At 43.2% G+C, this 137,148-nt stretch overlaps 4 protein-coding genes across 5 annotated transcripts; 1 reads left to right on the forward strand and 3 right to left on the reverse strand.

Moving 5' to 3' along the window:
* Positions 1–8,377: 8,377 nt before the first annotated feature.
* ehd4 (EH-domain containing 4) lies at positions 8,378–39,853 on the reverse strand. Its single transcript, XM_080784145.1, has 8 exons — positions 39,231–39,853; positions 31,139–31,315; positions 28,488–28,585; positions 20,388–20,554; positions 19,677–19,810; positions 18,815–18,926; positions 13,584–13,748; positions 8,378–12,850 (listed from the first exon to the last, which is right to left on the reverse strand). Exons 1-8 carry the CDS (start codon positions 39,458–39,460, stop codon positions 12,293–12,295), a joined length of 1,641 nt encoding a protein of 546 aa, XP_080640271.1. The 5' UTR covers positions 39,461–39,853; the 3' UTR covers positions 8,378–12,292.
* A 3,716-nt stretch (positions 39,854–43,569) lies between these two features.
* Positions 43,570–69,045, reverse strand: traf3 (TNF receptor-associated factor 3). The gene is made up of 14 exons (XM_080783736.1): positions 68,738–69,045; positions 55,482–55,632; positions 55,122–55,299; positions 54,480–54,531; positions 53,431–53,535; positions 52,880–53,044; positions 51,823–51,903; positions 51,628–51,702; positions 50,641–50,733; positions 50,374–50,514; positions 49,290–49,464; positions 48,094–48,437; positions 47,034–47,225; positions 43,570–46,774 (listed from the first exon to the last, which is right to left on the reverse strand). The coding sequence occupies exons 2-14, from the start codon at positions 55,627–55,629 to the stop codon at positions 46,739–46,741; spliced, it is 1,785 nt and encodes a 594-aa protein (XP_080639862.1). The 5' UTR covers positions 55,630–55,632; positions 68,738–69,045; the 3' UTR covers positions 43,570–46,738.
* A 928-nt stretch (positions 69,046–69,973) lies between these two features.
* On the forward strand, positions 69,974–80,765 carry LOC308328989 (uncharacterized protein). Of its 2 annotated transcripts, none has more exons than XM_080783134.1 (19): positions 69,974–70,104; positions 71,264–71,390; positions 71,742–71,878; positions 72,120–72,295; positions 72,614–72,809; positions 73,038–73,276; positions 73,599–73,684; positions 73,843–73,904; positions 74,139–74,377; positions 74,895–75,084; positions 75,542–75,604; positions 75,740–75,860; positions 76,122–76,263; positions 76,618–76,767; positions 77,022–77,154; positions 77,302–78,245; positions 78,952–79,084; positions 79,282–79,351; positions 79,537–80,765. In XM_080783134.1, the coding sequence occupies exons 2-19, from the start codon at positions 71,264–71,266 to the stop codon at positions 79,869–79,871; spliced, it is 3,543 nt and encodes a 1,180-aa protein (XP_080639260.1). In that variant the 5' UTR covers positions 69,974–70,104; the 3' UTR covers positions 79,872–80,765. The 2 variants fall into 2 exon arrangements, with proteins under 2 accessions (XP_080639260.1, XP_080639259.1); XM_080783133.1 differs by having other exon boundaries at positions 76,618–76,766; positions 77,018–77,154.
* Positions 80,766–93,015: 12,250 nt separating this feature from the next.
* Positions 93,016–130,012, reverse strand: arhgap5 (Rho GTPase activating protein 5). Its single transcript, XM_080784864.1, has 7 exons — positions 129,781–130,012; positions 119,504–123,497; positions 117,600–117,753; positions 101,122–101,199; positions 99,482–99,613; positions 98,813–98,918; positions 93,016–98,127 (listed from the first exon to the last, which is right to left on the reverse strand). Exons 2-7 carry the CDS (start codon positions 123,263–123,265, stop codon positions 97,809–97,811), a joined length of 4,551 nt encoding a protein of 1,516 aa, XP_080640990.1. The 5' UTR covers positions 123,266–123,497; positions 129,781–130,012; the 3' UTR covers positions 93,016–97,808.
* Positions 130,013–137,148: the final 7,136 nt, after the last annotated feature.

The following is a 137,148-nucleotide window of genomic DNA, read 5'->3' on the forward strand; positions in this document are numbered from 1 at the left end:
GTGTGTGTGTGTGTGTATTGTCAGGTTTAATTTGAAGACTTTCTGCCGACTGGGCAGTTTGCTTCACAAAATCACAAGTTACTGAACACAGCTGTAAAACATTTTGTAATGTGCTTTATATTACCCATTGTCAGTGCATAATCACTGGTGTGTGTGTGTGTGTGTGTGTGTGTGTGTGTGTGTGTGTGTGTGTGTGTGTGTGTGTGTGTGTGTGTGTGTGTGTGTGTGTGTGTGTGCGCGCATGCGTGCGTAGTGCGAGATACAGTAGTAGGAGAATGTTTGATAGAGGGATAGAGAGATAAGAAGTTAGAAACATATAAATTATGTCTCCTTGTGTGTGATTATGACTATCAGCAGATTCGCTGATCTTCGTGTCCTTGGAGTCATGCCAACACACACGGACCCTCAGATCTCATATGTCACTGGCACAGTGTTAGCGTTACAATCAACAGATAACTATTGTACAACTGTTCTATCTGAAGATGTGAATCATGTGACACTACAACATGACTGGCCTTCAACCCATGAAGCCCAGTCATGGCCAAAACGTCGCCACTATATGTCTGTGTTTAAATAAATAAAACACTGCGGAGCAGAGCTGTTGTGCGGACTTCCTTTTCTTTTGAACTGTATCTATGTCCAGCCCCAGCGAGGGACTGGGTGTGTGCAACCCTCTTGTTTTGTAAACTGTACAACATGAGCCGAGGAGTGGACCATGCAGTACTGTAAGAAACCAAAATGATTGTTTGGTCTGTTTCTGCTGGATCGCCACATTTCCTGTTAAGCACACTGAGTTTCCCTAGTAAGTAAGTGTCGTATCTGGAATCAATAATTCTATGCAATAGCCCACTCAACCTGTTGTATTTGGTGGGAACTGGCTTAATATGCAAGGCAGCTGTCTCAGAGGCCTGGCTTTGTTATTTAGAGTCAAGGTGTTGTTGGCCTGTTTACATGTTTGAAGCCAGATCCTGGGTCACACCTAAAGAATTTAACATGCGAAAAGAACAATTGATCAAGGCCTACAGTGATTTACCTTCCTGGGAGGGGCCAATGCCAGTCTGGAACTATGTGTATTTGTGACTCTGTTTTAAGGCCATTGGTTTTCATGGTAAAGGGGGTCATTCTCTCCGACGGCATTCGCCGTCGGAGGTGAGCTTATGCTACGCTCCACTGCTGTGCTGTACTCTGAATAAACTACTCATGGAACATCGAATCCTGTCTGCCGTTGCACATTTACTCTCCTGGATGGTATAAAAGATACAACATAAGTGGCGCCCGATGTGGTTTTGATGGCGTGGATAATTCTACGGCACAATAAAAACGGACCTGCGAAGAGGGAGGGGAGTTTTTGGGAGCGACGGTGGAGAGGCGTGATCCGACGTTCAGTGCGTCTACGTGGAGGTGGAGGCCTTAACCAACTACGGACTGAGTCACGGCTCTGCCCTGCGAAAGGATGGACGGAAGCGATTGCATCGACAGCAGGGTGACGGGGAGCGGCTGCGGGTGGCGGAGACCTGCATCTTTACATCAGCGCACTGGCGGAGGAGGACGACGGGGAGCAGTGAGACGCAGCACGGAGCAGCAGTGGCTGATTGACCGACCTAAGCTGAGTGCCTTCGTGGACCTGATCAAGGGGTCTGTGATGAAGACGTTCCAGCCTTTTCTTTTCTCTTCACGAGTGTTCCCAGCTCTGATGGTTCAGAGTTGGGAGGGGGGAGAGAAGAGATGATGACGAGGACAGCGAAAAAACAGCAGTGCAGACTCTCGAACTTTGATCTGTGCAGCTGAACGGACATTTCGAGGTAAACTGGAAAGAGCAGCATACATGAAGAACTTTCCTTTGTCCAATTCGGAGGGGAGACGAACTTTCCTTCGCTCCGATTACAAATTGTGCCAAGTTTGTTTTCAGCATGAATTATAATAGGCCTCATGTTGGTATGTGTTTGTCGTATAATTAGATAAGTTGAGTCATTTAGCCTAATTATGAATCAATGAGGAATTTTCCTAGGGATATCAAGAGATATGTGTTATTATAGTTAGACTCTGGCGTGTCAATATTTGGGTATCACCACTGGGTGATCTTGGTCAGATGTAAGTCTGGGACTTAGCTGATATTGTGTATTGGAATAGCAGAGTTTAGTAGTAAAATCATGTAGGTTATTGCATATCAAAAAAGTGCTCTTGTAAAATGGAGCTGAAAACGGCATATGTATTGTTTAATGTCTGTTACCTGTACTAATCATTTTTCCCATTATTCATACACATATGGATGTCTGTTTGAAAACCATTTTTGGGAAGTTCTGTACTGTAATGCTGTTATTTTTTGGTTTCTTAGAATGTGTATTGTCAAGCTGAGGGTCAAGGGGGGTGTAAGGGAATTATTGTTCCACATTTGTATTCAGCAGACGGTGAGTCTGCTGAAAGGGGGGAAATGTCGTATCTGGAATCAATAATTCTATGCAATAGCCCACTCAACCTGTTGTATTTGGTGGGAACTGGCTTAATATGCAAGGCAGCTGTCTCAGAGGCCTGGCTTTGTTATTTAGAGTCAAGGTGTTGTTGGCCTGTTTACATGTTTGAAGCCAGATCCTGGGTCACACCTAAAGAATTTAACATGCGAAAAGAACAATTGATCAAGGCCTACAGTGATTTACCTTCCTGGGAGGGGCCAATGCCAGTCTGGAACTATGTGTATTTGTGACTCTGTTTTAAGGCCATTGGTTTTCATGGTAAAGGGGGTCATTCTCTCCGACGGCATTCGCCGTCGGAGGTGAGCTTATGCTACGCTCCACTGCTGTGCTGTACTCTGAATAAACTACTCATGGAACATCGAATCCTGTCTGCCGTTGCACATTTACTCTCCTGGATGGTATAAAAGATACAACATAAGCCTTGCCGAGCCATGAGGCCCATAGGGCAGGAGTCTAACTCCTGTTTGAGGCAGCTTTATGTACAAGTACACCCGCTGGTCATGACGCTAAGCTGCAGGGACTTACCCCAATTCAACCCTTGATGTTGAGTGCCAAGCAGGGAGGCACTGGGTCCCATATTTTGTTGGGTTGAGTCTTTGGTATGACCAGGGTATGACCCAACCGAGGATCGAACACCGACCTCCCAGTCTCAGGGCGGATACTCTAACCGCAAGGCCACTGGGTTTCCCTACTTGCCGTGAACTCTTGTGAAAACAGCAGTTTCTCATCTGAAGTCAAGGTGTAATGTTTTCATGACCCAACTGTGGGTCATGACCCATGACTCATGACCCTGGCACTGACAGTGAAAGCCAACACTGGATAGTCTTACAGGCTTTCCATACATGAGAAACAAGCTATAGATATTTGACACGCAACACTGTTTTATCAAGTTGACCGTTTCAGTTGGTGATCCTAATGTCCTTTAAGGTATACTTTTTATTTTCTCAACCTACTGTACCACCATGCATCAGCCCTCACTAATGCTCACTATAAGATGATACCACTTGTGTCAATTGGAGCTCAGGCTTGCTAGCTCCATAAACATTTTTGTTAATCTAATTTCAAATCCAATCTTTACAAAAAAGCTGTTTTAACCCCCGAATGGAAGCAGTTTGGTGCATCTAACCTTCCTGATGCTTGTTTAATTGTTTTGTTGCTTATTACAGCCTTTATCTTAGGTCACCATATAAAAAATATTAGTCACAGATGTACAGTAGCGATACAAACAAATAAATCATAATGTTTGAAATCTGTTCACAACCGTCAGAGATATAGTGAGAATTAGACAGAACTGGCACTTGAATTTATGCAAGGTTGAGAAAAGGTGAAGCTTTCCTTAGACGTCTAAAGTTTGTCATGCGAAGATACAGATTATCCTTTTTTTGTCTGAATACTTTCATGTAATCATTCTAAAATAATTTTGACAGGAGGAAATATAGCCTACTGTGCTGCTAGCGTAGGCCAACAGGAGGGACAAAGACAATCCCAGGAGACAAGAAATAAATTACAGATGAGGAAAACATTTATAAACAGAAGTAGTATTTCTAAGAACAGGAATATACACCTAGGGTTGTATATACATCCAAATCACTGTCAATTACTCACAGACACACACACACACACACACACACACACACACACACACACACACAGGAACAAACAATAAGCACTCAAGGAAACACTCACATAAAGACAACAGTCTCCTATACAAACACATGTAGAAGAGAGGGTCTTTAGGGAAGGAATGTTCTGCGTGTGTGCATACGTACGCGTGCACACACACACACACACACACACACACACACACACACACACACACACACACACACACACTCACACACATAGGAAACAGGGTTATTCAACGTACCTTCCTGTTAAAGCCCAGCTAGGGTCCCGTTCTTCTATTCTGATCCACAAACTCAGACAGACTGACAGCACTGATGAGGTTCTCTCTCACACACACACACACACACACACACACACACACACACACACACACACACACACACACACACACACACACACACACACACACACACACACACACACACACACACACACCAACACACACCACCTCTGTCAGCTGTAAAACAATTTGTGCGTGATTTTACAGTTCTGTTGAGTCCAAATGTCCTACCTCTGTGTGTGTGTGTGTGTGTGTGTGTGTGTGTGTGTGTGTGTGTGTGTGTGTGTGTGTGTGTGTGTTGCTGTGCGCAAGCGTGTGCCAGCCTCTGACTGTGTGTTGGTAATACTTGGTATGTGTGCACACGTGTATGCTTGTGAATCTGCATCACTGTGTGTGTGTGTGTGTGTGTGTGTGTGTGTGTGTGTGTGTGTGTGTGTGTGAACTTTGAAACCATTGGCTTAACTGCATGAGCAGGCCTTACCACCTGACTGACACACGACACAGGGTTTAAAGGTCAAAATATGTGCAGTTATTACCGCTATTATAATGGTGGTTGACACTCTATGCCAGCAATCAACCTGTGGGCCGGGCCCACTCCAGACTGATTATGCAAAAGATCGCTCTTTGCCAACGTATGAATGAATGAGCAGTGCAAGTGGTGTGTGTGTGTGTGTGTGTGTGTGTGTGTGTGTGTGTGTGTGTGTGTGTGTGTGTGTGTGTGTGTGTGTGTGTGTGTCGAATGCAACCCCAATCAGCAGTAGCACGACCATGGACTGCTAGTGTCTTGAGTCAACTAGTTGTGATTTGACACTTTAATAAAATTGAATTGAATTGAAATTGAATTCTAGGTTGCTAAGGAAGTCTCTGTCCGCCTCAATGTAAATAGATTTTCAAAAGCATTCACAATTCAAGTGGGCCTTGTGAACTCCTGATATAGAGCTATTTAACATAGTATGCTGTCCATGTACACACCTTATATACCGGTAATCATTCGCAACAATTAACAGCAGGCTTTGATAGACGTGAACATTTGTCAAACAACAGGTAATGCTTATCGCGACGCATTGTGAGCTTGATTTAGACGTTATGATTTAAAAGAAGAACACGTTGCATGCTTCTCACAGAAACGTCAAGGATAAAGACACAACAAAGTCAGCGACTCATTTGTGAGCTTGTAATTCACCGTTGCTATATATTTGCCAAGCTGATGAATTATACCACAAGCTTGCATGATTGAGCAATTACATTAGTATTATACAACATAGCCAGAATATAAAGTCAGCGACCCTAGCATGCAGGGAGTGGAGATGGAAAGATATTACAGTAAGTAAGGTGAAGGAAGTACCAGACAGGGTGATGAGACAGTAGGAAGAAGGATGGTAGAATGACCCTGGTCAGGGACAGAGGCCAGGAGCTAGGCTGGAGCCTGAAGAGGTGGGATTTGGGACTGCAGTGGATGGAAGATCCAGGGGAACAACTCGGCAGTGCTTACTGAAGGAGGAAGGTCAGAGGTCATTAACCAGCTTGAGAGCCAGCGCCTGGATGTAGGGAAAGCTGTGACATGCACGCATGCACGCACGCGCGCGCACACACACACACACACACACACACACACACACACACACACACACACACACACACACACACACAATACAAATATATATCATTATTAATTAGTTACGTGTTATACACTCTAATACACACACTTATATAAGATAGAAGGCATGGTCCGTCCTTCTGAAATGTACAACCTGAAGTGATATTGCCTTGTCTGTCCCTGTTTGAGTGTGGACTTGATGTCATATGTAGAAAAAGGACTATACAGAGACATTGGAGATGGTGCCACATGGAGGGGGGATGAGGGAGGGAAGAGGGGTGGGGAAAAAAATAAGAAATATTGGGAACTGCTCTTGTGTCATATGTAAAAATGCTATATGTATTGTATTGCATTTTCCAAATAAAACAAATATTATATTAAAAAAAAGAAAAAAGAAGGCATGGTCCAAAAGTGGAAGATACTGCAGCAGAAATTGAGTTAGTGCTGAGCTTGTACATTCGTTTGAAAATTCACAAACATCATCTCACACTCTTTGCAGGTATGTAGCTGAAATATCTTCCACTTGTTGTCTTGACCTGGTTCCTCACTCATAGAATTCATATTTAAAACACATTATAAACATTATAATGCCTTGACATGTGGGTTGTTCCGGAAGCCTTCTAAACTGCTGATGTGAAACCTTTACTGAAGAAGCCTAATTTAGATTGTGGAGTAGTTCTAACAATAATAGACCCATAATCTTTAACGAGGGTGAATTGCCTATGCCTATTTTTACCACACCTTTCCAACAATGGCAGTAGCATTCAATAAAGTCGAGCTGAGATCTACTACTATTGTAGTGGATGGAAGGATGGAAGAGGAACAATTCAGTAATGACGAGAAGTAAGAATTATAAAAATTTTAAAGGTAAAAGCCATACAGTGAATTAAAGGGAAACTAGAATGAAGACTGGTGGATCTCGAGTCAGCTAAGCGAACAATACTGGGTCTGGATGGTCTTAATCAGTCAACTGTTGGCAGGCAGGCAATATGTTGACATTAAACATTCCTTATTCTTCGGTGACAAATGCTTCTGTGCTTTTCTTTTCTCCCTCAGATGTCACTTTGAAGTAGAAAAGAGAACTGTGCAGAGAGGGCAAACAGGGCCACACATAGGCCCTTATTTATCAACGCGGTGTACACCCAATTTTGGGTGTACACCGCGTTGATAAATAAGGGCCATACACTGTGCCAGCCAGCGGCAGACACTCAAATCTCTTCAAATCACTCCAAGAAATACCTACAAACAACCTTCAAAAACACATCTGCAAAGACTTTGGATATCATTTCATTCTAATATATACATTTCCTGCTGATTCAGACACATGAAACTGTATAATATTCGGCTATTATTCAAAAAAGTGCAATGTCCCAGATGCTTAACCTCTGTTTACAATGGAACCAAGAAAATGGACAGAATGTGGAGAAAGGCAGAGAGAGAGAGACAGAGACAGACAGTCCGACAGAGAGAGAGGGAGACAGAGAGTAGAGGGACATAGTGGAGGAACTTTTGAACCCACACTTAAGACTGATGATGCATCATGACACTCCACCCTGGATGAAATGGGCACGCACATGCGCGCGCACACATATACACACACACACACACACACACACACACACACACCAGAGGAAGAAAGGAAATTACGCAACAATAACAGTTGTCTGCTGTTTGTCTTAAAGGGAAGGATGTGAATAAAAATAAATTAGAGTTATCTTCTCGAGGCCTTCTAACTGCTGTGTTTTAAAGAGGAGGTAGAGCCTGATATAAATTACAATGCCCAACTACAGGTCTAACGAGGCCTAATATGAGCTCATAAACAACCTTGCTACTGAGCCTCAAACAAATCTTAAAAGGTAGGATAGTAACATTTATCTAGGATGTGTCTTAAATGAAAGGATATGAGATTGAATAAATGAATGTGCAATATACACACAGAAAAATAAAGGTACTAACTGGAACTTAAATTAGTTCTTCTGTGATGCCATAGACATAACGATGTTTGGTTCAGGTGGAACCATAAAGTCTTGAACCATTTAAGAACAATTATTCTTCTGTGTGTGTGTATTTCTCTGCTTATCTGCAGGATCCAGGCTGGATAAACATTTGTTCAAAATTTGAACAAATGTTTATTTAAGTTGCATCAGTATAAAACGTTGAATTCTGGCCAACAACCTCAAGTTGATATTGTTCATCAAAACCGTCAAGTTATTAAACTCACAGCTGAATCACCCATAGACTGCACAGCATTACTGTGGACAAAGGACTCTTGGTTATAGTGATCAATATTGAATGTGATGAAGGATGGTGAAAGCATGAGGGAGTAATGTCGCATCATCAGCATAAAAGACATTGACAGAGTATCGCTAATCTGTTCAAATGACAATACAAAATAGATCAAAATCAAAATATATCCATATAAATTTATTTTTTTACATTAAAATAGTTGATTAAGTCTCATTCAAGCCGTTTGCCAAAACAAAACAAAAAGAACATCCTACTGTACAGCGTCAGTAAGCGACCTTTACATTGAGAACATTGGTGGAAACTGATCTGAATAAAGCTGACCGTTCTGCCCAGGTTTCCTTTACATTGAGAACATTGGTGGAAACTGATCTGAATAAAGCTGAGCGTTCTGCCCAGGTTTCGTACACAGGACAACAAGGTAAAACAGGCTTGGGAAATGTCCCATTCACTAATGCCAAGAACACAGGTTTTTAATCACTGATCATAACCCCAGTTTGCACCATGATGATTGATATTCAAGATCTGCCTTGGTGTGTACAAATTAGGGCAGGTCACCATGGACAGGTACATGTATGTAGCCTATGTGTGTGGGGTTTAGGTTTCAAGCATCGGACCAGTCAGAGCAGTCACGATTACGTCAAACAATTTATTTTTACAACCAGAATATGGCCATATCTGAATGTGATCCTGTGGTTTGTGATGCCTAATCCTTGCTGGGTGCACCTCTATGACGTAGTGTTCTTGTCAATGACTAATCTGTGAAAATCAGTCATTAAGTTCAATGTCAAGGCTTTTCACAGTATTACAATTATTCTACTGTTTTCAAGGATTAAGGGAGAAAATAAAGGGCATAGTCTATATAGACTGCGTCTATAGAAATTCCATTAACTACAAACACAGCAACTTCCATTTAAGGCCACTGGGCACTACAACTATACTCCCACAATCCTGCTATATGGCTTTTAACAAAGTAGAACTGTATAAAGTCGGGCATCTGTCTGTGTGCACCAGGAACCGAGCAGAAGAGTTTTCGCACTCCACCACAAGCACTATAAAATATTTCAAATTTTAGGCTTTTCATTTTCTCGTTACAGCAATGGAAAGCATGACCATTGACCATCCATTCCCAAAATGATACACTTGGTGCGGCTAGGAACCATACTTTAGTTAAGTTATGGAGACCACAGTTACATAATAAGGCCCACAAATATAACTTCTGTAAAAATAATAATACAGCCTGAGCTAACTCTATTGATAGCTCTGGATTGATCACATATATCACTCTTCCAGACAAAAGGCACTGAATTTAAACTGTGACCAACAGCAGGATCCTCAAGGAAAGTAACATTCCCATCACAAGACCACCAGGAAGCCCGTCATTTAAAATGATAACTCTGAATCAAACATACTGAAATGACCACAATTGTGATGTTTCTATTATGATTTGATGATTTTACAGCTCCTATGAATTTGTGCATACCGTATATAAGGAAAGATGTTTTGTAGATTTGCACGGTTTCTCCAGAAAGAAGGTTATAAAGGTTTGTAGTTAAAGTGCCGTTTCATTTTGGCTTGGGTTTGCAGGAATGACAGAGGAGTCGACTATGCTGCGTAACACTGTACGTATACTTGTTCCAACGACGGCCTCTACAGGTTGAAACTTTCAACTAGGTTGCACCGATTGCCTCACTTATCTTCACCCCGATTGTGATGTAATAGTAGCCTACTGTTTTACCTCAGGTGTCAGTGGTTAAACACGTACTGTTACTTCACGATTGGTGTGTGGCCAGGCCTCTGGCCTGCATTGCAAACGTATAACCCAGTTTACTGCCATGGAGTTCCTATTTGAAGGGTACATGTCATGAGTCATGACCAGGATTTGGATTTCATCTAAACAGAAATGAAACTTAGAAATGCTATGATGATACACTGTCTACGTCTATACCAACAATAATATACTGTTAGTGCAGCCAGAAAGCTGTATTGGTCAGGAGTCAGGACAGCAGAACATACATACACATTTCAATCTTTTTTTTCTTTTCTCAGTTTTACTACTCTGGTAGTTCGTTACATATTTTTGGCTTTATATAGCAGAACACACAGGGAAATCCTGAGTGTTCATTTTTAAATGTGTGTACACTAAGTTACGAGTTACAAATGGATAAATGAGCACATTAATTTACCGTGTATGCAGGGAGGATGCTATGGCATCATGTAAGGTCTGAGGCCAAGTTGAAACTGCAGCACACACACAAAAACAAAACAAAGCAAAGCTGTTGACTAGGACATCATTTCAGAAAGTTTCTCCCCAAGGGATCATTAGAACAGCCTGAGACAGGAGGAGCACTATCATTACCATTGTCATCTCCTCCTGTTCATCTGCTATGCTAACAGGACAGGGAATGACCTCTGACCTCACTGTACTAAGTCCATGAACCCTTTTTCCTGGTTCATGACTAAGAAGGTGATGAGGGTTTCTTTCAGATGACCAGAGAACATTATCATGGCATAAAAACTATTAATCTTTTGTTTATACACTGTATTATGGATAGATATTACAATGTGTAGAGACAGGGAAGGTAAAGTAGGGTGTGTGTGTGTGTGTGTGTGTGTGTGTGTGTGTGTGTGTGTGTGTGTGTGTGTGACACAGGTCACAAATCAACTATAATGTCAAACCTTGCTCCGTCCATGTGGTATGTGCACCAACCGCATGCCACATGGCATCAACAACATGCCGTCACACTAGACTTCCACAATTTCCTGTCCTTCACAGAAAGACAGAGGAAGGCAATGACAAGATTTGACTGAAGGACATGCGGCAACTTGCAGGCGCGCGTGTGTGTGTGCGCAGGCCATGGGCACACAGACAATGTAAAAAAACAGATTGTCCTCAGCAAAGATGGGCACAGGCAACTGGATTTAGAGATAATCCATGATGGGCTCACTGGTGCCGAATAGGGATGATTCAACGTACCCTGTGAGCACAGAGCTCTCCTGGACATGTGCTGTGATGTCAATAAATGGTTGATTATTGTTAAGAAAAGATGACCCTCCTACATCACTACCAATTTTTGCCCTGGCATCCTGACATTGAGACAAATACAAATCTTAAGGCAATATTCAGCTTCAGAAGTCAGAAAATATAGTTTTGGTCATATTTCAGAGATCTGTCAAAATAAACAAAATGCATCAAAATACCTCACTAAACAAAAAAAAAGAAATAATTAAAATATACACATTTATTCCACATTGATAAGGAATTGGTTAATAGATTAATTCCCGTATTCAATGTATTCATGATTTGAAACTAATATACGTAGAGTGAAATTTCTCCTTTACTAATCTAGGGTTGTGCATAACCAAGCCATTTCAGCAACCTCAGGTTGAGAAATTTGCAGTGACATACATAGTTCATATACACATAAAAACAAACAGACAACCTCATTACGATAAGTTTGTGTTGCTTTGTAATAAAGACTTCCGAGTTCTGACCGGTAAGTAGTCCAAAATATTGTGAAATTTTTATTTTTTTTAGCTATTCATGTCTTTAGCTAGCTGGTTAAATGTGACTTGGTGAATAGTTAATCGTGGTATTCTGGCAAATGTCCCCCTTTTGTTGATGAGTTATGTTTGCTGGCTAGGTATCTAGCTGGCTAGTTAAGTTTGTTTTAAAGGATGAGTTTGCTGGCAAATTAAAGTATGTAAGATAGAATTGCTTGCTGGGCAGTAGACTAGAATATTAGTGGTGGGGTTTTTGCTACATGATAGATAATAAAATAACTAACAAAAACATGTTGTAGCTGCTGTTGTGTTTGTTGGACCTTTGTTTCTTTGGTTTAATTAATTGATTTGCTGGCTAGCTAGGCATGCTAACAGGCAAATTAGTTAGCTGTCTGGTAGTCTTTGTCATGGTTGTTGAAAACAATAATCGTGAGATTCTTGTTGTGTAACATCAGAATTGTATACTTTCTTTATGGATGAGGCATTTTCTTTGCTGGCTGGCTAGCTATGTTAACAAGCACATTAGCATCAGTTAGCTGGGGCCTCCAACCGGCTAGGTAGGTGTCTTGCCTAGTCCTCGTCATGGTTGTAAAGGATGTCGGCAGTGGGGTTCTTGCGGTGCGAAGGGGGTATCAGGTGCATGGGCAGCTCGCTGGGAATCTCATAGCCCTCCAGTTTTACTTTGATGAGGTGCTGAGCGAGAGCAAACTCCTCGTCGTCGAGCATGCCGTCGTGGTCACAGTCCGCCAGCTTCCAGATCTTGCCCAGCACCGTGTTGGGCAGGCGCGAGTTCATCATCTCCTTCTTGGCGTTGACGCCGGTGATCTTTCCGTTGACGGGCATCAGCGTGTAGAAGATCTCGTCGTAGCGATGCTTGTCCCGGCTCACGATCCAGTCCTCCGCGTCTTTCCCGGCACTGATCCCCTCGCCGTAGCCCTGACCGAATGGACCGTCCTGAGAACCCTCAAACGCCCCGCCGGACACCAAGGATGGAGGAGCATTTGACTCTTCCTCTCTGATCATGGCCATGAGGCCAGCAATCTTATTGGCCAACATCTTGTCCACAGACTCTATCAACTTCATCTTCAGAGATGGAAACTTGCTGAAGTCGTAGTGCTGAAGCTGGTCCTAGAGAAGGGAGGGAGAGATTGTTGAATGTACACATCTATTTCACATGTCATAATCAGATCATCATTTTTAGTGCAGACGAACCCCACAGGAAGAACACACACACACACACACACACACACACACACACAAGAGCGCTGAACTTTGAAAACAGCAGCTGGATCCACCAGACCCATGCAGTTCAAGAACAGAATTGTGGTCCAAACGGACACTGTGTCCTGCAAGATAATCCCTCTGTGACTTTTGAAACCTCCACAGAGCAGGAGATACGTCTGTGTGTGTGTGTGTGTGTGTGTGTGTGTGTGTGTGTGTGTGTGTGAGAGAGAGTGTGATCAAGCAAGTGAATTAATGAGGCAGTTTCTTTAAAGGTCATAGGACTAAATGGCTCACCAGGGATCAAACATTCTGTATCATTCAGTCCAATAAGTACACACACACACACACACACACACACACACACACACACACACACACACACACACACACACACGCGCGCGCAAACACATGAAGTCATGGTCATCCTCCCCTTACAGGCCTGAATCTCTAGACACAGTTCAACTAGCACCTGCATGGTGTGTGTGTGTGTGTGTGTGTGTGTGTGTGTGTGTGTGTGTGTGTGTGTGTGTGTCTAGTATCTACTGATGTATCTTCTTATCACAACGCGTTGTGAGCTTGTAGATAAGATATTTTGGTGTGACACCCACGTGTAATTAGACTCTTGGCTACTCTGTACCTGCATCTTGGCGACATTGGGGAAGTCTCCAGGTGAGATGTGATGTTCTCTCTGGAGGATGGTGTAGATTTCTGGGAGGCGCATGATCAACTCCTCTTTCTTCTTCTCTCTCCCAAATAAAGATGGCATCTCCTTCTTCAGATAGCTGATGATGTATGCATGCACCTGGAAAAGATCATGACAAACTTGATTGGTTGTAGAGCTGAGCAACATACAGTATATTGATAGTATGTGATATGAGGCTAGATATCATCTCGGATTATCGTAATATCATAATAATGGCAAGTGTTCCTGGTTTCCAAGGCAGCATTACAGTAAAGTTATGTAATGTCATACCAGACTGTTCCTAGAACTCTATTCTATTATTTGCCAATGCTGTTCTATTATTTGCCAATAACTAGTTATGATATAGGTCAGGGGTCTTGAACATGTTTCAGGCCAAAGAAGGACCCTTTAGCTGATAAAGATACAGAAAGAAACCTCTTATCTGCATGTTATAACTTAAAAACACCCTACTTGAGTTGTTCATACTACAGCATCACACACAAGACCATCAGCAAAAGCTCAAACTGCGCTGTGAAGCGACACATTTACTACACATCAACACTGAAATAGGTGTGGTTTCTCCAACACGTGAATTTGTGAAAGCCAACCTCAGAATGGTCAAGTTGAGCAGTGTGTTCTTCTGCCACAGCAGCTCAGAGTAGAAATGAGAGAAAAGCTCTCTCTTGGCTAAATTGACAGCTTTCATGACAGAGTCCATAACATCTAACAATTCAGAATATCTTTGGCAACAAATGATTCCCTGAGTAGCAATGCATAGTCAGTGTGTCCACATCCCGTGTGGAGCCACATCCTTTATAAGCACTATTAGTCCACTTTTTAAACCAGCCGATATTCTTGCATCATCAGTACACACTGTGACTACACAACACATTTTTCCAGAGTTCAGATGCGGTAAGCAATTGTTGTGTCCAACAACACAATAGTTTTCCGTTTTTTGACGTACTCATAATTCCTAAACATTGTTTTACACATATGACTTGCCACAAGCAATATTAACCACATGAACTCCAGTTCCCTGTTCAGGGCATGTCGTATTAGGTGAACATTTAGAGACTTTAAGAGAGGTTTAACTCAAGCACTTTGAAGTTGTCTGTTTAAAGCCACGGTAGTTGGCTCCAGGTGCCACATTTTGAATGTAGTAATGTTCAGCAACTACAGATTAAAGACAATAAATATTTTCATGGAAAACATGAGAATCGCAATTCTTGTGGAGGAAAATCGAGATTCACATTTGACCAAGAATCGTGCAGCACCAGAGGGAAAAGGGAGGGGATAGTCCACAAAGTAAATGGGGTTTAAGTGGTTAAATCCTATGCAATTCTTTATGGCTTTTCTGAATCCGCTTTCCTCACCTAAATTCCCCCAAATCAAAGGTTAATAACTGTGTCACCATACGGGGGTATGGCCCCCACCCAAGTAAAAGGAGGGTTAGGATATAGAAAATAAGTGAGGGGGAGAGGAGGGAAACAGAGGGAAGGAAGAAAGAAGAGGAGAGAGACACAAGGTGTTACAATGTGGTCAAAGTACCGCAGTACACATTCCATAGTACATATCTACAATATATCACACCGACAAGGAAAGGGAGGTTAGACATGGGATGAAACATGGAAAGAACAGAAGAGAGATGGAGGTGGGGGTAGAACAGAGTAGAGTAATTCAGTGGATTGTGAGGAATGTCTCACATGTGGTCAGTAAAGTTTAGCTCCTACTAAGCTACACCGGCAGAGTGTGTGTGTGTGTGTGTGTGTGTGTGTGTGTGTGTGTGTGTGTGTGTGTGTGTGTGTGTGTGTGTGTGTGTGTGTGTGCGTGAGTGTGAGTGTGAGAGAGAGAGCGAGAGAGAGATAGATAGAGAGAAAGAGAGTGAGTGAGTGAGTGAGTGAATGTCTGTGTGATGGATATATTGCTGTGAATTGTGCATAGTGCATAGTTACAGTTTGTGTGTGTGTGTGTATGTGTGTGTGTGTGTGTATCATACATTCCATTATGAAGCAGGGAGGGTGAGGACTGAGGAGAGAGAAGCTGAGGAAAGTTCAGTCAGGTCAGTCTGGAGAACGCTGGATAAGCTCACATGGTCTCACCAGTGTGAGTGTGTGTGTGTGTGTGTGTGTGTGTGTGTGTATGTGTGTGTTGCTAGATTCCTGTTTGTCTGCCCAGCGAGGGAAACACTACGGAAGAGATAAGGTCCACTCTCCACAAAGTGTGTGTATGTGTGTGTGTGTGTGTGTGTGTGTATGTGTGTGTGTGTGTGTGTGTGTGTGTGTGTGTGTGTGTGTGTGTGTGCCTGCGCACGCAGTGCCCAGTACAGCCTTAGTACGTCTAAGAGTTCCCATTGAAACAGCCTATTTTCTATGTTTCTGAATGTAATATTTCTTTGACATGTAGTTGTCTGCAGAACATCTGCCATGCGATCACATACGTGTCCAATTTCTTATTGGTTTTAGTCCCAGGGATTTGTTCTCCCCTCTGTTCCGGGAGTTCAATTAAAAAAAACAAAAACAAAAACAAGCTCTAGCCTCTAAGACAGCTGCAGTCGTTCAAACTTCTCCAGGGAGCTTCACTTCTTTATCTGCCGAAAGACACAGAATCGAAAACAGGATCCAGGCCAGCCGGTCCAGCGATCCACATGCTGAACCTGACTCAGTACCGAACCCAAACAATAAGACCCCCTAGGCCTCATCATCTACAGTGGTTCCTAACCTTTTCTGGACCACTTTAAAATCTCGAAAGCGTTCGCGGTCCACCCACCTGACCTAGATTTATATGCCTGACTTACTACACTAAACACCTTAAATATTTGACATATATTAGAAATAGTTCATCTTTCACTCAATAGGGAAAACTCCTGTCGCAGGTTGATGATGTCATTTGCACATGTGTGGTCCAGCCCTATGGATTTTGCTAATAAAATGTGTAATAATTAGGTATTTAAAATATTGCAAACATATGAACCTTAGGAAGTATTAAGTTGTTTTTTATTAGCACATGCATACCATAACTTCCATAGGCTGGTCCACACATGGACATATGACATCCTCAACTTGCGACCGCAGCGGCTCCTATTCCGTGAAAAACATACTATTTCTAGGATAAATAAAATATTTACGGTGTATTTCATTTCGTGATTTTAGCTATAAATAGAGGGCAAGTATAATGTTTTAAGGCATACAAGTCTTATTAGCCAGGGATCCTTTTAACAATCAATCAAAACAGATTTTGATAAACACACACAGTGATGACACGTGACATTATCAAGAATACGTAAAACCAGCACGTCCCCTTAGAATTAGAAGTGCAATATCAAGGACACATGGGACGGAAGCAACATTACACAATGGAAGGTGGCCACTGCCGTCTGTTGTTGCATAGGGAACTAATGAGGGAATGGAAGTTTCCTGTAGGAAGTACTTCTCTGTAAGGAAAAACAGCTTCGGAAACAGCACTGGGTGACAGAAAAGAGGCGAGAGTAAATAAGAGCTACCTTCAAAGACTCATTTAGAATACTGAATACTGTAGATAGTAGATACTGAGATGCATCTACTGTAGTAACTGTACTACCAAAACATTTCCTGGGCTTTAACTTTTCAGTACTGAACTGATCACAGACAGACGAGCAGAAATACGTTGAAGCACATGTGGTGTAGCCATCCAGCCTCATGCTGCGTGATCATTCAGCCTTTATGGCACAAGCCTAGCAATGCAATGGCGATTTGTGCCGGCAGGTTGCCGTTTGTCCATGAGTGTCCCGAATTTGGCATTGTGTGGCCATGGTTTACTTTTTTTCTTTGATACTTTATTGAAGTAACACTTATACATTATATTGAAAAAAAGAAACTAGTCAAAATAAAATATTTGCTGCCGAAATGGTTGAAAGTAATTTCCAGAGGTACATGTATCTTGGTTCTGTATAGACCCCTGTATATTTCTGTACTGATCTGAGACCAGCATGTGGTCTTCCTGAACAGCCAGGCTCAAAACACAGAAATGAGTTTCTGCCACCCGAACTGTGAAATCTGCAGCAGGCCAAAACAAACACAGGAAGACAAACACATCACTCAACTGTTTAGCACCACAGGGAGAAGAAGCTAGCACCACGTCTCAACGCCTCTGCTCTGGTTCTGTCGCTTCCTCCACCCAGCATCTTTCTTTCTTTTTTTTATACTTTTGGAGGCATTTTTTGTCAATCAAAGAGATTCAGGAAACTGGGAGAGAAAAGAACAGTGACTTGCGGCAAATGATCCGCCGGCCAAGGATTCATTGGGCACTGGAGCCAATTTGGTTGTTGCCCTAACCATTGGCTATCAGGTTACCCTGTGTCATTATCTTTCTAGGCTCCCAGTTACTGCCCACGCAAAGTACAAAATACTGATGTTGTCTTACAAAGCAACCAAAGGTATGACAGATATTTGAAAGCCTGATCCAACCCTACAACCCCTCCGGCTCTCTCAGTTTTGCCAACACCTTCCCTAAAACATCACTCACTCCCAATCTTCTGCTGTAATCCGAAGACTCATCTCTTCAGACTGCACCTTAGCCGACAGCACGTGCCGTAGCACTTGCCCTAACCTTGACGACCTTGCAGGCTTATGTACTGTAAAGGTTAACATGTCATTTAGACTAATGGCAGGTTCAGTTGTTGACCTGGCATCCTATAGTTTCAATGTACAGATGATTTTTAATATTATATTGTTTACTTTAGACTGATTAGGTTCTTGGTTTACCTACAGTATGATGAGATCTCTAGGCATTTCATGTATTACCTTGTTTTTACCTTGCATACTGTAAGTCGCTCTGGACTAAATGCCTAAATTGTAATTGTCAATAGGAGGATCAGAGAAATACTGTCTGCTTTCACTGATCTGCTCCTTGGACTCGTTACTTTTGAATATGGCTGACAACGCATTCTTGCACCAGTTGCGTCAAACAGGTGATGTGTTGAGGCCAAGTCTGTCCATGCGACAGAGGGGTCTCTCCTGTGTCATACATTGACACGATGGCTCTCTCCTGTCGTATCGCATGTTGACACGGATTTTTAAATCTACTGGTGCCTCATTAAATATAGCAAAAACACCTGATGTGATCTGCTATTTTTACTTACACAATTTCACCCTATAATAACATGCACAAAATAGGGATGCCAGGTTGTTAAGTGGCCTTCTCTCTCTCACCTTGGCCAGGCGGGCTCTCTTGATGAGGTCGTTGAGTTTTCGGAGCGCTGCATTGCGAGGTAGGCCCTGGATGTCTTTAAACAGGTCCTGGGTTTCTGCTTCAAAAAGACGTCTGAGGAGGAAAAAGATAAGGAAGGGGAGGAGGCTTAGCAGAGTTAACAAACAGCAGGCAGTCTGTTTTCAGAGAAGCTGTCATGCTGCGTTCACGCTAGCAGGCTAACAGGCTAAAAGTCATTTTCAATGGAATTCTACAGTACATGACGGGCGTGATGTGCTACAAATAAAAAGTTGAGATGGCTTGATCTCTTTTAGCACTCCAATGATGCAGTGAAGTGTCAATCAATCATATGTTTTCGTTTTGTTCCATTTCCACGCCTCTCTTCTCTCCCCAAGATTCCTGCTCTGTCCCGTAAATGGAAGAAAAACACATTATTGCTAGTAATCAGATCCCTGTGCTATTTAGTTACTTCAACAGCGACTCGGCAGCGCAGCAATGTAGCTGGCCACGCTTGGTCTTTTTGTAGCTTTTATGTGAACTGTGAACGCACATAGCATCAGAGGTATCTCTGGGGGTGTAGCCTCAGAAAGAATGAATAGATGTTAGCTTTGTTTTCTACTACTTTCTACTACATTGGTCCTTTATCAATGAATGAGGATGGTTATTATACCGTAGGTTTATTATAAGGTAGGTTAGTAGGTAAGATGGTGGGTAGTTTAATAGACATATTAGATTATGAAGTAGGTTAGTAGGAAGGTAGGTTGATGGGTAGGTTAGTAGGTACATCAGTTATAACAGGTAAGTTGTAGGTTAATGAATAGGTAAATAGATAGGTCGGTGCAGTAGGTGAGTAGGATAGCCTACCTGTTTTCAGTGACCTGTAGGGGTTTGGCCCAGAAGGAACCCAGGTAAACTCTGCACACCTCAGGTGTGTTAATCACTTTCCCCAAAGACCACATGAGGGCGCCGTACACACGCATCAGCTGCTGGGTGTCCACCTGACACAGGTGTGGAAGAGGAGGGGAGTCATATCAGGTTCATAGTACCATAGAGGTTCATATTGGTCCTGACAGGGAGTCAGGGACACGTCATGTACTGGTCCTCTAACTGGTTTCTCACTGGGACCGTCATGAACTTTGTTTTTGTATGAAGTCACAAACCAACATAATAAATAGCATGATCATAATAATCACAATTAGGGGTGTCCTGAATGATCACGTTTTATTTTTCACCCGATCCCATTCAGATTATTTTATTTTGAGTATCTGGTCGAATGACGATACCGATTTTTCCCCATCCGATATTTATATATCACAATAGAACAATTTACAAAATCACAAACAATATCCAGTCTAATATCATGATATGGAATATGGATATATTATTGACACTAGGGATGTCCCAATCACGTTTTTATGTGGCTTCCGATTTCCGATCACCTGATTGGATTGGTACAACCCTAATCATAATCATCATAATATGTTGTGGTCTATTCTATTACAGTGTGTAGTAGTAGTCCACAACACTTGAACTTTAAACAAATTACATTCTAATTTATACTGTATGCTATCCTACCTGGTCAGCCTTGTTGAGGACAACACGGATCTTATCGTCTTGTCCTCTGAAGGCCTTGATGGCTTCAGAGAACTCATCAGAGATGTCCAGTTTATGAGCATCAAACAGCAGAATGATCCGGTCCACCCGCTCTCCGAACCAACGCAACACCTCGGAGAAATCATAACCTAGAATGGTGAGAGAGGAGAGAGAGAGAGAGAGAGAGAGAGAGAGGCTGTTATCTTTTTTTTGTAAAAAATATTTAGTTTATTCACACAGTCTATAGCATTTAGGCTGTTAGGCTGTGTGTCCACCAATTTTTCCCAGTTGAAAAGACAAGGTGCTCCCCTAAAAACACTACAAAACGCCCAGAGTAGAAACTAGTTCAACAGTCAGCATCCAGAAAAAAAAACCTGTGTGTGGCAGTTCAAAATAGACGCCGACTCAGAGTACCACTTCACGCTGCTGGTGTTTCAGCTCTACCACTGAAAACAATGCGCTGTGCTCCACAACAAAGAAAGCCTTGGCGGGCATAACCACTGATTCTAATAATACTTGGCTGTGATTCAGTGCGGAAGAGAGAAGTTTCCTGTGCTTTCCTCAAGTGTTCTTGACTGGAAGACACTGACTGAATGGGTGAAATGTAATGCGCTTTGGATAAAGACACTATCAGATCAGATCAATTTCAATATATAAAAATAATAATATAATATCATTAGAAATACCCCTTCCCTGTCCAAAATGTTACCCAATAACAATGTGACAGGAAGAAGAACAACTGTACCTGCTCTCACTTCTCCTTCGACTCATATGTGGATCACACCACATAGTACTATACACTACAACCTTGAGTTACTTACAACTGGCTGCTCCCCCCCTCCCCTCTTTAAAAAAATGTTTTTGTCTTTTTGCCTTTATTGATAGTTATTTGTGAAGACAGACATGAAGGTAGGAGGGAGAGAGGGGGAGATAAACAGGCTCTGTATAGAAAAAAACACCCAGACAGAGGGTGATTGGTTCCCAAGGGCGTGGTGCTGTTTCTGTCAGACTTTCACTGAAAGTCTGTGCTTAGCCCACATCAATGTGATGACATCACACACACCACCTATATATGGAACACAACATGAATGCCTCAATAAGAACACACAACCACAACAAAATAACACACCCCCATAGGCACAAACTATCATGCTATAATTAAAGACATAAAACACACACTCACGCAAGCAACGATGCACACATGCACAAACAAAAGATTTCTCTGCACACTAGCAGTTCAGAGAACAGAATAAACAGTGAGTGGAAATGAAGCCAACGGGATGGTATGGAGGATACAAGACAGGCACTCAGTTCTATCAAACTGACTGACAGCAGCAGTGTATGACTGTATGTGCATCTACAGTATATACACACACATACAGGCCCCTTTTCCACCAGGAGAACTTTGTTTCAGGAACTGGTTCCGTTCTTTTTATTTTTTATGGTAGTTTATATCACATCTGCATCTTCAAACCTGAATATGGTGAAATTTAAACTTTTGTTCCCACTTCAGGGCAAGGGGAAAAAAAATAGTTCCACTTCCGAACCAATTAATTGGTTCAAAATTCAACCCCGGTGGAAAAGGGGCCACAGTACATGCATGCATACATGCAGGCCCAGGTGAGCACCATTTCAACCTGCTATGGAAAGATGAATACTCTATGAAATTATCGTGGCATTGTAGACTCCCTTCGTGAATTATTCATGAAGGACTCAAGGGAGTCTAACACAAGAGGGCCTGAGGGGCGGGACCTAGGATCGGGTTACAGCATAGGTGTTGAGTGTCGCCAGTTCACAGCTCTGTTCTCCCTGGGGAAGGCGGGGCGTGGCCTATGAACATGTCTTGGCTCAATGTGACAGACTGTACTGTCTGTCACATTGAGCCAAGACATGTAACCTTACTACCATTCCGATTGAATGACTGGATTACAATCTCTGTTCTAATGACTCGTCCCCCTAATCATATGGTCTAACATCTTCACACTGTCCTATATTATAGTTCTTTGTATCTTTGGGTGAAGTTGTTGCCACACAGCTAAATGAGTGAAATTAAAATTACCAATGTGTAAACTATTTAGGGGTTGGGCGATATAGAAAAAATATGATATCACGATTATTTTTCAAGCAGTATCAAGATCCACGATATTATCACGATTATTTTTCATGTTGGTTTTTATTGTTATTTTTAGTGCTGCACAATAACTAGATTCAGAGTCAGACACTGATGCGATCTCATTTCTAAATTTCAGCAAGAATCGTGCAGCACTGGTTGGCTGGCCAATTCATTTTAGTTACTCATATGTTTTACAAGAGAGAGAATTTAAGAGGTTTAAGTTAAGCACTTTCAATTCCGTTTAAAGCCACTCCCGGCTCCAGATGCCACATTTTGAATGTAGTAATGTTCTTTCTTGTTATGCACTAGTTATTTTTCAAGTTACTTAACAGTACAACCACTACATGATAACAAAAACGGAGTAACAGACCATTTAGACCAAGATATGGTGATGAATATCATCAAGACAATCACGATACAATCTCCACGTTCAAGATATGATTTGCAGTTCTAAGATATATAACTGCAAATCGTAGAATGTGCACAAAAGCATATCATGGAGACATTGTATCGTCTCGACTATATTTATCGCAATATCGCCCACCCATAGCTGGGTAAAGCAGTGGTTCCCAAACCTTTTCATGTCAAGGACCCCCAAATTGACACAAGTTAGCCCGTGGACCCCCATTTGAAGAGATATGCCAGGGACCCCCATAAGAGAAGAGGTTTACGGCTCTAGCAGTGATTCTCAACCCATTTAATTTCAAGGACCCCCAGTTTCACATGCATTAGTCTATGGGCCCCCATTTAATGGCATTTCTATCTCTGGGACCCCCCTCAATTTATTTTGTAAAATCCATATTGATTAACTCTGAGAGTGTACAAATGGAACCATTTGTACACTCTCTGAGTTACAGTACAGACCCATAAGGGTCCATTTGGTTCCTCCTAACTATCATTTAGCTGAGGACCCCCTGGAACTGCCTCAAGGACCCCTGGGGGTCCCCAGACCCCACTTTGGGAACCACAGGGTTAAAGAATGGAACAATTCCAGGTAGAAACACACCAAGGAGGGTGTTGTTCTGCAACCACTAACCACAAGGTCACACATTCAACAACAGTCATATCATATATTGCCACTGAAACCAGTACCTGCTCACTCATTGTCTATCTGTCAGAAATGTCAAATGAAACGGCCCCCTTAAGTACAGCAGCTACAATCCTGCAGGCTCATATTAAAGACATGACTCACATTTCCATTCTGTGGAGTAAAATCACTATCTGCGATTCCATCTACAGTCTTCCTGACTCAGGATCAGCTCATTATTCCGAGACCACTGATTATTTCATAGCTATTTCCTTCTTACAAAAGGAAACGCCACGGTTCAAACAATAATACTTCCTGTTGCCATGACCTCAGCTACTACAGTAGGACAAAAACACACAGTACCCATACACCCTGCCCATGTCCACTTTTCTCTGAGTTCCATGCATATGCTAAATAAAGACTTAGTTATTGTGAGCTTAAACCATCGCTGTGGATGTAGCATTGTTGATGATGTCCATACATCTTCAACCTATCCGGAGCCGGTTCGCGGGAGCAACATTTCCAGCAGAGAGCACCAGACTTCCCTTTCCCGGGCATGCTGGGGGATCCCAGGGCGTTCCAAAGCCAGCGTGTAGTCCACCCATCTGGTCCTTGGCCTGCCTCGGGGCCTCCTCCCCAGAGGGACATGGCCTGCCCCGGGGCCTCCTCCCCAGAGGGACATGGCCTGCCCCGGGGCCTCCTCCCCAGAGGGACATGGCCTGCCCCGGGGCCTCCTCCCCAGAGGGACGGCCTCCTCCCCAGAGGGACATGGCCTGCCCCGGGGCCTCCTCCCCAGAGGGACATGGCCTGCCTCGGGGCCTCCTCCCCAGAGGGACATGGCCTGCCTCGGGACCTCCTCCCCAGAGGGACATGGCCTGCCCCGGGGCCTCCTCCCCAGAGGGACGGCCTCCTCCCCAGAGGGACATGGCCTGCCCCGGGGCCTCCTCCCCAGAGGGACGGCCTCCTCCCCAGAGGGACATGGCCTGCCTCGGGGCCTCCTCCCCAGAGGGACATGGCCTGCCTCGGGGCCTCCTCCCCAGAGGGACATGGCCTGCTGCGGGGCCTCCTCCCCAGAGGGACATGGCCTGCCTCGGGACCTCCTCCCCAGAGGGACATGGCCTGCCTCGGGGCCTCCTCCCCAGAGGGACATGGCCTGCCCCGGGGCCTCCTCCCCAGAGGGACGGCCTCCTCCCCAGAGGGACATGGCCTGCCTCGGGGCCTCCTTCCCAGAGGGACATGGCCTGCTGCGGGGCCTCCTCCCCAGAGGGACATGGCCTGCCTCGGGACCTCCTCCCCAGAGGGACATGGCCTGCCTCGGGGCCTCCTCCCCAGAGGGACATGGCCTGCCCCGGGGCCTCCTCTCCAGAGGGACATGGCCTGCCTAGGGACCTCCTCCCCAGAGGGACATGGCCTGCCTCGGGACCTCCTCCCCAGAGGGACATGGCCTGCTTCAGGGCCTCCTCCCCAGAGGGACATGGCCTGCCCCGGGGCCTCCTCTCCAGAGGGACATGGCCTGCCTCGGGACCTCCTCTCCAGAGGGACATGGCCTGCCTCGGGACCTCCTCCCCAGAGGGACATGGCCTGCCTCGGGACCTCCTCCCCAGAGGGACATGGCCTGCCCCGGGGCCTCCTCCCCAGAGGGACATGTCCTGCCTCGGGACCTCCTCCCCAGCGGGAGGCTCAGGGAGCATCCATACTAGATGCCTGAACCACCTTCACTGTCTCCTTTCCATTAGAAGCTCTACTCCGAGTCTCCAACAGGTGACTGAACTTCTCAACCATTGCCTAAGGGATAAGCCAATCACGAAAATACGAAATCCCATTTCGGCTGCTTGCATTACGATCTTATTCTTTTGGTTATAAATCATTACCCACATTCATGACCATAGATAGAGTAAGAATAAAGATTGACCGCTATATTGAGAGCTTTGACTTCTTTCACAGTTCTCTTTTTCAGTACATCGACTGCAATATACCACTCCTGCTGATTGAAGTCATATATGCAATATTCCGTTGACAATGTGCAGAAGTTTGCAGAACTTCACATTAGAATCCATGAATGTAATCCATGAAAGCGTTATCGACTATGCCTTCTCTGTACCACAATGCAGTGCACATAAGGTTCTCGTTGGCGAGACATACCGTAGATTTACAGTCAATTACAAAGTTGCAGACTGCAGAACAAATACAATGGAAGTGGAACGTCCAAATATGTTTCGTCATGATTGGTTGGGTTACTCCACGATTTCTCCGTGGTCCACAGGCACATTGATGAGTTGAAACTCTGCCTGGAGTTCTTTGGCCAGCCAGTGACAGAATACATCACTGGGTGGTGGTAGGGCTGCTACAGCGATACAGAGAACAGTGGCAGCCAAGTATTGCAGACGTTATAGACATTGCCAACCCTATGACTAATATGTGGAAATCAGTTGAAAGGAAACAAATGTACTGTATGTGTACTGGACAGTGGACAGAAAATGGCTTTACAAGAGGGATATCACACAAAATGTTGTCATGTCTGCACAGTAAAGTGAGAGAAAGACAGAAAGCGAGAAAGAAACACAATGACATCGTTTGCAGTGATGTCATACATTAGAGAGGTCATTGGGTCCATCTGCAGACCAGAGACTGGGATGATATCTCTCACACACACACACACACACACACACACACACACACACACACACACACACACACACACACACACACACACACACACACACACACACACACACACACACACACACACACACACACACACACACACACACACACACACACACACACACACACACACACACACACACACACACACACACACACACACACACACACACACACACACACACACACACACACACACACACACACACACACGCCACAGCAACAGTGACACAGACATTGAACCAGGTTGCTACATGTATTCACCCTCAAGGACCCCTCAGAAACGAGATGATGCATCTCAGGGGGATTATCCTCTAAATACAAAAGCAGGAAAAAAAACTCAAGACTTTAGCCAATCTTTCAGTCAGCCAACCAATCAGAAACTACATCAGTCACTCACTCAGCCATCCAACCAGTCAGTCAGCCAATCAGTAAATCAGTCAGTCGTCAAGCCAGTCAGTCAGTAAATTAGATGGCAAGTCGATGTGACTCGCTTGGACTGCTGAGTGTTTTCAGGAGGAATTCATCCTCAGCTGAACTAAACACTTCCAGATGGAGGAACGCCCTCCACACCTCCCTCTATCCGCCAATCCCTCCATCATCACCCCTCCTCAGCTTCAGGCTTCTAGTGTTCCTTCAGAATCTAGCCTCCATCGTTCCCTATCCATCCTTTTTCTGTGCTTCAGTCACTCAAGTATCCTTAATCCACCCCAACATAATTTGTGTAAGCTTCATTCCTCACTCCGATCCATCCCTGTAATATCAGCTGCTATAGCCTCCCTGAATCTCTCCATTTGATCTCATCAGTTTTATCTGATGTTCTTATCCAGGGATTCACTGAGTGAACAAATGGTTGGTCATTGAGTGCCTTTTTCAATGGCACTTAGGCAGGATTATTGGCTGTTAATAAGACACACTGAGTTGACTCCAACGACGTCGAGTCTGTGGGGGCTATGGGGCTATAGCCCCCATGAAGAATTAAATAGCCCCTTTTAGCCCCCATGAGGATTTTCGTGGACATTTTATATTAACATTACAGATTTTCTGGGAATTATTGACACTCTGTGACTCTGTCAAGTACCAGTGAAAACATCAACTTCTTTTTTTCCACCGCTGTGGGGGGGGGGCTGCGGGGAGGCGGGGCTGCGGGTAGCCCCCATGAGGATCATCAGAACTATTCGGTTCTGGTTGACTCTCATCAGGCTTGAAGCTATTAACCTTCATGCTTTAAGGACCGCACGATTTTGCAAGTCATGGAGTAATCCAGTTCAAAGTGATACACAGAAATGTGTTCAAATCAATCCACATTAAGACACAACCTACCTGTCATGTGCAAACCCTGCCATCCTCTTACATAATTAATTCTTAAAGTGGGGTTTGGGGTTCCCCAGGAGTACTTGGGGGGGAGCTTGTAGATCTTAGAGGTTTTTACATTTCTCGACAATAATGACGTCACCCGAATAGCTTGGGGTCCTGGATGAGATGCTTAGAAGCAGATGGGGGCCCGCAGCCAAATACAGTACATGTCATTGAGGGGGTCCTTGACATGAAAACGTTTGAGAACCAGTCTCTTACATAATTGTGTTCTGGACCTGCCGGAAAATGACATTTTGACACACACACACACACACACACACACACACACACACACACACACACACACACACACACACACACACACACACACACACACACACACACACACACACACACACACACACACACACACACACACACACACACACACACACACACACACACACACACACACACACACACACACACACACACACACACACACACACACACACACACACACACATCAAGTGCAACATTGTAATAATCTTCCATTTCAAGATTGATGTCCTTACAGTGAGTCAACCAATAAGACTTAATAAAGTGCACAATGAGATCCTAGATCAGCAACGTTACAATTAACCAGCAGTAAGGAGCAAAATCATCAATCAAACCTGTAGCAACAAGATTACACAGAGATGCTTTCACATCCCCTTTAAACACAGAGGAGAGGACAGAGAGCAGAGGAGGGAGGGCCAAATGAACAAACATGCACATGCGTACACACAGGACCTCTCAGCTCTTCTGCTGACTGACCGTCTCTCCAACACCGTCTCCCTCTCAGCTTCCCCACTGTCTGTATCTCCTACACAGTCTCACTCTCTCAGCATCCCCACTGTCTGTATCTCCTACACCGTTTCCCTCTTAGCTGTCCTACTGTCTGTCACTTCTACAACGGACGGACAAATTCATTCATACAAACCTCTACTGATGCGTTGCTTCTCTCCAGACAGGATACCAGGTGTGTCAATGATGCTGATACTCTGAAGAACCTGATTGGGCATCTGGGAACAGATGAACCTACACACATACACACACACACACACACGCACGCACGCACAATTAATACACAATGCACAATGCAGTCAATGCAAAGGCATGAGTCATGATGAAATGTATTTGATAGATAACAGATTATCTCTGAGATAATAAACAATACTCATAAATCAAATTGTGAAACATCTATCGTCTGACGAAATTCTTCTGTAATCATGCGACCGGGAACCCATTTTGGTGTTATGCTTTAGCTATTGAAAAATAGCAGATCTACAAGCTCATAGCGCGCCACCGAGTGGCGGCTACGAGCTTGTAGGTCTGCTATTTTTGAAAAATCGAAGAACGACTGACATTTTTTTAGAATCTGATCTCAGGTCAGAATGCGTTAATCAGACCAGTGTGTGTCCAGTGGAAACCTCGTATGAATCTGATCTCAGGTCAGAATGGGTTAACAGCTGTCATCACAGAGAGAGAGCTAACTTGAAGATAGCTTTGGGTGGAGGAGGTATAATTGACCTTTTTATCAGCACTCTGCTGTTTTTATTAGTCACTTAAACCCCAGCATCGATATTAGGGGGAAATCTTTCACAGAAAATAGCAGATCGACAAGCTCTGTGGTTAAAGATGTGGGGAATGAGGGGTCCATTTTGTAATTTAATTTTAGAAAATGTGTCCTCCAGTCCACTGTTAGAAAGCATAATTCAGCAATACACCTCCACAACAAACATTTACAATAGTGACAGAGGTGGAGTGAGACAGAAAGGTTCCTTCCATTCAAACGTAGAAGAAACATCTAAACATACAGTACATGATTAAATGATCTAGATACGGTAAAAGCACTATTCTCTCCAGCTCTGGTCTAAATAAAGAACATATTTCTACTTTGAAGACAAACAGAGCTCCACCTTAAATGTGGACATCACTTAGTGCCACTGTAGCTGCTATAAATGTAACTTGACCTCTGAACTCTGGAGCAGACCAGGGCCTGGTAAATTGGCAAATGGGAACAAACACACTCCAAACTGACATGTGGTGTGACGCACAAACACTTCCCCCCCGGAAACAATAACTTATTGTAGAGGCAGGTTCCTCCTTTGTACAGGACGAACCTGGATTCCTGGGTAAGGAATGTCTGTGGTCTGCTTGCGCTCACGCACACACACACACACACACACACACACACACACACACGCACACGCACACACACTCTCTCTCTCTCTCTTTGCGTAACAAGTAGCTGAGCTTTATATATTTTAGGACAGAGGAAATACATTTTAGTCTGCGTGTTTTCCTGCTAAATTTAACCCCATAGTTTGTAAACTGCGCCGGTTGACAGGCCAGCATGTATGTATGTGTAGGAGGTTGAGCTTCCACAATGGCATTCTCAGTGAAGTGCTAAATCCGAAATGAAAAAGATAGCACATCTCAAATTTCAGGTCACAACACGATAGACAAAAGCTTATAAATTATCTTTCGGCACAGATCCTTCTTTAGTGTGCTTACTGTACGTGTGTGTGTGTGTCTTTGTATGTCTGTGTGGTTTTGTAATTCTATTCTTCTACAGACAAAATGTCAGAGGATGAGATTAGAACGATTAGAGTTAGGTTTTAGGGTCAAGAAAGATCAGGATGATCAGTAATTGTTAGTGAATGAACAAAGTCAATAGACATCAATGGAATGTTCTCATTATTATAATATTATATAATATTAATATATAATATTATATAATATTTATTTTATGTATTGTATTATAGAGCTATCAATTATTGTCTATAATCAGTATAATGTGCAATTATTGCTGACGAGACAAATTATAATACTTTGTCACTGACTGACAGCTGCAGTTACACATATGGTAATGCATGCATATATGACTGAGATTTCAGTTCCTTTTTTTCTTTTTCGGTGCTCAGAAATTCTAAAATAATTTGTGGTTTATCAGAAAGTGTATTTTCAAGTTCCCTTTCTTCAACATTACTGCATAGTGGTTGTTGCTAATGAGAAATACATTTCCCATTTGACATTACGAAAAAAAAAACTCATTCTTCCAACGTCTTGTCTCTTTAGCTATGGTTGAAAAAAGTAGTAGTACAAACTATAAATAATTCTAAGCCAGTCTCAGGTCCAGAGGCCCATGTACTAATACGTAGGCCATATAATTGACTGTCATACGGAATAAGAAGTAATCAATCAGTAACCTCAAAACTGAAGCCTCATGTTATAGTGTACTGTGCACACCCTGGCTGACTGGCTGTTTGATTGAGGTGTTTGGTTTGTGTGTTAGGATTTAAATGCAGCGACAACCTCACGGCCTGCCTGCTCTTATCAGTTCAACCACATGTTTAGAATATTAACAATGTTGGTTTTTAATAAAAAACGAAGTTATCGTCTGATCTCAGAGCTGTGGGCTTCTCAGCTCCACTGTGAGGTCATGGAAAATTCCAGATGCCAGGCCTCACACGCACACGCACACACACACACACACACACACACACACACACACACACACACACTTGGAAATTGACAATGACGAATGGTCTTGGTTGTATTGGCGTGTGTGCTTATGTGTGCATGTACCGGTTAAGGAAAGAGTTTCCGAAGGCGTTCAGTTTCCTGAAAGGTTTCTTAGGGTCGACGACCAGGGCATTGCCAGGGACCACACCCTCGTTCTCGCCGTACATCACTGCTATGAATCCATCCGTCGTTGGTTCTGGACCAATCCGCATCCCTGGAAAATCCTGCTCCAACAGATACCTGAGAGAGAGAGAGAGTATAAGTATCATCAGGATGTGATTATCGTTTACAGTGATGCCTTATTACTGAGCCATGTTACTCGTAACATAATGACTGTTCATAGCGTTTGAAGTTTAGGCGGTGGTCGTGGATATTTTATTCAGCCTCATTCTCGTATTGATTCTTTGTTCCCATTTTGACAGATGCTAGTCATATAATCCAGATTTATTCACATGTTGTGTATGTTATTTGATTTTGCTTGACCACAAATACTAAGGGCTATATCTTGCGCCACCCCTTAACCCTTATCCCTAAACTAATTTGCCATTGTTTACTATTTAAAAAAACCTTTTAAAATAGTTCAAATAGCCGATCTACAAGCTCACAATGTCTCAAAAAATTGTAAAAGAATGTCTGTTAAATGACTAAATTGTAACATAGATATGCCTGTCTAATGCACCCAGACCCATCTCTCTGCACAACATACTGTGTGTGCAGATAGACCAGCTGTCTATCTGCACTCTGTATACTTATACACAGACCTGAGAATTATCTCAATACTGGAATGGATCAGACAGACAGACAGCTTCAATCATTGGGCAGAAAGACAGAGACACAGTCGGTCAGAGGGACAGACAGATATGCAGAGTTGCAGATCAACAGAAAGCCTGGCAGACTGACAGGGAGAGAATTCAAACAGAACAATGAATTCTCCCTTTCCTTCTGTATTGTTTGGATCCTGGTACTGAGTCAACACTGTGCACACGCATGCGCACACGCGCGCACACACACACACACACACACACACACACACACACACACACACACACACACACACACACACACACACACACACTTTGTTTAGCTTGCACAGTAGACAAAACTAAAAGGTCAGAGACAGAAAGGCGTAGTTAGTTTCCATAGAAACCAGTTGTAAATATGCCATTACTGAAATCCAGAACTGTTGCTGACACCTCCTGTCCAGCCTCGTAGGATGGATGACTGGACACTGGAGTGGACAGTATACCTTAGATATACTAGAGACCTCCTGTTCCAGGATCAGTAATGTACTGTAATGTCCTCTGTGTGTACATAGTGGGTGGACGGTCCAACAATCAAACACATTAACCTCTCTGTACAGCAAAATGTAACTCTGAAAGTGTAAACAAGGACCCATACAGAGTAAACTCCCCATTATATATTAATATGTAAATATTCCATTCACTCCAAGCCCATACTATTGCCCATACATTGCCCTGAAAGCTTGTCTGTAATCTAAAGTAGCCTGAAGGTAAGGAAGGTGTTGTTACTCCTTTTGTTAGGGATATAAAGAAGCCGGTATGCCCATGCCAGAAGGGGTAGTTCTGTCGTGGAGCTTACTGTCTTTGAGTGTGTGGTTTGAAAAGGTTAAATACTACTTAAAAGAGGAGTTTGGGCTCCTTTGGGAGGGAGCAGGGAGGTGACAGAGGTGAAAGAGGACAGGGAGGGCGAAGGCAGAGGCCTTGTTAGGATGCTGCTTAATGATCTGCTAAGAAACTTAAAAACTAAACCTTTCTGCGTGGTTAGATTACATTTTTTACCCCATACAACACTATCAATTTATATCATACACGTTTAACCAAACAGAGCCAAACTGACTTGTAAGCGACCGTTTGGTTACGTTTGTACATCCATCCATCCATCTTCAACCGCTTAGCCGTATTCCATAGTCGGGTCGCGGGGGCAACAGCTCCACCAGAGAGCTCCAGACTTCCCTCTCCAGAGCAACATTAGTGACTTCCTCCTGGGGGATCCCGAGACGTTCCAAGGCCAGTGAGGCGATGTGTTACCTCCAACTGCGCCTTGGTCTGCCCCGGGGTCTCCTCCCAGTGGGACGTGCCTCGAGGACCTCCCTAGGGAGACGCCAAGAGGCATCCTAACCAGATGCCCGAACCACCGCTGATTCTTCTCCTTTCCAGGCGAAGAATCAGCGACTCTACTCCGAGTCTCTCTCGCGTGACTGAACTTGTACACTCAGAGTTAAATGAACATTGAGATTTTTACTGCAGCGGCAGGGATGTTGAGTTGAGCAGGATATGAGCAGTTACTGAGTATGTAGTGGAAAGAGTGACTGTACGTGATGTTGCTCTGATGCAGTCTGGGGGTCTGTGCCACCATAGCTATGTTTAGACAGACTAAAATAAAAACAACTAGTTTTCCCCTTCCTTTCATCTCTGCGTCGACCTTCACGACCTCACAATGACTTTTCCAGGGTTAAGGAAAAGTGAGAAAAGGAAGGAAGTCCTGTAAAGACAAGAGAAAAGGAATGCGGCTCAGAGTCCCTGTCCAAGTACTTCCTGTTGTGCCAGCCGACCAGAAGACAGAAAAAAAACAACCTTGTTATAACCATGGCTATTGAGGTTATCCGGGCGTCCTTTTTAATCCCCAAATATACCGGGGAAACCATGCACCAAGGGAATGAGAGGCCCTTTGTCTGGCTGACCTTGAACAAGGCTTCAAAAACTTCACAGTCATCTTCTCCACACACACAAACCCCCTAATATAACATGATGCCAGCCCAGAACACAATGTTTTTCCCTCCCTAACCCCGTCTCTTTCTCTGTAAGCCCTTTCCCCTTTTTATATTTGACATTTGTATGATAGTGTCACTCGCATGACAAAAATAACAGATCTAGAAGCTCACTACGTGTTGCGGATGCAATTTATTGTGAGCTTGTAGATCAGCCATGTGTATGTGACGCCTTTGCACGACTAGCATAAATTGGGCATTACTGTCTCTCTCTTTCTAAATATATCCAGCTCATCCTCCAACCTCTCTATTGATCTATTCCGTCCTTCCTCCTCCCACTTCCCATCAATGAATGACTCACGCCCCCCCCCCCCCACACACACACACACACACACTCTCTCTCTCTCCCCATCACTATATTTTCCATCATTCATGCCTTTTTTATCTTCCTAAACACAGTGATCCTAGAGCAGACCGTTCATTTGTACAGTAAACTGGTACAAACTGGTATAGATGTCTACTCCCTCCATCAACCCCCCCCCCCCCCCCACATCCAGCTTTAACCCTCGGTCTCCCCCATGCCTCCTTCCCACATCCATCTGTTTACTCAATCCCTCCTCCAGTGCCATCCTGTAGGAAAAGGAGACAAGGTCAGGGGGCATCAAACAGATCACAGCAGAGGAACGAGCGCACGCACGCACACGCACACGCACACACACACACACACACACACACACACACACACACACACACACACACACACACACACACACACACGCTTAAGATTTCAACACATCTCCGACAACATTCACTGATAACCAGAATGAATGAACAAACCAAAACTCACTCTGTGCCTCTCTGTAATAAATCACTACTAACAAGCATTAGCCAAAACATTGCTTAATTGTTATCACTGATGTTCTTGGCTGGGATATTTTGTTGCAAAATAAAATGGGTGTGTGTGTGTGTGTGTGTGTGTGTGTGTGTGTTGCAGCACAACATCTTGCACATGACTTGAATATGCATTCAAGATGAATTTTAGAAAATCTCATCTGTTTTACTACGTACTGTATATAGGTTTCATTTCAACCAATACACATGAAAGATTAAATGTGTCGACTCTGCACTTCATTGGCCTCAGCTCCCATGATTCATAGCATTCTTTTTAAGTTCCCATGATTCATAACATTCCTCAGGGCAGGGCGGAACCCCTGTGTGTGTGTGTGTGTGTGTGTGTGTGTGTGTGTGTGTGTGTGTGTGTGTGTGTCCCACATGTACACATGTGCGTGTCCCACATGCACACACAGTGTTGCAAAGTGCTGCAGAAATCTCAAATCTCTTCCATAAACTTGTGTAAATAATAATGTGATTTTGAATAAACTATGCAAAACTAGCATGGTTACCTCAGAGGACTTCCCAGAGTGACAGATCCCACCCCTACACACCCATCTCCTTCACCTTGCATAGCAACAAGTGAAGTTGTTTGTAGCCAGCAAATACTGTATGACTTAACCACACACACACACACACACACACACACACACACACACACAAGTTTAGATAAGGTCATTGTTGATGTGTGTAACTCTAGTGAGAGGTCATTCAGTCTGTACACTCCATACCGAGTCTCTGTGTTCAGAGTCAGACACACTGAAACAGCCACATACTGTACATCCACGAGTCTAAACATGATCTTCCATTGAAGGCAGGGCACCAGTTAGCGGCTGTAATGTAACTCAGTAAGACTTCAGTGCTGCACTAGCTAGCCAACCAGCTGGCCTGTGAATGTTAGATGGTATACTGTATGTGGTTTGCTGTTGTATCTGGGAACACACATTGATGATAAATGGAGCTTCAGAGATATATTTATCTGAATTGAGTGGCAAGTGTTTGGTGGCATAAGGCATTGGTGTACTAAACAAAACTAGGTGATCGCCGTGGCTGCATGAAATAGTGTTTGGGAAGCGATTCTATAAAAATGGTTCACAGTCAAGGTTGTACTTGGTTGTACCAGTGGGAATTCCAGTGGAAAATACAGCTTGTGTAATGCCTGAGGTATAATGTACCGTTGCTTGCAGGTGTCACACACCAACAATAGCAATCTACAAGCTCATAATGCCTCACGTTGTAGTACATTGTGAGCTTGTAGATCTGCAACTAGTATAGTATAAACTATAAAGTATAACTCAGGCGTTTGCCAAACAGCCGGTTAGCCAGCAGGTGAGCCAGACCAAGGAATGTGTGTGTGTGTGTGTGTGTGTGTGTGTGTGTGTGTGTGTGTGTGTGTGTGTGTGTGTGTGTGTGTGTGTGTGTGTGTGTGTGTGTGTGTGTGTGTGTGTGTGTGTACGCTACGTGTATACAGTTTTTGCATGTTTAACAAAAGACAAAACAAAGCATTACTACATGGACAACAAAAGGCAGCTATTGTGGTGACAACCTGTGTGTGTGTGTGTGTGTGTGTGTGTGTGTGTGTGTGTGTGTGTGTGTGTGTGTGTGCCAAAAAGGGGCGTGTTAACCTATTTCTCAGTAGGGTATTCTATCAGCCCAGCCCAGCTGTGTGTGTAACGTTATACAGGCTGTTGTCAAACAGATAGGACCGCAGCAGGTTTTTGGTATGCATACAATTAATATTCATAATACTATATACCGGTAATTAATTTGCACGCCATTCACAAGTATGCTGTGAATTCACCACGATAACATTATCTTGTTTTTTAACGTTATATCCTCCCATCTCCTCCCACTCTGTGTGTGTGTGTGTGTGTGTGTGTGTGTGTGTGTGTGTGTGTGTGTGCGTGTGGGTTACAGTTGGTTGACCTTGGTGGCCAGCCTTCCTGGCCTCAACCCACGCTAGACAAGCTTTCAGAACAGTCACAGCAGAACTGGTTGTCTGAACCAGTGGTTCCCAAACTTTTTCATGTCAAGGACCCCCAGCCAGTTTGACATTAGGCTACGGACCTGCGTTAAATGGTAAATGGTGCATTTATATAGCGCCTTTATCCAAGGCGCTTTACATAGACTGTGCATTCACACACACATTTACACCGATTGCGGCGGAGGCCATGCAAGGTACCAACCAGTACATCGGGAGCAATTTGGGGTTCAGTGTCTTGCCCAAGGACACTTCGACATGTAGCCAGGAGGAGCCGGGATTCGAACCGCCGACCCATGGATCATTGGACGACCCGCTCTACCTCTTGAGCCACAGTCGAAATCTCTGGGACCCCAATTTATATTGTAAAACGAATGTTGATTTAACTCTGAGAGTGTACAAATGGAACCAAAATGAATGCATTTGGTTCCATTTGTACACTCTCAGAGTTACAGATCTATGGGTCCATTTGGTTCCTAAATATCCATCATAGCTGGGGACCCCCTGGAACTCCCTCAAGGACCCCACTTTGGGAACCTCTGGTCTGAACAACATTGTTCTCTGTGTTCAGACCACATTGGCTGGTCATGGTCAGTTTGTTGACCATGTGGTGAATGGATAGATACACCGCACCGTATTCATTTAACTCTGAGAGTGTAAAAACTGACTAGTAGTAACAATAGCCCAGTTTTACAGTTAGTTCAGAGTAGACAATAAAACTATACATTACTGGCCCTTCACAAGCAGTTCAGAAAATATATAGTTGTACAGAAAACGTTCTCAGGTGAACACTGCCATACACACTGTTCCACAACTACTATCTCGTTCTACAAATGTGCATAGAAGCACATGTAGCCTACCTATTTTTTTTTGGGGGGGGGGGGTCCCCACATTGTTTTCTCACCCAACAGTAAACAAACCAACATACAGTGTAAGTGTTGTGTATAAAGGGTATCTTCACATTTTAAAAGTTACAATATTAACTTATTAAGACCATTTTAATACTATTTTCACAAAATGTATCTGTGGAACCGGGTCAAACAAAATGTAATGCCTCAACTCCTACAATTCCACTTCAAATATGATTATTTTGGGGGTCTGAAAAGTTTGCGAACCCTTGGCCTAAGGCTAAGGCTAAGCTACATCACCGCACACACACACACACACACACACACACACACACACACACACACACACGATGAGAGGAGAAAGGAAGGATCATGTCTGGTCCAGCAGTCGTCGTTGACTAAACAATAGAACATAGGGGATCAGACCTCAAACTAATAAACAAACAAAACAAACAGATAGAGAATCCCCCCCCCCCCTCCCCCCACCCACACGCACAGAGCAGTGTATCAAATGTTATGTATGAATAATTTATATAATGTTGGTCATTTTTTTGTGATTAACTTTTATTATGTCAATGAAGCATGCTGCATGCTGAATTAAATTCAACTGAAATTGAAAGAAGGTCAAGAGGTTATTTGGAGAGAGAGAGAGAGAGAGAGAGAGAGAGAGAGAGAGAGAGAGAGCGAGCGAGGACAGTCATTCACTCACTCACTCATTCTGTGCCTCTCTATTTCTCTCTCTCTCTTTTCCTTAATTTTACATTCTTGCCTCCAGCGGTTTCCATACTGTAGCAGTAGCTGACAGTAAAAGTTTAGAATCAGTTCTGGGTTTGGAATGCAAACACCCCCGCCAGGTAGAAATATAAACAGGGGGACTCGGGTAACAGAAATGAGTCTCAGGGGTTCAGTAGAAGAAAACATGAGGAGGACTGGGTTAAGGTTTCATATTTAATTCCAGGATAACACCTTCATTGCCCCTTTCGGGACCCTTGGCTTGGTTACATTTTCTGTATTTGGGACGTCATCCCAAATACAGAAAAGGGCTAACACCTTCACTAAACGCGAAACAGAACTGCAGTGCTAGAACATGGATTGATGCATACATGTTATTGTTCATACTTCATAAACGGTTAACAAGCTTTTCATGTGTATAATTTCACTTGTCTTAACATGTCTGAATAGTTGGGCCTGTCAAAAACTAATAATGGCCTCATTGGTAGTTCAGTTTGTTTCATAATATGATACTCATCATAGCAACTGTGCATGATGCATGCACTGCTTTGCCTTTATGGCTGACTATGCTGGGTATTTACACCACAGTTCTCTCTTGTTGGCACAACACACACACACACACACACACACACACACACACACACGTAACTCTCAGAGGGTACAAAAAAATTAAACCAAATGGGTCAATTTAGTTATATTTAACAACGGTCGGTTAATCATGTAGGCCTACTGTATGTTCATTACATGACACCGGCGTAGTTAATGACGCAGCACGTAGGCTACTTTGTTGGACCGTGACCAGGAGTTCTAATATATCGTTGGACCAGGTTCGGTTCGGTTTAGTTTAGAACTGGATCTAAGACAAAACACCACCACCACCACCATAGGTGTAGCATGGCTATTAGTAAGTATAGTGCGTCATCATGACAACGGTGGTCAGGTCAGGTGAGGGCCCGGGCCAGGTGGTGTCTGTACCTGATGAAGGTGGTCTTCCCGGTGGAGTACTGGCCCACCAGCAGCACCATGGGCTTGCTCTGGAAGTCGGCCGCCTCCAGCGCCGGCGAGTGGAAGTCATGGAAGAGGTAGGTCTCCTCCAGAGGCAGCAGCTTCCTGGTATACAGGCTCTGGAGACCTTCCGTCACCGTCTGGTACATCTCTCCTTCTTTATTCCGACCTCCCTGCTCCTGTTTCACCCAGCTGAACATAATGACACCACGCGCACCGTTCACCTCCCGTAGTAGAGCGAGAGAGAGAAAAAAAAAGCAGAAGAAGTGAAGGATTGTGTGTAGTGTAGTTCCTTATCGTGTGTCACTAGTCACTACTGACTCTCCAGCCAGCCAGTCAGCAGCAGCAGCGCCGTCCCGGGGATTTCTCACAAATAAAAATAATCCTCCGTGTCCGCGGGTATGTGTGTTGCCCTGTCCGGAGGAGGAGGGTGCTCTGCTCTCGCTCTTGGCAACGGAGGGACTAACTGAACTGAACGTGGCACCTGGTGGACGTTCTCCTGTTTGACCGCGACCACTGCTGTGCTGAAGCTGAACACACACTCCTCTGTGTTGAGAGCGAGGGGTGGATGTGTGTGTGTTTTGGGGATAGAGGGTGTGGAGTGGAGGGTTCGGTTCTTCTGTGGCGCGCGTGCGTCTGTGTGTGGGTGCGTGTGCGCTCACACCACTGGTGCGCCTACCTGGGGGCACCGCCCTACCCGCTGTGACGCAACCGTAACGGAGGCAGGGCAACGGAGAGGAAGAGGGTCAAAAATATACTCTCTCAATGTCAAAGAAAACCAGCCAGGGGGGGATTTTAACATCCATGTCAATATACATTATGTTTTGAATGAATGGGGAGAGAGAGAGAGAGAGAGAGAGAGAGAGAGAGAGAGAGAGAGAGAGAGAGAGAGAGAGACGTGTTCTCATCAGGATGTGATTGTTGTTTACAGTGATGCCTAATTACTGAAAGAAAGTCTGAAACATGTTACTCGTAACACTGTTCATATAACGTTTAGTTTAATTCTCTCTTTTTTGTTTATTTTATTTGTAAAAAGCAGTATGAAGTATCAGCCTCAATTCTCGTGTCGATTCTTGGTTCGCATTTTTACAGAGAGATATTTAGCTAGTCCTCCCAGTGATGTCATCATCGGGAGAAAAGTTATTCCATATAGAGATGTAAAGGGATACTACTATACTGGAACATGTTGCTTTCATGACCAAGAGGGGTTTATGTAGTGATTGAATGGTGTTCAAAACAAAACATTCAATTGATTAGGCTATACTGATATAGCCTACAGGCCAATTAACATTTGTCATGGTCATGGAGAATCAGTAACACTGACTGACAGTTTAAACTAAGTGATTATAGGTTAAATAATATAATAACTAGGTCAGCTACTCACTAACTATGCTATTGTAGCGTCCCCTGGTGGACAGACGGGGTCATCCCTATATGTTCCCCAGGTTCTCCCTAGGTTCTATGTTCCCCACTAACCCGGCCCCCAAAAAAGGTTCTGTTCCTCGCTCAACCAAAAAGAGGTTCTATATGTTCCTTGCTCAACCAAAAAGAGGTTCTATGTTCCTTGCTCAACCAAAAAGAGGTTCTATGTTCCTTGCTCAACCAAAAAGAGGTTCTATGTTCCGTGCTCAACCAAAAAGAGGTTCTATGTTCCGTGCTCAACCAAAAAGAGGTTCTATGTTGCCCAATCAAAAAAGGTTCTATGTTCCCCACTGAAAAAAGGTTCTATGTTCCCCACTCAACCAAAAATGTTCAGATGTCTGCCTACCAGTGACATCATCGATAGGGCTTTCTATTAATGGAAAGTTAACTAAAGTCATTATGGAAAAGATTGTTCACGCTAATACAAATATATATATTTGATTGATTGAATAGTTTATTATAGAGATGTAAAAAAAGAGTACAGTCAAACATTTAGTCCAAAAGGGCACCACACAAAAAACCTTTCCATTTAGGCCCCATGCAATTAATTCATAGACAAAATTCAATATCATCACAGGAAAAGATAAAACACGGACAGAATGTGTGTGTGTGTGTGTGTGTGTGTGTGTGTGGGGGGGGGGGGGGGGAGGGTAGTGGAGAAGTTTATTTTCCTCTCCCTTAATTGGGCCTGTGGATTTCCAGGCCTGTTTAAAAAAATGTAAGTGATCTGTTTTGAGGGAGGGGGTCAGGGCATTCCACGCTTTGGTGGCAGATTGGGGGGAGACACGCAGCAAAGGTCGTCAGGATCGGGACTCGAACCTACGACAAGCTGCTAGGCTGGATTAGGACAGCCAAATAGTCATATTCTTGTAATTTGGATTTTACCAATCAAGTGAGCCTTACTAGCCAGCTTGAACAAAATATAAGTCAGAGATGGTCACAAAAAGACATGGCTTTGGTGCTATCGTAGATTAGATATAGATATTAGAATGGAGCCACATAGGGAGACGCCTGAAAGAACAATGCTGGACTGCTCTTGCAGGCCTGGCACAGCTGAAGATTAAGGCCTGGCCCATGTCCCTGCTACCACCATTAGATCTCCATATACTGTATGGAGCTGACCTGTTCTGACATTCCATATGTTGATCTGACCTCATCAAACCCTGTCAACCCTGTCATCAAGACATGCTGTGTGTGTGTGTGCGCAATGTGTGCGTGCATGTGTGAGATGACAGCGTGGGAGTAGTTTACCAGTTATTCTGTAGTCATAATAAAATCATATTTTTTATTTTATTAATAATTCTGTCCAGATCTGAGCTCCCTAATCCTCTCTGTATCATTATTCAATACAGAGAGGAAACAAACAAACAAAAAACTCAACTTTCTTCTTCTCCATTTCCCCCCCAAAACTACTGTGTTTGGGTTTGTTACTTCTTGTCAAAATCAGAAATCAGATTGTCACTGTCTTTTTGCCAATGCTTTGTTGCCAATGATTGAGATTTTGCAACCAACCCATATTAAAATGTCTACAAAAAAGTGGATTTCTGAACTGGCCACTCAGAATAGCCAAATGGCATTGATCACGCCTCCAGGTCTTTAGTTTACTCAAGTTAGGGAATAAGACCTGCTACTTAAGACACGCAAAATACAGCCCCTGGTGTCAAGTGATATATGTATCTATCTCTATCCCTTCAAAATCAAAACAATATTTACTGAAAATGTAGAAGCCGCATTCTCACTGTTTTGTGACCGCAGGTCGCATTTCCCGTCAGTGTGTTGGTTGGTTGGTCACCCCAGCCAAGCCCCAGGTCATCGTGACATCACGCGACATCAGGGATGGATATCACTGATGTCATAGTAAATGCGACCTGCTATCGCAGTTAAGCCCATATATGGAGATCCCTGATGTCATCAATATTGGCCAGCAACTCTACATCAAACCTCAAATCCTTAGATTTCTCCAGTCTCCACCAGGATTGGTATTTGGATAAAATCTGAAGGACAAAAAAAAGTATTGCACATTAATGGGCCTCCTGGTGGCGCTGGAAAAGGCAGAATTGAAAAATGCAGGTCAGATTTTTTTCCTTGGGCTGTAGGGAGTGTGCATACATTTTATGCAGATCGGTGCACTGTTCTAGCGACACCATGAGGCTGTTTTGAAAACTGTCAAGTGGCATTTCCTCCTCAGTCTAGTTGGAATATGCACACACCGCAATCGGAACAGTCTAACAGTAGAATATCCTAAAACAAAATAAATAGTCTGTACACTGAAACTATACTGTGACAATAGGATGATGTGATATTTCCAATTTGAACAGTTATTTAGTTTTTTCTCTTCTTCTTCATTGATCTTGGTTGATTTTGCTTGTTTTTAGGTGTATGTGACTATGTGTTGTCTTCTTTGGTTGTTTAAAATAAAAGTGAATACATATTTAAGTAACAAACAAAAAAGGGGACAAAAATACATGTATTTGTATAATAAACTTTAATATCACACATCCATAAACAATCTGTGCAAATAATAATCTCCATGACAACACTCATACATACATACATACATATGTACGCCCTCGGCCTCAGTTCTGTGTCCTTCCCAATCCTGCTGGAAAAACAACAACACAAACCCTTCTGGCTAGACTGGAATCACTGGATATACTGGGACTGGGTCTCATTCATAAAAATGTTCTCCGAGACTGTATTAAACTGTATTATATGATAGTTTTACAGAATATTAAAGTAAATGACCACGAGTCATGTGGTTTATGGTAGTATAGATTATACATATTATGGTTTATAATGGTATATATTATATACTTTTCTGTGTAGTGGAAATCCCATGTTTCCTTAAACAGCTTCCTGTTGTCTGTTTTTTTCAAGCAGGCAAGGGCAAGGGTAAATAAAATGAAATAAAAATACATGAAAGTTTGATGCACAGCATCAGTAATCAAACATTATAAAAACAATGTATATAAAACATACCAAAGATCAAAGATACAAACATGTTCATAAACTTCATGAGGTTCCTAGTTCTGACCAGAGATGCACAGAAAGATGGCAAAGCCCTGGTAGCTTCTTCCTCCATGTTGGCGCCAGAATCCTCAACAACTGCTACTAGGCACGCCTACTAAGTTTGCCATTTGTATTCGTAATATATGTACATATTACATAATATTCAATTAGAGTTTTATTGAGATATTTTGATATTACTGTGAGTCCTGCAACATGGTTATAGCTGTATCTAGTTTATTATAGTTAATTGTCTGAATTGAAATGTCAAAAACTAAAGATGGGGTGGGGGTGAATTGTTAACCCATTTAGACCCGTTACACATACGTTGTTATACCTTTCAAGCTGGGAATGCCTCTGTGTCATTATATATCGCTGTTGTCGGGCAGAAACCTCTATCTCGAGTGGCGCAGTACCTGCCCACCACCACGGAGGTTGTGGGTTCAAATCCACCGTGGTGCATCTGGCTTTGTCAGGTGTCAATGCGAACAAAATCGGCTCGTGTTCGGGGGAGGAAAGCCCGGCGGAGAGGGTGAGATTTGTCACTGCGTGTATTACTACGGCTTGGGGCGGCAGTGGTCTGCAGGGAGTGTTGGGCAAGAGGAGTAGGACGAAGGCCCTACGTCCTCCTGGTGGGGGCTCCTCACTGGTAGGTGAGCCATTACGATCCGACAGTAGTGACAACACAGAAATGTGTGTGGGGTGGAATCAATTGGAATACCGACTAAATTGTGGAGAAAAATAATTGGCAACTTTAAATGAAAAGGAAACTTTATCTCTTTGTGTTTTTTTCGTAAATTAAAACTACCATTTGCTTGAGGTTACCAAGGAAATGCTTTCCTATTTACAGCCAACAGAGGGCAGCAACATGGATCAGGGAGTGAAGGTATAATTTATGCTCTGTCTTATGATGGTGTCGTTACCAAGGTTATCATAGTTTATTATTAGTTCAGAAAACTAAATGTATGACTAAAACTGAAAGGGGAAAAAATTAATGAAACTAAAGTAAAACGAAAGAAAGAAAACAATATAAAAACTAAAATAAAACAATGCAAAATGAACTAAAACTAGAATGAAATACAATTGCATGTAAAGTAATTTTCCTTATATGCCAATACTAAATGAAAACTCTTAAAAGTCAGTTCTTAAGAGTAAAACAGACTAGAACTAAGCTAAATCAAAACAACAAACTAAATACAAAATTAATTAATATTTCAAAACTATAACTCTCCTAACCTCACAATGCAAGCGATACCATCGTATGACAGAGTATAAAGGAAGCTCAGACTAGACGCTGTCCATAATACAATTCAGGACTCAGACAAGATGTATTGTGTTGTATTGTATTGTGTTGTATTGTGTTGTATCGCGCTGTATTGAACTCCTCCGTACCCTGGCTCCACCCTCACCTGTCAACACTCTGACGAACAGACAGACTGCCTGTTTCTGTTGATGAAATATCAAAATCTACAATGAATATTAAATCATGAACAGTAAGCTTGGCAAGACACGGGCACCCCACACACACACACACACACACACACACATATACACGATTCAACCAATGAGACAGGCACATATAAAGACACTGCATGCACACCCATACATGTTTACAGACACCTCATGCACTCCCATACGCATAATACATTCTGTATTCATCTCAGTTGTAACCGGTGATCACCAGCCACACACACACACACACACACACACACACACACACACACACACACACACACACACACACACACACACACACACACACACACACACACACACACACACACACACACACACACACACACACACACACACACACACACACACACACACACACACACACACACACACACACAATTTTCAATAACAGTCAGTTTGTTGTATCTGGAAGGCAAGCATGTGTCCATGTTACTGAAACAAGACCAAACTGGACGTGCACACCCACACACGCGCACATTTTGGCCACAACAGTCAAGTGGCAGCCACGCTAACACCACAGGCCAGTTCCATGGCTATTGCTGGGTAGCATGGTCCTTCCATATGAGAACATGAGCGACATAGTACAATCTCGGCCAACTTTGTCCTTCCAAAGATTAAATATAGATGTATAAAATAACAAAGCATTAGTCCACTGGTTTCAGCAGACTGGTTTCTGTTCAGAATGTCTCTAGAACTCTGCCTTCCAGTTCTGCGTGTTCCGTTTAAGAACGTTCCATTTGGTTTCAGATTCCATACCCCTCCAGTGCGGCTGTCTCTCAGGCCAGAGATGTTTGTCTGCCATTTATTGATGCACGTATTCATACTGCAGACATTTTGCTCTTAAGAGCAAAATGCCCGCCGTTTGAATAATGTTATTTGGTGGGTTTATGTTTTTGATCAGTGACAGTAGCCTGTGTGTGTGTGTGTCCATCCACACACACGCACACACTCATGCAAGACCTCCAGCCTGTGCATGTGCGCAACACTGTCTCAGGTGAGCTTTATATGTCACAGGGACGAATACCCCCATTGCCATAGAGATATCAAGCGACTGTCCGTGCCAGCATCAGAGCCGCATGTACCTCCCTGCCCCTCCATTCACGGGTCCTCATCTGATCCTGCATGAAGTCCTCCCTCTGACTTATTTTCTTACATTTTCTTTTCCATCGTTCTCATCTTCTACACTTCCCTTGTCTGTCATTCTTACAGTTGTCTTTTCTCTTTTCGTATACCATCTTTCTCCCTTTCTCTCCCTCCTTCCCCCAAGTCATCGTCTTTCTCCTCTTCTTCCAAGCTCATTTTTAATTTTCTCTCCAATCCGTATATTCATCCTCTCTCCCTCTCACGCTCTCTCTCTAGTCGATGTTTGTTCTCCTTTTCCATTCCTTCTAGAGCTTTCTTCCTTCATTACCTCACCATATCCATCACTCTCTTTCATCCATCCATTCGTTTTCCCCCTCCCTTTGAGTTGGACATGTGTCCTCCTGTCCTCCATCCATCCTTCCCATCATGCTTTGCTTCGGCGGGTGTGACAGGTCGGCTGATCTCAGACCAGCGAGGTCAAAAGTGAAAGGTCACGGGTCAGGGAGGTCAGAGGTATCCACAGTAACCTGTCAATGATATCAAATACAAGACTGGATCACAAATAATAATAATAAGAATACCGTAATAATAATAATTTAATCTAAGCGATACACAATATTTTGTAATTATTATACTACGTTACGGTATAATAATTATGTTATCATCAAAGCGCATAAAATCGACATTTATAATCAATTAAGACAGTTTCTGTACAAACATCTGCACATTTTCTGGGTCTTTCTTTGTACAACACACCTATAAACATAATCATCATCATGTTAATACCTTGATAAATATGGTGTCATCTTTGATGTAGGTGCCATTCTCCAGCACGGTCTGAGCCACAAACAGAGGACAACCAGACGCTATGTTCATCTCTGCTGCTGGACGTCTGAAGCTGCTGCTGTTAGGATCTGGTTTGAACGCATCACCGAGGTGCTTCCTGGTCGAACCCTGGTCCATCAACATCAATGTTACCTGGACGACAGAGAGACAATGCTGTATGTTACCTGAGAGAGACTGACACCTTGCTCCATATAGGATCCTTCCCTCTATCAGTCATTCCTCCCTCGAATCATCCAGTTATTCCTCCCTTCCCCATCTATCCATCAGTATTTTCCACCCAACATGCTTCTGCAACAGCCACGCCCCATGTGATTTCCATTCAATATATCGCTTCATTGGTCAAACCCCCCAGCGAGACAGACGGTGTGAAACAGCAACACAGCGGTTTCCATTTAGCCATTTAGAATTTAGCCACTCTGGGCTGTATTTTGTGTGTTTTAAGTACCAGGTCTTATTACTTAACTTAAGACCTGGAGGCGTGGTCAATGCTCTTTGGCCACTCAGAATAGCCAAATGGCATTGATCACGCCTCCAGGTCTTAAGTTAAGTAATAAGACCTGGTACTTAAGATACGCAAAATACAGCCCTCAGTCTCTACAGTCATTGTCAAGTACAAAGTGCAGTTTCAAAATAATGATAATACTGATTCCAGCCCCTATCATTATGCAGCTCAGACGGCACTGATTCAACTTACACCTCACTTGGACAGATCCCAAGGGGCTGTTGACGTGCCTACTTTGTTGTCAAGTGATGTACAAAGTCAATAGGACAAACTCATTTTGTAGTCCCTTGTCCGAAAGAGTCCAATAGACTACTGACAGTCCTTGGTTATCATCTACCAACATTGCGCTATACTCAGTCCTTGACATTGAGATCAGCCAATGAAATTATAGAAACATCTGTTGTCGGAATGTCGGGGGTGGTTACGCACAGAAGATTCGGAAAGATTTACGTACACCCCCCCCCCTCACTTGTCATTCCTCCCTACCCTTCTTCATACCTTTTGCTTAAAAGGCCAGGGCAACAGGGCGTCGTACTCCCCTCTCATCACCACGAAGAACAGCGAGAGGTGCGTTCCTTTCCCCATGCCGTCTCCGTTCAGATACACCCTGGCACACATCTTGTATCCAAAGTACCCCGTGTAGAAAGGCTGGGAGTAGAGGGAGAGCGTTTTCGACGCCACCGCCTCCTGTTTCCTCCTCTTGTAGTCTCGGATCTTCCAGATGAGCGTGCCGTTGTAGCTGGCCGTCTCCAAGACCTGGAAGCGGAGGTCCATGTCGGCCAGCCGGATCTCGTGCACGCTCAGCATGTCGTCGTGGCGATTCAGCTGCGTCTCCAGGGATCCTGGAGGGTATCGATTGGTGCTAATTTACGATTAGGATTTAGGCATAGACACTCTGATCCAGAGCGACAATACAATAAGCGAGGTAATAATCACACACATCAAATGCAGAGAGACGTCGTAGTGCCTCAGTAAACTAGAATCACCCCGGTAAACCGAGAAGCTAGCATCAGTATAAAACAGTGGTTTTCAAAACAGTGGTTTTCAACCATCTTCAAAACTCTGATGCTGGCATTCAAAGCAACCAAAGGTATGGCTCCCCCATATATTGCAAGTATGATTGAACCCTACAAACCCTCCCTATAGTATAGTATAGTATATATGTATAGTTTATATGTATAGTTTCATTATATAGATATTCCACTGTTACGTTCTTAGCTAAGCATGTTTCATGATAAATGCTTTTTATGTGATGTATTCCCATGCTTTTTTGTTCTTGCTTAATGTAATTCGCTCTGGATTAAGAGCGTCTGCTAAATGCCTAAATTGTAAATTGTAATCTTCAAATGAAGGCGTATTATTTATTCGGACCACCATTTGGTGACATTTAGCCTCTCAGACACAACACCAAAGAATATGTTGTTCTTGTTGAATAATATTTTGTCCACTATCCATGCTGTATTGATGTTGGTACCGAGATAACAGGCAAACGTTGATCAAAATAACACTTCTTCTACATTATGTAATTGTGTAGACAATAGACATATTGTAAATTAAATAATGCAGATGTTTAACAATAATGTAACTCTTGAGAGTGTCAAATGTTGTGTTTCATTTTACACTCTCGAGGGTCCATTGGATGAAAACCACTGGTCTAAAACAATATACAGTACAGACTAGACTAGAGTACAGACCTAGTGTGTGTGTGGAGGTTCCTGTAGCAGTGCGTCCGCCCTCCAGGGAGGACAGACGCGTTCGGACGTTATCCAGAGTTCCTCTCAGGCTCTCCACCTCCTCCCTCACCAGACGCAGAGAACGAAGCTCCAACTCCACCTCTAACAACTTCTCAGACTGAGAACTCATGAGTTTCTACGCGCACACACACACACACACACACACACACACACACACACACACACACACACACACACACACACACACACACACACACACACACACACACACACACACACACACACACACACACACACACACACACACACACACACACACACAGATTATGTAATATTGAGTGCATATGGACATAATGTTGTGTAGTACTAGTATTGTATTGTGTGGTGTTTGTATAGCAGTTTGTATAGAGGGTATGCGCATGCTTAAAGTGAATGGCACATCGAGTGGCAAATCGAGTGGCAAAGCAATAGGCAAAGTGAGTTAAACATTGTTTAATGTTGTTTAATGCAATCAGATAGGACTTTTCTGTTTGGAATCATGGGCTGTCAAGGCCAGGAAGTAGTTTTTTGCCACTCCTACATTAAGTAAGCATTCCTACATAACTTCCGGGTTTGATGATGATGTCACGCGCATACCCTCTATAGTATTGTGTAGCAGTGTGTGTGTCGTACAGTACATGTCGCATAGCATTGTTTCCCAAAAAGTGGGTCTCTGACCAATGCTTATGGGTCAGAGTAAATAAGTAAAATATCCCCTTTTTTCCCTTTCCTACATTTAAAAAAGTTTCAAAAGATTAAAGAAAACAGGATTCAATCAAAAAACGATTCCAACTGTTTTTGGAATCGATATAAATAAGTAGATCTGCTATTTCACGTGGGTCACAGGAAAACCAGTGAGCTTTGGGAACCATGTATAGTGTAGTACATGATCCAAGCCGGAACAGCAATCGAATTGATCATTAAAATAAACATGCTCTGAAAACTACTTAACACGGCAGCAGAATGGCTGGGGGTCAGATGGAACCACTGTTCTAGTGTATCAGGCTGTGTAGTGTGTAGTACTGTGTACTTAGCAGCTGTGTACCTGCATGGTAGATACTTTCTGCTCCAGCTGCCTGTTCTTCTCCCTCAGTTCTTCGTTGAGCGTTTCCAGATCCGACAGTCGACTGCTGAGACCTGGCAACACTTTATAACGCTCCAACAGCTCACTTTTAACATCCTCCACCTGTACACACACGCACGCAGGTTAGTCAGTCTTGTAACAGGGCGAAACAATACATGGACGGCAGTCTGAAGAAAAGCAGGGCGTTCGAAACGTTACTCATAATTGAAAAGAAAAAGAACTGGCTACCTTGGCCTCCAGCGTTGCGTTTCTGGTTGCCATCAGCCTCAGATGCTCTGCTGCTGAGCTGCACTCATGTTCCCTCATGGTCTGGTTCAGACCCTACAAAATACACACAAAAAAACTGTTGCTTTTCTGCTTTGTCTTGATCGCATAACAGTGTCAGACAAAATAGCTAATGTAGCCGAACTACTGTGGCTCACAACATTCATGCATGGACTTACAAGACTCCTTGACGCAAAATTACATCAAAGCAAATATTTGTATAATGAAATACCTAGAGTCCAGAAGCAGGGATGTATGTTGTTTGTAGTTGAATGAATTACAAACAATATCTAAATATTGAATCAAGCCACTTAAACACTATCTGGGGTGCAAACGGACATGTAAATGACCCCAGAACCAGAAGTAAATATTTAACCAATTAAAAGTACCAGACCGCTAGAGCACCGAGTCGGTAAGGATGGAAGTTGGAGATCCATGCCCCACCCGGCTATGCAATAACCCTTGTGTTTTATATAGACACTAGTGCTTTCTAGCGTATGGTTTGGGGCCCTAAATGTGAGTTTGCGTAATGACATATCTAATGACAGTCGTATCTAACTAGTAAAAAAAAGATTCCCCTTCCCTTTATTGGGAGAACCACATTGACTTGATAGGGTTAACCCTATTGAACAAATCAACAATGACATGGCAGTCTAGAATGTACTTTTTTACCAATGTTGGGAAAATGGAACCGGGTGATATGTCCATTGTCTACTGCCAAAAAACAATACTATAACAGTTGGAGTTTCAGTAAGGTGTGTGTGTGTTTGTGTGTGTGTGTGTGTGTACAACTGCACACGCGTGCAGGGAGGCTGTAGCTAAAGCCAGTGTTTTTTTGTGGTTGGATGTAACCCCCCCTCCCCACACACACACACACACACACACACACACACACACACACACACACACACACACACACACAGTGTGACCAGGTGTCTGTCTCTCCCTCACCTTGAAGGTGCACCCGTAGCGGATGAAGGGACATGCGACCTGGGCTTTGGGACAGTCATGTTGGTGATTGGACAGCTGAGAGACAAACACAGAGGATATCCTACATTAAAAACAACAGGTAAAAGGCTAAAAGAATGATGATGATTATGATGATAATGATGACGTGTGTTTGTGTGCGTGTGTGTGTGTTTGTACCTCACTCCTGGGCAGAGAGTTGAAGGAGCATTGGTTCGGACAGGCTACAGGGAACGCTGGACACACCGTCTCTTTGTGTTTCTGAAATAACAGCACAAACATTTATGGTGCATTCCACCAAATGGGAACTGGGGCGTTTCCGACCTGTAACTTCCTGTAACTTCCTGTAACTTCCTACAAAATGGACACCTGAGATAAACTTGTCCGGCGTCTTTCACAACACAAAGTGCTTCATGTGTTTGTAATGTCACAGTACTACAGTTCAGAGAAGTCAGCTCTGAGAAATCCCTGCACGGTACCGACCAGGAGTTATGTGTTGAGGGCCAATGGATGTTTTCTACTAGATAGTAAAAACTTCCCAGGAACCACTTGAACCACGAACGCATTTAGCTCTGTGGAAGCCATCTTGTTTTGAAGTTTTATTTAAATTTAAAAAACTTTTTATCATTTCTTTTTGCATTTTCTGCTTTATTTGACAGTGAGTAGAGAGACAGGAACTGCAGGAGAAAGAGGGGGGATGACATGCAGCAAAGGGCCTGGGGTTGAATTTGATCCAAGACTCAACCTTGATATGGCTCAGGATTTAAGCTGCTGAAAAATGACACTTCACGTCACTGAGCTGCAGTGATAAGCGAGTCAACGCACAGTCGCACACCTACCGAAATCCCCCCTGTGGAGGGAATTCCGTCATAAATTCACCACGGCAGGTCGGAGATTGTTTTCCCGGAATAGAAGTCGTCTTCTTCTTTTCGTGTCTTTGAAGCATGTGGTTAGATGACAGTTTCCTATTTCTTTACACAGTCTTTTGCATTATTGTTGAACTTTGCGAGATATTTTAAGCTGCATGGTTTGGGTAGTAGAGGGCACCACTGCCATGTCCTCCATTCCTTATTTTGCATGTTTGCATTTCCTTATTTTGCAATAAATTATACGTGTCCACCATTGTTGTCTTGGCCCGGTTTTATTTACTTTTAGTCCAGTGTTTGTAGTTTTATTTACCTTTAGTCCAGTGTTTGTAGTTTTATTTATTTGTAGTCCAGTGTTTGTAGTTATTTACCTGTAGCTCAGTGAGAGCCATCTTGTGCATGCAGAACTCGCATGTTGTCTCCCTGTGTTTACATTTCCAGCTGAGATGGTCTGGAATGTCCTTCCTCATCATCCTCTCTTTACATTTACCCAAAGGACAGGGAACCTCAAAGAATGAACACACATTCAGATGGTCCTGGAGAGAGAAAGAGGGGAGGAGGTGGGGGTAGAGGAAGGTAGAATGAAGACAATCGATTAAAAACAAGAATAAAGCGATGACGATGACGAGGAGGAAGGAAGGCAAAGGAGTGATGCAATACAGAAAATAAGAGAAGAAACATTTTGCAGGAAGAAAAAGATACGCATAGCGACTTGAGATGGATGGACAGACATAATCAGAAAGACAAGAAAATATGACATTGTGGTCATGAAAACAGTAACATCTGAAATAGTATCAGAAACCTGTATGTGAAACGTGTTTGTGTGTGTGTGTGTGTGTGTGTGTGTGTGTGTGTGTGTGTGTGTGTGTGTGTGTGTGTGTGACTGTGCACACGCATGTGTGGGTGTGTGTTGTGACCTTACCATGACCTGATGCAAACTCATCTGTTCCTGGCAACCGTTGGACTCACTTCGACAGAACACCTTCAGAGCCATGATCTCTCTATGACAACACACATCACGGAAGATCTACAACCACAAGGATGGAAGTGTCAACTAACGTAGCATGTTATGTTCTGCTCTGCAAAGCATCGTCAAGCCAAAAAAGAATCTCGAAATTAAATAATCAAGATGAAGTTAGCTTTGTAGTTAGTTCATAGTGATTACTTGAGGTGGCATCAGACATGGAAATTCAACTCCCCCATGACTCCTTATCAACTCTGGCACATTTGCACGTAACTACTGGGATGCTACACTACAGAGAAGGAAGGCTAGAGAGGGGAGTAGACATAACTACTGGGATGCTACACTACAGAGAAGGAAGGCTAGAGAGGGGAGTTGACGTAACTACTGGGATGCTACACTACAGAGAAGGAAGGCTAGAGAGGGGAGTTGACTGAGCGTAACTACTGGGATGCTACACTACAGAGAAGGAAGGCTAGAGAGGGGAGTTGACGTAACTACTGGGATGCTACACTACAGAGAAGGAAGGCTAGAGAGGGGAGTTGACGTAACTACTGGGATGCTACACTACAGAGAAGGAAGGCTAGAGAGGGGAGTTGACTGAGCGTAACTACTGGGATGCTACACTACAGAGAAGGAAGGCTAGAGAGGGGAGTTGACTGAGCGTAACTACTGGGATGCTACACTACAGAAAAGGAAGGCTAGAGAGGGGAGTTGACTGAGCGTAACTACTGGGATGCTACACTACAGAGAAGGAAGGCTAGTTGACTGAGTTGCCCAAAGTAACTCAGGCAGCACTTCCTCTAAAGATACAAATCCTGACTCCCTTGGCTGATGCAACCCAATCCTGGTTAGGTGGCTGGTCAGTTGCTTAGCTAATTCAGTAGTTAATTAACTTGCCATGGAGGGATGGAAGAAATATGCTACATGGTTAGTAATGGCGTTTATTCGCAACAACCTGCATGCACAGCACTGCTATATAAATGTGACAGTTGACGGACATTTCTCACCTTGTCTTTAAATAAAGGGTCCAGGTCAACTGGACACACTGGGTTAGCTTTACTGAGGAGAGAGAGAGAGACAGACAGAGGCATAATTACTTGTTTTGACATTCAGTTACTTTTTTATTTCTGCTTCCTGTGACTAAAACACATCTCCTTCAAAACATGATAGATCACATCTTTCTTTCTCATCCACAAAGTTTGGTGTGTCTCCTCTCCTCTCTTAATGCCCAAATATGTTTCAACTTTAAATGCATACAGACGCAGCAGAGGGACGAACAGTTATCGCCTTCTACTCCCGTCAGTGGCGCCGTCGGGACGTAGATAAAAGTGGGCGGACAATATTCGAGATGTAGAGTTGAGACTAGAGAGCAACTGCACGTAGGGTAGGCTATGTAGCCAGAATGGTCATTGTGGCGAGAGGTAAGCAATGGCACGCAGCAGCAGCCAATACACAACCACGATTGCGCAACAAAATGGGAACAGTGCAACAGAGACCATCAGCGCTGGTTGTGAAAAATAAATAAATAAATAGACCAGTCATTCCCCAATAGTAGTTCGGGGACATTCAGACCCAAATGACCCCCCCCCCCCCCCTCCGGCACGTATGACTCCCTTCCTCCCCTCCTTCCATCCTCTGTCTCTCCTTACTTGAGCAGGTCATTAATGCAGGTCTCACAGAAGCGGTGTCCACATTCAGTCTGTCGGGGCTGGCACAGGACCAGTCTACAGGCCTCACAGCAGTACTTGGCTTCAGGTGTCAACACGAAATGGTCCCTGAAGCCTCCGTGTAGAGGCAGGAAGCCGGGGTCCGGCCCCTGGGAGCCACCTATAGGAAACAGAATGTACCAGGTTCGATTCCCAAGTCTGTGAGCAAGACACTTAACCCCTAACTGCTATCCCCTGAGCTCAAGTCTGACCACTTGAAGCTGAAACGTCTCCCCACAGGGTGTAATTATTATCAATTACAATCAACAGAACAAGGACGGGATCAATTATTCAATTTGTTACCTTGTGGTCCTGTAGGTTCGTTTGACGGCCAGGGATTGGTTGGGCGATGAGGGGGTGGAGCCAAGGAAAGGGGTGTGGCCAGGGATGGTGCCACCTGCTGGAGAGGAATCTGCACCTCCCTTCCATCAGCACTCCTCCCTCCTGACATGACCTGAGGAGAAGAGAGACACATGTGTCAAAGTACAGACATATCGATGACCCCTGGACACCAGGGTCAAACGTTCTCACTGGAAGAGAAGGGAGAGCACCTCCAACCACTGCAGATGTACTGTTTATATTGTACTACTACTAACATACTCTACCATAAGGATTGGTGACAATGTCAATAACTCTTAAGTCATTCAAATAAGTCCCGGACAGTAGCTTTAAGATTTAGCTAAAAAAGGTTAGCTAGTTGTTTAGTTACCTTGTCAGTCAGCTCAAGTAAATCACCTTCACAACATTAAAGGGGCATTCCACTCATTTTCAACATTTTACTATGTCATTAATAACTGTCAAGGGAACCTCAAAGAATGAACACACATTCAGATAACTGTCAAGGTAGTCCTGACAGATCTGGACTATGCGGATGACATCGGCCTGCTCTCCGACAGCGTGGAACAAGCTCAGGAACTCCTGAACAGTGTGGAGCTGGAGTGTGCCAAAGTTGGCCTTAGGCTAAATGCCAAGAAAACTGAGGTTATCACCTACAACATCTCACCGGAACATCCACCTCTCACAACAGCAGGAGGCACGGTGCTGAAGGAAGTCAAAGACTTCAAGTACCTGGGCTCATGGGTCAACTCAACCGAGCAAGATCTGAAAGTGAGGAAGGCACTTGCATGGAGGTCCCTAAATGGCATGAACAGTGTTTGGAACTCCAATCTCCCCCGACAAATCAAACTCAGCTTCTTCTACGCAACAGTGGAGTCTGTTCTCCTATACGGCAGTGAATGCTGGACCCTGAAGCCAACCCTGGAGAAGTCCCTTGACGGGTGCTACACCAGAATGCTGCGTGCAGTACTTAACATCAGCAAGACTGTACATGTCACTAACATGACTCTGTATGAGGGACTACCGAGGGTGAGCCAGAAAATAGCAGCCAGGAGAATGAGACTAGCAGGACACTGCCAAAGACATCAAGAACTGCCAGCCAGCAAACTGGTGCTCTGGGAACCAACACACGGCCATCGATCACGAGGACGCCCCGTGCTAACATACGTGGATATACTCAAGAGCGATGCAGGAGTGCAAAGTACCAACGAACTGGCCGGATGTATGGAGAACCGAGATGACTGGAAACGACGATGGAGGGCTCGTCTGAGGACGACCTAGAGAGAATATACCTTAGAGCTGTTGTGTGGAAATAATAAAAAAGTCCCCCCATTCTGTGTTTCCTAGAACTGGAGGTCTGAAAAAAATCATTAACATGGTGAAACAAATCTTGATGATGTCATCAATATGGATGCATACAGACGTGGACGGAGCCTGTCCACTATCTACATTCTGAAAGCTTATGGATATGGACAAAACCAGAGTACCACCAGAAATTGTGAGGGTAGAGTAGCCCCATGATATAGATAGAGCAAAGACTTAAAAAGTGGCAGAACGTTTTGAGGAGAGGTTGTGTGTCAAACATGATGTAATTTCAATATGGCTGCACAGGGACAAACAGTTACTACAGAACAGATGAGAGGAGATTGGTCAGGAATAAAATGCCAGCAAACGCTTGACTCTGAACTGCCATCTAGTGGATGTACTGCTTAACATCCATGCCAACTAAAGAAGCGTGTAACTCAACACTGGAGAGCAGTGACAGTGCATGTGTGGCACTGTGTGTGTGTGTGTGTGTGTGTGTGTGTGTGTGTGTGTGTGTGTGTGTGTGTGTGTGTGTGTGTGTGTGTGTCGCAGAATAACATAATCAAATCATTATTGTACACTGTAGTGTACCAGCTGATGTAAGTTCAACAGTAGGCGCTAAGTTAATAACTTCAGAGTAATGCAAACTAATTCGCTCTGCCAGGAGATCATGTTTTCACCCCTGTATGTCTGTCTGTGTGTGTGTGTGTGTGTGTGTGTGTGTGTGTGTGTGTGTGTGTGTGTGTGTGTGTGTGTGTGTGACTGACAGTGATTGTGTGTCTTTCCACAGTGAATGTAACATAGTTGGCCGATCAGTGTCATATTTCTCGTAGCGAGGAGACAGTTCTCCCACATAAATATGGATCATTTCAGTAGCATAACCTTCAAAATGTCTCCTAATTCTAGTCAACCAGGCCTGCAGTAGGCTTTGCACTGGACAAATGTGCATTGACATTATTTCAATAAACTATAAATACGAGGAAATGACAGAGGGAGAAACAGTATCCAACAATCAAGTTTAATGAACGTCCGACGGGAGTTTTCATGTTGGTAAGACTACGGTCATTAGTATTGCCTGGGTGGGTCAGTCGTCTAACTTTACCGACGTTAATTATCTGTGTATGTGTTCAACAACACAGCCATGCAAAATAACATTGACAGCTATGAGGTGACGAAAGCTTGCACTGCATAGCAACGGTTGCTAAACTATTTGGATTGGCATTGGACAATCGCTTTTTGAGGTGGGGTTTAGCGAAGGGCTAATTGCAATGTTTCTGTCCCTCCAACTTATGGGATGTACCAGTCCAGTACTAGCCCATTGCAGAGTGCAGACATTAAATACGCCGGCACAAGCCCGATGGTAATTAGTAACACCAACATACATTTGAACATAAAAACAAATCCCCAAATCACGAGTCTATGTCTGTCTGTACATATTCAATTCAGTCCGAGTTGTCAAAATTCAGTCTTTAACCCCTTATAGTGTTTAGAGTGCCGAAGTTCACAGTGCATGTTATAGTCCAATACTGTGGTTCCCAAACACTGGGTCGGGACCCATTTGTGTGTCGCGGACACATTTTTATTACGTGTATTATATATTTTTCTTACATTTTCGTTTCTAATTATTATTATTTCAAAACACAATTATTGTGTCAAGTTTTTATTTTTATGTTTTTCATGAAGAAATCAAAGAAAAATCTAAGAAATTCCATACACTGGAAAACAAATGTTTAAGAAGTAGTGAAAATTGACGATCTTCAAGCTCACAATGCGGCGTCAAGCGATGCGTTGCAACCTTGTAGATCGGCTATTTTCTATTTTCTGTCTTTCCTGATACTATGCCTGCCGTCATGGTCTGACATCTGCCAGCTGTATACATCTCATCCTACAGTACATGCCACCATTACCTTTCAGTTTCATGTACAATTTGACTGTAAACTAAACTTGTGTAGCCGTGATATCAATGACATTACAGAGCTTAATTCCTCTCACAAACGATTCTCAGAGTAACTGTGGGGCAGCAGAAATCTGACATTTACTGCAACCATAACTGACACAAGGAATAATTGACAACATTATACAGATTACAGAAACATTGAAAGATCTCCTCAGAATTTCAGGCTCTCCTTGTTCTTACTGACATTGGAAATGGGAGGGTCACACACACAAATCACAGCAATGTACAGTACAGTACAGTACAGTAACAGTATTAGGATATAACATTGGGACACCATGTTTGTCTTAGTGGTGACAACGTGCCACACAAGACTACATTTCAACGTGTTGTTCACTGTCCAATGATTTGTCTCCGTATTCTGGCCGCATTGTAACAATGTAATGAGAGTCCTTTATTACATCCCTTCCCCCATTACATTGCCCTGTGCCTTTTCATACACACACTCCCAAAACATTGTCATCACATGCCCCTGACAGACAGACAGACAGACAGACAGACAGACAGACAGACAGACAGACAGACAGACAGACAGACAGACAGACAGACAGCGGTAATGCATGCGTCCTGGAAGGGATTTCTCTCTCACTCAGGCAGGCAGGCACGCACGCAATGCACGCACAGACCAAATACCAAATGTACAGAGACAGTCAGACAGCATGTGTGCACGCGTGCACGCACACACACACACACACACACACACACACACACACACACACACACACACACACACACACACACACACACACACACACACACACACACACACACACACACACACACACACACACACACACACACACACACACACACACACACACACACACACACACACACACACACACACACACACACACACACACACACACACACACACACACACACATGCAGTCATGCACACTGGTCAGTGCCCAGTTCCTGTCCAGTGGGTTAGTCTGGGATGTTAGGGGCTTTTCCACAATCAGTCAGCACACTGCAATTACACACACACACACACACACACACACACACACGTACACAACACAGAGCACATGCACACATTATACACACAGAGAACACACAAAACTCATTCACGCACATGCGTACACGTACACCACATGCAAAAACACACAATTACACACAAGACAACACATAGAAACAAGCATGGGCACTGACACTGTACACGCCTCTGTCGGGTGGAAACCTCATATGTCCAAAACTGCTGCTTTTCAGGGTTCAAATAAAAAAGGCACAAAGTACAAGCTCAAAATCACGTGTCACTTTACGGCACGTTTTGAGCTTGTGGATCTGATGCTTTTGTGTGACGCTGTAGTGTGATCAAGTAGGGCACTAATAAAAATAAATAAAAAACACAAAAAGTAAAAATATGTAAATAACAGGTTTCTGCCCGACAACAATATACAAGGCCAGGGCCGCTAAATATCAACAGCAGCACTATCTATTGCCAATATTCACACAGCATCCATTTTGCTATCGTTTCATACTAGGGGGGGGGGGGAAACCCCAACTGGGTGCACTATGAAACAAGAGCAAAATGACCGGCGGCATGTGACACACCGTACGATGTGTACACAAGTAAATCATTTCTTCAACGTGTTGAAAGCATTCAGGGTGTGAAATGCTAATCTTTTAATTCAAATAAAATAATTTCCTCTGACGTTGTCAGTAGCAACACACAACGCTGTGTTTTAGACACACAAGGAAGTTAGTGGACTCATGATGTGAATGCTGCAATAGTGGGATTTCAATAGAGGCATGTTTGCTATATCTTTTGCATCCTCAGCCGGGGCACAAAATGGTGTCTCTAGTCTAGAATGTACTGACAGATACCGTGGGAATACGGTTTTAGTTCACACTGTGGCTCTTCAGTGTGAAACCATGCAGTTGAGGAACATCTTATAGCACTGACACAGATAACATCCAAACCATAGCATACTATACCAGCTTCTTCCACACAAACACTGCAAAACTCTGTCTTGAGTATTAAATGAACGTCTATTAGTGTAGCTACCTGGTTAGTAATTCTGATCAACTACAGGTCAGTAGGTTATTCTGCAGTTTAACAACAAGCATGTCCACCGAGTATCCTAATCCTACTTGACCAAAATAACCCAAAAGCAAGTCCAAATGGTAGCACATACCACAAATATGATCGAAATAATTTAATTATGATTTCGCCATTGATGGCATACACATTTTAAAAACACAAAAATGTCCCTCTGGGATTAATAAAATACAGTCTAATCTAATCAAATGTAATCTAATCTACTAACCTAATCTTAGACATAGCCTACATGGATGGCATCCATAAATTATAGTGCAAAGTAGGAAGTCTGTCAAATCAATCATTGACAAATATCAGTGCCTATTGTTGGTGAGTTTCAGTGATCTAACTTTTTTGTTCTTGAAAGTCTCAGTCACAGTGGCTTGAGTTCTTCATTTTATTTAAAATACGTCAAACCAAATGACAGTTCTGGTAACATAGTAAGTTTGAGTGAAGCGGAAATAATGCATGTGTTTCTGCTCAAGCACTGGAAGCAAGAAAAGGGTATTCCCCAACACAACACGCACTGAAAAATACAAGTATAACAAAGACACACAGAGATGAGCATACACTAGGGATGGGAATTATCCATTAATGAATTAATTGATACATTAACAAAGACACACAAAGATGTGCATACACTAGGGATGGCAATGATCCATTAATTAATTAATTAATTGATACATTAACAAAGACACACAGATGTGCATACACTAGGGATGGCAATGATCCATTAATTGATATGTTTTGATAACCTTATCCATTGATTAACCGGTTAGTTGATAGCTGATTTTTTTATTAAATCTGAGAATCCTAATTTCCCTCAATGTCCAACGTAAAGATCTACAAATTACTTATATACAGAAAGAACACAAAAGGCATATTATATTCCTTAATCAAATATTGAGGAATATATTGGCAATATATGGCATCTTTGTTTGTGGAAAATGTAATGAAAAGTGCGCTGTCTTGTCTGTCACATCACATGCAAAAGCAGAGAAGTTTCTATGCCTACCAAGGTGGGGGGGGGGGGGGGGGGGGCAGCCTTTTTTTAACCGGCCCACATGTGCGTTCCTCGGCCAAACACGCTCGCAAACAAGAATTACATTCACAGAAAACTGCCCAATGATAGAATCACAGAATTTGCGATTAATTGTTAACTGTTAAGTATAATTGATTAACGTGCATGTGTATACACACATGCACATAGTGTCTAAATGAATAATCATGAGTTGTCAGAAATAAAGAGAAACTTTTCAGTTGTAAGTGACCTCAGAGTAGTGACATCTCGCATGCAGCTTTCAACTTGATATGCTTTTCTGATTCATCTATCCTGTGCTCTTATCCAGAGTGTTTGACTCAGCAAGTCAAGTGTTCACTGTCTTATTCAAAGACTTTGACGTCACTTTACACACATTCATTAACCACTTAAGTCCTATTTTATGCTTCGTCAAAAATAGCTCATCAACAAGCTATAATATAACTACAATCACTTACATGCCAAAAATAGGGAGCTACTGGTTGAAAGAGGTTAACACAGCCCCGTTCCCTGTGTTGAGCAAGGCATTAACTGACCATATGTTATTATGTTATGCTTATGCCCATATGGTATGTCTTGATCAGCATTAACATTTTCAATTCATTATATTAATTTCCCTAAACATTATGATATCGACCATGATTCAAACCTGACACAATTAGCGTACTTTTTACACTACAGCAAATGAAAGATACACTTCTGAAATGACATGTTTGATTGTCATCAAAACCCTAACCCTGTCATTAGGCTATAAAGCAGAAAACAAATAAGCACATAAGAATCTATCCGAGAGATAGATAGATAGAGACAAAAAGAGAGAGCATGTGTGTGTGTGCGAGAGAGAGAGAGAGAGAGAGAGAGAGAGAGAGACTGTATTCCTACAGTTTCAGCTCCAGGCGAAGTAATATGAACACACCATTCTACTCAGCCTAAAAACCCCAACAGTGGGAGTACATGTCAGAGCTCTATCGACACTGTCTATCTGCTGTCCCACTCCCAACTAATGGATTATTTGAACATCATTTTTGCAGCATTTGCCATTTACACACTTTTTTTGCTGATAAGAAAGGTAAAAGTTAGTGCCGCTGACCTGTGTGACCTTTGAACCACACAGGAAGTGTTTTGTAGTGTTGTTGGTCTTTGAGGAGCAGGGCAGCAACAGTAGCAGTCATGGTATTACCCTGCTAAAAGTACCATGACATCATTGAACAAAAACTAAACTACTCCCCACGGGGAATTCTCTCCGTCATCATTCTGATTGATGGAATGACTGCGAGACCAACTCACTGGATGGATGAATGAATGAATGAATGAATGACTTAATTTGATGAATGACATACTCGCTGATTGATCGACTACTACGACTAGTTTTCTCAGTTAATTGGCTGACTGACCAACAAATGTGTCACAATATCTAACACAATTATTGGGATTATCACCAATACAATTTAAGTTCCAAACTTGCTTCATGGTCAATAAAAGCAGCAGAAATATAACATGGACTGTGTCGTTGTGAGTCCTTCCATGTCCATTCTTTCGAGGTCAGCCTGACTAGTTGACAACACTGATGTCAACTATGTTTTTGTGTTCATTGAGAAAGGCAGCAGGCCAGGTGAGAGGGAGTCACAGAGACACAGGAGAAAATGTTCTGCCGGGATTTGATCCCAGACTAACGGGTTCAAGGAAATTTCACGAAGAACTGAATAGATTCAATTACAGCCGTTAATATTTTTCCTCTATTAAGTTAAGGTATTAAGACCTGAGGCCTTCTAAATCAGTAGTTCTCAAAACCTTTTAGCTTGAGAAGTTTCAAGTTTTTTTTTTAAGAAATACAAAAAAGCCAATGTACAAGCTTGCTGTATGGATGTAAGCTAAATCACAGGTTCTAAAAAAGAAAGGTCATAAAGCAGAACAGCTCTCTTGTAAACGTGAAAATGAAAGTATTCACCTAGCAATAAAAACACGCTTGCTGTAACTTATCTATCGTGACATGTTGTAATATCATTATCAAGCACGTCTGTCTGTCTGTCTGCTGGCTGACAGACAGAAAACCCCTGTCCTAACGTCCTCCCCTGATGGAGGAAGAACGGACCTGTAGGTACAACACATTTATATGAATGGAAACTCAATTAGTAAACACACAAACCCATATGAACAAAAAGAAATACAATAAAATAAATATATATCTAGCTGATCTACATCAACACGTTGTGAGCCTGTTATTCAAAAATATTTTCCAAAATAGTAAAAAAGACAAAGAAGTTTAGGGATGAGGGGTTTAGCACTGACGAAAATAGGGCCCTTGGGCAACATTAGACACAACAATTCAGACAGAAGATCGCCTGGCTACATTAGACACAACATCCATTCAGACAGCAGACTATACATAAAGTGCCTCGCAGAGTCGAACGTAATCGACGCGAGAATACATACGCAAGGGTGACAAGACACAACATCCAGTCAGACATTAGCTGGTCTACTGTCTGAATGGATGTTGTGTATAATATAGTATATATAGTCCAGTTACTAATGTCTGAATGGATGTTGTTTCTAATATATAGTATAGTATATTAAGACAACAATACATTCGAAACAACATCCATTCGGACAGTAGACTAACATCCTGCCAGACAGTGGACTCCATTAGACACAACATCCATTCAGTCAGTAGACCAAGTCCAGGAGAGCCCCAGAATACGATTATGTTTAGGATTTATCAATATCACTTCAGTTTGACCACTTAAGACCATGCAGTACCTAATAAAATGGACCCGAGTTGCACTGCACTTCGTTCTTTTTACATTTGCCAAAAATAGCAGATCTACAAGTTCGCAACGCAATGCGTTGTGAGCTTGTGGATGCTGGGGTTCAAGTTATTTTCAATCGGTCCCAACGCAAGCAGGGATATTCTCTAAAGTTTCTCTGTAAAAGATAATTTATACATTACAAAATTATACATAGATTTTTCTACTATACCCCTGTGAAACTGTTTAGGATGGGCTTGGTGGAAGACAAACGGTGTTGGAAATGTTAAGGGGAAAATGGTACATTTTTACATGCCTTTTGGGAATGTCCTGTGGTTTTACCTTTCTGGAAAGAGGTACTGGGGAAACTTGGAGACGGATGGGGCTAATACTACCAGAATGCCCAAGGTGATGTCTCTTGGGAGATCGTACGGTGCTGCCACAGGGGGTCACCAAGGCACAACATGCATTGGTGACTGCAGGTCTTATTACTGCAGCTAGGTTGATACTGAGAAACTGGAAGAGCTCTGCTACACCAGAGATCACAGACTGGACCCAACTTATGACTGAAACTGCATCCTTTGAATACTCAATTGCCAGGAGGAACAACGTCAAAGGGAAGTTCCATGAGATATGGGACTACTTTTATATATTAAAGGATTGTTGCAGTAACAATTTGTATTTATACATTACATATGACATAATCACGAGTGTCAACAACAGAATGTGGAGGGGTGTTGTCCATGGGTTTTTTTTTTTACTGCTAGTTGTGTTTTGTTTTTTGTTTGTTTTTTCTTGTCTTTTTCTTTTGTGTAAGTCATGTGAATTTTGTATGCTTTATTGAAAAAATAATTAAAAAACTTTGATGACAAATAAAGTTTCTCTGTGACATGCTGTATCTTAGGGGGAAAGATTTACATATTCACATTTCACGACGTACTGTAAGATGACATGAATGTATGGTGCTACAGTATATAGTTACAGTAACAATTTCATTCAGGGGTGCCGTCCACTGGTAGAGTGGCCGGTAGAGCGGACGCATGGGAACCACAAGGTTCCCAGTTCGATCCTGGGCTCCCCCAGAGTTAGTGTCGAAGTGTCCTTGAGCAAGACTCTGAACCCCTAATTGCTCCCGATGTGCAGGTTGGTGCCTTACTGCCTTGCATGGTTGTTTCCTCTGCCATTGGTGTATAAATGTGCGCGTGAATGTAATCTATGTAAAGCGCTTTGCATAAAAGCACTAAATAAATGCACCATTAACCATTTACGGGGGTGCCCTGATGCCAAAAGGTTTGAGAACCCCTGCAGTAGACTATACTACAGACTATACAGCAGAAAATATATACACATGAGGTAGGAGGTCAACTGTCTGGTGTTGCAAAACATGGTCTTCCTGAGGAACAGAAGCTAAAGATGAAGCTCTTCTTTCTGAATAATGGTAGTGTGTCAAAATAGCTGTGACTCAAACATATGGGTCACGATCAGATTTACTCCTCGAGTTCACAGCACTCCACGTCTGGCCAGGGCTGCGGATGCTGCACTTTTTGTTTCGTCACCTGACTGAGGAGCATTATCTAGAAACAGGCCATCAGTAGCGACTTTGCTTAAGTTCTTAAAGCACACGTACACGTGCGGATAAGAGAGTCAGTTAAAACTTAAAACATTACCGTAATAAATGCAAACATATACTTTAAAGGACAAAGCCTTGTAATAACAATAGTGCCTCATCAGCAAGTGGCCTCAGTGTTATGCTGATGAAGGAACACTGTGTATGACTGTATGAGATAGTGTTCCGATCACAAACGTGATTGGTGACAAATACTCTTTTGGAGACAATTATAGATAGAGCTGGACCAATGTTTGGTTCCGAATATATGCTGATTTTGGAGAGTATGCATGAATGCATGAATTAAAATCAATTTGAAGGTTTTTCTAAAATATAAATTTGAAAAATAGTGAGCTATTTGATAGTCTAGTTTTGGAAAATTAATTGTCGTTCAAATCATGCCTCAAATCATAGCTACAACAAAAACAACAACAACAACATGTCAAATGTTCCCTACCTACACATATGATCCTGGTGTGTGCACACGTCATGGAGTTTGATAGTAAACAGCTCTTCTCTGTGGTCTGTCTGCCTGTCTTTAATGCTACTGTAACAACTAAAACCTCCTTCAGGATGAATACTGTTTCATCTGACCTGACCTGAAAAGAACAATTATTACCTGGCATCTGCATGTCATTCCTCCAGTTCAAACTGACCACATCACTCACTCACATCCAACCTCTGCTTTCTAATGCTAGCTTAGATTTTACAATACATCAAATCCATTCCTATACCTGCAATGCAGTTTTGTGTATATGTTCTTCTATGTAAGTCTATGTAATGGTATGTAATAGTATGAATAGCACATCTCTTTCATACATAGTCATTCCAGGGACACAGGAAGAATTGTTATCCTTTTCCACTTCCACCTGGTTGGTCTAGCGTTACTCATGGGCTGTTCCAATGTTTATAAAGGGAGTGTGTAATTGTGGGAGCATCTAGGCCGACTGTGTAGTACAGGGGTGGGCAACTTTGACGATGGAGAGAGCCACCATTATTTCCGCACTCACTCCAGAGGGCCACATTCGCATTTCTGTCCGATCTTGACTGCTTGTAGATTGGCTATTTTTGCTATATTTGAATTGAAATCCTGAATATCCTTTTGCTATTTTCTCAAAGTGGCATCCGGGGACCCCCAGGGGTCCTTGAGGGGGCTCCAGGGGGTCCCCAGCAAAGTGTGTTAATAAAGCATCGCAATCATTTTGACCAGCTCAGTGGACTAATTGCGGTTAGAGTGTCCGCCCTGGGACTGGGAGGTCTGGGTTCGACCCCCGGCCAGGTAGACTCCGAAAAATGGGACCCAGTGTGCCTCCCTGCTTGGCACTCAGCATCAAGGGTTGGATTGGGGGTAAGTCCCTGCGACATACTGTACTAGCATCATGTCCAGGGGGTGTACTTGTACAACAAGCTGCCTCACGCTACAGAAACAGGAGGTAGACTCCTGCCCTATGGGCCTCATGGCTCGGCAAGGCTTACTTACTACTTACAATAATTTTACAACTTTATCCGTATTTTATACGTTGGCCAATCAAAAAATAGCAGACATACAAGCTCACGGTGCGTCATTTCGTGCAAAACAATTATTGGATATGAATACATTTTCTACTTGAGAAGAATTACATTAGAAGCAAACAAATACATAAAAATAAACACAAATAACCTCATACTATAAGCTGTATTCACGTTTTCCACAAAACAGCTGATCTACAAGTTCAAGACGTGCCGGAATATAATGTGTTCGTCGTGTTGTTGTGAGCCTGCTATTTTTAAAATTATTTTGCAAGTTTTCACCTATAATGACTGGATATGCCTGCATAATTGCTGATACTGATGTTGTCATAAAAAGCCAAATAATGGCCGGCCAGACCGAAAGGCCTACATCGGTCGGGATCTATACTACTAGACTCTAGTAGTATAGATCCCGACTAGATCTAGTAACTAGAGAGTAATATCAGACAGTAAGAGTAAGTAGTACTGTAGGTATATCATCCAGTGTAGTACTGTATCAATATCATGCAGTGTAGTACTGTACTCAAATCATACACTGTGCAGGAAGGACTGTCTACTACAGTGTAATGATCAGTGTAGTACTGTCTACTAATGCACTGTAATGATCAGTGTAGTACTGTCTACTAATGCACTGTAATGATCAGTGTAGTATTGCCAGATCGGTGCAGTACTGTGGTGATAGGAGCCGCTCTGACAGCCTTTGTCTGGAGTGGCTGGTTGGATGGATGGATGGATTCGTCCAGCTTCAACCACAATGGATGTATGACATTACCTCATCCTAAAAGCTTTGCTTAATTCGAAGCCCCCCTGTCTGTTGTTCTCACACACACACACACACACACACACACACACACACACTAGACCCTTCTTCTCCTCAGTGTGTTGCCACTGCATACATTAGGCTACACGAGAACATCTACTACTCAGTCACACTGATCTTCCAATCTACACAGTAAAAATCTTCCATAATCCATATCCTAATTGTCAGACATTAATAACGGCAATGCGCATCGGCTACTCACATGAACGGAGACCAATGCAGCGGTGGATCCTTCCACAGTCTGGGGGTGAAATTTCACAACGCAGGAGCTTTGGGCTTTCTATCTGGAAGGTCTGGGACCTTCACCGACGTAGCATTGAACGGCAGACACGTCCCGTCCGCTCAAAAGGCACACATTTACACACCGGTTCAACACACCACGCCATGGTTGCTGCTACAAGGCAAAAATTAAAATACTGAAGGATTTTTTTATGGGGGGGGGTAGAAATAATCCACGGTAGTTAGTTCAAACGGGCTGCGCTCCTGGCTTGTGGAGGACCAGTGTTGTTACGAGGCTGGAAAGCCCCCTTTGGGTACTTCCGCCCAGGAAATCCCCGTCATGAAAAACCAAACGGAGAGCTGAGAGGCTGCAGGGAGCGCCGTCCGCCACGGGGGGGCGACACAGACTACTACTACTAGTATTATAGTACAGTACTACTGATACCATACCTTTACTCTGTGCTGTGCTGTGTGTGTGTGTGTGTGTGTGTGTGTGTGTGTGTGTGTGTGTGTGTGTGTGTGTGTGTGTGTGTGTGTGTGTGTGTGTGTGTGTGTGTGTGCGTGTGTGCGTGTGTGTGTGTGTGTGTGTGTCAGACAGACAGACAGACAGACAGACATCATGCAAATTAGGTATCTCCACTATGATAAATGTTGGAAATTACTTCATTACACCGACTTAAACCAGAGGAAAGAACCCAAACAAGCATCAATGTATGCTTCAGTAGTTGTTAAAGGACCACTTCACCACTTTTCAAACTATCTTCATATATTAAATAGGTCCTCACTATAATAATCGTGATAAAATGGCACCATTTTCCACTCAGTCAGTGTCTCAACATAGGAGGGCTGTGGGCAGAAACACGTCCAACAGTGACATAATCAATGAGGAATCCAAGCTAATAGAAACGGCAGGTTTTCTAGTCCTATAGTCACGATAATAATTGAAAAGTGGTGAAGTGGTCCTTTAATGTCTGACTCTGAGCAGCCAACACCTAGCTAATAAAACAGTCATGTATCGATCGATTCGGGGCTAAGCCCACACCCAACCATGTTTGTCTTTATTATTGACAAACAAGGTGGAATAATTTATAACAGCAACTCAATCCTCCCAATATATCCCATAAATGAATAGGCTGTTATTACTACCTCCACACCACCTAGTGGTGCTCTGCTGTTTCCCAAAACGCTGAAAGACAGCACCGGAAGTCGTTGGGGTTAGGCTTACAACAGCTTTCACACAACTTTTGTTATAACCGCGACGTTCCTTTTAGGTATCAATTAGTTATCGTATTCATTGATTAGGTTGAATAATATTCAAATTAACATACGGAACAACTGACTATTTGCAAGGTTTGTAGATTCTGAACAAAATCTCCTTTGAATGACGACGTTAGCGACTGAGTGGTTGGTAAACAAATGCCATTGGTGTTGCACCAGTTTTTGTCTCCCGACGGTCTAACGTTATTTAGGTTTAAGGTGGTATAGCCACTTTATCCGTTCAAGACAGCGTAACAAACGTTTTGTGTTTGCTTTGCTCGTTTATGAAAGAAATCTGTTGGTTAATATTAAAAAGATTGTGATTTTAATATAGTTTTTTTGCTGTCCTATTTGCCAATCCTGATTCCTGCTAAATGTACGATACTATAGGGATTATCTTAAAAAAATGTCATTTGACCCATCTATTTGTTTATTTTTATCTTAATGCTTTGAAATGGTAGGCCTATGTATGTCATACGGTATGTAAATATAATGTTGTATTATGATTACCAGTTGAAATCACGGTCATGAATCACGATATCTCGTCGAGAGTTCTGTCACGCGCGGAAAGCAGGATATTTAAATCTTTATCTGTATTTGTTGATCCTTTATATTTACTAGACTTATACATACTAGAGCTGTGGTTTTCAACCAGTGGTCCGGGGACCACCAGTGGACATTGAGGGGGTTCCAGATGGTCCCTAGCTAAATGATGGAGAGTAACCAAAAGTCAAATTATTGTTAAACATCTGCATTACTACAGCATGGAATGGAATCCAATCCGACGACAACAGTGGTCTGGCTCAAATGACAAATACATAATGGACCCTGATATGAAAAGGGTTGAAAACTACTGTACTAGACTGTAATTTTCATTGTGTATCTGATACCAACATAATCTATCTGATACCAAAATAATCTATCATAATACGATAGATTATGTATCAGATGCATAATGTGATACATATGTGTCACTTATTATATTATAGCCTATTGTCAATGTATTGAATGTTAATTGTGCTTACGTCACATGGGCAATGCCAGCCCAGGGACTTGGGTTAGTGGAATGGACAGGGAAATTAAAAAAAAATCAACTAGAAACATTATGCTATTTGGGGGTCCTTGGCATTGGAAAAGTCCGTGAATTACTATTAGTATTATTTGCACCTTTGTTTGCACCATTGTTTTCGGCACATCTCTCTGGCCCTCTTGCTCTATTAATATTAATCTGTCTTCCCTGGCATATGTCTAGATGCCAGGTTTTGACTTCCTGGATCGGGTAGAGCAGTATGTCCGCACAGGAACCTTCCCTCCAGAGGTTGATACAAAGGCGTCCAGGCATGTCGTCAAGAGAGCCAGCAAACAGTTCATTTATAAAGGTGTGTTATGAAAATGAAACCACACTAACCCTATATCTTGTTCCTTTTCTGGGCATGTCGTAATAGGCGGACATTCGGCGAAAATAGCAGACCTATACAAGCTTGTAGATATTTCAGTGAAAAGATTTCAGGTAGAGGTTAAAAATAAGGGGTGAATTATTGCAGTTTTTGTATTTGATGTATTGTAGTGGAGGAAGTTATTATGTAGGCATAGCACCAACTTTTGATATTAAAATCTGTGGAAAATTATAAAGATTTATACGTTAGCTTATTTTAAAGTGTGTGAGCTACATAGTTGGAATGAATTTGCATTGAAATGCCCTGACATATTTCTGTCTGTCTGTCTGTCAGATAAGCGTCTGTGGAAGTCATTTAAAGGTCGTCTCCTGAAAGTGGTCCGGAGTGAAGAGGAGATGATTGAGATCCTGACACGTTACCACGAAGACAACGACCACGCCGGCCTACAGAAGATGGTCAAACAGATATTGGTGATGTTCATTAATATACTAATAATTACCATTATAATTAGCTGTAGACAATGACAAATAATAACATTTCATGTTAATACGATTATTGTTATCATAATTTTGATGACATTTGTGTAAAAGACAATTGGTCTGAGGTGTCTTTCTTGGTTCAGGTACTTTACCCACTTCTCTCATTTTATTGGCAAATAAAAGAGTGCCATTGTAAGTTATATGTTGTAAATGACTGTCGTTTCCTCTCCAGTCTCTGTACTTCTGGAGTAGTGTCACAGAGGCGGTGAAGGGCTGGCTGATGAAGTGTCCCCAGTGTCGAGTGAGGGCTCAGCTACATAAGACAGTCGGACCTCACAGACAGCAGTGTCTAGCATACTGCTGTGACAGCAACAGCTGGAACAACCCTGAATCTGTCACCTTTTACAGGTACACCAAGGAGGGGTTCTCAAACTCTTGGGCTGGGGACCCCCCAAAATACTTTGGCATTGTCTTGCGAGAACTGATTTAAGGTGTAGATTATAGTCTCATTTAGTACGTGGTCTAATCAGAAACCAGCCAACCAGAATCAAGGATTTATTATTAACCATTTTAGAAATGTGTTTTTGACACTTAAGCTCTTCTTCCTTACATAACAAAAGTATATTCTGAATCTGTTTTTCAGCTTTTCTCGTTCAGAATTCGTTACCCTCCACTTCAGATTCAGTTAATTTGCGTTCCTATTCTGTCTGTGTGCCTCTTTAACAGGTTTCCCAAAGACCCAGAGCTGCGGGACAAATGGCTCTCTGTGGCTCAGAGAGACAAAGGCTCCTTGCGGACTCTGTCCTGTCTCTGTGCCAAACACTTTGACACTTCCTGTTTTCTGGTCGACACCGAGGGTCAAGTGACTCTGAAACCAGACGCAGTTCCAACCATCGTGGCTGCCACTTTACAGGAGGATGAGGTACATACAGTACAGTACCTGTTAGGAGTCGGACAGGTTACTCTGTGTTTTGTGTGGTTTGTAGCTAGTATGAATACAGACAATAGTCTCTTTTCAAAACCAGAAACAAATAATTATGCTACCCAAAATAGTCTGCCTCCCCCAGTATGCATGTAGCAGGATTTAATTGATAATGTGTTAGTTACCTGCTGCTATTAGTCCATATTGGTCTGTGTTGTTTGTTTCTAGCTGCCCATCGCTGCAGAGGAGGACTCCCTCCAGATCTCCTCCCTGGAGGAACTCATTGCTGCCTCGGATGCTGCAGAAACCATAGAAACCACAGAAGCCCCTCAACCCAGAATGGATCTTCCAGAACACCAGTATGCCTTCCCTCCTCCAGAGAACAACAGAACACTGCAGTTGGGGCAGCAGATTGGCTTGAGGAAGACCTCTGAACCATGCTTCGTTATGTACGACAACGTAGAGAGGTACACAAGTGCACAAAATGCTGATATCAATTCTACTATGCTATGATCGGTTATTGACCATGAACCTTTCCAGTTTCCACCCAAATGTTATCCATCTCTTGGCGACAGTAGATCGAGTATTAGCAACATCTAGTCAAACTCTCTCCTTTTAATGAACCAGCACCGCCCGTCATTGTGACCTTGACCTTTTCAAACCAAAAATAAATCTCGTTGGGGAAGCAAGTTCATGAAAATACAGCTATCCTCAACATGTTATTTGACCAGAAGGGGCAAAAACATTAAGTACAAATCCATTTTTAATTATCATGTTGTCACTTCACAGGTATCTTAAACACGGAATCTTACCTCAGCAAACAAAGGGTCATACATTTATCCTCAGAAGAGCTTCGAGGCGCTTTGGTGTGATCAGTAAGAAAACACGCACGCATGCTCATTGTTGTCGATGTTCAATGACTGACCTGATGACAGTTAGCACTGAAACGCTTAGAAATCTATCTATCCCTAATGCAAGATTAATTAAAGAGCTAGTTTAAAATGACAGTTAATTGATCTACTGTGTCTTTCAGACGGAGTGTTGATGTACACAAAGGTCACCCCTCCAGTTAAAGTCCTACGCAGCAGAGATGAGGTATAATCCTACAGTTTACTACTGAGCATGTGTTCTCTATGCAGCAACACCATGCATAAAGTGTTGTGTGTTATGTTCCTTGAAAGATTGATTATGGTGATAATGCTAAATGGTGATCTCATCAGTTACAAACCGCTTTCCAAAGAATACAAAAATAACAATAGGTAATAAAAATGCACGTGAAGAAAAACAATCCAACAAACCCACCCATTGTATAATTTCTTTGTCTTCTAGGTAATAGCAGTCATGCGTCATTTCCATGACAACCAGGGTCACCGTGGTCAGGGTATGTGTCAGCGGTCCATCGTGAAGCAGTTCTACTGGGCCACACTGAGCCGCGACCTGGCCACCTGGATCTCCACCTGCGACACCTGCATCAACAGACCCAAGAAGAGACGCTTCAGATGTAGCGTCTACAACTGTACCAACTACTCTGGACCCATAGAGAGAGGACTGGGCATGACCTTCCACAAGTATGGGACATCATCATCATCATCCTCATCACAAAAACAATGAATGTGTTGCTGTCGGGCAGAAACATCTTATCTCCATATTTTAAGCTTTTGTGTTTTTAATTAACGCCCTACTTGATTTTACTACAGTGTCACACAAAAGTATCAAAAGTAGCAGATTTGCAAGCTCGAATGAGCTTGTAGATCTAGATTTGAATCCGCAAAAGTAACAGTTTAGTTTCCACCCGAATTATTTAATTTTGTGATTCATCTATCGAATAGATTTCGACAATATTATTATTGTCATTGTATAATAATACAATATAATAATGTAATTCATGGTAAATGCTTAGTTTGAGTACCTGGTAGGATAGAAAGACAGCAGTTTTAGGATAGAAACCAGTAGTACCAGGAGTCCTGGGTGGATAGGAGAACAGCAGTACTAGGGATCCTGGTAATCTAGGAAAACTAACTGTAGTAGGAGCGAAGCTAGCTAGCTTAACATAAAGGGCGTCCCTGACCTGTGCTTTATTTGTAGGTTTCCGGTTGACAACCCACCTCTGTTGACTCGCTGGCTGAGGAACCTGGGTCGACCACACTGGCACCCTAGTCTCTGGTCCTCTGTGTGTTCATCTCATTTCACAGAAGACTGCTTCGACCGCAGCGAGGGAGAGGTTCGCCTCCACCCGGATACTGTTCCCTCACTGTTCATCTACAGTGACCCTGTGGTGAGGAGACAACACCCGATTATGATTTGTATATTTAGGTTTTGTATTCATTTCATGTTGGAGAGAGACTGTAGACTAGTAGGTAAAGGGGAAGATGATGCAGATTCAAACCCACAGAATGTGACTTTGTGAAAGTCACATTCATAAATTATTCATAAGCCACTCAAGTCAGAACTGTTCTTACTTCACTCGCAAGGCACCAAATTCCACCAAATGCCGGTGCACCAGACAACATACCGTAAGGGAGGGAGGAGGTCTGCACTGCAAATAGATATTACTATGGCATGAAGCGGGAGAGGACATATCTCCATTCTTCACCTAGCCTGAAGCTTTTGGCTCCATATTGGAAAACGTTGAATCTATCAAGATGTTTGTTTCTTATCAAGTGCTGGTAGTAAATTATTACACCTCAGGAACTTGAGTTCTATCCAAAATGACTGTAACCATGCTCCTGCAGAACCAAGCCAGAATCACCCCAACCCAGCCAGCTCCACTGGAAGCAGTCACGACCCAAGACCAGGTACTGACCCGTTGTTTAGTAGTAAACAGGGTTTAATCCCGTTAATCATCTGCCGTGGAGAAGCTATCTATCAGCTAAAGCATATCTACAGAAAATGATATTTTGTTGCCTTAATTTCCTGTGTTATTTGAGCAGATATTCTTTGCTAAGTATGATGCGGTGGAGCGTTACCTTCGTAGAGGGCACTACCCTCCAGGACTGAACGGTGTGGAAAAAAACACCTTGCGAAGATTCGCCAAGAGCTTTATCATCAAAGGTACAAAGAAAATGGAATGGAATGTAGCCAAGAATTACCAGTGTGGTGCACCCTGGTGGTCCAACCAGATACTGTAAAAATATATATTTAGGCATTTAGAATCAGAATCAATTTGTGTAGCATTGCTGGGTGCGTTTAACTCGTCTTGATATAAAACATTTAAACTAGTCATATCTTGTAACTGCTGTTTTCCTTTGTTGGACAGACCAGATGATTGAGTTATTTTTCTGCAGTGTGATAATGTGTTGTTCCTGCATCCAGATGATGAGCTGCATATTGTTCGAGGAAATCGAATTCGTCGGGTTCTGAGGAACAGAGAGGAGGTGGAGATGGCGCTGGTTAGTTACCATGATGAACTAAACCACCTTGACCTTGATAAATGCATCCGCCTGCTCAACGAGAGGTAACACTGACTGATTAACCCATGAAGACCTGAGGCCAAAAAAAACGCCTTTTAAAACCTAACCTAAGGCTTTCTGAAAAACGTTCAAATTCGTATTCAAATTTTAAATAAAATAAATTATGTTGCTATATATAATTGTATGCCTCTTGGGTCAACCAGCAATATTTGTTGGGCATGATTATTGTCCTTTTTTGTTTTTGCAATGCTTTGGTGCAAGTGCATTCCTGTAAACATACCTACCGGTATAACTTCAGTTATGCTTACTGTCTTTCAGTTAGCCCAGTTCTGAATATGATTGTTTCACTTACAATTTTTCCACACAGTTCAAATACTATATCATTAATGTTTTTTCAGGTGTTTCTGGAAGACAATGAGACCAGATGTGGTCCGCTGGATCGACCACTGTTCTCAATGTTCTTCTAAAAAGTGCAAGAAGATGGAACCTCAACAACAAGACCCCAAACAGAGTTTGGGTTCCCCACAGATCTCTGCCTCCCTTGCCAGGTATGGCAGAGAGGGAATGTGTATTTATTCTAGTTATTAACCACTTGGGGGGGCAAACATTCTACAAATATAGCAGATCTACAAGCTCTTGTAGATTGTTTATTTTCGGCTAAGATATTTGGTGTAGAGGGAAAAGAGGAGGAGGCCTAGTACACAGTACACACCTCTGGGGGACTGGTCAATGAATATAGAGCTTATGAAGCTTAATGAATTGAATCAAGTATGCAAAAATCCATTTCTCTTCATCTGGACAGTGACTATGATGATGACGACGACGACGACGATGATGATGATGATGATGAAGAAGGTAGTTATGAAGAAGACGATGATGAGGTGGAGGAAGAAGAAGAGGAGGATGTCAGAAAGCACCAATCGAAGAGCAGAATGGTTTGTCAGTTTCTCTGCTCCTTCTAGTCTACACACACACACACAAGCCCCTAGGGCTTTTTGTGTTATCCGTTTAACAATCATTGTAAACTGTACCTCTGCACAAATTGAAAACTATGTCAAACTAAGTATTATTATCTCCAACAGACTGAGAAAACTTCAGGACATATCCCTAAGCCCTCCCCCTCCCAACCTGAAATTTCCATCACATCCGCACAAGAAACTCTTCCTTCCATGCAGGCTCAACCACCAAGCTCTACCCCTTCCCAGTCCAAAGACGCCACCATCACCCCTCACTCCCAGACAGAAACACCCGACATCCAACTCACAACCATCAACTGCTCCGACGAGACCGAAGCACCGCCTTCCCCGTCCCTGATCTGGGTGGTTCGAAGAGTCTCCACGCAGCCTGTCAGCCCCTCACAGCCCCAAATCCAGACAGAGGAGAACGAGTCTGAGAGTCAAAGCGGCACCGAGCCCCAGAGCCCGGTCCACTTCGAGATCATTTCCCAGACTCAAATACAGACACAAGCTGACCCGAGCGAAGTCGAAGAGATGACAAGTGAGTCTGAAGTTCAGGCTCAGGACCAGAGCGACGCCCCTGACCAGCAACCGCTCCAGTTCCACTTCATAACCCATCCTCAAACCCAGTATGAGATGGACCCCCAGCCACAACCTGAGGTCCAAACAGAGGTGAGCGTGACTGAAACTCAGGATCAAAGCCCTGCCCAGATCCAACCTCAACCCAAACTGGTCTTCAAAACTGAATTGACGCCAAGATCCCTGCCACAGTCAACCCCAAAACGCAGCTCTCAAACGCTACCACAAAAGAAGAGAAATGGCGCATCTAAAGCGAAAGCCAGCACCCAAAAAGCCAAGCTCCAGACCACAAAAGCAAAACAAACAAAGACCCAGGTCAGCAGGGGGGCCCAGGCCAAGAAGAGGAAAGGACCAGAGACAAAGTTACCAGCCAAGAGAAATAAGTCTGGTCCTGTGTTGGAATCAGCTGGGTCCCAGAAAACCAAACCGTGGACCGTCTCCAAGTCTGTCTGGACAGAAACCATCAACAGGCTAAAAACCGAGGAGAATAGGTGTGTAACAGTTGGTGAATTTACTAGGTCGGGTAATTTGATATGGCAAGAGGCATTCAATGTGAGTCCATCACTCTGATATGTATGGTAATATGTAATGACAACAAATCAGCTAGCTAACTAACATTACTCTATTATTTTGTTACCAGCCACTATATAAGACTATATTTGTTATATTTTAATTATCATATAATTAATTTATAAATTCCACTGTGCTTTTCTCTTATACAATATTCTCATATTTCACACATTCCTTGCTGCTATAGTCTACACTCTACAGAGACCCACGGACTACAGCCACAGCCAACAAAATTCCTTAGCTATTGTACTAATGTACGATATCTTTCGTTTGTATAATTGTACACATTTGAATTCAGGGAGATCACTTGAGCCCTATTCACTCATCCACCGCTAAACGGCAGTAGCAATAGTTCCGAACAGGCCACCATAGATTTGTTCTATTTTTTTACAACAAGAGTTGTAAGATTCGTCTTAAATCATGTTATCAATTTAAGCCCCTTTTTAAAAGAAGTCAAATCAGTACTTAGCCTTCAATGAGTTCATAATTGCTCAAAAATAGCTGATATTGTATTGTGCTATTTTGTAAAAAAGACTATTTTCACCTGCAGCCATGTTGAAAGTTGTTCAATAGTAAATAGTTCCGTAAATAAAACCTCTCTGTGTGTCTGTCCATTTGTCTCTGTAGAGACCAACCGGTTGACCTAGAGCCTCTGAGGCCAGTTAAGATACTGCAGGCCAGGGCGATGGTGCAGCACTGTACTCAGGCAAGAGTGAAGGTGAAACCAGCTGTGGATGGATCAGAGGCTCAGTGGTCAGAGGTACACAATCACTAAAACTTCAATGTTCAACTCAGGGAATTTGATGTGGTTGGTGTTTCTCTGTCTAGCCATCCGTCAGTCTGTCTATTCAGAATCTGTTTGTAATCTCGATGGGAGCACCAAACTTGAGTCATGTCCATCACAACTTCTGTGTCCTCTCCACGGCCTTAATGTTCTTCCATACTCTTTGTCCTCAGATTCAGGAGGGAATGGTGGTCTATGTGTGTTTCTTCCACGGAGCCACAGAGGACATTGTTAAAGAGATGGGTAAGATTTTATTTTTCTTCCAAGACTCAAGACTGTATACTTCATGACTAACTTGCTAAATTATGATGACCTAGAAATTACCTAGTTGTATTTCATTGATTGGATACAGGTAATTAGGTAAAGTAAATGAATACCAGTAGCACTAAACAAGTACTTAACAAGTCAAATCATATTCCATCCAACAGCCAACACTCTGATGAGAGCCAAGTTGTTCCGGAACACCTTGAAGCGTCCGTCTTCTGTTCTAGAACTCCCGGGCAGCGTTCTGCTGATTCCACAGGACTCGCTGGTCGGAGAGCAGCACCTCTTCAAGAGGAAGCGTCTCGAGTACAACAGGGCATGTGCGATGTGGTGGGGTGCTCAGCTGTACGCCAAGCTGGTCTCTGCCTGCAAGAACATTGTCGAGAAGCATGCGTCCACATCGGCGTTGGGGATCACCGTAGAACATGGGACCTATGGTCAGAAACAGGAGATCGCCCTGACCTCCTTAGAGCCACTCACACACCTACTGGAATTTTAGATGTCAAACAGAAACTGGTGACCTATGGAATTCTGTGATACCACAGGGTCGACATTGAGCATTTTCAGCAAATCCTTAGTTTACTGATCCAGTGCAAAACTGAGTCACAATGTGAAAATACAGAATTCAGTAGGTCATTGATTTCTGTGGGACATTCACCTTTGAACAGTAATGCATTATATTATGTTTGCATGAAATAAAAACATGCCTGATTATAATCGAGCTGTGTAAGCAGATGGTTACATGGTATTCATAATTTATTGTCAAGTATATTCTGTGTATGCTACAGTAACATTCAAATTGTCAGTCACACAGTGCAGAGAAACAGGGCACCCTATATAACATTTTGCGGTAAAACACTGTTTCAACCCAGATTCTCCCGTCAATGTGTCAAAAGTGTCCTTAAGAAAGACGCTGTTCTCCAAGTGCTCAATAGCTGCCCACTTAATTTAGAGGCACAGTAAAATACCCAGTGTTCATATCTATTTGTAACTTGTAATAGTGTACAAATGGACCTGTCAAACTGTACAAACTTACTTAACCAATGAAGGTTTCGTTCCCTTTCCCACCAGGAGTAATCATTTAAAGTATAAAATATTGTTTTTTGACTATAGGAATGCACAAGTGTTAAACATGATGCCTGATAATAAAGAGATGTATAGATCTTGATACTTTTTGTTTTGTGTTCAGTTTCAATGCTCCATTTTTGGATAGAATATGAATTATGATACTTAGTAAGAAAAGTACGAATAAAACAAGCTGAGTGACGTCCATCAATCGGTTTTGGTGGAGTTTTTGTGTGTGTGTGTGTGTGTGTCTAATGTAGCTTTGCCCTTGTTCTCTGCATACAGACATGCATACACTTGCACACACACACTCATGCATCCACACATTAAATTGCACACGAGTGTATTTGTTTGTCATACCTTATGTTTGATTATTTACTTTGTTACTTTGATTTTTAATTTGTTTATTATCTTAGGTGAGAACCATGTAGGCCTATAAGCCCTTTATGGGGTTCTTTTCTCACCTGCACTTATTTATTTTCTCTTTTAATGATGTTACCTTTTTGTACTATTTTGTATTGTGCAAATAAATACAACTTGTTGTATTTTCTTACTTGATGATAGTAAAATGTTAAGTAATAGGCACAATACGTTAAGGCTTCAGCCTACACCTGTTTTAATTGTGTGTTGCAGGCATTGTATTAATGTGTTTTTCTTTCACTTATAATGAACAAACATATTTGTAAGTATCCATTTGTATAATAGCCAAGCTATAGGACATCCATAGGCTATTTATTGTTCCACAGTATAGGCTACTCTATTTTGTTCTGGCAGATAGGCCTAGGTAACCCTGTTTACATTTGTCTAGTACTAGAATTTCGCCCCCCTTCGGGGGCTCAATCCTAGTGTCGTTGCAGCGCAATATGGGAAGAAGGAAATTGCGGGAGTTGACAGACTCAGAACCGAATAGTTCTGATGATCCTCATGGGGGCTACCCGCAGCCCCGCCTCCCCGCAGGCCCCCCCCCCACAGCGGTGGAAAAAAATAAGTTGATGTTTTCACTGGTACTTTGGGTAGGCTACAGCAGTGATACTCAACCTCAGGCCCGCGGGCCACATCAGGCCCGCGGGACCATTATGACTGGCCCACCAATGAAAATCTAAAAAAAAGAAAAAAAAAATCTGGAAAATGAAATAAAAATAAATAAATCTGAATGAAGTTATCTTTAATTACATTATTATAAGTAATACTATTAGAGTTGTACTATTACTCGAACGAAAATAAAAGTTTGGGGCGGGGGGGGGGGGGGGGGGGGGGAGATGCAATGCAAATGAAAGACATATACTGTGTATCCCTATTCCCTGACATAATTTTATAGCTAAACGGACAGAATTCTATTTTATTTGAATGATGAAACCCAGCTGCCATTAATAGTTCTTCACTTATAGCTATCTATTTTCAGGTAGATTGTTTTATTTTACTCAGTCAGCCATATCACTACTACATTTTTTTCATGAAAAAGGTCATAGCTGGGTAATCTATTTTCAGGCAAATTGTGTTTATTGTATTTTATTTTACTCAGCCATAACAATTTATTTTCTGTTAACCAACTTGCTGGCTGGCAGGCAGGCAGACAGCTACTCATAGACAGGCAGACAGACAGCTACTCATGGATAATTGGACAGGCAGGCAGTCAGACAGCTACTCATAGACAGGCAGACAGACAGCTACTCATGGAGAATTGGACAGGCAGGCAGACAGCTACTCATAGACAGGCAGACAGACAGCTACTCATGGAGAATTGGACAGGCAGGCAGGCAGACAGCTACTCATAGACAGGCAGACAGACAGCTACTCATGGAGAATTGGACAGGCAGGCAGGCAGACAGCTACTCATAGACAGGCAGACAGACAGCTACTCATGGACAATTGGACAGGCAGGCATGAAGGCAGACAGCTACTCATAGACAGACAGACAGCTACTCATGGACAATTGGACAGGCAGGAAGGCAGACAGCTACTCATAGACAGACAGACAGCTACTCATGGACAATTGGACAGGCAGGCAGGCAGACAGACAGCTACTCATAGACAGACAGACAGCTACTCATGGACAATTGGACAGGCAGGAAGGCAGACAGCTACTCATAGACAGGCAGACAGACAGCTACTCATGGACAATTAGGCAGGCAGGCAGGCAGACAGCTACTCATAGACAGGCAGACAGACAGCTACTCATGGACAATTAGGCAGGCAGGCAGACAGCTACTCAGACAGGCAGACAGACAGCTACTCATGGACAATTGGACAGACAGGCAGGCAGGCAGACAGCTACTCATAGACAGGCAGGCAGACAGCTACTCATAGACAGGCAGACAGTAAGACAGCTACTCATTGACAGACAGACAAATAACTACTCATGGACAGACAGACAGGCAGGCAGGCAAAGAGCTACTCATGTTATGTTATGTTATTATAACAGCTACTCATGTTATGTGCAATAATTTGTGCAGTTATGGAAACAGCTCTTTGTGTTTATGCAAGAAAATACATTTATTTATTTACATATTGTGTGCATGCACATTGTACTTTCCGCCGCGGATTTATTTATTTCCCAAATGGTCTAAAATTGAGTTATTTAGCATACTTTTACCAATGAATTAGCCTATACACAGACAACGACTGATTAGCCTATTTTGGACGATATGGGTCTTTTCTCGAGTCACTCCGCTGAAAGTGTCAGTGTTGCTGCCTTACACACCCGCCGCCTATGGGCACTGTACTGTAGGCATATAATACCTGGCTAGGTGAAAACAAAAGAAACCCGATTAGCATTTGAGTACTTTTAACACCTCTGAACAGCCGGCGGAATTCCAGAGCATGTGTAAATACGCTAGTATGCAGTCTGTGACAGAGTCACAGAGTGTCAATAATTCCCAGAAAATCTGTAATGTTAATATAAAATGTCCACGAAAATCCTCATGGGGGCTAAAAGGGGCTATTTAATTCTTCATATAGCCCCCACAGACTCGACGTCGTTGGACAGACTCCACTTCATGTTTCAGCTGTGTTTTTAAACTCAGTAGTGTGCCCTGCACACAGCGCACACTCGCAATTGCAGCTGGAGGGCGACGCGACACACACACCCCCCCCCCCCCCCCACACACACACACACACACACGCACACTTTTTTTCGCTCGAAATTCTTATTCACAATGACATCGAGTTGAGGTGTTTGTTTTAAGGGTAATTGTTGCATAAGCGCTATTTCGCACTATTTCTCCCTCCCCTCCCCTGTGTCTGAAGCAGCTAGCATGGAAGCTATATGGATTATGGAAGCTTTCCCGATTGCACACAACCATGCCGTTATCCACGCGTCCATCCGATTGCTTTTAATGTAAATGTCCCATCCACTGAGCAAAAGCGATATAAGCGCCTTATTCATTCATTCGATTCATTTGGGTGTGGGGCTGTGCAGTGGTGTGGGCAGCCTTTCTGACGGAGGCTCGGAGCTGCTGCTAGCCTGCTGCTGACGCTGTTCGAGTCGCATGGACCAGTATAGAGTAGGCGTGGCGCAGCATTAGAAGGGCGCAGCAAATGCACGACATTGAGGGGTAGAAACCATCCCGGTCGCGTGGTTCATCTAACGCGTGTGTCACTGTGAAGGACTGGCCCCATTAAGTGAACGTAGTTGAGCCCAATATTGGCGTTACGCATTTCACTTGAATAATGTTGTGTGCGCATGTGCGCACGCTGAGAAAGACAGTTATTTAATGAAACTGAAAATTATAACTCTGCACTGCTGTCTCGCCGCCGTATAGCCATTCCTGTGTGTGTGTGTGTGTGTGTGTGTGTGTGTGTGTGTGTGTGTGTGTGTGTGTGTGTGTGTGTGCAGGCGTGTGTAGTCGGCATTGGCTGGCAGGCGAAAATAGCAAAAGCTATACGTGTAATGTAAATATTTCGGCACAATCCAAGTAGTGACAATGAACAATGTTGATTTAACTAAGGGATTCGCTGAGTGTTTTATTTTGTAAATACAGGGATTTAGAAGTGATAAGCAAAATAGTGAGCCAATAATTTCTCCCCTTCCTTCTGTCTGTTATCCTGCGAGAGCCCTAAAAAGCAAGATGGCTGATTGTGAGAGTGTGAAAGGTAGTGTGGGGGCGGGCCTGGTGGGCCTATGAGAACACAGAGCAGTGTTGCCAGGTTTGCGAATTGTAAGCGAGTTGTAGTGTGTGTAAGTAGCCTGGTTAAAAGGCCTTGTTTCTGCCCCTGTGGGGCAACAGCAGTTTCTGTCGACCAGTTTCTGTCCACCGCTTTTGGCACGTGACCAACTTAACAAATGTTAAAATAGATTGTATAAACTGCTGTTTGTCCTGTGTAATGTGTAGTGTTTAAGTTGACTTTAAAAATGAAAATGTGTTTGAATAGCTAAATCTTCCTGGTTCATAAGATCTTGAATTATTTTATCAGAGCCTGTACTCTTATTTGTATCTGCTGCAGTGAGTGAACATGCAAACATGTTTCAGTAATAACCATTATGAATCTGTATACCATAGATATTGTCCCCTGCGTGTGGCTAAAAAAAACCTCAAGATGTCCATTGTACTCAATGGAGAGGGGGGTCGATCATTCTTGATTCGTTTTTATGTCGTTTTTCAGTTTAGTGTTTGGATTGAAGTTTGTTTATTTTAGTTTCAGTTCTGCAGGTAGGCTACGTTTTATTTGTGCTTTATTTGTTTTGTGAGTGTACACGACTACACGTTAATACGTTTTATATTGAAACTCCTTACAATATAAACGGTGTACGCATGCGCGATGAGACGGCGGTGGCTTGCCTCGTGCGCGCCATTAATTTGCATAGCAGTATAGATTCATCTCTATGCTCAGAAGTTGAACAGGTGAGTGCGTTGTTGAGATTTTGGAGGTTGCATTGATCGGTCATCGAATTCGAATTAATTCATGATTTTATATTGATTTCAAATGGTAAATTGAAGTCTGTCTGGGGCTTTTATGGACAGTCTGGATTGAAAAAGTTTAATAGAATGTTCAATGTTGAACTTGAAGCATACCGACTATAATGCTGATGCTACTAAAGCTCACAGTCGCCCTGCAACAGTGGCAGCTTGTAGGCCTATAACCTATTGTCGTTTAGTTATTTAAAAAGAAACACAAAAGGGTAGCATAGGCTATAGCTATTTCAAGTGGTCAAACTAGCAATACTTTCTTTCTTTCATAAAAGCAGTTTAGCTACACAGAGGGTCTACTAAACTCATGACTCGGCCTTTGAAACAATATGAGACTAATTTAATTCTCTTGCTAAGACATTACAATTGCATTCAGACAGACACATCAGCATGCAGTCATATAATGAACAACAATAAGATTAATACTAAATGAATAAAAATCTATTTATAGCCTAAAATTAATATAAATTGTATTTATTTCATGACACCAAAGTTTGGCAAAATGTAAAGTAAATAAATTCATAAAATAGCATTTACAGCATTTTAAATGTGGGGGGCATTCTGTGAAAAAAAAAAACGTTTTGTATTGTACTGTATTTGTATTGTACTGTAAATGCAGAAAATGTGTGTTTGAATAGCTAAATCTTCCTGGTTCATAAGATCTTGAATTATTTTATCAGAGCCTGTACTCTTATTTTTATCTGCTGCAGTGAGTGAGTGAACATGCAAACATGTTTGAGTAACAGTTATTATGAATCTGTATACAATAGATATTCTGTCGCCTGCGTGTGGCTACTGGCTCCAATAAGTGACATAGCTAAACAGAAAGGTACTATAGCGTAACGCAACTCCCCCACCACCACCAGATGACATCACCGTAACCCATAAAGCTGATTAATCTACAACGGTGAAGCAATGGGAGGTATCTTTGATCTCAGAATAGGATATAAGACCTGAAAAATGTTCACCTTTTTTTTTATATATTTTATTTTCATAATACTACCTTTGTTTGGACATATACTGGACTGAATACTAGTAAATACCTGTCTGATAGGTTGTTTTATACTCAGATATTCAATGTTAATACAGACCTGCTGTCTGGGAGGCCAAGCTGGGGCTCGACAGATGTCATATCACTGTACACTAGTTTCTGCTTTTTTAGCAGACAGTTAGTGTTGGAAGGGCCTCCTGTGACCCAGGGGATTACCTTTCCACTCATGAGGTATTGCTTTATGAAAGAAACCTCGAGCTGGAAGTCCTGTCTTTGTTTATATGTTTTTATTTCTTAATTCAAAGCTTTATATTAATGTATATAATGATGAGACGTTAAAGCTGCCTTGGGTTCACAATGACAATATTTGTACATCATAGGATAGCACAGGTTATAATGAGACGAGGATTAGACTCAATGTTGACGGACTACAGAACCCAATTAAGATAAGTAAATTGATATTTGATAGAGAAAACCAATAATTAAAAAAATCATACAAATACTGGTAGAAACGGATACTATACACAGTAATGGATATTTGATGAATGACCTTTGGAAGTATATGTGTGAGAAAGGAATTTATGTGAGACTAAACCTGTGTGAAGACATACTAATGAGGGCATAATATGTAGGCATTTCATTTACTGTATGTATGTATGTATATATATTATTTATTTTATCCCTTGATTTTCTTGTGTGTTGTAACAATTATATTGTACTGTGATGCCCGAGAGAACCTGTTTACTCTCAAAAAAAGAAAAGAATAAAAAAAAAAGTAAAAAAAAAAAAAAAAGAAAGGTACTATAGGCACTGAAAGACTTGAGTCGTGGACATGGAATTGGAGGTCGTTTACTTCGCACTTCAACTTGCTTACAATGCTTTTGCAAAAATAATGTGAAACTGAAAATAGATTTGACATCATTTTTGACATCACAAATGCAAACAAAATATGTAAAATATGTAATCGGACTATAGGCTACACAGTAAATCGTGATTGTTAATATTATAGGCTAATCCAAATGGCCATGTGGATTCAATTGAACTGCAGTAGCATAAATGACATTCCACTTGCATCATAGAAAGTAAACTAGACATGGTTTGTTTGAGTTGTATAGTTGGTAAGGCCTGTTCAGTGTTATTCTAAAATACATTACAAATCCAAAGTAATTTGTTTGACTTTGTCTTCCTCCCTTAGAAAGAAACAATGTCAGACTCATCACTTCAGCCAACTGAAGAAATGATTTGGGAAAGACAGACTCATCATTTCAGCAAAACTATTCGTGTAAGACATTCTGTTAAATATGTAAAGTATGTTATTGGATGGACCGTCCTACATAGTAAGTAATCCAAATGGCCATGTGGATTCAATTGAATTGCAGTAGCATAAATGACATTCCACTTGCATCATAGAAGTAAACTAGACATGGCTGCCATTGTCTCAGACAATGGCTTACCAACTATACAACTCAGACAATTTGTCAAAAGGCCTGTTCAGTGTTATTCTACAATACATTACAAATCAAGTAATTTGTTCGACTTTGTCTCCCCTTAGAAAGAAAAGGCAGAATTAACAGAGGAAATGATTTGGGTAAGACCGTCTGTTCCGACCGACTAGACACCGTGCACTGCACTCCCTGTGGGGGAACGTGTGTGTCGAATTTGAAGTGGGGCGATCGGTTCTCGAGTTACGTGGATTACAACAGTACACACACACAAACACACAGAGACAAAGACTTGGTGCATTTATAGTTAGATACCAGTAAGACGCGCAAACGCGGGAAGCGAACGCAGCTCGTACATATTTGGGTTTTTTAAAGATTTATATAAGGAGTCCCCAAAGCAGCTCCATATATGGGCACAAGTTGGACCACGCCATCACAGTCATGTCACCATGACTCAGCCATAACCATATAAGGAGTCCCCAAAGCAGCTCCATATATGGGCACAAAAGCGTGACACACAGACACACAGACAGACAGACAGACAGACAGACATGATCTGCTAGGTCTCATAGTAAGTGCTCACTGCGTTCGCAATAATCATTTAACTAGATACCAGTAAGACGCGCAAACGCGGGAAGCGAACGCAGCTCGTACATATTTGGGTTTTTTAAAGATTTATTTTTAAGTTATTATTTTTTTAAGTTAAGTTATTCGCAATAATCATTTAACTATCGTAAACTGGATGTCGCTATATTTGGGCATGTCCATTTTCTATTTTGTAATTAATTGATAAAACCCGAAAAAGCACTAAGACTTGTTTACTTATAAGAGTCCTCCATTTTCAATTCATCAAAACATTTTAAGACATACAAATATACACTTTCTAAAACAGTTAGAAAAACAGGGAAATTGGAGATATAAAATGGGGATTCACATTACTTAAAGGCTGTTGGTAGGGTGTTCCACATTTTAGTGGTATACCAGCAAAATTAATTTAACCCTGTTCAACCCTAAGCCACTCCAACCTATCTGGGAGTAAGGCCAAGTAGTGCTACTAGTGCCTGACCAGATTGTTTTGGGATGTCTGGACTCCAGACTCTGGAGCCTTGTTTTTAGGCCCTTTGAGGTGCATGCATAGTCGAATAAACCTTGTATAAGAGTTCGTTAGGCTCTTCAAGGTGTTTTTGCTAACCAGTGAGATGATCCTGTACAGGAATGTTGTTCTTAGGTTCACCTTTTTGATTACGTTGGTAGCCATTATCAAAGGAAAGATTTGTCTCCAGGATGGAACCAGCTAGGTAGGTAATCGTGTGATATTATTGTCACCCACTTAAACTGAGAAGCCGTCGGCCTTGCTGAGATTACTATTCGCTCCAAAGAGAATGGATTCAGTTCTTCCCAGGTGTAAAGATAGTTTGTTGTCAGTGAGCCAGGTGCAGATTTTCCAGAGTTCAGAACTGAGGGACTATTCAACCTGCAGTTTGTTCCAGTTGTCACTCACAAGCTGTTGTCATGTCACTGTCATACGATAATATTATATATATATATAGGTCTCTTCGCTGTCACAGTTCATGAGGAACCTCAATTATTTTGGGACCAATTATTTTGGCACCGCTCCCCCTGTGTCGGACCAAACTGATGAGGAGGAGGTACATTACATTTTGAATATCCGAAACCACACATACACACACACACACACACAGTTTAACTGTGTTCAAACTTCGATACCATACTTGGCCCTGTCGGCGACCTAGGCATTCCATGCACGGCAGCCTCGTGGCAATCAGGGCTCTCATTGGACTGGAGGGTTCCCATCTGCGACCGGGTCTATGGTCCTTCTTTAGCTCGACATCCTGTATCCCCAAGAAATCACTGTTGTTCCAACAGGGGCAAAAAACTGACCTGTAAAATTGGTCATAAAGAAAATAAATTGCTATCCATGACTCAATTCAAACAATAAAGTGCTTCAAGTACTGTGGATCAATTAACACTAATCTGCAGTGGGCACAACTAGAGCCAAATTGATGGCTGATTATTACTGCCAGCTGGCTGCCCAGCTCAGCTGCCTTGATTTCCACAACAAATTTTTACCATGAATAAATCTCAACATTTTGCCATCAATACACTCTTAATAACTCAAATAATACAAAACATTTCCATTTAAAAATGCAGCCACAAACCTTTAGTGCAATATGAACAATAAATTTGTTTTTAACTCACCAAAACACTCTTTCTGTGCAAGCACAAAACACAAACCAGGCAGGTGTTACTCACACACAAAAGGCGTTTGTCACGGTTTTAGGTTCGAATCAATGTTTTTTGTAATCAGTTTAGTTACTTTCTGACATTCTGTCTGCTTCTTTCTCTCCTCTCCAGCTGCCTTCAATATATAGAGCTTCCTCCACACACACACACACACACACACACACACACACACACACACACACACACACTGTCCTTAAAGGGGAAGTGACATCACCTGCCTGTCCCTTAAAGGGATATGTTTTCTTTTGTACAGGTACAGTTTCACTGTTGTGTTTCCTCTACTCTGGTTGATGTGGACCTGCCCCACCTCCCCCCCTTGCAGCTACTTCCTGATCAATCATTCCTGGTCTGCAGCCAGACACTATTGGGATTTGCCTCCCAGGATCAATAGATGTAACTCTAATACCAGTAAGACGCGCAAACGCGGGAAGCGAACGCAGCTCGTACATATTTGGGTTTTGGACGTATAGCTGCTTTGGGGACTCCTTATATGGTTATGGCTGAGTCATGGTGACGTAATCACTCAGCTCCATATATGGGCACAAAAGCGGGACAGACACACACACAGACACACAGACAGACATGATCTGCTAGGTCTCATAGTAAGTGCTCAATGCTTTCGCAATAAAGTATTTTTCAACTGAGGTTGAGAAAACATTGAGGGCTTGGAGTGCAAAGGATGTAGGCTAATTAATATTTTCTGAATTTTACAGGAGAGCAAAAACAAACTTTTCATTGATTGTAATTTATTTTAATCAAAAACAATAATTTAAGCAACCCAATTTAAACAGTGATGCAAAAAGCCTGCATCCTTAGACTCACTAAATTGAGAACGGACGCAGTCATGTTACCCTCCAGGACCCATTATATTGAAAACCAATTTACATCAGTGCTTTTATACTGATGTGGTCATACTGACATGATAGACTATATTACCATGATAAATATGATACTGACCATGGCTTTATTTAAAAAACAAAAATATGACCTTTTACCCTATGCTAGAGCTCATAGAGACCTTTAAAATGAATTATAAAATTCAGTTTTATATATAAAAAATGTCATATAATACTCCAGGTTGTAAGGAAATGCATCTGGGAGGATCTGGTGGGTTTTATTTTGTTGGGCCTGGAGACCTCTGGTGTTTGCACTATAAACTGGTAGAAGCTTTTAAAGGTTCCGGTCCACCGGATCAACGCTGTGGTGGATACGAGCACTTCATTTCAGTAGTTACTGTAACTGGCATAATACACAACCTGATTTCCTCTCAAAATTGATTTTTTTCTGTTAGTTTGAGACCACTAGATGGCGCCGCTTGCCTTCTAAACTTTGCGGGAGTGGACTATCAAAAGGGGTTTCATGAATATGAATTGTAGCCATCTACTCAGTTTTGTTTTAGTCTCAATTTGATTATTTTATTTGATAACTTTTATTTGAATTAATTGCTTCTGACAGTGTTGATGTGGTTAATTCTATTTGACCAGGTCAGCCTTGTTAAGTCCTATAGCCTACAGCTAAAGGGTAGTTTCTCTATTGATTGTAGCACTGGTCAAATGTTTTTTAGAGTGGCTATTTTGTCAGCTCCAAATAAACCTACAAACCCCATTGCTGCACCCAATTGAGACATAAGCTGTAGCCTAGGCTACGCAGGCGAAAGAACACGTCCACAGTTTGACGTTAATTTTGATTTACTGATCCATTAAAGTGCAGTATACAAACGTGGCATTGTTCTCTCTGGCAATGTGGCTCTTGCACTGGTAAATCACACCCGTGTGAAGTGAGTGGTGCAACTCCGTGTGGTCCTTGGGGGGTCCACGGAAGTTCCAGACCAACAGAAACAGGCCGTTTCCGGCGAGCTGCCCCGCATCCTAAACGGTCGAGAAATGACAGTTACCATGTGGGGTCCCCGGAACATCCAGTCCACGAGGTACGTTCCCAGGTGGGTGGCCCGGTTCCGACGAGCCGCCCCGCGTCCGAAACGGTCGAGAAATGACAGAGTTACCGTGTGGGGGTCCCCGGGGGTCCGTGGAACATCCAGACCCCCAGGAATGCGGCCAGGGGGCTGGCCCGGTTCCAAAGAGCCGCCCCGCGTTCAAAACGGTCGAGAAATGACAGTTACCAATCAAGCTATTTTCGTGCTTGGACACAGACCCAGGGACACACATAGTTGTGTAATGGAGTGGTTACACCACTCAAAAATCAATCAATTGGGCCTTGGGGAGGCGTGCATACCCTTGCTGACAACAAATAATCCAATAAATGGATAAAGTAATCAAACTAATACCAAATAACAACAGTCATGATAATACCAATATACAAACAAAACAGTGAGAATGGCTTCTACATTTTGAGTAAATATTGTGAATATTTGTGAGTAAATGTTTCTAATATATAGTGGTACATCACTTGACACCAGGGGCTGTATTTTACGTGTCTTAACCCATTCTGACCTGAGATCAGATTCATACGAGGTTTCCACTGGACACACACTGGTCTGATGAACCCATTCTGACCCGAGATCAGATTCTAAAAATGTCAGTCGTTCTTCGAATTTTTCAAAAATAGCAGACCTACAAGCTCGTATCGCGCCACTCGGTGGCGCGATATGAGCTTGTAGATCTGCTATTTTTCAATAGGTAAAGCATAACATGATGCTAACACCAAAATGGGTGCCCGGTCAGAATGGGTTAATTACCAGGTCTTATTCCCTAACTTGAGTAAACTAAAACCCTGGAGGCGTGATCAATGCTCTTTGGCCACTCAGAATAGCCAAATGGCATTGATCACGCCTCCAGGTCTTTAGTTTACTCAAGTTAGGGAATAAGACCTGGTACTTAAGACACGCAAAATACAGCCCCAGGAGTTTAGGAATCCACTAGTTTGTAGACATTTTAATATGGGTCGCAAAAAACTCAGCATTAGTCTCAGACAGTGACATTCTGATTTGACAAGAAGTAACAAACCCAAACACAGTAGTTTTTGGAAAAAAAGAAACTTTATTTGGAAACATTATGGAGAAGAAAAAAGTTGAGTATTTTTTTCCATTTCTCAAAATTTCATGTTTTTATTTACTATGATACAGAGAGGATGACGGAGCTCAGATCTGGAGGAACTAGTTTGTACACCGGTTTGAAACGAGCATGGATCTTATGAACAAAAGTATTAATAAAATAAAAAATATGATTGCTTTGTGGACAACTACAGAATAACTGGTTAATCTTTTATCTTAACTAGCAGCTGCTGAGTTTGTCCACCACTTTGTCCACCCCCCAACAAAGAGGGGGAGAAAGTCTTCAAGAACTATATTGGCATAATTCCAATTCCTCCATACGTTCCCTACTTCCCTTCCATGTGCCCCTGTCCTCAAAGTCTAGAACCGAGTGTCCTATAGAGGGGTGGACTGCTAGCTTCATTCCATTCATGATATCTACATATTTATCCCCTTTATAATGTGCTTATATAACACTGATGGTCAACAAATGAGCTGTCAGCTCCATTCTATTCCAGACATCTGACACCTAAAATGTGCCCGTGTCATTGTGTTGGAGAATGGGCTATTGGCTCCGTTCCATTCCAGATATTTGTCCCCTAGAATGAGCCCATGTCATCATAATCTAGGATAGGCTGTATGGGCTCCAATCATTCCAGAAACGCATCCCTTACAATGTGCCCTTGTCCTTATGCATGCACGTCTATAACATAACCTAGAATGGACTATTGGCTCGGTTCCATTCCAAATATAAATCCCCCACAGTGCTCTTATCCACTCATCTTTTCTTGTTCACTTCTTTACACATACATGTGAAAGTTACCCTCTCTCGCTCTCGCTCTCTCTCACACACACACACACACACACACACACACACACACACACACACACACACACACACACACACACACACACACACACACACACACACACACACACACACACACACACAGTAACAAAGCAAGTTGGGTAATGGGTTTGAGAGCCCAGAACCACTAAGCACCCACAATTAAATAACTACTAGGGGTTAAACTCTCTCCACACACATTTTACAAAGCTGTGATTTGTTCCCTGCAGGCCCTCTCGGGGTCCAATCACCTAGTCCTACATACACACACAGCATGCAAAAGGGTTAATTTCCAACTGGTCATAAACACACGAAGGGCTACTAAATGAATGGATAAAAGCATCCACTTAATGGGGTGGGAAAAGAGTGAACAAGGAGGCAGGAGACGAGACAAGTTTCTGAAATGGGACAGAGCCAGATGATTAGATTTTTTTTTATCTCAACACCACCAACTCAAAATAACCATCACTTTGTGTTTGTCATTCCATGGCTGAATTTACACAGGAACAAATGAAAAACTAACACCTTATTTTTAGCCCCATTTGACGGTATGAACGCCAAAGCTAAGTCTAACAGGGTTAGAAGAAGGGTGACACTTTATAATGGCATTATCCTTGTGTATTAATATGAATTTGAGGTATTTTTGCAATAGATATTTTTCTAGTAAAACAAAACTCACGTTTTCTAATAATTACATTATTGTGTACACATTATACTTAATGTGTTGGTACTGTACACAACTAAGTAATATTTCCAGCCAATACTTTTTCATTGGTTAATACGGATTGTAATTAATAAAATAATTCACTTAAAATGTCAGTTTTTCAGTTCCAGTGTAAATCAGTTTCCCCTCATTCTCAAACATCCATCTACACAAAAATTGTTTTTCCATTCTCGAAAAGGCAATAGGGGGAATCGGACCCACCTTCCCTCTAACCTTCCTGTCTCTCCATCAGAACAGAAAGAAAAAACCAACAGTGGGTTTTAGTTTACAATGTAAACTTTACAACATCATCAACTGCTGCGGAATGAGATTAGAGCCTCTTGTGTTTTTAAACTGGATTACAGAGAAAGTTCAGTACCCCATGCTGGTTCATAACATCAGATAAATCAGCCGCAGATAATATATATAGTATATATATATATATATACTGTATATATATACTTATACTTTCTTTCCTCTATTTAGGGAAACTATTAGACATATAATCCAACATATGATATTAAAGAGTTGGCATCTTGCATGACAGAAATGAAAAAAAAGAAAAAAAAAGAAACCAATTACAAATCGATAAAAAAAGTTGAAAATCTTCATCACACATTCCCTCAACCCAACAAACAATCAATGCATTGAAAATGACAGCGCTTGGCATTCAGCTCAGCATGTATTTAATGTGTTTGGAAGTCTTTTTTTGTTTGTTTTTTTACTCCGTAAATTTATTTCAGAAAAACAGACATGCAAAGTTTGTTCCAACAAACCCAACGTAACGACGACCGAAAAAACAAGAGGAACAAAAGAGAAGAGGATTCTCTGGAAAACAGACAAACGAGTTGGCCCATCCATCAGACATCAAACGCCCCCCCCCCCCCCCCCCCCCCGCAAAAAAAACTACTAACGAAGAAGAATAAGACAAAAGGAAACAGAACCCAGAACCAGAATGCTTTGCGACAGAGGTATTTCCTCTCGGATGTGCCATCATTGGGGGGCCGGGGTGGGAGTGGGGGAGGTGTTCATAGTGGGATCCTCCCCTCAGAGAAAAACATAGAACTAGAGAAATATTATCTTATTGGAGTTGGGAGTGCTGAGGGTCAAACAGGCAGGCTGAAAGAGGGTTTTTTTTATACACCTGCTCCTACATCCAGTTTGCTTCTCACTGCTTGTTGCAAACCAACTTGTCTCTACTCTTTCTCTTTGTGAATCCCTTCCTCGTGTTCCTCTCCTCCGACAAACGGACAGTGTGAGGTGTTGGGAAGAGGTTGTAGTAGGACCACAGATCAATTCACACAGATACACAGACCTACGGACACACACACACACACACACCGACACACACACATCCCCGGTAAAAATCACACTTGTAAAAAAAATGTTTTAAAGAGTCCGTTTTTGAGAAAAATTATAACAAAAAAAACAAACATAACAAAAAATGAAACTCAGTCAGTGGGACTTAAAAAAAAATCTATTGTGCATGTGCTGTCCTTTTGGGTCACAGTTCAAAGTTTGATGTGATGGGCAAAGGGAGCGGGGGATGGTTGCAGTTTTTTTTCTTTTTTTTAAACAATAGCAAATCCCCCAACGCAAAAATAACTTGTTTGTATAAATATATTTATTTCCTTATATTTTTGCAAGTCATCCTCCTGTGTACGTGCAACCGTTTTATGTGTCCAGATTGCTATTCTATTGTCAAGAGTCCACACTTCTCAGAGAAGTCCCTGGAAGGTGAACGAAAGGTTTGGGAAGAAACCAGGACACAATTGTATGCACTGATGTATGGAGAAAGTAAGGTCGGCTGACTGTTAAGAAAACCCACTCAGTCAGTCAAATAACCAGCCAGTCAGTTAATTAGTTAGTTAGTGATGACTGTGCTAATCAATCAGTCAGTCACGCACTCAGCAAATCAGCTAAAGCGAGTCTGATAGGACAGTCAGTGAACCAGTCTGTCATTTGACCCATCAGTTAACCAGTCAGCTAATTATGCAACCATCCAGTCAGTGAATAAATCTTTCCGTCAATCAGTCAGTTGAATCAGTGGCCTTTGGGCGAGATCCAGGGACTGTTCTGGTCATCTTTACCCAGTTGAGATGCAGTCTCGGAGGACTCTACTTTGGAAAGCTTCTCATCTCCTGGATCTAGCCTGGCCTGGGATCTAGACCTTGAGCCTGGGTCTAGAGAGTAGCTGGGGAAGCAAAGGGGCCTGAACTTGGCCAATCGGTGGACTTGGTGTTGAGGGAAAAGACATCTATGTGCTATGTTATTATGAGAGGTGAGGCGAGGAGAGGCAACTCTTTAGCCAGTGGGCCTTCCATGTATCTGAGCACAAGATGTCTAAATATCAGACCTGTCTTTACTCTGTGGTTCAAGGTCCAAAATCAAATGTGGCGTTACCTGAATCCGATTGGTTTGTACAGTGTCAGGCACAATCAATTCAATCTAGATAAAGTATGCGAGAGCCCAAATTTGATGTAGTTTAGGCTCCAATTCTTCTAATTTCTCACAATCCCAATGAGAAACGTTAGCATAATATAACATTGATAAAAGGTAAGATAAAAGTAATTCACTTATAGGCCCAACTAAGATACAAAATTGAACAGCCTACTAGCACACATGCCGATGGCCCCGAATCTACAGAGCTGTTAAACAGACCATGATTGTTTTCAGATTTTCATCCTAGGCCAGGCAAGATCAAGTCATCCCAGATATAGTCATTAAATCCAGATAATGATCATAATTCCACATGGTGTTGTGTCCATATAAGGAAGTGGGTGTTGCATCCCAATTGGCTTCGATTGGTCAATCAAAAAACTAACCAACTCCACAGGCATTCTGTACTGGTAGGTCTCAATCTGGGATTTAATCTCACTCAACTGGCACATTTCACATGGATGAGATAATCCACGAGAGAGAGAGAGAGAGAGAGAGGGGGGGGTCTATTCTCCACCCAGTGTTGGAGGTAAGGGGCATGTAGTGGTTATTGAGAGAGAGAGAGAGAGAGAGAGAGAGAGAGAGAGAGAGAGAGAGACATCGTCCCGGACAGAGAACCATGCCTGTTCGATCCCAGCACCCAACAGGTCAATATGTGTGTCCATATCCCTGTAGCCATCCGTTGAATGTCGCCAAGCGGGGACTGTTGAATTCGTTAAGACGCAGGAGCTCCCTACACGTTACCCGTTAGCCATGTTAATTAACAGTGCCTCTGGCCTGTCTCTCTCCTATATGAGGGCGTCTGGCTGCAGGGCGTGCTGTATCTGCTGGGGCTGGAGGGGCGGCGGCAGCTGCAGGGGCAGCAGGGCCTCCACCATGTTGTGGCAGTGGGGGGGCGGCGTCCCCTCGCTGCTGGAGCTCTCCGCCATGTCGCCGCCGTAGAAGAAGTAGTCGCTCTGCAGGATGAAGGACTCGATGACGGCCTGGTTCAGCTTGGTGGTGGACAGGGTGTCCTTGTTCTCAAAGTCAGGACGCATCAGCGTGGGCCAGAAGCAGATGGAGAGGTTGTCCGCTGTCATCAGGGTCGTCTTGCTCTGCTGACTCACCCTGGAACGGCACAGATATGAAACCACGTTATCCGTTACAGAAGGGCACGGTCAAAGTGATAGAAATACAACCACTGCTGCCAATGTGCCTTTCAGCGAGGCAGATAAACATCTACGCTGGACAATAACTGCTACTCAAAGTGTCCAAGCAGAAGTAGGGGAAGTTATGTTTATGCTTTGCAGATCTGTTCACATTCCCAGGGCATGAAAATTACATACAACGGACCAATTAGTCCTATAGTCTTGCTCAAGGACACTTTGACACCAACTCCGGGGGAGCCGGGTTCTAACTGGCAACCTTGCGGTTACCATCTGGCCACTCTACCCCTGAGCCACTTTCTTCTGTAGCTTTTCCAGACTTTTCTCCTCATGAGAGTGTGCATGTGTGTGTGTGTGTGTGTGTGTGTGTGTGTGTGTGTGTGTGTGTGTGTGTGTGTGTGTGTTATCCCAGTCTCTGGTCTGTAGACCCAATGACCTCTCTAATTTATGATATCACTGCAAACGATGTCATTGTGTCTCTCCCTTTTTTTCTTTCCTTCTTTCTCTCACTTTACTGTGCAGAAATGACAACATTTTGTGTGATATCCCTCTTGTACATCTCACGCATGTGTGTGAGATGTAGTAAGTGTGTGTGTGTGTGTGTGTGTGTGTGTGTGTGTGTGTGTGTGTGTGTGTGTGTCTCTTACCTGTTGAGGTGTGAGATGATGTATTTGAAGACCAGGTAGTTGACAGGAGAAAACTTATTGACGATCTCCCTCAACACCTGCAGGCGCTCAATATGGTCCACGATTTCTGTCACACACACACAAGAGACAAATGCGTAAATGCAGGAACACACAGACAGAAATAAGCACACTTTATATGCACACTACACAGTAAAGTCCTCAGCATTCATCTAACTGAGTGAGTGTATAAATCTAATGACATCGGGTTACATTCGTACACTCAGTTAAATGAATACTCTGTTTATGCCTCAAGCCTGTGTATATATAAACAAATACATTTATGATACCATGCATATGCCTATCCCTAACCCTACATAGACACACACACATTCGTTCCATTTACATCCCATCAATCATCTTAACGAGGAGGCTCTAATGGACATAAAAGTTCATAGGTCACTAGTTCATGATCCGAGAAGAGAAATGGAGATCAGCATGGAGACGTTCAATGGCTGTATATATAACCCAGTATAATTATCTGGTGTCTGGATGGGTGTGTACTAAATGCTCAGATCAGAGATTGATGCCTGTGTGTGGCTGTGTGCACAGGATGACTGCATCTGTTTGTTCATACGTGTGTGTATGTGTGTGTGTGTGTGTGTGTGTGTGTGTGTGTGTGTGTGTACTTACTTGCGGCCTCAACCAGTTCAGGGTGGAGGTTGTAGGGTATGAGGGGGTCAGGCAGGTCAGCAAAGAAAGCTTTGAGTGCTCCAGCTACAGCGTTCACAGCTATGTCCATCACCACAAAGTCTACACCGTGATCTACACGTGCGCCACACACACACACACACACACACACCATTAGCATTGTACTTGGCTATAAAGTAGTATTGTAAACGGATTTGGTTATATTCTGACATTTCTTCATTTCTGTGAGTGTGTGTGAGAATGTAAGTGTGAGTGAGAGACACACAAACAGAGACAGGGGGGGGATTCTGGACCCCCTCGAAAACGAGATGATACATCTCAAGGGGATATCCTTTTCTCAATAAAGGTTCATATAAGGAGAGGGTGGTGGTGTATGGAGGAAAAGAGGAGAGGGTGAGGGGGCAGAGGAGAAAAGCAGGAGAAGAGAGGAGCAGAGTTGTGATTCAGAACTGCTCCTCCGCTGTGGAAGTGAAGCTTATTGTCCTCGTCTCCCCGAGGGAAACACTGCAGCGATGCACCGACCTACATACTGATGGGATAAATACCCAGAGATGAGACCCTGACTGCTACAGTACTGTGCATTCACTATGCAGACAGTATATTATTAGAGGAAGACAGGAGGAAATTGGAGAGGGTCAAAATTGTGACCGCTTTGCTCCTGACATTTAATGTATGCAACCTCAAAATATAGCATGGAGCATTCATGCAAGTGCAGATAATTCTTCCGGGGCGGACCGAAACAAGCCGTCGATTGAACCAAAACGAGCGCTCCTCTTGGCCCGTGGCCCAGAAAAACAGACGTGCTTTGTGAACTGCGACAGTAGAGATCACCTGTCAGGACAGTCCCGAAAATGTGATGTTTGTCCCATGTCACACATTAACAGAAAAAATTCCCGCATTTCGATCATGGTAACAAGAAGTTCCTTTAACGCTGCAATTATCCCCTATTAAAAAAGGGGGAAGAGAAATGCTGTTCTTGGGGAAATGTCATTGGTTTATGTTGCTGTAAAATGTCACTATTAAAAGAGAGAGAGAGAGCAATGTGTCATAAATCAATGCGTCGTCAGCCAGGTGTGGTGATGTTTGCAGGGCCAGCAAACCGGTCTGTACATGGACCGACATTATGATGAGTTTTGTGTTCTGTTGTCGTGGGTGAGAGAGAGAGAGAGAGAGAGAGAGAGAGAGAGAGCTCAGCGACAACACAGATCGTGAGATTCCCGTCACAACAAAGTGGATAGCACCGCGCAAGCACGCAATTACACCGAATTAATGCTTTAGTATCCTTCGCTCCAGTCACCAACACTCTGTAGAGAGACTGTTTCCATTGACGGACTGATCAAAGGAACCGAATCTGAACAAGCCTCCTACGAGAGAAGAGAAGCACACCGAAGGCTGAGATGTCGCTGAGCGCTGCTGCGCTAACTTTCCAGCACTTTCTTTCTGTGTGATCTCACATGTGTCAGCAGAGAACATTTTTTCAAGTATGTTGAAGTTGAGAAGTGAGAAGAGTTGATTGTTCACTACAATCGCTACCAGTGTGTGTGTGTGTGTGTGTGTGTGTGTGTGTGTGTGTGTGTGTGTGTGTGTGTGTGTGTGTGAGTGAGTGAGTGTGCGTGCGTTACCTTGATCAAACTGTTTCTGGATGTTGTCCTGGTCGGTTTTGTTTCCACTGACTCTGTACAGACCTTCTGTTGTCAGACCTATAGGCACATAAAACACACAAACCTGTCAGTCAATATGCATACATTACATTAGTCAATATGTTATGTCAAAGGGCCAAAAATGGCCATTGTGGGAATTTGGTCACTAGCAGGTTAACCCATTCCTCCATTGATTTGTGACCATCTTGCAACAGAAAGGTCACCGGCTCCACCTCCATGACTAACAACCAATGCTGCATTCCCCTAAAACTGAGTGAATCAGTTCATCCAGTTTGTGTTGATTTACGCCGACATTGTCCATATTTGGGCAGAATTGTCATCCCGCCTCTCGTTGCCATTTGGATACCAATATGGGTATCTGCATGGCCGGCACACACTTGAACACAGAACACAGAACTTGAACTTGAGAGAGAGAGCTGTACTGCAGTAGGTCCCTACACAACAATACCAAACAGCTGATCTAAGAACAGTGGTCACAGAAACGAGCATCTAATTAACACAGGGTGCTGTCCTCTGAGAGCATGTACACGCACACATACACACACTGCAGTATGAGTGACCTTGGAGCAACACATGCTGCAGGATGCAGGTCTTTGGTACGTGTGTGTGTGTGTGTGTGTGTGTGTGTGTGTGTGTGTGTGTGTGTGTGTTGATTCAGTGCCAGAAAAGGGAACTAGGCCCCCTGCCAGAGGCATGTCATTTCAAACTCTCAAGAATTCAACATATGGATACAATATTATATTATGTACGTTTAATATGTCCACATATTTAAGTGTATGTGTGTGTACATGAGTGTAGGTATGTGTATGCATGTTCCAACGTGCATGTAGAATACAATGTGTGTGTGTACACATACTACAGTATGCCCGTATGCAGCAGAACCCCACCCATAATACAGTGTACTCAGACACACTGCCTACCCAGCATTCCTAGCAGGTTGTGACGAGTCAGGACACGTCCTCCTGACACAGTGGGACAGAGAGACTCCTTACTGTAACTACAGGACACTTTCACACACACACACGTGTGTGTGTGTGTGTGTGTGTGTGTGTGTGTGTGTGTGTGTGTGTGTGTGTGTGTGTGTGTGTGTGTGTGTGTGTGCACAAATGAGAGAGAGTGAAGTCTATTTTAAACAGTGCAATGCAAAATTAGGCTTGAGATTGAAGAGGTGAGTGTGTGTGTGAGAGAGAGAGAGAGAGAGAGAGAGAGAGAGTGAGACTCAGTCTGTGTCTTTGCAAGTGTGTGGGGGGAGCATCTGTGCCCCAAAGGCTTTGCACATCAGTGAAAGGCAGTGTGGGTGTTTCTATGTGACAACACAGTCTGTTGGTGTTTATGCGTGTGTTTGTCTGTGAGGATTTATATGTGTGTGTGTGTGTGTGTGTGTGTGTGTGTGTGTGTGTGTGTGTGTGTGTTGGAGAGCAGGTGTGTGTTTGTCTGCGTTATGGTATAGCATCTGTGCATCTTAGCCGTTAAATCAACACACATTATCTCAGTCTAATGAAGAACCTGCTTCCAATGAAACACAGTGTGTGTGTGTGTGTGTGTGTGTGTGTGTGTGTGTGTGTGTACGCACGAGCACACACACACACACAACTTGGTTGTCACCGACTTTGTCAGCAAAATGTGAGTTGACACAATCACAGTCTCACAGATACACAAACACGCATGCACTGACTCAACACACACTTAATCTGGCCTGAATGTGTTGTGTATGAGGTTGTTGCCGCATTTTTTTTAAATTGTCAGGTCTTGTTCTGTTGTCTGCAGACACACAAACTCATGCACGTGCGTCAAGGCCCTGGCAGAAGGAAATAACAGTTGAGTTAATGTTTGCATGGTAGAATCCGATAAGACCTCCAACTGAGATATGATCTATATCCTGACTCACAATAACAGACACACACACACACACACACACACACACACACACACACGCTTTCCTCTTAGTGTCCATTTCTCTCTTTCTCCGTCCATCTGTCCATCTTAGTTAGTCTTGAGTTACCGTCTCTCCTTCTCTATGTTCTCTCCCTGTTTATCTTTAACTTTCTGTCATCATTCACTTTGTTTCTCTTTCCAGCTCTCTCTGTCACACACACACACACACACACACACAGAGCCACTGGCCCGTTGCCACGGTTATTTTATTGCCGTGACAACCATCTGCTGTGAGTAGGAACAGGAAGGAACCTTCAATAAATGAAAGTCAATCATTGGTCTAATTTTGTTTAACACACACACACACACACACACACACACACACGCACACACACACACACACACACGTGTATTATCAGATTAGTTTAATATTTTGTCATCAGAGTCAATGGTTTAAGACACCATTCTTCATTGAACATACTGTACACATTAACTCCCCCGCTAAATTATATTTGAGAATATATGGAGAGATGATTTTGATATATCATATTGTAAAAAGAAAAAGAAGAAAAAGAGAAATATGCCATATCACTGCTGAAAATTCCTGGCCTGGGCTGTGTGTGAGTGGCTGAATGTAATACACATGCATACGGTAGTACACAAGCTCACAGACAGACCCCTACTGTGAGCACTGGAAGTGTGTGTGTGTGTGTGTGTGTGTGTGTGTGTGTGTGTGTGTGTGTGTGTGTGTGCATGCATGCACCTGAAAGATATGCATATGATTGCGCACTACACTGCAGCCTTACACACACACACACGTACAGTGATTGTGTCTGGCCAAGTCATCAGTTTGCGAGCTAGTGTGTTAATTTAACGACTGTCCTCCACTGCAACCCTGGGTCAATGGAATAAATCAATACAAACCTGTGTGTGGTAGGTGAATGCTGAAGTGTGTGTGTGTGTGTGTGTGTGTGTGTGTGTGTGTGTGTGTGTGTATGTGCGTGCGTGCGCGCGCGTGCGTGCGCGTGTGTGCATGGATGTAGTTACTTTAGCTGCCAGGACATTAAATCATGCTCACACAACCCCCCCCCCCCACACACACACACACACACACACACACACAGAGGTTGGAGTAAAGCAGCATCTGCTTCCAATCAGGTCCACATCGTCTAGGTATCCCACAATCCTTTGCTAAAGGTAGCACCAGAAACATTGTGAGCTTGTAGATCGGCCATTTTCAAAAAGCTATTGTCTACTCTCCACAGAATGGTTATAGTGATTTTGATGGGGACCCCTGAGGGCTGAGCTAGACGGTTGGTACACTGTTGAAAAAAGCAGCAGGAACAGGGAGCAGAGAGAGAGAGAGAGAGGAAACAGAAAAAGAAGAAAGAATATTGCATTTAGACCAGTGGTTCCCAAACTTCTTCATGTCAAGGACCCCCAAATTGACATAAATTAGCCTGCGGACCCCCATTTGAAAACAATATGCCAGGGACCCCCATAAGAGAAGATTTTTACGTGTCTAGCAGTGATTCTCAACCTGTTCAATTTCAAGGACTCCCAGTTTGACATGCATTATAGGCAGGGCAGCACACAATTATTTTGGGCTAGTTCTCAAAGGAGCACCTGGAAGTTGGTGCGCACAGCGGGGGGGGAAGGACGGACGTTTCTACACTGCCACAATGTTATGCTGCCCACACGGCCAGATGCAAAAGATACAAAGATGCTAAGCTACAGAGTCACAGACAGTGTGGTCGTTAAGCAGAAGGAGGACGTTTATTAGCAGCACTGAAACGTCCAACACAGATACAATTTAATAAAATGAATCACCTACTTCTGCAGGTTCCATGTTTAAGTAAAGTAATTCCAGTGTTCAAGTGACAGATGCATGGTTTTCACATTGTAAATATGGTTGTGTGGTTTAGCAACTAGCAATATGACAGGAGCACCGTAAACTTTGCGAAAGTGTCATCGTAGCTTGTTTACAACTGAAACGGACTTCCTGTGCTCTGACTTCCTCTTCAAAATAAGAGTCACGTGTAAAGTTTAGTCAGGCCTGATTATAGGCTATGGACCCCTATTTAATGGTATTTCCATCTCTGGGACCTCCAATTTATGCCCTAATTGTTAGTCCCCTAGTTGGCTTTGTGTCAAAAAATTATCTCGTCGTCTTTTTTCCTGCAAGATGTGAACATGATAAATATCCCCTATATACAGAACCAAGTTGGCCATGCCCATACCAACCATGACCAAAAGTAGCATTTTAAAACTAAATGTGAGACCACAGAGAGGTTTAATAACAAAAGCATAGGCATCATATGGCTGTCTGAATATGACATCAAGGCATTTATGAGAAACTGAATTAATAAGTTGCTAACCCAGTACTGTCCCACACAAACGATACTTCTGTCCCTAAAATGTACGGTTTGGATCAGGTCACCCTACCTCTGCGTCTGTCCCCTCTGCTCTGCTCTGACACAACTCAACAAATCAGTTGTGTGTCCTGGTAACAAGTAACATCACAAACTGGAGCTAGAGAAGATTTTTTGATCAGAGCTGTTGATGTGGTAAATGGAGCTTAGATAACGTAGTGTGCGTGTGTGTGTGTGTGTGAGAGAGATGCTTCAACCCTGGACATCTGTCCCCATCTCTCTCTCACACACACACACACACACACACACACACACACACACACACACAGAGAGAGAGAGAGAGGTGTGTACAGGAGACAGATGGGCTGTCTTTATAAAAAGAGTCATCGGTCTGCAGTTACCTACATACTGGACACACACTTCATCACCATTATGCGTTCCTAGCAGAGGGGCTCTCCGGACGGACGTCTCTCCAACACTTTGGTCCCAGACGATATGTCTCCTAAAGCTACTGGCTGGATGGCTACGCACCTCCGTGCTCCCCCTCCCCCACAGGCTGAAGCTAAATGATTGGCTAGCCGAGATCAGTCAGTAAGAGGCCTTTAGTTTTAAGCGGGTAAGGAATTGGGATGTGCCGATAATCGTTATTATTGTCTTTATCGCGATAAAAACATGCTCACAATAATCATGTTGCAGTTATTGTGGAATTGTCCATCATACGCCGGACCCAATTTGGCTCCGTTTCCATCTACACCAAATCTCTTCAACAAAAACAGAACATCTGCTATTTTTGGCTGATGATCCCCCCCCCAGTACCGGTATATGGAGTCTGGGATGCCAAGTTGTTAACAAAAGTAAGAGTTTTTAAGTTAAAACTCTTACTTGGATCTACGCGATAATCTAAGTATGCTTAAGTTAAAACTTTTAACTTAAGCATACTTAGATCATCGCGATATTGTTAATCACACTTATTTTGGCCGCAATAATCGTCCATGACATTTGCATATGGTCTCATCCAAGGTGGGGGTAAACGTTTATTATTTAACCATGCACAGTGCTCCAACTCTTGGCACAACGCCAGGGATGTCAGGAAGACAGTTATCCTAGTCAGGGTTTAGGTCTGCTGCTACTGTATGGGGTATTCAAAGTGACACAGAACACACTCTCCATTTAATCCTTTACTTAAAGGTTAGAAAAAATGCAACAAACATGCTTTCATATACAGCCGATATCGCTGCTAAAGCCTGATTTTTACAGTTGCCCACTGGTGTTGCATGCCGTAAATAGCAGATATACAATATATGGGGCGGCAGTGGCTCAGGGGTAGAGTGGTCGGTAGAGAGGCTGGATGGATGGCAACTGTGAGGTTCCCGGTTCGATCCCGAGTTCCCCCAGAGTTAGTGTCCTTGAGAAAGACTCTGAACCCCTAATTGCTCCCGATGTGCACATTGGTGCCTTGCATGGTTTCCTCCGCCATCTGTGCATGAATGTGTGTGTGAATGTAATGCACGATCTATGTATTTTGGGAAAAAAGCTCTATATGAATGCACCATTTACAAGCTCACATTCGTTGAGTTGGAAAGCTGTTTCCATGAGAGAGCCTTCCACCTCAAAGACACGTTTATCGTGCGTGCATTTTTATCACATTTCTCTCCTAGTTCAACTTTTCTAATGGACGGGCTGGGGTTTTGGCCCAACATACAGTAGCACTGCTGCACTGGACGATTAGCACCATCTATAACAATTGCTGTGTCAAATTCGCAGTCAGAACTGCGACTGCTCAATTTCAGTCATCAAACTGTATGCCGTTTGCTTTCTTAACCATCTATCTTGAACACAGAATTGCGTGTGCATGTAGTTGAATTCCTGTCCACTGTCCAATCATACAATTACACACACACACGGCCGTGGGACGTTAAAAGCTTAACACTGATCCCTTCATTCAGACACTCTGAGCTGCCAGGAATTAATACCTGGAGAGAGAGATAGAGAGAGTACGTGCTTTTGTGTGTGTGCGTGCGACGTGTCAAGATGATATGCTATTGACCATCAGGAAGAAAAAGTGAGAGGAGAGTGAGTGAGAGAGAGAGAGAGAGAGAGAGAGAGAGAGAGAGAGAGCGAGCAAAGTATGGGTAGATAAATGGAGTTCTCCACCAACCTAGACAGCTCAACACATTTCACAACATCACAGGATGGTGAGAGACGGAGAGGAGGGCATAAAGAGAGCAGCAGAAGAAAGAAAAATCAAGAGGGAGGGAGGGATAGGGAGAGAGAGGGGGAGAGAGAGGGGTGGCAGAGAGAGAGGGGGAGAGAGAGAGAGAGAGAGAGAGAGGGAGGGAGGGATAGGGAGAGAGAGGGGGAGAGAGAGGGGGGGCAGAGAGAGGGAGGGAGGGATAGGGAGAGAGAGGGGGGGAGAGAGGGAGAGAGAGGGGGAGAGAGAGGGGGGGCAGAGAGGGAGGGGGAGAGAGAGAGGGAGGGAGGGATAGGGAGAGAGAGGGGGGAGAGAGGGAAAGAGAGGGAGGGGGAGAGAGAGAGAGGGAGGGAGGGATAGGGAGAGAGAGGGGGAGAGAGAGGGGGGGAGAGAGGGAGGGAGGGATAGGGAGAGAGAGGGGGGGAGAGAGGGAGAGAGAGGGGGGGCAGAGAGGGAGGGGGAGAGAGAGAGAGGGAGGGAGGGATAGGGAGAGAGAGGGGGGAGAGAGGGAGAGAGAGGGAGGGGGAGAGAGAGAGAGGGAGGGAGGGATAGGGAGAGAGAGGGGGAGAGAGAGGGGGGGCAGAGAGGGAGGGGGAGAGAGAGAGAGGGAGGGAGGGATAGGGAGAGAGGGAGAGAGGGAGGGGGAGAGAGAGAGGGAGGGAGGGATAGGGAGAGAGAGGGGGGGCAGAGAGGGAGGGGGAGAGAGAGAGAGAGGGAGGGAGGGATAGGGAGAGAGAGGGGGGGGAGAGAGGGGGGGCAGAGAGGGTGGGGGAGAGAGAGAGAGGGAGGGAGGGATAGGGAGAGAGAGGGGGGAGAGAGAGGGAGGGGGAGAGAGAGAGGGAGGGGGAGAGAGGGAGAGAGAAGGGGGAGAGAGAGGGAGGGGGAGAGAGAGAGGGAGGGGGAGAGAGGGAGAGAGAAGGGGGAGAGAGAGGGAGGGGGAGAGAGAGAGAGGGAGGGAGGGATAGGGAGAGAGAGGGGGGAGAGAGAGGGAGGGGGAGAGAGAGAGGGAGGGGGAGAGAGGGAGAGAGAAGGGCAACAGAAGGGCTTTCTAAGGCAGTGTAATGGAAGAGTAGAATGGATACCGTACACACATACACACGCACGCAGATACAGTACATATGCCCTGGACACAAACACACGCACAGAAAGGCCAGTCAGGAGGAAGTGACTCATAGCCTGAACAAAACCCCTGACACACACACACACACACACACACACACACACAATTAGACCAGCTGACTGCCTTGGTGCCAGGTGGCTCTGGCTACAGTCAACACAGCATGGCCCCTAGTAGTTACTAGTGACATGTGCATGTACACACACATTTTGGCGCAGGACAGTATTTCTTATCAAGACGTAACACACACACACACACACACACACACCTGACCTAACCACCAAGTACCACCAAGTACCACCACCTACCACAGCATGGGCCCTATAGTGACACCAGTAAGACGCGCAAACGCGGGAAGCGAACGCAGCTCGTACATATTTGGGTTTTGGACGTATAGCTGCTTTGGGGACTCCTTATATGGTTATTGCTGAGTCATGGTGACGTAATCACTCAGCTCCATACAAAAGCGGGACAGACACACAGACAGACACACAGACATGATCTGCTAGGTCTCATAGTAAGTGCTCATTGCGTTCGCAATCACTGCGTTCGCAATAAGCGTGCACATACACATGCGCATGTGTTCTCTGCCTTAAGGGTATTCACTATGGGAAAGGACGTGACTAATACCGTTCCAACAACTAGCACACACTCACTCTGACTATATCACACACACACACACTCACTCTATATCTCTCTCTCACACACACACACACACACACACACACATCTAATCCCTCTATTGGCCCTCTGCTTTTGCAAAATCAAAATAACAGAGAGGGAGAACGAATGACAAAGAGAAAGGCAGTGAAAGACAGGGAGATATCAGAGAGAAGTGACATGGTACAGAGAGATGGAAAGATAGAGAGGGAAAGAGGGAAGGATGGAGAGAGAGAGAGAGAGAGAGAGAGAGAGGACAGAAGACACTCACCAAACCTGCAACACATAAACCTCTCTTCATACGGTCTTCTCTCCCTTTTCTCTCTTTCAGTCTCTCTTTATCCAAGGCTTAAGGGCAAAGAAAAGAAAGAACCGAGAGAGAGAGAGAGAGATAGGATACTCTCCAAGACAGGCTAATGGAAGGTGGACAGATGCTCATGTGCAGCCATAGGCGACAAGCGTTTCTGACACGGACGGACGGACGGATGCACTCACACACACGTGAGCAATTTAGATCGTTTCTGTCGGGCAGAAACCTCCCATCTCCGTATTCTAAATGTTTTGGTAAATGAATGCCCTACTACTTGAATCATACTACACAGAAGTCACAACAGGGACGATATGTTGGTGTGGCTGTGCTCAGAGTCAGTGAACAGTAAACAACTAGGAAGTGATCTGGACAACACAATAAACAACAGGACATGGAAACAAACACAGGAAAAAGTTAATTACCGGTAACTACCAATACATATTGCAAGTTAATTTGCAATGCACAAGTTTTGTAAATAAATCGGTGAAACACCAATCAATCATACCTTGACTTGCTGTCTGTCTCACACCAGACACGGTACTAGAACTAAACTAACCACCAGACACAGTACTAGAACTAAACTAACCACCAGACACAGTACTAGAACTAAACTAACCACCAGACATGTGCGTGGTCAAAGAGGGACACCGCTAGAGTAATGTAAGATGGGATGTTGAAGTCTTGAGTCAGTATAGTCATGCTGCTGTTTATGGTAAAACATGATGATGGGAGGTAGTAAGTGAGAGAAAACGTGGTACGTGTGGTTATATTATGTTATGTAAATGCATTCATGATAAATAAATGTATGATACATTGATACGTGATCAATATTGCTTCAGAACTATGCAATAACACATATGCAAACATGCATATGAATTTTACATGGATATAACAATCCATCCATCCATGCTGTATGAATTATACATACACTACATGGATTATAAACAGAACTACATCAGTGAGGATTTGGTCCGCTCCAGTACAAAGTGGAGACTGATCCAACTTCAAAGTGAAGAGCAAAGAGCCAATAATCAGCTTTGTATGGACACACACACACACACACACACACACACACACACAGTCACACACTTCCAAAAATCTTTCAAACTGAGCTCCCTGCCATCCTTCGGTCAAGGTTCAAGGTTAGCTTTATTGTCCCTTGCGGGAAATTGGTTTGCAGCCAGATCATAGTAAAAAATCACACAAGTGTGAACTGAGTGGTGCAATTCCTCCCCCCCCCCCCCCCCTCTCTCTCTCTCTCATTAGAGACACAGAAGTGCACTACCCCTCTCTCTGTTTCTGGCGCCCCCTACTGCTATTAATAAGTCACATACTCGTGCTCACACAAACAAACAAACAGGTACACAAACAGGTGGACATTGCTGGTTGTAGGAATGGTTGCACCACTCAAAAACACACAAAATACACACAACAACAACATTCAAACAAGACTAAGAACAGGGCACTAGAAGAGACAGATAATTCATGACATACAGTAGTAGCAAAGTCAGCAAAAGTGCATTAGTGGGCAGTATGTGCAAAGGGGCAAGAATAAGGTGCTATTTGCTGTTCAGCAGTTGAATAGCAGCCGGGACAAAGGATAGTTTGAACGATTGGTCTTTGTGGCGGGCACCCTCAGCCGACGACCTGAGGGCAACAGTTCAAACTCAGACCGAAGTGGGTGATCCGATACCTCCAGGAGGGAGGAGGTTCTCTTAAGCATCTGCATCTTGTACAGATCTTATGTTGGGCTTGGGTTCTCCCAGAAAATCTTACTGGCCACTTTGACGAGGCTGCTCAGCCTGTTCTTGTTTGCTAGGGTCAGATTACCGTACCAGAGAACAGATTCAATAACACTTCTATCAAAAAAGAGTCGTCATTACAGATGAGACATTAAAATAACGCATTTTCCTCAGAAAAAAAAGACATAACATGAGAGTCAAAGGAGAGTTTGTTGTCCAGAACGACACCCAAGTATTTGTAGCTCTCTACGACTTCAATTTCTGTGCCCTTAATGAGTGTAGGAGCAGGACTGGGAGGAGTCCGTCTAAAGCTGATGATCATGTCTTTTGTTTTGGTCACATTTAGCTGTAAGAATGACTTGTCACACCAGGATATGAAGTCATTGACAACTGGTCAGTTCGAAGGAATGCTCCAGAACATTTGTCACCATGATTGCTCCTGCTTCTATTGATCTATTTTACTGATGGTTGTTCTGTATAAAGTTCCTTTGTAATTTATCCTGATTTATAATGTTGTTAGATGTGTTGTTTTTTGACTGTATTTCGTGTATTGTAAACTAAAGGTGGTGATGATGATGATGATACATGTGTATGAATGTATGGTCAGATTTCTTCAGATTGACTATAATGCTCACATTCAGCAGCAGAGTGAATAAACACCCATGGATCAAACGAATGACAAAGAACTTTGTTCCCAGAATCATATTATATTCACAACATTTAGATGAAATGATCATTTAACCTTAAAACCTTTAAACAGCCACAATATGGCCATGGGTACGTTTAACCTTTTCAAAAGTCGACTGGATGCACCAGATCAAAACTCAGCTGTGTCGCACATGTATAGTATATGCAAGGAAAAAAAATGAAGATCTGGATTGTGTCCACGTAGCTATGCACACTGACCTCAATGCAAGCTGTCTTGGCTTGTGGTCTGGATCACCTGTTTGGTCTGAGGAAGAGCTAAAACGCTCAAAATATCACCCACCTTGGGGGTAATTTATTAAATCAACTACAGGAGCATGATCCAGTGGGCAGACTCCGTTTTTTCAATTTCCTCAGTACCGGCGAGATCCGATCTTGTAGAGTACAGAGTACAGAGTACAGACTGGCACTGAATAGTGTAACCATGGCCCCATGTCTCTCTTTCCATCTATCTCTCCATCTTCCGCTCCTCACATTACTGTAAGTGGGCAATAGGTAACTGCCAGTGGGAGCTCTCAACACATCCACATCAAATGACCATTTAATCACTCCTCTCGCATATCTCCCTCCTCCTCTCTCTCCGCCTCTCTTCCCATCCTTCATTCCAGATGCCATTTGACCTCTCTAGGGAGCAGAAATCATTTAATAAAAGCCTCTCTAACAGAGAGACTGTTAACAGTCAGTCATCATGCCGCCGTTAGTTTTCTGCCAGACTCAAGGACGTCTGAAGGAAGTCGAAGTCGTCTTCTCTCCACGGTGGAATGCCTTGTATTCATGATAGACCAGCATGTAATGTTATTTAGTTGAGCCTCTCATACAGAGCAACTTCAAATAAACACAATTAGCATACGCTTCAGTTCCTAGATCCCTGCTACAAGTACAACTGAAGTTAAGAGTCAAAGAAGTTAAGAACCAGAGAGACAGTAGACACTCAATACTCCTGAGATCCTAGAGAGGTTGTCAAAAGGAGAATGCCAATGCAAGAATAGGCATTTCCCACCGTCCATCTCATTAAAAGGCAAATATACAAAAGACGATTGCACTGCCTACTCTCCTTTGAAATAATAATATCCAAACTAATGAACCCTCTGCCGTGTTTGAGAAAGTATACTGCAGTATCTGTGTTGAGGTGAGCAATTAGAGGATGGGAGAACACTTCATAATTGATTGGTGGTCGTGACTCTCTGGACAAACGGGAGGAAGGTCAGGGTCTATCGTTGCGCATCAAAGGGTAGACACGACACGCAGACTGTGTCACATGTTTGCACACATGCAGAGATAAACACATATTCTCACATTCAGACAGACATACACGCACACAGACAGAGCCTTGTTGGCCCCTGTGTTGTTGGTGCCCTGAGGCTAAGAACATGCTGTGTATGTCACGTCGAAGTAAATGTTCTATGTACAGACACAGACATAAGATACTACACCACACAATGCGTTTATATAACATCACCAGCTTCTAATTCCGACAGTACCACAAACACTACCAACAGTACTAGTAACACACTACTGACAGTAACAGCACTGTTAACACTAACAGTACTACTATAGCCTTGGTCCTTTTATATAAACAGTACCAGTACCAGATATCTGTAGAATAGAAAAAGGAGTGCTTAACTGTTAAACTAAGGACTTTCCACCACTGCAATGCCTTTCTTTATATTTACAAAGACACAAACAGTAACACACAGCTCTCGTTCATTTGGTCGGTCCGATCCAAATTGATAAAACGACAGCACACACAGAGATGAATTTGAGACATCCAAAGGCTATAAGACTCCAAATCAAAACAGAGCCTTGTTTCTCCCCTTGCCAAACTTTTACTTTATTTTTTTAATAATATAGTTTTCTTCAGCTAGACACCACACACTTAAGGTACACACACATCCTTATTATCAGCCACTTCCAAATGCCACATTGAGACTGCGGCATTCACAACAACAGAGGAAGAGGAGGGAGGGGAGCCACATTAAATAGCTGCTGGGGGAAGGCCATCTGAAGTCCTTACAACTATTACGTAGATCACAACTATTATGCTCATACACATTCAGCTCACAATACTCTACTGTACCAGTAGCAACGCAACCCTAAACTACATACATCTAGGATACATTTAAGCTCCTCTCCAGCTGACAAAGAGAAGTGTTCTTTTTAGAATGACAAGAAAAGAGAACCAGGTTTGTCATAAAGCCAGTCTCTTTCAGATAAGTCGGCTCATTCGGGCTTGCTCTATGAATGGATGGTCTTCTAAATATAATGTTCTAACATAATATAGCTTTCATTCAGTCCACAAGGCTGCTCCTAGTTTGAATGTGTAAGGTAATGTAATTAATAACATTATCGTTATTGGTGTTATATGTTGGAATAAACATCCCATTGGATGCATCTGGATCCATTGGCAAGATTCCATGCGATGCTGATGAAAGCTGCCATAAAACACAGTCACCTACCAGAATAAGGTTTTGTGTTCAGTATTATTAGTTTTCATATGACGATCCAAGAGCACACATTAGTCAGCAAGGAGGCTGCTTACAAACCGGGTTTCTGACGAAAGTAGGAAGGTAGTGGAGAGTTAAATCCAACAAACACAGCACAGGGACTTAAAACAGGCTTCCACAGCGCAGAACATGAAATCTCCAACACAATGTCATATGGCTGGCACACACACACACACACACAAGTGAGTGTGCATGCATGAGCACAGGCACACAAATACACACAAACATACACAGCAACACATCCGTGCACACACGCAGTCAGACATACAGTAATGCACCCCCCCCCCCACACACACACACACACACACACACAGCCTCAAGAGAAGTTCTGAATTTTGTTCATGGCCGCAAAGAGGCTCATGGAGATCCAGTAGTAGGGTATCGAAGCCAATGGAGAGAGGATTTAAACAGGATTCAACTGACTGAACATTACTATAGTCAACACTTCCCTGACTGAACAGTGTGAACACTAGTAATCAACGTCCACAGTCCACACTTCATTATGTTTAAAAATCTTTGAAGATCTTCGTCTATAATGATTGGGACGCATTGTTTGCATACTTGCAGATACGTTGTTGTCAAAAAGGTCAAGTAATGGAGGACGCTACACACAATTCCGCTATATCCAGGGAAGGGTTTGGGTCGATCAATGTCGATATTGTCATGTTTTCTATACATTTTCAACGCAACAACAGTCTGAGAACAATCCCATGTTCTCACACCAACACACTGTGTTTCTGGACACGCTGTCCATGATGACATCAGTGGTAAATCCCTCTATAACTATGAGAGAAGCATTCTTTGGTGTCAGTCAGGCGAGAGGCCAGATACACTGACTGCAAAGCCTGCCCTGGCCTTCAGACTCTTAAGGCGGTCTTATCAACAGTTTGGCTTGCGTTTCATCACACAGCCACCTTAAATGTTTAGTTTCAGTGACCATAGCATTTAAAACAATTATGGGGCTTATATTATATTGTAGGATACTGTATATTATACTTATTTAAAAAAAGTGTGTTCAATATTAATATTCCCTGAGCTGTACGGGCGTACAAATTTAAACTTTTAGGCAATAGAGCAACGAAGTCTGACGTCAATATCGCTAGAGAGCGCTATAGGTCCACGGGCTTGTGAACTTTTTTAATTGCATTTATAATAATCCCCATAGGGCATACGGGGACGTTAGATCGCCTCATAAGAACTGTGTTTGAAGAATAAACAAATTAAATCACCCCGGCCATTTCACTGATATGGATATTAAGAATAAACTGACTGTGAGAAAACGCTAATGTTACTGCTGCCGAATTACTTAAATTTTCGCTGACTGACTGTCGGGATAGTTATTCTTATGAGACGACTTTATGGAGAATCCTCCATAGAGAAAATAAATCTGCGAATCAAGTGGTGAGCGAGTGACGTCAGGACTTCGGCGCTCTATGACTTTAGTTTTTGTTTTTCTTACTTTAAAAACAGCAGAAATGTACAAGATCACAGCTCATCACTTGAGCTTATACATCTGCTATTTTTCATATTTTCTTTAAGTGATTTAGAACATAGGTTCCCAAACTTTTTCATGTCAAGGACCCCCAAATTGACACTTATTAACTATCATTTAGCTGGGGACCCCATGGAACTGCCTCAGGGAACCACATTTTGGTGTTCTAACCCTTCTGGACGGGAACCCCTCTTGGGGTTCTATAAAGTATGTACAGATATGTACAAAATGTAAAGATTTTGATGCTGCTACATACATATTTGAAGTTCTTCGGAAAACTTAGGTCAGGATTTAGAAGCCTCAGTTCAAAATGGGTTAATGGCATTTCTATCTCGGAGACCCCAATTTATATTGTAAAATCAATGTTAATTGTATACAAATGTACACTCATACATTTGTACACTCTCAGAGTTACAGACCCATAAGGGTCCATTTGGTTCCAAACTATCATTTAGCTGGGGACGCTCTGGAACTTTCTCTGGGGGTCCCCGGACCCCACTTTGGGAACCACTGATTTAGAAGGCATTCGGCCTCAGGTCTCAATGGATTTAAAAGATGAAATATGGACTGGTACATTTGGTACAAGGTCTCTGCCCAACAGCGGCGATATGCACTCTAGATAGCGTTAAGGTAGGATAGTGTACCAGCTGCCAAGTGTCAGCCAGAGCCATGACATCAGTGGGGAACTCCTCAGTCTGTGGCAGAGACATTCCTCAGTGACAGCTTGGCAGGAGGCCAACCGCATTTCCAGTCTGCCTCGCATATTCCACAACATAGCGCACGCACGCACGTCGCACGCACACACAACCCCTCCGACATGACACTGAATGACTGACTGAAATGCTAAAAGGTTGGCTGGCTGACTACCGGTAACTGACTGGATGGATGGAAGAAAGGTTTGCTAAGGGTGTGACTGACTATTTGACATCGCTGACGGACTAGCCATCCGGTTGGTCTGCGTGCAAGTAAGACTGCTTGACAAATAATATGATTGCTTCAGTGACAGACCAGAGTTTGTAAACTAACGACTATTTAATGAACGAGTGACCAACTGGTAGACTGAATGAGCGGCTGACCACAGCAGCATTTACGAGTTCATTCATTCCATCCATTCCACATCCATTCACTCAGATCAAGTACTCCTGTGGAACACGATGCCCCATTTTCACACACTGACTGCATAACCTCAAACACTAGTACCTTTAAAATCACACACACACACACACACACACACTTTACCCATAGAACGAACACACACACACAGCACCAATAAAAAGGCACCTGGGATCAGAGCATTAGCAGACCTGTACCTGCCAAGAACACAAAACCGCAAAATACAATTGTGACTAACCTAGCAGAAAAACAATCAAAGCAAATCAGACTAAGGAACACTTTGAGGGAAGCAAACAAATCAGGAATAGCTAATAAAATAACACTAACAAATACAAGTTTTGTTTTTTGAATTACTCACCGGTGCGTTCAATATAGTCAACACATTTCTCGATGAAGAGGGGTACGGGTCGTTCGTGCGTTACCAGGTTCTGCAGGGGGACCCCAAAATAGTTACTCTCCCAGTTCCTCCTGGTGGGAGGGTACAGAGGCTTGGGGGGTTTTCCTGATTTTGACTGAGAGAGAGAGAGAGAGAGAGAGAGAGAGAGAGAGAGACAGAGAGAGAGAGAGAGACAGACAGACAGACAGAGAGAGAGAGAGAGAGAGAGACATGCGGGAGGGTAGACAGAAGCAGGAAAAATGTGTCCAACAGAAAAACAGACAGACAACAATGAAAAGTAATAAAGACAGCAAATTGAACAGGGGAGTGATAAAGGGAGGGGGAGCCAGAGGGAGGAAGAGAGAAAGAGTGAGAGAGAGAGGGAGGTGGAGAGAAGAAACAAGAGAACACAGGCGACGTTATTCAAAGTGAAGCAAGCAAACAAGGTGGCTGCTTTGATTCTCCCACAGTTCTCAGTTCTTCAAAGTATCCGAGGAGCCCACAGCGGTTTGGGCTCTCTAATTGGCCAAGACACAGGATAAATAACTTCCATTTTGTAGAGGAGCCTCTCTCTGCATTTCTTTCCTTCCATTATCAAAGACTGTTTTTAAATGTTACAACAATGCCCATATTCATGGCAGCTCTGTAGCTCCAGGGGCTGTTTTTTCACAGATTTGCACACTAGCTCTATCTGATTTGTGCCACTCTGCGTGTAAATGCATGAGTGTGTTCAAGATTCTTCACGGTAGCTTCCAAGCTGAGTGTTGAGGGAGAAAGGTCTCTCATGACATGCACGCACAAAACGTACACACAACAAACAAACATAAGTCGTGTTGTCTTTGTTCCTCGCTTCTACCGTGTGTGTGTGTGTGTGTGTGTGTGTGTGTGTGTGTGTGTGTGTGTGTGTGTGTGTGTGTGTGTGCACGCTTGCGTGTGTAAACCATTGATTTGGAGCCTGCTAGTTACTGGCTGAGCTGGAAAACAGATCTTAAATCATTTTGATCTTGTGACCAATCAGCATATTTCAATTAAATGAATTTAGTCTAGACAAGGGTCCCAGGCTTGTTTAACAAAATGGCACGCACGACACGACACGACACAACATGACACCCACACACACACACACACACACACACACACACACACACACACACACACACAGCTATTTGTTACAAAACACTCTTTGATACTGTGCATCTAGTTCTTAATGTGCATCTATAGCCAAGTGTGTGTTTGTGAAAACCACCACATAGAGATACCTGACCTAATTTGAACTGAATCTAATTTGCAAGACAGGCAGGCTCCACCTATGGTCACCATGTGTGTACTGTTTATAGATATTATATTGGAGTGTGCAGCACCCAACTGATAGCTGCAGCTTGTTCCTGTAGTGCTTCTTTCCACCACTTTATCATAGATAGCCAATGTCGTGCAAAAATAAAACTTAACCCATTTAGGCCTGACCTCAAAATCCAGTTTTCTGAAATAAATATTTTCACGATTTTTCAAAAATAGCAGACGTACAAGCTCGTAGCTTGTAGATCTGCTATTTTTCAATAGCTAAATTATAACATAATGTTTAAAACACCAAAAGGGGTTCCCGCCCAAAATGGGTTAAGTACCGTATATTCATCAAGGTCATCAATTAAATTGTGTTCTTTCAATAAGCAGTATTTCAGGATTGGATACACATTAGAAACTAGATGCACAGTAACAAAGAGTGTTTTGTAACAAATAGTTTGTCACAAATAGCACAATGTGAATATTGAACCCCATGTCTTATTAATGTATTCATTCATTCATGAAGCCATTGTGCCTAAACTGTCGTTTAAACGTATTATTTTGTTTCCGTCATCGGTTAGTGTGCATGTGTCAGAGAGACTCACCTTCTTCGGTTCCTTCGTCTTCTTCTTCTTCTTCATCTTCTTGTCGTCCTGCTCGGGGTCGGAGGTTATGGCGGGGTTGTCTATCCCTCCCTTCCAGGGGTCTGCCGGGGACAGCAAGGGGTCCTCCTCGCTGCCACGGTGGGCTCTTCCCTTCTTCTTCTTATTCTGGGTGGCGGGTCCGGTATCCTCCCCATCGCTGTCCGAGTGGAAGCGTCTCTGGTAGGCCTTGGTCTTCATGAACAGGATCTTGGAGCGGTGTTTGTATTTCGACGGCCGCCGCCCAGCCTGCATCCTCCGCTCGTAACCGTTCTCCTCCTCTCCTCCTCCCAGAGTTCCTCCTCCTCCGTGCAGGACGTGCCGTCCGCCGAAGGAGTTCCTCATCTTGAGGATGCGGCTGTGTGCGTCGTCGGGCACGGCGTAGATGTCATCCGTGTAGCCCGTGGATTTCAGCAGCGTGTCCACAGGGTCGGCATAGTTGTCCGATGTCTCCACATCGTCGACGGAATGAGTCAGGGTTCCCCGCGGCGTCCTGCGGGGAACATTCCTCATTCCGGCCTCGATGGTCTTCAGCAGGTTGGGGTCCAGCTTCTTCACGTCTCCACGCTTGGGCACCGCAGGTTTGGGTCGTACGGGCGGAGGCACTTTGTGGTTGCGCTCGTGTTCCCCAACAGGCGTGCTATGCACTGAGTACTCGTTCCCTTCCAGGTCAATCCGGTATGACTTGGCGCGCTCACTCGGTGTCGGCAGCAACTGGACGTCGTCTCCAATGGGGCTGTAGGGGGGTGGAGCCTCCGTGTCGTCCTCCGAGTCAGGGTAGTAGGTGTACGCCGGGGAATGGCTCCCACCGTGTGGAGAGGTGGGAAACACATCCTCTCCCGCGCCCCCCATGGTGGCACAACTGTTGGGGCTGTCGAACATGAAGGCGCTCTCAATGCTGGTCTTCTTCTCCAGCACCTCGTTGAAGAAGGGCGTGAAGACCTCCGTCTGCCGGTGGTATTGCGACAGCGAGTACAGCGCGGTGAACTTGGCGGCGATCTCTGTGGCGATGTGCTCACCCTCCGTCATCAGCTCCTTGATTGCGTCGTTCTCAAAGAAGTCAGCCTGGCTGTCCGTGATTGCCACCATTTGGACGGGTATCACATCTTGTACCTCAGCCAGGAATGCCCTCAATGTTGCCATGGACGCCTTGCGCTTGGCTGAATAAACGAGGATGTACCCATGGACCAGCTCGTCTTTGCGAATGCCGATGGAGGTGTGGTAGGAGAGCACGGTGACCTGGATCCTCCGCCGGCTGTCGCCGATGATCTTGTCCAGAATGAGCGTGTTGCTCTGGCCAGGCTGACCTGCACTGCAGCAGTGCGAGTCCAGGAAGGGTGAGAGGATAAGGTCGACACTGAAGGGGTCCCAGCACATGGCACACATCACTATCCTGAGGTCAGTCTCCGACATGTCCTTGATGGAGGGCAACGGACTCATCACGTCGAAGTTGTGCTTCAGTCCCTCCAGGACAGCACGCAGGGCCTGCTTGACCTGGAACTCGTTGAACTTCCGCGGGAAGGCGGCCGAGGGGATGTCAACAAAGGTGCACTGCAGCTTGTTGGCCAACTGCTGGCCCTGGTGCCTCAGAATGGGCATGTTCTTACACACACTGTCCCTCTGATTGGCTAGAATTAGGATGAAGGGCAGTGGCTGAGCGAACCGATCTCTCCTGTGCTGCGATATCTCGGCCCTGATCCGACCTATGCAGTCACCGACGCAGTTAAGCGATTCAATGGAGTTGAACACGCAGAAGCAGCCATGTGGCTTGAAAGTTGAGACCCAGGTGTGGCTGAAGAGCAGCGTAGAGTTCACATCCACCGGCAGAAGCTCCAGCTCGTAGATTTTCCCATCCAGGGTGTACTCGTCATCCGTGGACTGAGCACGGATCTCGTTGGCCAGCTCCTGGGCAAGCCCCTCCCTCCCCAGCAGACAGAGATTGATCTTATCGATGTTGGCACTGTTGTAATAGAGGTTGGAGCGGCCATGGTCTAGCTGAACTAGTCTGTTGGCCAGAACCTGCTCCACTTTCAGATCCACGCAGGTCTGACCGCTCAGGCACGTCTCCTTTGTGGGGTGATAGACAAAGCCAATGTGTTTGAGGAGGAGTGACTCCCGGTCGGGAGCAAGTTTCTGCAGTGCCCTGTATCTGGGTTCCTCGTTCAGCACGCAGTGGATCTCGCTCATCTTATCACAGCTCGGCGTGGCATTCAAATCTAGGTCATAGAATAGTTCTGCGTGCTCGAAGAGCATTTCCTGAAACTCTTCCTTGGCCCTTTCGACTATGTCATGTTGGTGCCTGCTGTAAACGTCTCTCCTATCAGATTCTGTGATATACTTGTAGGCCTCGTCCTCCATGACGAAGCACATGACCTCCTCCCAGGGCTGTCCAGCGCTGATGAAGTGAACCCTTTCCAGCGTCCTCTTGAACCTGTCCTTCATCTCCACCCTCCGCTTCTCGGACAGCAGGTGCTGGACGTGGTTGTGGTAGATTTGCTCGCCGTCGGGAGTGTTCAAGAGGTCAAAGGGCACACGCCGGTCACTATTGTTGATGTGGTCCGTCTCGTCCCACGGCGTGTTCTCCAGAATCACGAACCAGTACTGGAAGTCGGGCCGGTTGCGGATGAGTTCCTGTGCCTCAGGCCAGGTCAGGTGCTCAATCTCGTCCAGGTTGTTTAGGAGGTTGTTTAGGGTCTTGGGCAGTGTGGTGAGGTACTCCTCCCTCCTTCTCTTGATGTGCTCCTGCTTCAGCTGAGTGATGTGCTTGGTGTAAGTGTTGCGGGCCTTCCGGGAGCCCTCCAGCGTGATGAACTCCTCAAAGTCCGGGTGGCCCTTCAACGAGTTCATCACCTTGTTCCACGTGGTGTGGTAGTCCCTCACCATTTGCACTACCAGCTTCTCATACTTGTCCGTCACAGCAGCCACCTGATGCCGCAGGGTCTTGTAGGCATCCAGATAAGCGATGGTCTTGGGCTTCCCACGCGTCTTGTCAATTTGCTGGAGCAGTGCGTTGAAGCAAAGCTCCACGTTGATATTGTAGCGCGACGCCGTCTCCACGACCAGGAGGTTCTTCTTGCTGGCAGCGAATGCCTGCAGGTCCCTTAGGTGCTGGTCGACGCCCTCGTCGCACTTGGTGGCGGCGACCACAATGGGCTTCTTGGACTTGGCCATTTGAGAATACAGGCTGCTCACAAACTTCATCTGGTCATCAAACCTCCTGTTGCAGCCCTTACTGACATCGATGCACAGTAAAAAGCCGTCCATGTTTAGCTTCCCGTCGGGCATCTGCTTCTGGTCGAAGTCCTGCTCCAGGCCCAGTTGGTCAGTGCAGATGTACATCAGCTTCTCCGCCGACTGTAGCTTAGAGGCCGCAGCACGTTTGGTGTATGGCTGCAAGTTGGTGCTTCGATGTGGAAGGAACGTTTGGTCGTCAATAAACTCTGTCTGCTCGATGATCTGAATCCGGCAATCCAATCCATCGTCGCCCCGGTGGACCACTTCCCCCCAATACAGGAAATGATCATTGTTGACCACGCGGCCCCCAAAGTCTATGGTGCTCAGCACCGAGGTGTGCTCCTGGTAGTAGCTATCCGCGTCAGGGCGCACATATCTGTTGCACAGGCAGGACTTGCCCACGCCACAGTTCCCCTTCTCCTTCTCTGTCCCCGAGAGGCCAACCACGCTGACTGCGAACGTCGGAGGGCGAGCATCCTTGTTCTTGGCCATTATATCGCCCCGCTCATCGCTACTTGGTCAACCCCAGGAGAAACGTTCCAAGAGATCATACCAGTTCCATTTGTCAGTGTGGCTGCTGCAGGGTCAGGTGCATCATGGCTCTTCCCTTTTGTAATGGTGAATCCTCCTTTCCTTTCAGCTTTATTTACTTTTTTTCCCCTCGCTATCCTAGGTCTTCTTCAAGCTGGGATAGGGCAGCTGGGTAACTCCTCTTATCACCTGCCTGCAAGAGAAAATAAATCTGAATTAGGAAAACTTAAAAGAAAGAAATCATAACCTCTTATAAATATGTCAACATGACTCAGCCGTAACCATATAAGAAGTTCCCAATGTAGCTACGCCCAAATATGGAGTGAGTCAGTCTCCTCCATACATGGGGACAAAATGTGGAATACCCATATATTGGCCTATACTGATGACATCAGGGATCTCCATATATGGGCATAAAGGGCAAGGACTGACAAATAAGAGATTTCCATATACGGGCATATCGGCCGGACCTAGTCTAGATGAAACCCCCTAGTAATATACAGTATTTACATAATACAGTTTTTTTATTAAACTACTGTACAAAAATCTAAGCATGACAGTAAAACTTATATAAGTGCAAGGGACCAGTAATTCAATCAAGGCTGTGCAGTGTAATTTTTCCCCTGGCGGAGAAAAAGTGCTTTCAACCAATTTGTGCCGAGGCAGGATAAAAATGGCATGCAACTCCGGCCCTTTGACAGTCACTGACCTAGAAATGATTTGCTTCACTTGTGTGAGAATGAAACAGAGAAAATAAAACAGTTCATAGTTTTGTCTTTTATCAACGCCGTTGGCACAAGTGTGACACCAAGGTAGCTCTGGTTCACTGAAAGCAGCTCAGATAAATGGTAATAACTGCCAAGTGAATTGTGGCCCTTGTTTTTATATTGAAGAATGATGGCAAAAGGCCAGCGATTGTGCCTGAATGAGTTGGAACAGCTAGTTGCAGCAAGATAACATTGTTATCAGGCGTCATGCCTGATATATACTTGGTTGAGTTCCATGTCGTGCACTGAAAATAGTAGATATACAAGCTCATGACACATCACGCTGTGATGCATAGTTTGCTTGTAGATAGGCTATTTCTCCAAGTTCACAATCCATTGCAGATCGGTGGTGCTAGACACAAGAATGCAAGGTATAAATCACCCTTCAGGTCTGAGAGCTGCAGCTGAGATTAAGAATGCTATTTGTTTCCAGAGTTAGAGCATCAGTGGATTTTCTCTGGCTTTTATAAGGGCTTTAGGTGATGATAATGTCACCAGTGTTTTAGTTTTGGCACCGGGATAAGGACCTTGAAGACTTTCTAAAGTGCACACAAAAGCCTTTAGGAACTACCTGAAAGCTGCTGCAACTGATTCACAAGCTATGAGCGAGGGAAAAGGCAGGCAGTAGAACTCATTAAATGTATCTTCGCTAGGAAATTATGCAAAACTCACTTTGACTCACTTTGACTATGTTGACTCTAGGTTGAGTCAACATAGAGATACAGTAAGTGAGGGAATGGGGTACAAAGAAAGCTTGTTTGATAATAATGATCAGCTATTTTGCCTAATATTAAAACCACAATGTATGATCACAAATCACAATTTTTAGATTATGATTATTAGTTTTAAGTTTAACCCATTCTGGACTGACCTCAACATCTTAAAAAAAATCTTCTAAATCCTCCAGTTTTCTGGATCACGATTTAAAAAGAAAATAGCAGACCTACAAGCTCAGATCTACTAGCTATGAGCTTGTAGATCTGATCAATAGCTAAATTACAACATAATTTTGTATTTCTCAAGTCATTAACCCAAAATGGGTTAATGACTTGAGGAATACAAAATATAAATGTATCCTCCAGTCATTGCAAAAGCAATGCAGTCAAATGCAGCAATATTTTTACCAATATTTTAACTTAATTAAGTTATGTAGCAATGCTTTGCAGAATGACACACATTTGACTGGGAAGGCCATTGGTCTATTTTCAACAGGGAATATTTCCTGGATGGATCAGTACCTGATGATGGTAAGGTCACAGGTCTTGTGACATGATGACATGGTGTCACAGAGCAGACACACCAACACGTCAGTCAAGTTTATGGGCCTAACCACCAACTACTACAATGGCAGAGTTCTTGCAATCGCCACACCTGAGCAAAATAGACAGGGTGTATCGTTACCATGAGATGCTTACAGACACTAAAGTAATCAACGTAGTTAGTATGCATAGTTAGTATGTATAGAGAAGACCTGAACAGTATTTATATACACAGTGAGGCAGCAGAACTGAGTGGCTTACACACATCAGATTGTAAGTGAATCAAACATGAGCATGTCATTTGTATTCTCTTTCAGCCTGTCAGAACTGGAGGGGGGGGGGGGGGGGGGGGGGTTGCATCACAAGGCTGTGAACGCCATAATAAAATCAAGCGAGATGTGTTAGGATCAAATTTACGGTGGCTGGTGCACATTAGATAGACATTATAAAGTCAGTTAAGGGAAAGTACACCCAAACGCAGCAGTGAAAGCAACTACCACCAAGCCTGATGTCAAGTTAACCAAATGCTGAGGCTGATAGACTATATCTGTCCATCAACCACTTTGGAAGACAACCAACAATCATTTAGAACTTAGAAGCAATTCAATTCTATAAATCTGGTAAATACACTCAAAAGCCACAGTGAAAGCAACTACCACCAGCCTGATGTTAAACCAAATGCTGTATCTGTCCATCACCCATTTTGGCAGGGAACCAACAATAATTTAGAAGCCTTATTCAATTCTATAAATCTGGTAAATTAATTAAAGCAGCTGATGAAATTTAGCCTTTAACAAGTACAGCCTGTAGACATAATTGTTTATTGTCAGCAGATTGTCCTGCATATACTTTGGTGGACCGGCTGTCTAGAAATAGGCTAGTATACACAGGGTTCCCCAATTAATTTTCCTCAAGGGCCATATTTTGATTAGGGTACCAGGCTGGGACCCCCCCCCCCCCCCCCCCCCCACTGTCGCAATATTGCTTGCTCTGGGTGGGATCTCTGTCGGTCCTTTGCTCTACATGTAAAGTGTCTTGAGAAACCTTGTTGTGATTTGACACTTCGAATCGAATTTAACTGAATACATAACTAATAGCAGGTCTGAGGTCACAATAAATACGCCAGTCACATCAATATAGTTTTGTACCGATTCTCCCATCCTAAACTGTAAGGATGAAGTCTAGACAGTGTTGTTGGGGAACTGGTCTTCTTAGGTTCGTAGACCTTGACCACTTCCTCAATGACCCTAATGTACGCAGCAAAGACCTCACCTCATCCTATCCTAGATCACACTATGTCACCAGTAGCTAAAAGCGGCATTTTATGTCCCTGCTAAGCTATTCATTCGGAGCCTGTGATCGGGATTAAGGTATCATTTGGCAAGCTGTATATAGGTTTTACAAAAGGATTGGATGCTAGGACACACTCATACACAGTGTGGCAACACTACTCAGAATGGCAACCCTGCACAGTATTATCCTTAAGGTTGATTTAACACCTATTTGTACACTTTAATTTAAAACCGAGAGCTGTGTACAGTCACCTTAATTACAGGAAATAACTGTGCAATTAGAGTGTAACAATAACAAAATATATGTGGTCAAATGTGAGTTATTACAGAGAAAGGGGAGATATTTCCTTTCTATTCACAGAAGCTTTTCTATTTGTAAACAAAGCTCTGAATATCTCAACGTGTCTGTCAACCTACCCTGTAACTATAGTCACTCAATGTCAGGTGCATGTTGTCCTAGTTGGCAACATTACAAACACTTTTGTCAAACGGTGTAGTCTATCTTGTTGTCTCTGAGTTTCTTCTGTTGTTAAACTGCTCGTCAGTGGATCCCCAGAGATACACAGAAAAAACGACACCCCTTAAAGATATTTCAAGAATTCTTGAAAATACATTCAAGTAAAGCTTGGTCCAGACAAGATCTTCATTCATAAACAAGTGTCCTACAAGCGACGGAAATTGACTAAATTAACTGTTAAGGTTATTTACTGTAGCAGATACCCTTGTCCCGACTCCCAATAAACGTAAAAGTACTGCCATAGAAGTGCTGAGCCGTGTGCTCAGACAATGTGTTGTCCTCATCACGACAGCATCACTAAGGACAGACAGAGCTAAAAGATGACACAGTCTGCTATATAAACTAAAAGCTTTATTTATTTCTTCTTGATCAAGAAAGATTAGATATATTACAGAGGTGAGTGCTATAGTCAAAACAAGGACTGTCAATCAGTATATCAAGTAGACAATAAACTGTACTATAAACTACCAAAGTACTGGAAAGGTTAAGCTTACTGAGACATGTTTTACTACACAATCTAGTAGAGTGGCAGAAAACACTAAGATTCAAGATCCAATTCCTTTATATCACATCATGCCAACTGGAACCTCCAAACATTGTCTGGCAAGGTCATCTGCTGGTCAAGTAACAGTATTGTAGATATTCTAAAGCAACATTGCATTTAGTTTATTAACAGTTATGTTGATTATACTGAAATTCAGCCCTTATGGATATTAGCCAAACCAGACAACTACAACTGGTCAATTGTGAGGAAATTAGCCTAACAATGCCTCAAAATTATGATGTAGCCTACATTATCATAATTTAGTCACCTTATTGGAGAAGTTTCTCAAAGGGATTTGTTTACATCGGTAGTGCGAATTGTGAAAGATGCAGTTTAAGGTGATTTACTATGGACCGGAAATGGAGTCTATGAATGTTCCAAAAAATGCTTGCAGGTAGACAATAATTTCAGCATCCCTATTATGTTATATCTTACGCAATTCTTGTCTCCCTAAAAAGGCTCATAATGAAAAAGGTTAACTTTAACATGCCACTGCGGAGACAGTGTGAAGACGGGTCACCAACACTGTTAAAGAAAAGTCTGGTGGCAGTTGGTATCGAGGCTAGGTGGCAGTAGCCTAAAGATAAAGTCCAATACAAATCGTGACAGTCTATGGACAGAACACACGTCACATTTTGGTAATGAAGCAAGGTGAGGATGGTAAAACGCAAAAAACCTGTCAATATCAACACATGCGGGATTGACTCTGAAAGCTAGATTCTCCTCCAACCAAACGATGTTAATTATAGTCATTTATAAACATTATTTATGCCCGTTCACACACCCAGATTGATGGTGTAAATGTTATGTGCCTTTCTTCATGGACACTAGTGGACAGGCTTATATCTTGACCATTGACTTATATTTTGACCCATTGTGCTAAAGATACCGGCGACAGCTACCAAATACCAAGAACCCCTTCTACTCTCACTACATCCTATTATTAAAAACATAAGTCAAATATGTCTTGAACTGCTAAAGTTAAACAATCACATATGTGATAATGTAACTAACGCTAATGTGGAAAACGAGGAGGGGAGAAAAGTCCATTTGGACGCATTATAATTCCGTTAATGTTGGAAGCCTTTTTAGGCAAAAGGATGGCAGTTGTGCTAACATGTAACTGAATAAAGCACAAATATTCCAAAAAGGAAACGAGGCTCATTGAGATGACATTGTTCAAAGGGGAAAGAGGAGACTTCAGGAGGGGACATAATGGGAGTTTTTGGCAGCAAAAGGCACTTAACTGAGCTAACGTTAACGGCGTTGGTTAAACCTGCGTCAATGCACCATGTTACAGTTTAGCGAAGACGTCATTTCTCATGGCAGTTTGTTAATTTTAATAATGTCATCATTTCTCCTGGACGGGGAGTGGACCCACACCGACCGACGGCTCTCATTACTCGGCCAAAAAAGCGTTCACACAGCGATTAGCCGTTAGCACTGGCTAGCCCATAGCATGCCAAGAGGAGAGCTAGCAGTGTATTACAGAACAATGCATTGTATACGCTGTGAAATTCACAAACCCGGCCCCACAAAGAGTTATAACACATATGCATCTGTCTTTTCAAGGATGCGGTACGTTGATGACACACGGGCTGGTTTAGCAAAGGCACATTTTAACCCAGAGATTGTTGAGCTAATGTAAAAAAGTCGATGCAGTCCCGTCCAGTTGTTACACCGAGATTTGAGACCCCCCGAATTGTGTGACTCAAGAGTATCTTTGCTGTGAAATATATTTCAAGTTTGTTGTTCTAGGGTGCAGCCAGGTGTCACATTCTTGGTCGAGCTAATCGTGTTACGAAAGCCTGAAAAGGCTGTTTTTATTAGTGCCATTTGATTGTTTTCTAACTTGCCAGTTGCGTAGAGATGAGATTTGTTTAGACATTTCTCATAGGATGCCGATAAAAAGTAATTAAGCCCCATCAAGTGTAACCATTTTCTCCTTATAGGCTAGAGTGCATTTTGCTTTGATGATACATTTAAATGTAATAATAATAATGCCGAGACAGCACATGAACCTCTGAAGTCACATAATTCGGATGAGACACCAATTTCGACGTAACACGGCTCCAAATGCATTCCCCTACAACCCACCTAACATGGTCGCTCCCAGCTCCAGATACCACGGAGAAAAGAAGGCATTCCCAACAAAATTGTTTCTTTTACAATCCACCCAGTGCGATCACGTCTCCACAAGTAGTCCGAGTCAATATGAGGCTAAAGTGTAGCCTTTCGGTAGTCCAAAAAACGGATCCCTTCCCTATATTTCGTGTTATTAGTGGTATGCGTTTGTAACCCGAATCCTGCTGCTGCTTCTTGCTGCTCCCTCCCCTCGCATCCCAGCCAGGCAGTAATGGCGACTGATAGGCTACACCTCTCTCTCCCTCCCCTCCCTCTCCAGCAACTTTTCCAGCAGGGCTCGAGGGCACACAGCAATGTGATGTAATTATGTCAGTGATTTATTTATTTCTTTTTAACAGAAATTGCCATTATGTATCATGCATGGAGGCGTCAGGCGTAGGTGTGGCATTATTGTGACATTGCCGCCTCGGTTCTAATCTCATCATTATCACCTTCATAAAAATGAACTCAAGTGAATGAACTCAATTGAATATCATCCTTAAAATATATTTAAATAACTCATAACGACTGTGCTGAATACAACATCGTCATTGTTTGTGACCTCAGGACTTATATTGGAGCATCTTGGAAGTTCATGGCCTGTGATTTGGACGTTTATATGCAGAGCCAACAATACGTATGGTTAGCCTGTATAGGTTACCCCTGGGGCCTGGGCCATGGCATGCGTTGTTAATGATGCTGTCTTTGTAAATTGCAAGTAGGCCTACATCTTGTATTGCATTTGTCAATATCACCTTCATTGTTATCATTAAATCTCCTAACTTTCTCCTAATTTAGTCCTTATGCAAATTCCCAGTTTTTCGCCTCACGTGTAGTCCCTGTCACTAATGCGTAAGTAAACACTGTAGGTTGGAGAGGCGGTATTATATTTGTCAGTATCAGCCGAGAATGTGAGAGTATCACCTCAGCAATTGATTGCTGAGGTGGAGCGCAACACCCAAACCGTGCTACTCATATGATGAGTTGGCACTTGGCAGTGCCCAGGATCGACCCCATGACCTTGTGGTCATGTTGTGTAGAGTGTAGACAAGCAAGCGTGTCTTCTCTGGTACACAATGAAGTCACCATGCCAATGCTTTTTTTTACACAATATTTTCTAGACAGTGAGGAGTTTCGCTGGGAGGAGGTAACGTATGTAGAGGAACACGCTATTCAGTTCTGAAGAATCCACACCTCCGCCCGGGTAATTGTGTTCATCGGAGTAGCTGACAGAGCCCGGTGCACTGTGGACTCGTGGAGTATTGAAACCCCCAACCTCTGGCAGTGGGCAGAGGTTTACCCCTATACGACCCAGACCCCCCAAATTGGGTCATCTATACTATGACATACTTTCCACATAGCCCATAAGAAATGGTGAACTAACAGAATGGATGTTTAGTTGTCCTAATGTGAAATTGTCTTGCACTTCAAGAGCTACTTCTATTTTAATATTCAAAAGTGATCAATTTACTTAACACACGTGGTCAGCTGAGAGTTGACTGATATACATGTAAGGCACTCATGTTCTTTGAAAACTTGAGTGCTGGCTATCATGCCTTACTTACATGATATACTTACTATTGACTGGAGTTTGTGTTTGCATTCCTTATCAGTACTAACATAGTCCTCTCTTCCACTGCTGACCGCTGAGCAGCGCTGCTTTCTTGAGCAGTTGGGTGTAAAGTCTGGGTCCAGGGAGAAAAAAAGCAGGGAGCCTCTAGCTTTTAAATTCTTAGAAAATATGTGGAAATACCCAATATGTGTATTGTCAGCTACATTACTGCTGCAAAGTGGTCTTAAATCATTCTCTGTATCATGTTTGAGGTTTTTGGAGAAAGCTGCCATTGGCAGGAAGTGACTGCTAACGGCCAATACCTTCTTCTGCAAGCAAGCAAGCAAGCAGTGCACCATCAGCAGCTCAGTGTGGAATCTGCACATTTTTCATTTTCTGTCAGACTTTCATGTGCCATGCCTTTCTTGTTTGTAAAATACTGACATTGCATTCCCCCCAGCGTGAATTAAGTTGTCAGTGGGTCTAAAACTTCTGGTGTCAGGAGTCATGACACAGCTCAGTGAAACTCCACATAAGGGGCAGAAGGGGCCCTTTATTATCGATTTACAAAGTGCAACAGATTATTTTTGCATGTATAATCCACTCTGCAGACACACGCATACACACATACATTTGATGAAACAGAAGACAACTCCTTGAATTCAGCACTATAGCCAAGTGGCACTTTTTCGTGCTGTTTCGAATCTTTGGTGTCATGGCACAATTCAGTGAGACTCAACATCAGGGGCAGTGGCCTCCAACTCCGTGTGGGGGTTCCCGGGGGGGGGGGGGGTGGGTTCCCAGGGTGCCGGCCCGGTTCTGGCGAGCCGCTCCGTGTCTGAAACGGTTGAGAAATGACAGAGTTACCGTGTGCCGGTCCCTCTACTGTACCTACTGTACTGTCACTGTACTGTACTGGCACACCTGAAATCATCATATATACAGTTAATATGGGCGTGTGTGTGTGTGTGTGTTAGGTTGCGCACAGGTGGTGATACCATTTGTTCAATAACAGGGGTTTCCCTTGTCTATCCGGCTCTTTAGTGAACAGAAAATTGCATTTTCAGGTCAGGATATCAATTTAATCAAGTCATCAGAGAGAACTCATACAGGATAAAAAGGTGAAATTGGAATTGATGAAACAAAAACAAAACGTAAATAGATTAATATTGGAACTGGAATTTGCTGATGAATTGAGTACAATGGACCACAATTGAGTAAAATGTTTGTGTTATGCTTTTAGCATAACACATATAAAAGTATAGCTTAGTATGAACAAAACAAAAATCACTTACAGCACATTTCAAGAGTATTGCTCCTAAAACTATAAGCACAGAGACATATACGGAAAGTGCTGAAAATGACACATGGTTTGGTAGTCCATATCCCACTCTGAATCTGAATACGCTTGTCCAGTCTGTTAGCCTGCATGATAATCCTCCATGCAGGGCCCCTTATTCTGAGCAGAATTCATCAAGTCCCACAGGTCAGGGTGTATTGTGTGGGTCCGTGCTCTGTTCTCTGGGTGTGTGCTCAGCTGTCCACCCAGCTCTGATTGTTACACTGAGAGCCGCCAGGGAGAAGCAGGAAACTGGCCTCTCTCACAAGCCAGATTCTGTGTATTTATATCTCCTCTCTCTCTCTCTCTCTGTGTGCGTGCGTGCGTCTTTCAGTCTGTCTTGCCTTGTCCTATGGTAAATCCATAATAAATACAGAAGCTGTGAACTTGTGAAGTGAGGACAGTGGAGTGAGGCCTCACTCACTGGACACACAGCAGTGTTTAAGTCAGTGTAAAATGGACCTCACTTGTATTTCTCAAGGAAGGTGGGGTAGCCCCCAAACCCACCAGTTAAATAATGTCATGTATATCAAGAAATTATTCATATGTGGTTGTACTGGTACGACTACCAATGTACTGTACTTAAGTTCCCACTGAGCAGGCTTTCTCAGCTGGTCTGGGCATTTGAACCAATGACTGACTGGAGACCTCTGGCTTCTCTGCCCTCTGTCTTTCACAGTCTCGCTCCCATATACTCCACAGTGAAAAGGAGAGATTCCATGAAGATGTAACCTTTAAAATGAAATAGTCTTTCAGGGAGTTGTTATACTGTCGTTAATGGTGTTTGTTCTGCATGTTAAAGCAGCGGTGTCTCGCTCAGTTTAATTTAAAACCATATACTTTGTTGACCGAAGTCCGCCATACTTGGCCCCCTTCTTTTTAACCCACTACACAAAATCTCTTGCAACACGTTGAGCTTACAGATTGTCTATTTTCGGTGAATATTTTTGCCAAATGTTGCCCAATTATGAGATGCCCAGAATAGGGAATAGGGATGGTAAGGTTCAAGTGGTAAATGTGAATACAGTCAACCTATTGTGTGCAGGGAAAGTCAGGAGAGAAAGGGAGGGAGGGAAAGGGTGAAGGGATGGTCAATCTCTAATTCTTTTTCATTCTTCATCACTCTTTCATTCCATCTGCTGGGCAGGTGACAAAGTGTGTGAGTGTTGGGGGACAGAAGACCAGGAAAGTTAGACAAAGGCAGTAAAATATCTCTCTCTCTCTCTCCTCCTCTCTATGTCGGTCAGTCTTTACTGTGTGTGGGGAGAGCCAGTGGGCGGGCCCAGAAATTATTCCACCGTTCTATTCTTGTACTGCTGCCAGCTGTCAATCACATCATAACCAGGAAGTGGAATTGTTGCCTCAGGCTGTTGTTGGTGCAAACTGTAAGTTACTCACACTCACCTCTGGGAGAACAGAGAAGTCTGTAAAACATATACACGTGCACATGCATTCACACTCGCACACACACACACACACACACACACACACACACACACACACACACACACACACACACACACACACACACAGGCTCCTAGCTACTGCTTCCTCTAAAATTATTAACGGACATGTTAAAATTATATTAACTATAGCCTACACATGACAGTGACATGACATACCTTTATTGATAGTATCAAGTGAAGAATGACAGGAAAGAGGGAGAGAGAGAAGGGGAGAGACATGCAGCAAAGGTCGTCATGAACGGGACTCGAACACACGATGCGCTTTCAGGCCAGAGCCTATATGTTTTTAATATTATTATTATTATCTTCTCTAGAACTGTTTCACACGATAGAATTTTTTCCATTTTCTTGAAAAGTAACGACATTTGGACATACATTTCCACCCAACAGCTATGATTATATCGAAAGACATGCATGTTAGATGCATTCTCCTGCCGGTGCCCTTGAGCAAAGGCATTGTCCTTATAGATCTGGGGCTGCTGGTCCCTGGGAACCAGAGAATGGCAGCCCACTGCTCCTAAGCATTGAGATGGAATAAATGCAGAGGACAAATTCTGGGCATGTGTGAATGCACACATGTACGTAAGTACGTTAAATGTTTCATGTGATGCATAGATCTGTTTGTTATTAGCTTGTAGATCACTTCTATTTTCACTATTGACGTACAACAAAGTATATGGATTTATTGCTTAACCACTTAAATCCATATACTTGAAAATAGTGGTGATCTACAAGCTCACAACACATCACAATGCGACATTCTGTGAGTTCAGTAAATCCTTATTTTGAGCTAATTATAACCTAATTTCACAACTTATGCCAACCCTTCACCTATTTTTGCAAAATGTTCCCCAATTCTTTGCAGAATGTCCACCAATTGTGATATGCCAAGAATAGGGACGATAGGGTTCATGTACTTAAAATAAATTTTTACTTACTTGGTTCAACAGTGGTCTAGAATTAAGGATGTTTGATCCATTTCACCACACCTCTCAGTGTGTACCACTACCTTCAGTAAAAGGAGTAAATCACTGTGACAAGATTAATATTGACCTTTGACTAGTATACCATGTGCTGGAAAGAGAGTCAATAATAGCTATTCTCCCCTCAATTCTATCTGATCTATTGATCTACACTACAGTATGCTACATACTCGGTCTCGGTTACAGATATTATAAACGCAGTGTCTTCTGTGTGTGTGTGTGTGTGTGTGTGTGCGCGTGCGTGTGTATAATCTATTGGGTAATTCTAGTCAACCAAAGTATGCATCTGGTTGTTGCTGCTGAGTTGGATGCACGCACACACACACATCCCTCAGGACCTTTCTCAGCCTGAAATAGAATGACCCTGAATCATTATAGTTGTGTGTGTGTGTGTGTGTGTGTGTGTGTGTGTGTGTGTGTGTGTGTGTGTGTGTGTGTGTGTGTGTGTGTGTGTGCGTGCGTGCGTGCGCACTGCACATGTACACATGTCTGTGTGTGCACACTCTAGTCTATATGTACACACATGCTGTATAAGGAACCTTTAAATTCAGATTATTTCAATTAACTTCTGCATAATGTTCTCATACATGATTGAATCAGCTCACACACATACATGTAATAATATTGTAGAATTTATTACCGGTAATCCAATGGCAGAAATTCAGTTTCGGCTTCAACCAGCTTCATGATAGCTGCTCAGGTGGTAATATTGATCGCTTGGGGGGAGAGCAGTTAGAATTGAACCTGGGACACGTTCAGCTCTGGCCACACTAATACATGCACGTACTGTATGCAGCCTACTGTATGACTTTGAGAGACTGCACAGACAGAGGAAGCAGCAGTGTATATCACTTCATGAGCAAATGATGAACGAAAGTAATTCACATTTTACATGTGAATGTAAAATGTGAATACTACATTATAGTTAAAAATCCCCCACAGACACTGTTACTCCTGATAGTATGAGGCAGCATTTCATCAGAAACCAGGCTTGCTGCTGCCTGCTTCACAGGTTTCCGCCTTTGATCCTTGTCCCCAGAGGGATATGCAAAACAGGCCAGCTAGCTACTGTGTAGCTACCTCCGTGCCGGGAGCAATTTCATAATAGAGCACACAATTTCACAAACACAGACTGGGAAGTAACTACACCCGTAACATTAGTGGTACAGCATGGCTTATTTGCTGATGTACTTGAAGAAGACAGGAAGGATCGAGCTTGCTACCTCCTCACCGGGAGGGATTATACAGTGCTGAGAGTATAGGCCTATAAAACAGATTGTATTTTAAATCTATAGTCTGGGACTCATTGTATATAAAAGCTTGCTCTATGCTGGGAGGGATTTTATACTGAGATAAGACAGCAGACAATGTTTAAATACATTGTTGACTTGAATAATTATGTGGTATGTACAACCATATTACAGCTACTGTAAGATATAGCAGACATGCATAGCTTGTACAAACTAATGGCAATGCTGACATGCTATGAATTATGCTCAGCTACTCTAGCACCAGCAGAACCCAGTGGGAGAAACAGCTTAAGTTTTCTCTAATGATGACTGTGGCTTCAGATTAAAAAGCATGTGTTTTGTGGTTGATTTACTTTAGTTTTGAATACATTAATAATGGAATGCCAACAGCAGCCACTGTCACTTCTGACACATTAAGCCTGGTGCTTCAGTTTGCTAGCTGTCACCATAAAAAGCTCCAAGTGACATTTTCAAAGGACACAGAGATACAAGCGTGCAGAATGCACTCATCATGGTAATAGAACAGGACAGCATACTGTACAAAATACACTGTTGTTTTATATGATCTATGGCCTTTTCTATTAGTACATTATTACTCCACCCTGGCTAGTACTATGGCCAGGGCATGCACGCACGTACGCGCGCACGCACGCACACACGGAAAGGAACGTTCTTTTTGTTTCACACATTTGAATACAGTTAAAATACTTGAAATAGAAATAAGAATAGACTCAAATAAAATGGATGCATA

The sequence above is a fragment of the Protomyctophum bolini genome (assembly GCF_963924005.1).
Source record: "Protomyctophum bolini genome assembly, chromosome: 15".
NCBI classification, from domain to species: Eukaryota; Metazoa; Chordata; class Actinopteri; order Myctophiformes; family Myctophidae; genus Protomyctophum; species Protomyctophum bolini.

What these genes read in the sequence shown, in the direction of transcription:
- ehd4 (XM_080784145.1), bottom strand. Translation starts at nt 39,460, where the DNA reads ATGTTCAGCTGGGTGAAACAGGAGCAGGGAGGTCGGAATAAAGAAGGA. An exon ending in TCCTCAACAAGGCTGACCAG is followed by an intron (nt 19,811 to 20,387) that starts GTAGGATAGCAT and finishes CACCTGTGTCAG; the next exon opens with GTGGACACCCAGCAGCTGAT. An exon ending in AGAGAGCCCGCCTGGCCAAG is followed by an intron (nt 13,749 to 18,814) that starts GTGAGAGAGAGA and finishes GATCTTTTCCAG; the next exon opens with GTGCATGCATACATCATCAG.
- traf3 (XM_080783736.1), bottom strand. Translation starts at nt 55,629, where the DNA reads ATGTCAGGAGGGAGGAGTGCTGATGGAAGGGAGGTGCAGATTCCTCTC. An exon ending in TGCATTAATGACCTGCTCAA is followed by an intron (nt 54,532 to 55,121) that starts GTAAGGAGAGAC and finishes CTCTCTCCTCAG; the next exon opens with TAAAGCTAACCCAGTGTGTC. An exon ending in AGAAAGTATCTACCATGCAG is followed by an intron (nt 49,465 to 50,373) that starts GTACACAGCTGC and finishes GTGTGCGCGTAG; the next exon opens with AAACTCATGAGTTCTCAGTC.
- LOC308328989 (XM_080783133.1), top strand. Translation starts at nt 71,264, where the DNA reads ATGCCAGGTTTTGACTTCCTGGATCGGGTAGAGCAGTATGTCCGCACA. An exon ending in GAATCTGTCACCTTTTACAG is followed by an intron (nt 72,296 to 72,613) that starts GTACACCAAGGA and finishes CCTCTTTAACAG; the next exon opens with GTTTCCCAAAGACCCAGAGC. An exon ending in TCCTACGCAGCAGAGATGAG is followed by an intron (nt 73,905 to 74,138) that starts GTATAATCCTAC and finishes TTTGTCTTCTAG; the next exon opens with GTAATAGCAGTCATGCGTCA.
- arhgap5 (XM_080784864.1), bottom strand. Translation starts at nt 123,265, where the DNA reads ATGGCCAAGAACAAGGATGCTCGCCCTCCGACGTTCGCAGTCAGCGTG. An exon ending in AGACGAAGGAACCGAAGAAG is followed by an intron (nt 117,754 to 119,503) that starts GTGAGTCTCTCT and finishes TCTCTCTCTCAG; the next exon opens with TCAAAATCAGGAAAACCCCC. An exon ending in TGAACTGGTTGAGGCCGCAA is followed by an intron (nt 98,919 to 99,481) that starts GTAAGTACACAC and finishes TGTGTGTGACAG; the next exon opens with AAATCGTGGACCATATTGAG.